General features: G+C 46.0%; 1 protein-coding gene across 1 annotated transcript; it reads left to right on the top strand.

Moving 5' to 3' along the window:
* The first annotated feature begins 6,913 nt into the window (after positions 1–6,913).
* Positions 6,914–76,242, top strand: LOC144483449 (NACHT, LRR and PYD domains-containing protein 3-like). Its single transcript, XM_078202139.1, has 13 exons — positions 6,914–7,320; positions 14,404–14,566; positions 19,680–19,775; positions 22,433–22,599; positions 25,080–25,251; positions 25,338–25,403; positions 34,793–36,578; positions 42,166–42,252; positions 48,778–48,948; positions 52,235–52,405; positions 61,836–62,006; positions 71,698–71,865; positions 74,362–76,242. Exons 3-13 carry the CDS (start codon positions 19,712–19,714, stop codon positions 74,447–74,449), a joined length of 3,111 nt encoding a protein of 1,036 aa, XP_078058265.1. The 5' UTR covers positions 6,914–7,320; positions 14,404–14,566; positions 19,680–19,711; the 3' UTR covers positions 74,450–76,242.
* The last annotated feature ends 24,796 nt before the right edge of the window (positions 76,243–101,038 follow it).

Genomic DNA, 101,038 nt, shown 5'->3' with positions numbered 1-101,038 from the left:
TGGATTCCAACATATCTCTGTTTCTTTGGTCTCTCTTTCCCCGATCCATCCATTTATTGTGTATTTCATCGGCTTATTTGCCTTTTCTAAATGCATTACCTCACACTACTCTGGATTAATTTTATTTGACACTTTTCTGCCCAGCTGTTCAGTCCACAGACATCTTCCTTCATTCTAAAGCTTTCTGTCTCACTGTTAACGACTCAACCAATTTTCATATAACTTGCAAACTTCTTAATCATGGCTCCTATATTGAAGTCAGTGCAGGAGGATCATTTGCAATCTCAGGAAGGTTTTGCTTCTGCAATTCACTCCAGCCCCAATTAAGTCTCCCATGTCGGGTTTATGAGGCCTGGCCAATGGTGATGGAACCAGTAAATGTTTGATCGCAATATTGGAAGTGCTGGAACCCTGAGGTACAATGGCTGCTTACGGGTGGAGCACTCTTCAGGAAGAGGACTTGTGTTTAGTTTACAGGAAGTCAGGAAACTTCTTCACGCCTTTCGCTCAGATTATTGCTCGTTGAAGTTGGAAATGGGAGGCTCTGACGAAGAACTACAGAGGAATGTTCAGAACTGTGAAGAGTGGAGAAATAAGCAGAGGACCTTCCTTGTGCCGATCACTGCTATATTTAGGACTGAATTATTGATATTTACCACAAACAGCAAGGCGCCGAGTACGGAGTCCTCACTGGATAGTCATTCAATTACAAAAAATATCCATCCACCATTACAATTTGATTCTAGCCACTGAGCCAGTTTTGGATCCAAATGACCACTTTCTTTCCCTTGGATCCAATGGCTTTTACTTTTCTGACCAGTTGTCAGAAAAACCTCACTAAAACCCACGTAGACTGCATCAAACAAGTGTCTCTCTCATCTGAAAAAAATTCAGTGAGGATAGTCAGACATCACCTTTCTTTTACCAATTGATGCCTTTCCAAAGGAGCATTTATAATAACTGTCCGAAGGTCTTTGAATAATTTGTCCACCAAGATCAAACTGACTGACCTGTAATTACCCCTTGCTGCTTTTTAAATAACTGTACAACATTAGCAGTTCCCCAATCTGACAACATCACGCTGCAGCCAAAGAGCACTGGAAAGTGATGGTTAAAGCTTCTTCTTTTTATTCCCTTACTCATCTTGGCAGCCTGGGATGCATTTCATCCAAATCTTTCAAAGATGGTGAATATCTCAACACTTCATCCCTCACTAAGTTTAACACATTCAATATTTCACAACCCTCATCTTTAACTGAGAGGTCTGCTTCGCTTCCCTGTTTTGTGAAAACAGACACACAGATCATTAAGAACCCTGTGCATTTCGTCTCTCTCCATCCACAAGTTACCATTTTGTTTTTTAATCCTTGGAACTCTTGCCTGAGTTATCTGTTTGCATTTTTTGTCTTTATAAAATATATTTTGTCTTTCCTTTTTACAGCCCCCTTATTGTTTCCTGCCCTCTCTTTGCTTTTGCGAGTTCCTTTTTAATTCCAGCTCTGTAATCGCAGACTGACACATTCCCAGGTTCAGGATAACGTACTGGGGCCACAGTAAAATCTGGGGCAGCTCCCACAAAGGGAAAAGGCTGCTTTTTAAGACTCCTCACCGAGAGAATGAAAACTCAAAATAAACCCTCAGGCTACACGTTTGACGTATGTTCACGCTAAATGTTAACTGTGATTGTGAATGGAGTAAATAACATACAGAATTGGGAGAAACTTATTTGTTTTGCACTTTGTGTGCTGTCAGCTTTGAGTAGTCTTGTAATATACTTTTGTAAACTTCATGTGTAGAGTATATTGTTGGACAAATGCATTTTGATTGCTCTTTGCCCCCCAACCTCAATTCATCTCAGTTAATTCTGGGACAGTTGAAATCCACTTTGATCGCTGCCATTTTGTTTCTGCACTTGGAAAGGCCAGGCCTATTCGGGAAAGTCAGCATGTGCCTGTGTGGGGCAGGTTATGTCTTACTAACTTGATTGGTTTTTTTGAGGGGTGATGAAGGTGATCGATGAGGGTAGAGTAGTGGATTTAGTCTACATGGACTTTAGTAAGGCTTTTGACAAGGCCCCTTATGTTAGGCTCATCCAAAAGATTTACAAGCATGGGATCCACGGTGACTTGGCCACTTGGATTCCGAATTGACTTGCCCAAAGAAGTCAGAGTTGTGGTAGAAGGGTGTTTTTCTGGCTGGAGGTCCGTGACTAGTTATGTTCCACAGGGATACGCACTGGGACCTATTGCTTTGGGATATATATAAATGACTTGGATGATAACATGGATGGGTCAGTAAATTTGCAGACAACTCTAGGTATGTGGAGTTGTGGATAGTATAGAAGGTTGTCAAAGGATACAGCGGGATATAGATCAGTTGCAGATATTTGCAGAGAGATAGCAGATGGAGTTTAATCCGGGCAAGTGTGAAGTGCTGCACTTTGGAAGGTCAAATGTTAAGGGTAAGTATAGAGTCAATGGCAGGACCCTGGATAGCATTGATGGACAGAGGGATCTTGGGGTTCAAGTCCATAGCTCCCTGAAAGGGGCTATACAAGTAGATATGGTCGTAAAGAAAGTGTACGGCATGCTTGTCTTTATTGGTCGGGGCATTGAGTTTAAGAGTTCGGATGTCATGTTGCAGCTTTCTAAAACTTCGGTTCGGCTGCACTTCGAGTATTGTGTTCAATTCTGGTTGCCACGTTGCAGGAGGGGTGTGGAGGCTTTGGAGAGGGTGCAGAAGAGGTTTACCAGAATGCTGCCTAGATTAGGGGATATGAGCTATAAGGAGAGGATGGACAAACTCGGGTTCTTTTCTCTGCAGTGGCAGAGGCTGAGGGGAGACCTGAAAGGAATCTATAAAATGATCATAGGGTTGACATTTACTAGAAGAATTTCTACCGAGAGTTACTACTAAGAGGCCTGCACTTAACGTGAGAGGGGGATTGTTCAACAGAGATGTGAGAGGCATATTTTTTACTCAGAGTGGTAGGTGTCTGGACCGCGGTGCCAGGGGTGGCGGTGGTAGGTGTCTGGAACGCGTTGGCAGGGGTGGTGGTGGTAGGTGTCTGAAACGTGTTGCTAGGGGTGGTGGTGGTAGGTGTCTGGAACGCGGTGCCAGGGGTGGCGGTGGTAGGTGTCTGGACCGCGTTGCCAGGGGTGGCGGTGGTTGGTGTCTGGAACGCGTTGCCAGGGGTGGTAGTGGTAGGTGTCTGGAACGCGTTGCCGGGGTGGTGGTGGTAGGTGTCTGGACCGCGGTGCCAGGGGTGGTGGTGGTAATTGTCTGGAACGCGTTGCCAGGGGTGGCGGTGGTAGGTGTCTGGAACGCGTTGCCAGGGGTGGTGGTGGTAGGTGTCTGGAACGCGTTGCCGGGGTGGTGGTGGTAGGTGTCTGGACCGCGTTGCCAGGGGTGGCGGTGGTAGGTGTCTGGAACGCGTTGCCAGGGGTGGTGGTGGTAGGTGTCTGGAACGCGTTGCCAGGGGTGGCGGTGGTAGGTGTCTGGAACGCGTTGCCAGGGGTGGCGCTGGTTGGTGTCTGGACCGCGGTGCCAGGGGTGGCGGTGGTAGGTGTCTGGAACGCGTTGCCAGGGGTGGCGCTGGTTGGTGTCTGGAACGCGGTGCCAGGGGTGGTGGTGGTAGGTGTCTGGAACGCGTTGCCAGGGGTGGCGGTGGTTGGTGTCTGGAACGCGTTGCCAGGGGTGATACGATAGGGGAATTTAATAGGCTTTTAGAGAAGCACATGAATAGACAAAAAAGAGAGTTATACGGACCAGGGGCAGGCAGAAGGGATTAGTTTAATTTGGCATCATGTTCAGCACAAAATCGTGGGCTGAAGGGCCGTTTCCTGTGCTATGTTCTATGCAGAGAAACATAGAAGATAGGAGCAGGAGGAGCCATTTAGCCCTTTGAGCTGCTCCGCCATTCACTACGATCATGGCTGATCGTCCAACTCAATCGCCTCATCCTGCTTTCTCCCCAGAACCTTTGATCCCATTTGCCCCACATGCTATATCCAGCCGCCTCTTGAGTACATTCTTCTCAGCAATGTCACTACATATTTGCTCTTTGACTTCCTTTTGACTGTCTGGGGTAGATGTTATACTCCCAGAACTGTCAGTGTCCCTTTCTTGTTCTTCAGTTCAATCCATATGACCTTATTTGATGATACCTTTACGAATGAAAATATTATACATTGATGTTAATATTAGTAGAAGAGTGGTAACTACTTTCACCTCCTACAGTGTTCATTGGTCAACTGCTGACACAATGAGAAATTTGGTCACTGTATTCAAGTTAGAGCTTCAACCAGGGCACTCATCTCATGGAGATTGTCACTGTCCAGAGGAATCATATCCACTTATAATGTATAAGTGCAGAGATATAATTCATACATTACCAGAGCTTAATATCAAAACTCCATCAAATCAAACACATCAAACATAAATGTTAACATAGTACAACCCTGCCAGGCTGTTAGAAACCAAGTGAAGGATTATTTAATTCACCATTGATCACCAAACTCCACATTTCCCTTGAGAATATTCTCTGCCGTGGGAATTAGTCTGGTTTCATCCTGCACTGGGAGTAAATCTTTAACCAATGGGATTTCCCAGTGTGGAGTCTCAGTGAACAGGATCCCACCTGTAACCAGGTTGTGGAGACCAGTGGGACTCTCTGGATTTCACTGGGCAGCTGTCTGTGTCACACCGGCTGTGGAGAGTTAATGATTACTCTCGGGAAATGCCTGATCCCAGAGCTAACAGATGTTGTATGATGGAAAGGTGGATTTATTCACTGGTTCGGCTAAAGGCAACACTTCAGTCAAATTGATCTTAATCGTGTTTATCTCCAGATGAATGTGGATCCAGATTCACAACAATATTTGACGATTGTGACACACCAAGGGCTATTCAGATAGACAAGACTTCCATTTGGCATCATGTCTGCACCTGTGCTGTTCCAATGTGCCATGGATCAAATTCTAAGCGGATTAGAAAGAGTCCAGTGTTTCATCGGCCATATCTAAGTTACTGGAAAGAATGAGGAAGAACATCTCCACAACCTAGATGCCACACTCCAGAGACTAGAAGATCATGGATTAAGATTACGGAAAGATAAATACGGAAGATTTCCAATCTTCTATAGATGCAAAGAGACTGCACAAATTGCCTTCAAAAGTCAAAGCCATTTCTGACGCACCTGCACCTCAACATCAATCATCTTAATTCTCCTTTGAGCTTATTAAAGTATTTTTCATGAAAGGTTTGTCACTAATCTAGCGACTATTCTTAAACATTTACACAACTTTTTGTGTCATAAGAGGAAACAGAAATGGAAATGGGTGGATGTGTGTGAGAAAGCCTTCGTACAAGCTAAAGAGGTACTAGTAAAGTCAGAAATCCTGACACACTTTAATCCAAATTTACCTTTGCAACTGGCACATAACGCATCGCCTTATGGGATGGAGGCAGCAGTTTCTCACGCAATGCCCGATGGGAAAGAGAAGCCGATAGTTTTTGCACCAAGACCTTGAACAGAGCAGGAATGAACTCTGCACACAAACAAAAGGAAGCTCCAGGAATCATTTTCAGAATCAGGGCAACACCGATGTGGAAGGAAATGTACTGAATTAATGGATAATCGGTCACTAACAATGTTTTTTGGGCCTCATACTAGGATTCCATTTCTCACAGTCAGCCTTGACATACCATAAAATATCGTCAGTCAAGTTTCCAGAGGGAAGCTGAGTTATTAAAGAAGTTATTTTTGGTGGTCAGGGCTCGATACCCAAATCGAGGAGAGAGCAGCGAAGTGTTTGTCTTGTGCAAAAGTTCAGAGCCTGTTGCCACGAGCTCCATTTCACCGAGGGGAATGCCCGCAAGGACCATGGTCAGCTCTGCTGAGGGCTGTTGGCTCTATTCACTCTCCACAGATGCTGTCAAACCTGCTGAGATTTTCCAGTGTTTTCTGTTTATGTTTATTTATTCGTGTCACAAGTAGGCTTACATTAACACTGCAATGAAGTTACTGTGAAAATCCCCAAGTCGCCACACTCCGGCGCCTGTTCAGGTTACACTGAGGGAGAATTTAGCGTGGCCAATGCACCTAAGCAGCACGTCTTTCGGACTGTGGGAGGAAACCGGAGCAACGGAGGAAACCCAGGTCAACAAAGGTTGAACGTCCAAAGTCCACACACAGTGATCCAAGCCGGGAATCGAACCCGGGTCTCTCGCACTGAGAGTCACCGGTGCTAACCACTGGGCCACCCATCCCACCCTTTGGTTCAGATTCCAATATTCACAGTATTTTGCTTTGATTTCAACAAAAGCGATTTGCATTCTTATAGCTCCTTTAATGCTATAAAATATTCCAAAGTCCTTCACTGGAGCAAAATGAGGCAAGTTTATTGTCTTACTGTCCTTACTGGACAGGAGAGTAAAAGCTTGATAAAAGAGGCAGATTTGTAAAAGATTTCTAAGGGACAGATGGGAGTAAATTCTGGAGCTCTGGACCCAGGCAGATGAAGGCACGGCTGACAATGGAGGGATGAAAGAAATGAGGGACGCAGAATTGAAAGAACGCTGAAACTTTGGATGGTTCCAGCGTTGGAGAATGTTAAAGATATCGGAAGGGATGAAATCGTTCAGAAAATTGAAGATGGGAATGAGAACTTTAAAATCAAGGCATTTCTGGACTGAATCCCAATGTCGGTCAGTGAACACAGGAGGCAGGGTCGACAGGCAGCCTGGAGTGAATAAGATCCAGTTTCATTATATGACTGAGCATGGGGAAATACATTTCTCACTGTGCAGCCCCACTTCCATTCAGCAGTTAAACAGTTAATGTGTTCACCTTTAAAGTTATCAGATCCTGCATTGAAACATCTGACACTGGCCCTTTGTTTGAAAGTCTAAACATAAGAAAATCGATGGAGTTTTTAAACAGTTTCAGGTTGAAACCCAGTGATTCGTTCTGGAGGCATGACTCCGATTGAACTCACTGTGTGACAGCAATTAATTACAAATTGTTTGTAACTAACTTTGTTCACAGTTCAAAGAGTTTTTAAATTGGCTCAATGATGTGTTTTCTGAATAGCAACTTCCAGTCGGAGGACAGAGACAGAGTCAGAGTCGTTTCAGCACAGCAGGAACCATTCAACCCATCGAGATGTAATACAAATCTCAAATTACAGAGATCAGATCCAATTACTGAACTGTGATTTGCTGAAAGAAAACCAGGAACAACATTACGTTTGGTAGCAAAGAGTTTACAAAGAGAAAACTAGCAGACTCCACACGGAAGCAGAGAATCTGCAGGTCAAGGTAAGATTTGTCTGCTCCTGTACTTTATGTATTTCTTTATTTTAAACCATTTTCTCAGTCAGATTATTTTACATGGGCTGTTGTAGCCATTCCCCTTCCATGAGGTTTTATACAGTGACTGAGCTGGAGCAGTGATGAAGGTGATCTGTTTAACAGTGAGGCTCCCAGAATCAGACCACTCCTGTTCCACACCATTATTTTCATTTTTAAGAGGGATGGAATGAGGTGAATCAGAGCATTCCCACATCCCAGTTCAGACCGGGCTGGGCCCTGGACCTTCCTCGATATGGGTTTTTGTAATTACAGGGAATTCATTTTAGAGCTCTGGTGCCCTCAACGCTACGACAACGGATGAATGAACACTGCTCGACAATTATCAGGCAAGAGTGTTCTCTTTCTGTTGGGGAACACTTCAGCGGTCACGGGCATTCACCTCTGATCTTCGGGTAAGCGTTCTCCAAGGCAGCCTTCACGACACACGACAACGCAGAGTCGCTGAGCAGAAACTGATAGCCAAGTTCCGCACACATGAGGATGGCCTCAACCGGGATCTTGGGTTCATGTCACACTATCTGTAACCCCCACGACTCGCCTGGGCTTGCAAAATCTCACTAACTGTCCTGGCAGGAGACAATACACACCTCTTTCATATGTGCTTAACCCTGTCTCCACTCACATTGTCTGTACCTTTAAGACTTGATTAACTGTAAAAACTCGCATTCCAATCATTATTTTGTAAATTGAGTTTGTGTCTTGATATGCCCTGTTTGCAAACAGAACTCCAACTTACCTGGCGAAAGAGCAGCACTCCGAAAGCTAGTGGCTTGTGCTACCAAATTAACCTGGTGTTGTGAGACGTCTTACAGTGTTTACCCCAGTCCAACGCCGGCATCTCCACATCATGCCCTCAACATGCAGAGTTTAGCTGCACAGTCTGCATTTCCCTGCTCCAACCAATACTCGGGTAATGACCGCACTCTCAAGTGTTTGGTTAAAAGTCAAAATATCAGATGTACACTGTGACTTTTTGTAATGTTACAGATAGAAATTCACTGCACTGACTGAATTGGAAATGATAACCTCTCTAATCAGCCTCAAACATTGTTTCTAGCTGAATTGGGTGCAGACTTGTCAAACTGGTTCAATTGGTTACTCTCTCCTATATATAGAAACCTCGAAATAATCTCATAACTTTTACCAGAGGGTGAAACTCAGACACGGGTATTATAAACAGGGTCAGCTCAGATGATTGGTATGATTTCTACTGAGATAACCAGGCTGCATTGAATTGACAAAGGCAGGACCTGCACAGTGACAGTAAAGCCGGTGTGGTTGAGGTCAAGTGGGAATGTAGTTTCTGAACTGATTGTGAAGTATCTCTTTCTTCCTTCCATTTAAATGTGTCGCCTCCCAGGGAGATTATTCTCCTCCACTCCCTGCAGTGAATCCATCCTTTGCGGCTGTAGCTATTATCTAACTGTGAGCTCCCGCAGTGAATCCATCCTTTGCAGCTGTAGCTATTATCTAACTGTGAGCTCCCCGCAGTGAATCCATCCTTTGCAGCTGTAGCTATTATCTAACTGTGAGCTCCCGCAGTGAATCCATCCTTTGCGGCTGTAGCTATTATCTAACTGTGAGCTCCCGCAGTGAATCCATCCTTTGTGGCTGTAGCTATTATCTAACTGTGAGCTCCCGCAGTGAATCCATCCTTTGTGGCTGTAGCTATTATCTAACTGTGAGCTCCCGCAGTGAATCCATCCTTTGCGGCTGTAGCTATTATCTCACTGTGAGCTCCCCGCAGTGAATCCATCCTTTGTGGCTGTAGCTATTATTTGACTGTGAGCTCCCCCGCAGTGAATCCATCCTTTGCGGCTGTAGCTATTATCTAACTGTGAGCTCCCCACAGTGAATCCATCCTTTGTGGCTGTAGCTATTATCTCACTGTGAGCTCCCCGCAGTGAATCCATCCTTTGTGGCTGTAGCTATTATTTAACTGTGAGCTCCCCGCAGTGAATCCATCCTTTGCGGCTGTAGCTATTATCTAATTGTGAGCTCCCCGCAGTGAATCCAGCCTTTGCGGCTGTAGCTATTATCTAACTGTGAGCTCCCCGCAGTGAATCCATCCTTTGCGGCTGTAGCTATTATCTCACTGTGAGCTCCCGCAGTGAATCCATCCTTTGCGGCTGTAGCTATTATCTAACTGTGAGCTCCCGCAGTGAATCCATCCTTTGTGGCTGTAGCTATTGTCTAACTGTGAGCTCCCCACAGTGAATCCATCCTTTGTGGCTGTAGCTATTATCTAACTGTGAGCTCCCGCAGTGAATCCATCCTTTGTGGCTGTAGCTATTATCTAACTGTGAGCTCCCGCAGTGAATCCATCCTTTGTGGCTGTAGCTATTGTCTAACTGTGAGCTCCCCGCAGTGAATCCATCCTTTGCGGCTGTAGCTATTATCTAACCGTGAGCTCCCCACAGTGAATCCATCCTTTGCGGCTGTAGCTATTATCTAACTGTGAGCTCCCGCAGTGAATCCATCCTTTGTGGCTGTAGCTATTATCTAACTGTGAGCTCCCTGCAGTGAATCCATCCTTTGCGGCTGTAGCTATTATCTAACTGTGAGCTCCCCGCAGTGAATCCATCCTTTGCGGCTGTAACTATTATCTAACTGTGAGCTCCCTGCAGTGAATCCATCCTTTGTGGCTGTAGCTATTATCTAACTGTGAGCTCCCGCAGTGAATCCATCCTTTGCGGCTGTAGCTATTATCTAACTGTGAGCTCCCTGCAGTGAATCCATCCTTTGTGGCTGTAGCTATTATCTAACTGTGAGCTCCCGCAGTGAATCCATCCTTTGCGGCTGTAGCTATTATCTAACTGTGAGCTCCCCGCAGTGAATCCATCCTTTGCGGCTGTAACTATTATCTAACTGTGAGCTCCCCGCAGTGAATCCATCCTTTGCGGCTGTAGCTATTATCTAACTGTGAGCTCCCGCAGTGAATCCATCCTTTGTGGCTGTAGCTATTATCTAACTGTGAGCTCCCTGCAGTGAATCCATCCTTTGCGGCTGTTGCTATTATCTCGCTGTGAGCTCCCGCAGTGAATCCATCCTTTGCGGCTGTAGCTATTATCTAACTGTGAGCTCCCCGCAGTGAATCCATCCTTTGCGGCTGTAACTATTATCTAACTGTGAGCTCCCGCAGTGAATCCATCCTTTGCGGCTGTAACTATTATCTAACTGTGAGCTCCCTGCAGTGAATCCATCCTTTGTGGCTGTAGCTATTATCTAACTGTGAGCTCCCGCAGTGAATCCATCCTTTGCGGCTGTAGCTATTATCTAACTGTGAGCTCCCTGCAGTGAATCCATCCTTTGTGGCTGTAGCTATTATCTAACTGTGAGCTCCCGCAGTGAATCCATCCTTTGCGGCTGTAACTATTATCTAACTGTGAGCTCCCTGCAGTGAATCCATCCTTTGCGGCTGTAGCTATTATCTAACTGTGAGCTCCCCGCAGTGAATCCATCCTTTGCGGCTGTAGCTATTATCTCACTGTGAGCTCCCCGCAGTGAATCCATCCTTTGCGGCTGTAGCTATTATCTAACTGTGAGCTCCCCGCAGTGAATCCATCCTTTGTGGCTGTAGCTATTATCTAACTGTGAGCTCCCGCAGTGAATCCATCCTTTGCGGCTGTAGCTATTATCTAACTGTGAGCTCCCTGCAGTGAATCCATCCTTTGTGGCTGTAGCTATTATCTAACTGTGAGCTCCCGCAGTGAATCCATCCTTTGCGGCTGTAACTATTATCTAACTGTGAGCTCCCGCAGTGAATCCATCCTTTGTGGCTGTAGCTATTATCTAACTGTGAGCTCCCTGCAGTGAATCCATCCTTTGCGGCTGTAGCTATTATCTAACTGTGAGCTCCCTGCAGTGAATCCATCCTTTGCGGCTGTAGCTATTATCTAACTGTGAGCTCCCTGCAGTGAATCCATCCTTTGCGGCTGTAGCTATTATCTCACTGTGAGCTCCCGCAGTGAATCCATCCTTTGTGGCTGTAGCTATTATCTAACTGTGAGCTCCCGCAGTGAATCCATCCTTTGTGGCTGTAGCTATTATCTAACTGTGAGCTCCCGCAGTGAATCCATCCTTTGCGGCTGTAGCTATTATCTCACTGTGAGCTCCCGCAGTGAATCCATCCTTTGTGGCTGTAGCTATTATCTAACTGTGAGCTCCCGCAGTGAATCCATCCTTTGCGGCTGTAGCTATTATCTAACTGTGAGCTCCCCGCAGTGAATCCATCCTTTGAGGCTGTAGCTATTATCTAACTGTGAGCTCCCGCAGTGAATCCATCCTTTGCGGCTGTAGCTATTATCTCACTGTGAGCTCAGGCAGTAACTGAGAAACAGTTTATTCAACACTGGGACCCTCACAGCTCAACTTGTTTCTATTCCCCACCATCCCTCTCATTTTGAATAAGAGGTGATGCGATTAACCAGGGACAGGGAGCACAGGGTCTCCACAGACAGTGAAGAGATTGTGGGAGGACCTTCTTGGGGCACAATGTGAGATAATACTCTTTGGATTTAAAAGCGACAGATTTGAATGGAGTAGGAAATGAATGACAGATGGTCATGCTGAGACTGATTCTTGATACAGAAATCAGTATATGTTGGATTCAGTTTGAATAAGTTTTTACAGGTCGCTATAATGAGGTTAGTTGGAGCTCAGTGTGTTCAGCTTTGAATTCCATTCCAAGCGCCCACAATGGCTCCAGGTGGAGCTGAGCTGTAATTGTTAGGTTAATACCTGAGGTGCAGCGACTGAGCTGCTGATAGACTAGTTGAACTGGTTATATTTCTGAGGATGAATTAGCATTGGGTATAATTTAATATTCTGCCCCCATTTTTTTATCTTACTCTGTAAGATCCTGTCAATTCCATTCATTAAAATGATAATAAATCCTGTTAAAGGAAAGAAAGCACTGTTCATGTTCTGAAAGATTGATGGGTAGGAAACAAATACCCGTTCAGTAATACAGCGGGTTACTTGTGGTACCATCAGGATTGAATTGTTAGATCAAACAGTGCGTTAAACTGGGAGGGGATGGTTTGAATCTTTTCTGGTTCAGAACAGACCCCGACATCCTTGAAGGGAATGAGATAAATGATTGTAGGAAGAAGATGTCAGAGTGAGAAAAATTGAACCTTGTTCTCACAAAAAGCCAGTGCAGATATCAGAGCCTGCTGATTGAGTTTTAAACTATTTTAATATCCATGAAAATAAATAATATCAAGGTGTAGTAATCTTACCAAGGCCAGTTTTCCATCACCATACACCCATTTATTTACAGCGGCAGTTGAGTGCCATTCGACTGCTGTAGAGTGTAAATAAGCCCTGAGTCAACAACTGCTGGCCTGTGTGGAGCCAACTGATTTTAACGCCCCCTTCCCTCACCTCCCCCCTCCCCCACCAGCTGCTCCTTCCCGAGGGGAGCTGATACTCAGAGGAAAAGAGGTCCAGCAGAGATCTATTGATGATTCCCCATGGCCATCATAACATCCCTCTCTCCCCCCGCAATTCAATTTATTCCCTGCACCCCCACCAGCAAGCATCCTTTCTGCTGCTTAGTGACTGGCCTTGGGTCAGCTGGAGGTCGGACCAGATCAGTGGGTGTGAAGTGGATGGGGGACCTTTGCTTCTGGAGAAAGTGTGGCAAAGTCACCGATCTGGTTCCTTTTGAGGCCCCGCTTCACCAGGGCCACTGGACTTCTGCACTTCCATGTCGGAGTCCGTAGCAGGAGACTAAGGAAATCTGGCATATCCGCTACAACTCTCACCAACCTTTACCGATGCACCATAGAAAGCATTCTTTCTGGTTGTATCACAGCTTGGTATGGCTCCTACGTTGTCCAAGACTGCAATAAACTGCAAAGAGTCGGGAATGTAGCCCAATCCCATCACGCAAACCAGCCACTGACACTGTCTACACTTCACGCTGCGTCGGCAAAGCAGTCAGCATAATAAAGGACACGACGCACCCCAGACATTCCCTCTTCCCCCTTCTTCCGTTGGGAAAAGTATATAAAAGTCTGAGGACATGTACCAACCGATTCAAAAACAGCTTCTTCCCTGCTGCCATCAGACATTTGAATGGACCGACCTCGCATTAAGTTGATCTTTCTCTACACCCTCGCTATGTCTGTAACAGTACATTCTGCACTCTTTCCTTTCATTCTCTATGAACAATATGCTTTGTCTGTATAGCGAGCAAGAAACAATACTATTCACTGTATCTGAATACATATGACAATAACAAATCAAATCACTTGGAGGGGCCAGCGTGTGTTCGATCTCCATTTATGGCTCGTCGCTGGCAGTGGCCATGCCTGTGACTGGTACTGTCGCCTGTACTGACACAGGTTCTCTATTCTGGTGATGGTTCAGGTGCTTCCTGATAATCTTGACCTGCACTTGGACTTTGTACAACATGAGCCCTGTCTTTTCTGTTATAATCTTGGGGGTCCAATGGTTGCCGTCCTTGAAGTTCCTCACATGGACTGGATCATCGGTCTTAAATGCTCTTTCTGTTTGCACAGAATCCTGGTTCTTCTTCTGGGTCTTCTTTTGGGACTCCACCTTCCTTGCCAGGTTGATTGGCCATGCTAAATTGACCTGAATGTCAGGGGATGAGCAGAGTAAATATGTGGGGTTACTGGAATACGGTTGGGGTGGGATTGTCATCGGGGCAGACTCGATGGGTCAAATAAACCCCTTCTTCAACCTCGGGATTTTATGAAACCCCAGATTGAAAATTAGGATAGTCTGATGAGACATTTTGTAACCTTCATTAATGTGTCCAATGAAAATACAGTAATTTAAACATTTCCAACACTCCTATTGAAATTCCCTGTTCACTTCACTGGATGGACTGTCCCAGGATTGAGGAAATTGCCATTCTAATTGAAACATTTCCAACCGTCTTATTGAATCTTTCTTTCAGTTCTGGTTTATGGGCTGACCTGGGAGTGAGAAAATTGTCGTTCTCGTTCACCTGGCACTATTCGTCACTTTTTTTTTCATTCCTGCTTTAATCAGATCTCCGGTGAATGCTGGATTGATTGAGAAAGTCCACAGCTGGAAGTAAGCAAGGAGTGTGGACTGCGGGACTAAGAGGTGAACCAGCACAGGATTGTGAGAGTGCCAACCAGAGAGAGACCTTGAGATTGAAAGAACTTCCATATATTTTCTGGAGAGGAAGGTGAGAGAAAGTTGCATTTATTCCGGTCCTGTAGACAGTGGGAAATCATGTTGCAGCTCTATAAAACATTAGTTAGGCCGCAATCCTGCCTCTGAAGACTCTAACACTTGATTCAGGGTGCTGAGGTGTTCCTCCTCAGTTTTCCCTGTAATTAGATGTCATAAAAATGAACTGCGACAGGAGGAAAATCTTGTAACAGATTATCCATTGTTCCCAGAACATTTGAAATCAGAAACTCCAGGCCTCCAGGTAATCACGTGTACGCATAGTATCATCATATTTAATAACAGGAATATTTGATGCTCCCCAACTGAATGGACTCATCGAGTGGCTGCAAAGGCTTGGAATCAAACTCCTCCCCCACTTTACCTTTCATGGCGAAGGGCCCTGTCCTGTACTTGAAAAAGCGAGGAGGATAGCCTGTGGATCAACAAATATCTTCACTATAGAGCCACGCAATGTGCCCAGTTCATCAGAATATTTCTGAATGCCATCCTCTGTCACCTTTGTGTGCTTTATTTCATCCCTGTTCTACAGAACTTCACTGAGCCAGCCATGCCCTATAGATAAGGCTCCTTCCCTTTTACCACACGGACATGTGTTCTTCTTTTCTGTTGTGTGCAATGTCCATTTCTCACACGGGAAGCAATGAGATGGGCTCTCCGGTGTACATCTGCAGTTTGACCCCTGTCTGAGTAAGGGCTGGCGCTTGTTCGAGTCCCAAGTTGTCTTGTTGGTCTTTACACTGATCACCGATGCAGAGGCTCCCGTGTCCATCACCATCTTGGTTTGCTTTCCACCGACCTCTGCTATTGCATAGATAGGTTTCACATGTCCCTCAATCGCATTAAACATGTTGTAAGAGTGCTCCTCGAGCAAAGAAAAGTACAACACAAGAACACGCCCTTCGGCGCTCCAAGCCTGTGCCAATTATGATGCGCTAAATGAACTGAAAAACACTTCTGCCCCTACTCGGTCTGTATCCCTCTATTCCCTCCCTATTCATGAACCCATCCAGATGCCTCTTAAATGTTGCTAATGTACCTGCATCAACCACCGCCTCTGGTAGCATGTTCCAGGTGCCAACCAATCTGCGTGAAAAACTTCCCCTGCACATCTCCCTTAAACTTACCCTCTCTCACATTGAACCCTTTTATTGACACTTGCACCCTGGGAAAACGCTGCTGAATTTGCACCATGTCGATGCATCTCATAAGTTTCTAAACCTCTATCAGGTCTCCACTCAGCCTCTGGCTGTCCAATGAAAACAATCCTCGTTTATTCAACCTCTCACCACAGCCAACACCCTTGAGACCAGGCAACAGCCTGCTGAACCTTATTTGTGCTCTGCAAAGCTTCCACATTCTTCTGGTAGTGTGGCGACCAGAACTGTGTGCAATACTCCAAATGCGGCCGAACCAAGGTTTTATATCGCTGCAACATGATTTGCCAACACTTGTACTCAATGCCCCGGCCATATGTCTTCTCAATAACTATGGCCACCTGTGTTGCCACTTTTAGGGAACTGTGGGCCTGCACGCCCAGATCCCTCTGTGTCTTAATGTTCCAAAGGGTTCTGCCATTTACAGTACAATTCACACACAAACTTGATCCTCCAAAATGCACTACCTCGCATTCGTCCAGATTAAATTTCATTTGCCATTTGTGCCCAAATCTCCAATCTTTCTATATCCTGTTGTAAACTCAGCACTATTACCCTCTCCACCAATCTTCGTGTCACCCACAAACTTACTAATCAGACCACCCACGTTTCCTCCAAACAAAATAGGTCCCAGCACTGATCCCTGCAGAACACTACGAGCTACAGGTCACCATTCTGAAAAAAAATACTCATTCCCTCCTGCTCTCTGGGGTGAAGTTTCCCGTTCCGCCCACCATGGGAATCGGAAAGCCGAGGGGTGGACCATGGAAAGGTCCGTTGACCTTGGGTTGGATTTTACAGTTTTGGGAGGAGCGCAGCGTAACATCCTGCCGTCTGTCTTCTGTCACCAAGCCAGTTCTGTTTCCATCCAGCCAGCCCACCCGATTCCTTGTGATTTCAGTTGTTGTACTAGTCTGCCATGTGGGATCTTGTCAAATACCTTACTACAGTCCATATAAACGACATCCACAACCATTCCCTCATCAATTATCTTTGTCACTTCTTCAAAAACCTCAATCAAGTTGGTGAGACATGACTTCCCCCTACAAAACCATGCTGCCTGACACAAGCTAGTCAATTTCTTCCAAATGTGCACAGATCCTCACCAAACGCTTCTCCACCACAGACGTTAGGCTCACCAACCCTTGATTTCCTGGATTATGCCTGCTTTCTTTCTGAAACAAGGGATCAACAACGGCTATTCTCCAGTCCTCTGGAACCTCGCCTGTGGTTAAAGTGGATGTGAAGATATATTTTTACTCCCCTATTTCTGTCCTCCCACACTAAACTGGGGTCGATCCCATCTGGCCCCAGGGACTTGTCTACCTTAATGTAATTTAGGATACCTACCACTGCCTTCTTTGATATATTGACATTCCCTAGAGTGTTCACACACCTATCCTTGGCCTCAACATACTTCACGCCCATCTCCTTGATGAATACGGATACAAAGTACTCATTAAGGATCTCACCGCCTTCCTGTGACTCCACGCATAACTTCCCTCTATTGCCCATGAGTGGGCCTATTCTTTCTTGGGCTACCCTCTTGCTCCAAATACATGCATAAAAGTCTTGGGATTCTCCTTCTCCCTGTTTGCTAAAAACGTTTTATGGCCCCTTTTAGCCCTCCTAATTTGGCGTTTAAGTTCCTTCCTATTTTCTCTACATTCCTCAGGGACTTTGTCAGTTTTTTAGTTGCCTGGACCTATTGTATCTTTTCTTTTTGACTGAGCTTACAATTTTCCTTGTCATCCATGGTTCCCGAATTCTGGCATTTCCATCCTTCATTTTTCCGGGTCAGGCACGTCCTGCATTTCAATCAGTTGGCCTTTAAAAGCTTCCTACATGCCAGACATGGATTTGGCCTCAAAGAGCCGCTCCCAGTCCGCATTCCCCTGTTCCTGTCTAATTTGGATGTATTTGTCCCACGTCCAATAGAACCGAGGGCCACTCTTGTCCTTATCCATTACTACCCGAAGTCTTATGGAATTATATGGAATCCTTTGCTCCTGTATCTGCTCTGAGCTCTCCAGGTGATGTGTAGCTGACTGATGCTTTTTCAAATTTGAATTCCCTTGCTCCGCCTTCGACTTGCTCTTAGCATCTTTGCAGCTCTTCGTTAAACGCCCCTTTTTTGTTGCAGTGGTGACAAACAGCATCAAAGCATTTGCAATGATCCACATAGTGTGTCCCTCAACACCTGACACATTCTATTGCTTTCACCTTTCTTCTTGCTGCCTCTTTTGTTACTTGATGCAGTGCCCCCTCCTGCTCACCACCATTGGTCTTCTGGATATCTTTTGCATTGCAGCCATTTCCATGCACTGAGAAATTTCTGGGGCCCTCTTGAAAGTCACTGTGGCTTCACCCAATAACTGATGCTGGCTCGGTGTGGGCGAGGCCGGGTCATTGGGGTTGATGAGGAATAAACCCGGATCTGTTCAGATGACCAGATGTGTATTACAGAGCCTCGCTAGAATGATATTGTAAATTTAGTGTTAAATTGAAGAGACCCATAAGGGAGAATGAATTTGTACTTTGGGATATTTTTTCACAAAATCAGACACACTGGAAATCTGAGTTGTTCTGAGATTGAGTGAAACGGGTAACTGCATTTTACATTGCTGGTTTTAAACCTTGGTTGTAAATTATTGCTGTTGATTAACTTCCAATTCTAATTTGAAGAAATTAAATGTCTGAATCACTTTTCCATTTCCATATTGGAGAAAGGAGAGGACAATAGCTGAGTTTGATTAGGGATACAGGTACAGGGACACAGACACTGACACATCCACACGAGTGGAGAATATGGAGCCACGTGCATTTGTATAGCACCTTTAACGTAGCAAAACATCCCAAGACACTCGACAAGAGAACAATTCAGTGGGAAAACAAATACATAAAACATTCGAAGGGGTCGCTGGGCAGGTGACTAATTTTAGTCAGATTGTTAATCTTTTTAAGGTGAATCTGAGAAGGGGGAAAAGTAAAGCAGCCGAGAGGCTTCGGGAGGGAATTCCGGAGTTCAGGACTTGGCCTGGATTGTGGACAAATTATCCTCAAGATACACAACTTGTCAGATTGGGCAAGGTAGAGATGTTGTTGGCTTCTGGGGCTGCTGTAGGCTGCATGAATAGGAAGTGAGGGGCCATGGAGAGATTGAACAGCTAGTTTGAGCATTTTAAAATTGAGCTGTTGTCAGGCTGTGAGACAGTGAGAGTTGGTGAACACAGGTGAATGAACTGGGACGTGGTGTGAGTTAGTCAGGATTCAGGAAGCAGAGTTTCAGAGCAGTGAGAATGTGGAGCTGGATATCAGCAGTTTGCATGTTGAACCTGCTGCCAGGTTACCGAGGGGCAGCATGTTGATGAGGAATAGAAGAGGGCCAATGATAGAGATAATGATGTGGGAGTGGCAAGAGAAAGCAATGTCAATAAGTCTCTGGATGGAAAGTAATAGATAAGAATTGAACCAGGGGCCTTTGATGCATTTCCACTCAGCTGGACGACAAGAGGCAGAAGTTGAGAAGGATAACATGGTCAGGGATGCTAAAGGTTGCAGACGGGTGAATGAAGATACTTCACTGACTTTTGTCAGAGTCGGATAGGATAGTATTTGTGATTTTAACAGCAGCGGCAGGGTGCAAACTTAACTGTATGGAGTTCCTGCAAAAATGGTGCTGGATTTGGGAGGTAACAACATGTTCAATAACTTTGGAGAGAAAAGTGGAAACTGGAAATGGGGCAGAGGATTGAAAGGGAAAAGGATTTTTCAACGGACGTGATGATGGCAACTGGTACTTTGTGAAACAACTGTCACTAATATCACGGTAGCATATATGAGACTGTAATATTCTGAAATATATCTTGCGTATTAGTAACGATCTCAACGCCCTGCTTCTGATTTTAATATTTACACCTGATCCTGACATTGATGTTATCCTCATTACAGAGTCTCAGAATCAGGCAAGGCCTGTCAATATCATGGCTGAAGGTTCAAACAGGGGAGAATATCCAACAGCTTCATCAAAAATGAGAATGGACACAGGTAGGATCACAAAAATACAAATATAATTTCTATCCTGTCTGCAGCTCAAACAGGGACTGAGTGGAAAGTGGGAGAGAGTGACCATCTAGAGCAGGTTTATCCAAGGTTCGGCCCGAGGGGGCTGCGTGTGACCCGCAAAGCTCCTCTACGTGGTCCCAGAGAAAGTTTCCAAATTGTTGTTAAGAAGCTGAGTTTCAATTCAGGATTCTGCTTGGAGCTGATCTTCCAATCAGAGGTAATTTCTCTCTCCCATTGCTGCTGATTTGTCCACTATTGACTGTGATTGGGAGAAACAAACCACGATTGGTGGTGCAGTGAACAGCGTGCTGAAGGCTCGTGTGAGAAAGAAGCAAAGGCATCTCTGGGTGGGGCAAACTGCAGTGGGACTGGATCTCCCCAACATTCGCTGCGAATAGACTGACCAGTGAGTGGGAGTGAGGCATTGATTGGTGGGGTGGGGAAGGTGGGAGTGAGGCACTGGGTGGAGGGGTGTGGGGGAGTGAGAGACTGAGGGGGGTGTGTGGGGGTGTGTAGGGGGTGTGAGTGCACTCTGTGCACTGTTTCAGAGCACATTTCCACTCCGTCTGACAAAGGAGCAGCGCTCCGAAAGCTTATGGTATTTGCTACCAAACATACCTGTTGGACTTTAACCTGGTGTTGTGAGACTTCTTCCTTTGGGCAAGCCAGTTTTGGATCCACAGGGCAGCAGCCCCTTGGGTCCCATACCCTCTCACTTTTTCTAGAAGGCTTGCATGGGGGACCTTAGCGAACGCCTTGCTAAAATCCATATAAACCACATCTACCACTTTCCCTTCGTCAATGTGTTTAGTCACATTTTTGAAGAACTCCACCAGGCTCGGAAGGAATGATCTGCCTTTGACAAAGCCATGCTGAGTATTCTTGAGCATACTAAACCTCTCTAAATGCTCATAAGTCTTGTCCCTCAGGATCTTCTCCATCAGCTTACCAACCACTGAGGTTAGACTCACCGGTCGGTAATTTCCTGGGCTATCCCTCGTCCCCTTCTTGAAAATAGGAACCACATCCGCAATACTCAAATCCTCCGGCATCTCTCCCGTCTTCCTCGACAACGCAAAGATCATTGCCAGAGGCTCTGCAATCTCTTCCCTCGCCTCCCACAGTAACCTGGGGTACATCCCATCCGGATCCGGCAACTTATCTATCTTGATGCCATTCAAAGATTCCAGCACAACCTCTTTGTTAAAGTCCACATACTCAATCATTTCAGTCCACCGCAAGCCCGCAGTACATCCACCGTGAAAACCGAGGCAAAATACTCATTCAGCACCTCTGCCATTTCTACTGGTTCCGTACAGACTTTCCCGCCTTCACCTTTTATCGGCCCTATTCCTTCACGTCTCATCCTTTTACTCTTCACATATTTATAGAACGCCTTAGGGTTTTCCTTAATCCTACCTGCCAAGGCCTTCTCGTGACCCCTTCTGGCTCTCCTAATTTCCTTCTTTAGTCCCTTCCTACACGCCGTATACACATCTAGATCTGGAGATTGTTTTTGACCAGGGTAATCAAACATCCAGATTTTCTGCACTGTCCTATTTTTGAGCCCTGTATCTCTGGGTTGTCTCCTGCCAGGATGCTCTTTGTCCTGTAATTTTGTGTTTCCAATTCTGCACATGCGCTGTGTGTATTCGCACAGGCACAGCCTTTCTGGCTCTGACCCATCAAGAAGCAACCTGCCCCAGCAATTACAGGTTTGGTAGCCGCTCCCCTGCCCATTCCAATGCCAGAGGTATTTCCTTACCTCAGGGTTGGTCACCGTGACTTTGACTTGAAACTGAACTGGATTAGCCATATCAATACAGGAGCAGTCAGATGTGGAGCATTCTTTGGAGAGTAAGTCATCTCCTGTCTCACCAAAGTCTACAATGTACAAGGCACAACTGGAAAATTTGCAATTTGTTTACTGTGGCTCCATGAACACTCGAAGCTCTACATCACCAGGATAAAGTGACTCAATTGATTGACACCACCCATCCATCACCTCATTCTCTTTGCCACCGATGCAAGTGATGGCAATATGCATCATTTACAGGGTGCATTTCATCACCTCACCAAGGCTCCTTCAACAACACTTTCCAAACCCGAGACCTCTGCCACCCTAGAAGGACAAGGGCAGCAGATACATGGGGATACCATCATCTGGAAGTTGCCCTTTAATCCACACACCATTCTTACTTGGAACAATATTGCTGCTGCTTCACTTTTCCTGTATAGAAGTCTTGATATTCCCTTCCCAGCAGTACTGTGTATATAGACAGCATGTAAATTGCAGCAGTTCAAGACGGTGTCTCACCAGCTTTCCAAAAACAATTAAGGATAGACAACAAATTCCGGCCTTGCCTGGAACCCTCACACCCAGTGAGCAATTTAAAAAATGTTGATTTTATATTTGAAATTGATGGACTCTTGTTAACCAAGGGTGGGTATGGATTTGGGGCAAAGATGATTGTTGTCAGGTCAAATATGCTTTCACTGAATGTTTCTGTGTTCCCAGAAGATGTTTGATAATGTGGCTCACAGGAGGCTTTAGTTGCTCTCTGTAAAGGGAAGTGTAACAACATTAATGGGAATTCATTGACAGAAATGTGTTTATTTTTCTCCATTTGTGTTTACAGATCCAAACTCCACAATTCCTCAGTTCCTGACAAAGTGTGATGATTACCAACTGTTCAAATTGACAAAATTCTACCGGGACAGACTTGAACAGGCGATGGAAGGAGGAGTGGATGGAGTCAGCTTATCGTTAACGTATGAGAGGATTTTCACCGGACAAGAGCATCGGGTAAGAGGGAGGGATAGAACAAAGAACAGTACTGCACAGGAACAGGCCCTTCGGCCCTCCAGGCCTACGCCAATCATGATATCTGCCGACACTAAAACAATATGCTCTTCGAGTCCAAATCCTTCCATTCCCATCCTATTCATGTATTCATCTAGATGCCCCTTAAATGCCGCTATCATACCTGCTCCCACCACCTCCCCGGGCAGCACGTTCCAGACATTCACCACCCTCTGTGTAAAAAAAAAAAATCCCTCGCACATCTCCTCTGAACCTTTCCCTATACACCTTAAACCGATGTCCCAAGTACTTGGCTTTTCTACCCGAGGAAAGAGCATCTGACCATACACTCTGTCAATGCCACTCATAATCTTGTAAACCTCGATCAGGTCACTCCTCAACCTCCATCGTTCCAATGAGAGCAAACCGGGTTCATAGCTAATACCCTCCAGACCAGGCAACATCCTGGTAAACCTCTTCTCTACCCTCTCCAAAACATCCACATCCTTCTGGTACTGTGGTGATCAGAATTGTACACAATATTCTAAATGAGGCCTAACTGAGGTTCTGTACAGCTGCAGCATGACCTGTCAATTTCTAAACTCAATGCCCTGACTGATGAAGACAAGCATGCCGTTTGCCTTCTTGACTACGTTGCCACTTTCAGTGATTGGTGGACATGAACGCCCAGATCTCTCTCCCTCTCAATACTCCTAAGGATTCTACCATTTGCTATATAATTCCTACCTGCTGGATCTTCCAAAATGAATTACCTCACATTTGTCCGGAATAAACTCCATCTGCCATTTCTCCACCCAAGTCTCCAACCGGTCTAGATTCATAGAATGAGTTACAGAATCCCTACAATACAGGAGGAGGCTATTCGGCCTATCATAGAACATAGAAAAAATACAGCACATATCGAGTCTGTACCGACCACAATGCCACCCAGGCACTATTCCCGTAACCCTATACGTTTACTTTGCTAATCCCCCTGACACGAGGGTCAATTTTAACATGGCCAATCAACCTAACCCGCACATCTTTGGACTGTGGGAGGAAACCGGAACACCCGGAGGAAACCCACGCAGAAAAGAGGAGAATGTCCAAACTCCACACAGACAGTGACCCGAGCCGGGAATCGAACCCAGGTCCCTGCAGCAGTGAAGCAGCAGTGCCAACCACTGTGCTACCGTGCCACCCGGGAATCGAACCCAGGTCCCTGCAGCAGGGAAGCAGCAGTGCTAACCACTGTGCTACCGTGCCACCCGGGAATCGAACCCAGGTCCCTGCAGCAGTGAAGCAGCAGTGCTAACCACTGTGCTACCGTGCCACCCGGGAATCGAACCTGGGTCCCTGGCGCTGTGAGGCAGCAGTGCCAACCACTGTGCTACCGTGCCACCCGGGAATCGAACCTGGGTCCCTGGAGCTGTGAGGCAGCAGCAATATTCTATATTCAATGAGTTCATGAATTTGAAACTTTCCTTTGTAAACTCCAGTCTGAAATTCTCCATTGCTCTGACTCTGCACAGCCACTTCTTCAACATGTTTATCTCTCAACTATCTAACTCATCAATCCTCCCGACTGAGCTTTTATGACAGAAATAATTTGACAAATAACATTCTGTTTCTGACACTTGAGTTAATGAGTGGAAATGATTAAATGATTAGATTTTTCAGCATTATTATTGCTTCATTCTCCTGACATAAATCAGCAGTCGGTGTTTGGATTAGTCAAATGTTAATTCATCAGCCAATTTTCATTTCAGGTTTTCCATTCTTCTATTTAACTAACGTAACAATCAGAATCACCCTGCCCTTGCCACCTGAGTTCTGACTCGCCACTGTTTTATTTACATACCGAGAGCAGGAGTCGGCTGTTCCGCCCCGCTGTTTAACAACATTGTGGCCGATTTGATAGTGAGCTCAAATCTGCATCTTGCCGATCCCTTATAAACTATCACCCCCCTTGCTTACCAAGAGTCCTTTTAACTCCGTCTTAGAATTGGTCCATGGCCTTTTCAGAAAGAGAGTTCCAAAGACGTATGATCTTTTCCTGGGGGAAAAAATGCCTCATCACCGCAGGATTTCGGAGTAAATCACAATGTGACGCAGCAGGAATTGAGAGAATAAAATGGATCATATTCTCAATCAATAACCAACCAGATGTCATGTTGGACTCTGAAGGACAGACAACTAATTAAATTAAAATACTGCAGATTCTCAGTGATTCCTCACTCTCCTGGAAATATATTTTTGATTCTACTTTAGTTTATTCTAATTTCTTTATCGTTAATGGCTGGAATGAGATGTGAAGTGAATTTTCAGTCCATGTTTATTATGGATCAGGACCCGGCCCAGTGACTGATTTCTGAGCTGAAAGCAACCGGGAAATCCCATCACTGAGCAGATCCTTTCCTTCTCATTCTCAGTGTTTATCTTTCACTCTGCGTCTCATTATTCTTCATCACTATTCTTCATAGAAAGTCACTGAGCTCGTGGATAAGGGAAACCGGGCGGACAGTTCCAAACTTCTCCTCAATCTGGTGATGGAAAAAGGATCTCGGGCTCGAAGGGTGATGTGGGAATCCTTTGTGAGAATGCGTCACGGAGTCCCAAAACTGGATAAAATACTGAAAGAAATACAGGAGCTTGGTACGGTAAAATCACACAGCGATTTTAATTTCCCATTTAAACACTGCCGGTGTTACTGATTTGATTTCATGAATTTATTTAAACAGGTTCTGATGCATTCGATGACATGAACATTACACAAGGTTTATCTGAATTGCCCAGTCACCTGAAAGGTAAGGGATGAAATTGAGAATGTAAACCATTTCACTTCTGAGAATCAGAATGATTAATTACAGCCTTTGTTTAAGAGGTTGTCAAAAACCTGAGAATCAGAAAGTCAAAGCCGGGTAACAGGGTTGAACATGATTGGGGTTTGTCATTGATCCTCAACTATGCAGAGATTCAAATTGCAATTCATAGAATTTTTCTTGCATTCTGTTAATACGTTGCCATGGCATCTTTTCACTTAATCAGCTGCTGATTTCTATTATTTCTGATGTCTTATACACTTTACAGAATCTTGCTACACTATGAATCTTATACAAACCTTATGTATGAATGGTCTGGATGGCAATAAAGAGTAGAGCCTAGAGCCAGAAGTTAAGGCTTGTCTACACTGGGGCAGCACGGTGGCAAAGTGGTTAGCACTGCTGCCTCAGAGTGCCAGTGACCTGGGTTCAATCCCGGCCTCGGGTGAATGTCTGTGTGGAGTTTACACGCTCTCCCTGTGTCTATGTGGAACACCTCTGGGTGCTCCGGTTTTCTCTCTCAGTCCGAAGATGCACAGGTTAGGTGGATTGGCCATAGTTAATGTGTGGGGTTACGGGGATAGGGAGGGATACGGAGGCCTTGGTAAGATGCTGAATTGAAGAGTTGGTGCAGACTTGAATGGGCTCCGTCTGCACTGATGGGATTCTATGGATCTATGGAAATCATTCTAAACAAACACAAACTAAAATACTGAGCAGGAAAATCCCAGAAGGTCCATCAAACAAAGATAACAAGGGTTCAAGCATCATGGCGAAAGACATCTTCCACTGGTGCCTCCCAGTCCAAATCCTGCCACTAACAATGACCACACAATCTTCTTGTAGCAGCAAAAATAGAAATGCCCAGAGTTGATATGGAAAAATGCTGTGTTTAATATTCCCCTCTAATCCCTCAGCTGATTGTTTCCAATCGTGCAGATCACGTTGAACCATTGTTCTTCATATGCACTTCTCTTCCACATGATGCAGTCTCTGTGCCAGACAGGATTCGTCTGGCTCCCTCTTTAGAGTCAGCACAGCTACTCGAAACATCTTACAGAGGCTCATAGTTCTCTGGAGATAACGAAACGCTGAACATCCACTCTATTCCTGCATTTACATAGTTCAAACATGTGTTATCACGTCTCACACAATTTGATGACTGGAATCATCGATCAGAAGTGATTCTATACTCATTCCGATATTGATTAGACCTCTTTCAATTAGAGTTTGTATCTGTACTTCAAAGTAAATAAACCATGTAGCTGAGCTTCGCAAAGTTGTTAACCATTTTTGTAGCTTTCGTCTGTGACTTTTCCACTCTATGTTGAGTGTGAGGTGATTCACTTTGGAAGGAGTAACAGGATTACAGAGTACTGGGCTAATGGTAAGATACTTGGTAGTGTGGATGAGCAGAGAGATGTGCACACTCTCCAGGTGTGATGTGAGCAGGAAAGTGTGCAGGCAAAATCATGTCATAGAAACATAGAAAGTAGGAGCAGGGGTAGACCATTCGGCCCTGCGAACCTGCTTTACCGTTCATTATGATCATGGTTGAACATTCAACTCATTAGCCTGATCCCATCTTCCCTGCAAATTGTTTGATCCCTTTAGCTCCTGGAGGTATAGATAAGTCTTTCTTGAAAACATACAATGTTTCAGCTTCAAGGTTTTTTGTAGTAGTCAATTTCATAGACTCATGACTCTTTGCATTTCTCTGCATTTCAGTCCGAAATAGTCCACCCTGTATCCTCAGACTGTGATCCTCATTCTGGAAATCCCCGCCATCGGGTACATACTACCTACGTCTATCCTGTCTAGTCCTATTAGAATTTAGGTTGCTATGAAATCCCTCCCTTATTCTTCCGAACTCCAGTGAATATAATCCTAACTGACTCAATCTTTCCTCATACCAGGAATCAACCTGGTATACCTTCTCTGCACCCCGGCGGGGGCGGTGCCAGGTTGGCGGGGGCAGGGCCGGGTCAGCGGGGGTGGGGAACTCCCAGGAATCAACCTGGTATACCTTCTCTGCACCCCCTTTATAACAAGAACAACCTTCCTCAGATAAGGAGTCCAAACTGCATGTAATATCCAGGTGTAATCTCACCGAGTCCCTGTAGTTGCAACAAGACATCACTGCTCCTGTGCTCGAATCCTCTTGGTATGAAGCCCAACACACCACTTGCCTTTTTACTGCCTTCTGCACCAGCATGTTTACCTTCAGTGACTGGTGTGCGATGACGCCCAGGTCTCGTTGTGCATCTCCCTTAATCTATAGCCATTCAGATAGTAATCTTCCTTCCAGTTTTTGCTACCAAAGTGGCTAAGTTCACATTTGTCCACATGATACCGCATCTACCATGCATTTCCCCACTTAATCAGCTTCTCCATATGACATGGAAGCATCTCTGCATCCTTCACACAGCTCACCCACCTGCCCAGTTTTGTGTAGTCTGCACATTTGGAGATATTACATTTAGTTCCCTCATCTAAATCATTAATATATATCATGAATAAGTGATGTTGTAGTAATTGGTATCAGCCTTTTAATTGATCACAACTTTATCTTTCAAGTAACTAGACCAAGTCACGGAGTTCTCTTAAACAGCTGTTTTAATCATCTATGTAGCGAAGACTCTGGAAAGTCACGGGTCACAGTCTGTAACTCGCCAGAATACAGAATTCCTAAATACAGAAACAATTATAGCCTCAAATTCAATTCTAGGTAATTAGCATATACCAATCATATTTAGGAGTTACCTCAGTCCGCTCAGTTATTGATTAAGCTCACATCATTCAGATATTAAAACCAATCACAGTCCCCTTAAGCGACTCGTCTTGGTGCTTATCTGTGAAAACTTTTATAAGAACTTTTTTTTCATAGCAGCTTGTGTGATATTAACCCTTTCAGTGGTGTCCCAGCACCGATCCGTGCGGTATCCCACTAGTCAGTCTGCTATTTGGAAAAAGACCCAGTTATTGCTACTCTGTTTCCTCCCTGCCAGCTTATTTCCTGTCCATCTCAATACACTGCTCCCAAATCAATGTGTTGAATTTTACAGGCTCATCTCTTACCTGGGACCGTGTCAAAAGCCTTCTGAAAGTCCAAATAAATCACAACCATTTACTCACCTTTGTCACCTCTGCTAGTTGCTTCCTGGAAAAAATTCAAGTTGATTTGTCGAGCAAGACTTCCACTTCATATATCCATGCTGACTGTCCAATCCTGCCACTGTTTTCAAGTGCTATTAATGAACTATAGCATTTTCCCCACTACCAATAGAATGTTCCAGAAAACTATTCCGTATACACTCCAGGAACTCCTACTCGACGTTATTGTGTCTGATTTCACTTGGCCAGTCTATATGCAGATTAAAATCACCCACAATTACTGATGTTCCTTTAGCACATGCGTCACTAATTTCCTTTTAAATACCATCCCCAACCTCACCACTACAGTTTGTGGGTCTATCTACAACCCCCATTAAAGTTTTCAAAAGTTCATAAGATATAGGAGCAGTGTTAGGCCATTCCGCCCATCCAGTAGACTCTAACGTTCGATCATGACTGATATGCTCCTTATCCTCACTTTCGTGCCTTCTTCCCATAATCCTTCACTCCCTTACCAATTAAAGATCTGTCTAACTCCTTAAATGTACTCACTGTCCCAGCATCCACCGCACTTTCGGGTAGTGAATTCCACAGATTCACAACCCTTTGGGAGAAGGAGTTTCTCCTCAACTTTGTGTTAAATTTGCTACCCCTTATCCTAAGACTATGACCTCTCATCCTACAATGCCCCACCAGCGGAAGCATCCGCTCCATGCCGACTTTATCAATACCTTTTATCATCTTGAACAGCTCCAATTTGATCTCCCCTTATTCTTATAAATTCCAGAGAGTATAGGTCAATCGATTTTTAATCTCTCTTCATACAACAAACCCCTCATCTCTGGAATTAATCTCATGAACCTCCTCTGAACTGCCTCAATGTCACGTCATCTTTCCTCAAATACGGGGACCAAAACTGTGCACAAGACTCCAGGTGCGGCCTCACCAATGCCTTGTATAATTGCAACAACTTCCTTACCTTCATATTCTATTTCATTCACTTTCTTTATTCTCTGCTGTACCTGTATGCTAGTTTTCTGTAACTCAGATCCCTCAGCACCGGAACACCCCGAAGTCTCTCCCCATTTAAATACTAAGTCGCCTTCCTATTTTTGAGACCAAAGTGCATGACCTCACACTTTTCCACGTTAAACTTTTGTAACCTCTGAGCCTTTTCAGCACGACCCATGCGGATTACACATCATCAGAGCTAATATCCGACCTCATTATTTACCCAATTTCCTCTTTAACCAGCAAACCAGCTCTATCATCTTTTCCTTTTTGACTCTCCTTCCTAGATAGTGAACACCACTGGATGTCCCATCGCTTGTCACCCTGCAGTCATTCCCGACGACATCACACCTGTTTGCATCTATTTGCACGATTAATTCATCCACTTTATTTCAAATTTTCTGTGCGTTAAAGCACAAAGTCTTTTTGTCAATTGTCCCGTTCCCACTGTGTGTTCATTGTGGCACTGTTTGATTTTGGCCCTTGATTTATCTGCCTATCACTTTTCTTATTCCCCTTACTGTCTTTTTTTAACTTGTCCATGAAAAATGTTTGACTCTAGAACGTGGGAGGCAACGTATCATCCAGGAATTTTGTCTGTGACCACAGAAGGGCCTGTCTATTTCTCTTACAATTGAATCCCCGATAACGATTGCATTCCCATACTTTTTTCACCTCCTCTATGCAGCAGGGCCAACCCTGGTGCAACAGATTTGTCTGTTGCTGCTTTCCCCTAAGAGGTCATTTCCAAAGCGGTATACCTGATTTGCAGGGGAGTGGCTACAGGAGATTCCTGCACTGCCTGCCTAGTCCTCCTCATCTGCCTGGTCGTCACCCATTCCCTTCCTGTCTGTTGAGACTTACCTTGCGGTGTCACCACCTGTCCATAAGTGCAATCCTCAATACTTGTGGATGCTCCATAGTGTCCCAGCCGACCTCCAGCTCTAAAACATGGGCTTCCAGCAGCTGGAGACACTTACTGCACACGTGTGCTTCCTACATGGAACACGAGGAGCACACCACAGCTTTGAGATCTCCTGCCATGACCTAGCCCTTTACCTTTTGAAAGATATCTAAAATTAAATAATATCAATTACTCTACATCGCTTCTTCCCGGTTCCTTGTTCCTGCATAATGGCACGGACAAACAAGAAACCACAAAATAAAGACTTTAACAACCATAAGTGATAAAACCAATAAAAACTTACCCAATCGGCTGCTTCCCCTGGCCCCGCACCATTTTTGAATCCTGATGTCAACACAGCATCTCCAAACTCCAAGCTGGTGCTTAAATTTCTCACTGCACTCTTTGGTCTATATTTAATCTTCTCTTGATGCTGCTGACTGTCTGTCCCAGTGACCCAGTGTCTTCCTCTCGCACTCTCCTCGAGGTGCTGCTGACTGTCTGTCCCAGTGTCCTACTCTCTCCCTCTTCTTTAGGTGCTGCTGACTGTCCCAGTATTCCAGTGTTCCCCCCTCACTCTTCTCTCGGTGCTGTTGAATGTCTGTGCCAGTGTCGTCCTCTACCGCTCTCCTCTATGTTCTGTTGTCTGTCTCAGTATCCCAGTGTTCTCTTCTCACACTCTCTCCCCTAAGGGCTATTGAATGTCTGCCCCGGTGTCCTCTGCTCTCACTCTCCTATAGCTACTGCTTCTTTATCTAATATCGATTGGTTCTGTGAATGTAACCCAATGTCGTGTTACCTTTAGCTACAGATTCTCAACATTGATCACAGACCTCCAGTGATATGTGTACGCTGGCACTGAGATCTTTTTCTGTCTCTGTGTCTCAATATCTTTCGCGCAAAGATTCCGTCTGTTCAATATTAGCTCGACCACTATGTATGAGACACATCTGTCTTAATATGTTGTTTTGTGAATCTGTGGAATTGGCGACCCTGAAGTGCTGGGGCAGTGAGTAAATTTAAGGAGGAGTGAGACATATTTTTAATTGGTAATGGGGAGAAGGCTGGAAAATTGAGATAAGGAGCATTTCAGCCATGATCGAATGACGAAGCAGACTAGATGGGCCGAATGGCCAATTTCTGCTCCTATATGTTATTAACTTATGAACAATGTGTGCCCACTGCTATCACAGATCTAAACTTTTCTTTATCTCACTGCCTTCTACCATGTAAACCATTGTATTGTCGGCATCTGCAAACTTACTGTAGACATCACGTTAATGCTGCAAGCTCCGAGTTCATATGTTAAACCTTGCTCAGCTCTTGAATATCAGACTGTGAGGAGTAGAGAATCCCAGGCTAACATTTTTAATAAAACTATGGATTTGGAAATCTGTAAAAACAAAAAAAAAGTGTGATAGACTTAGTTTTGGCAGAACCTGGAGAAAGAACGATAGTTAACATTTTGAGTCCAATGTGACTGAGTTCTGAGGGAGCGCCATATGGAATCAAAATGATAATTACTGTCTCCATGGATGCTGATCTTATCCAACATTTTCTGTTCAGATCATTTGTGACATGTCTTCAAGCCAAACTACATCTGGTCCACTAAGTTTTAGTTGCAATATTGAAGACGATTCCTGAAGCAGAGTTTCAAATTTCCACTGATATAACAACATTCTTTGGTGAGGAAACCTATCAACGGCTTTCTAAAAGTCTAGGGTGACAATGTCCACCGTATTTCCATCATTTATGATTCTACTCACTTCCTCAAACTCCAGCAAGTTGGACCTTTTTCAGTTCTTCTGTGAATTTCTAATGGTCTCTTCCCTTTCCCAGTGATCAAAAGGAAAACTTTATATTATCCCTTGCAATGTCCACTTGGTAACGGACGTCTGGCTGGTCGACTTGCAGTTCCCGAGCTCTGATTTGCCCCACATTAGGGCAAAATGTGGAAGTTTATTGTGAATTTCTAATGTTTCATAAGGAATAGCTCTTAATATCCCTTCCAGTATCTTCCCAATAACAGTGGTCAGGCTGAGAGGCCTGTACTTCCGGGGCTCTGATTTGTTCCATTTTGAACTGTAGGGAAAATGGTAAAGAAATGAGGGACATTGGGGGCGATTCTCCCAAAATTGTTCTGTGTGCTGAATTGGCGGGAAACTGGTATAAATGACGATTGTTTTTTCAGTGGGAGTTCAAACTCTAATCTCCCACAGTCTGTGCAATGCAGAGGTCACAAGCCTGAATCTCATTAAAGGTTTGGGGGGTGGGGTCTATTCACACCAGAGGCTGACAGTTCCTGACCTCTGCGCATGTGCAGTGGCCCCGAGCTGTCAGCCTGCAGTTTGCTGGCCAGCCACGGGACCCTGTAGTGCTGCCCCTTGGGTCCACCGCCCCTAACGGCCCCCCCAACTTCCCAGGCCAGCCCCGACCCTCTACCATCCCGGAGCACCGCGATCTTCTCCGGATCTCTCTATCTCTCTCTCTTACCCACCCCCCCCCACCCCCCACCAATGGGAGGCAGACACCCTAATCCCACCCAGCAGACGCCCCCCACCACCAAAGAAAGCAGACACCCCGCCCACGGAGGCCACCTAGGCCCTGCCCCCTTGGCACTGCCCCATGCCTGGTTCTTAGTGCCAAGGTGCCCCATGGACATGGGCACTTTGCCCATTAGGCAGTGCTGGGAGCACAGTCTGGCCCTGCCACAGTGCCCATACCCAGGGGGGAACAACCTGAAGCCACCCAACCCCCTGAGGGGCCCCAATTGCACCCCTCCCTTCACTCCAGCGGGGTCTCCTGTTAGTTCCCTGAAACTGGGGAGCGAATCTGAACGGCACTGGAGTGAAATTGCACTGACGGGAGTGGGAGATGTTGCGGGTCCGGAGGCTTCAGTCCCAGGCCCGCTAATAACTTTAAAATAAGGTTAAAATAGATTAAAATTTCGTACCTGCTGTTCCCACTGGTTTTCAGCGTGGTCCCCACTGTGCTGGATATCCGGCACTCGGAGATGCGTGCGCATCGGGAATGCATGCTTGAATCCCACAATTCGGCCCACAAGCGATTGTCCCGGCCCGCCGCACTAAAGATTTAGAGCGTTGGGATGGGAGAATCGCCCCCAATAATCTTTACCATATCACAGAACAGATTGAGAGGTCAGACAACCTTTGATAAAAATGATGATACTACAGGTGTTCACACAATTGAACATTAATCTGAAGAATGTCTCTGAGGAAAAGGGAGTATTTAGGCTTCATACAAAATTACTGGTTAGTTTCCTAATGGTCGTTAAAGAGAGCACATTACTCTACTGAAAGGATCATCCCTTAATTCAGGGGTTTCCTTCAAACCCAATGTAAGAACGAAGATAAATACATTTTCAATTTCCCAAAACGAGGTGATAGGAAACAAGAAACATAATTAACCATGAATTATAATTATTGTTAAACAGTTCAAATGAACTGTGAATGTTTCCTGGTTTCATATTACACTTGGTAAAGTAGCTCCTTGTTCTTTTTCTTGTAGCCATCATGGCAGAATGGTTATCAAAACACAGTTAATGTATCTACATGTACAACTGCTGAAACATAGTTATTGATTACTGAAATACACTACATCAAAGGGGTGGGTATTCTTTGAGTTCTCTGTCTGAAGGCAGGTTGGAACCACGGCTGAATGATCTCCGGCACGGATAAGGCAAGGAGTGAGGTCCGGAATTTGCCCCAGATACAACGGGGACCGGACCCCGTGCTGCTGACACAATATGGCCCACAATCTGACCAACTGAGCCAACCGGCTCCCCAGTAACATGGGTGACCAGGCAACAGCCTGATAGAATAGGAGAACTTTCCATCTTCAAAACTGTTGGTATTCCAATGCTCACACAGTATGAAAGGGAACCTGTTGAAGGAGGGATGCAGTCACAGTCAGACTCCTGAACAATTACAATCTCCATCTCCCATTCATATCCAATATCCCATTTACCATTTCTGCAGCAGATTGGGAACACCGACTAGTTCACAGACTAATGGACTCAAAAATTGTCTATCATGTAACCATGATCCTTGCAGACTCCCAGTGAGGTGTCTGTATTAAGGGCAGGTTGGAAAGCATTAACCATCAGAGAGGAAACATCACCTTCATAAAATGGAAAGTTATGGAAATATTAGAGTTAAGTCACGATCTGAAACTTTAATTGAAAATTGGTGCTTGTGAAGCGAGGTTTCCAATAACTTAATTTCAATTCCTGCACAAACCTTGACTGACACTGTAAAGTAAGTCTAACAATTCAGCAAAGATGGTATTTTAATGCAACTAACAGTTCTCTCTGTTCTGATTGAAGATCTCCAACAGAAACACAAGGAGACACTCCGGGTACAAACTGAAACACTGAGAGTGAGCACTATCCTCATAAAGGAGAAGGTTAAGATTTTCCAGCTGGTTGATCGATACGCTGAGCTCACGGTTATTTCTACTGTTCGAGATCGGACACTTGTCGAACATGAACTGCTGGCAAGAGGCCGAGACCATGAAGAATGGAGAGAGAAAGATCTCCGGAGAGAACTGGAAAAAATCCGAACTGATCAATTGTTCCAGAGCAGCTTTTCCCAGACGGGCAGTTTGCTGCAAAAAATTAGGAGATTATTCCACCAATCCCATTCAAGATCCAAACCTGGGAGTTCAGCAGCAATGAGTGGAGTGCCGGGAATTGGAAAAACAACAATGGTACAAAAGATTGTTTATGACTGGGCCACTGGGAAAATATACCCACACTTTCAATTTGTTTTCAGTTTTAAATTCCGGGATTTGAACACTATTAACTGTAGAATAAACCTGAGGAATCTGATATTGGATCAGTATCCTTACTTTGGGAATATTCTGGGAGAGCTCTGGAAGAACCCAGAGGGATTGTTGTTTATATTCGATGGTTTGGATGAATTCAAGGACAGGATTGATTTTGCTGACAATCGGAGAAATACAGAACCTCAGTACATGTGCACAGATCCCGAATGCTGGTGTGAAGTGTCTGACATTGTGTACAGTTTAATACAGCACAAGCTGCTCCCAGGATGCTCAGTGTTAGTGACCAGCCGCCCCACTGCATTACATTTATTGGAAAAGGCTGACATCAGTGTCTGGGCTGAAATCCTGGGATTTGTTGGTGATGAACGGAAGGAATATTTCAACAAGTTTTTTGAAGATCAGATGGTGGCAGCAGCTGTTTTCAAACACGTGGAGGAGAACGAGATCCTGTACACCATGTGTTACAACCCTTCCTACTGCTGGATCCTCGGTCTGTCACTGGGTCCCTTCTTTACACAAAGAGACAGGAAACAGCAGCAAGTTCCCAAGACCATCACCCAACTATATTCCTACTATATTTACAACATTCTGAAAAACCATGGCCGAGAGATTGAAAACCCCCGTGATGTGTTGCTGAAGCTTGGTGAGATGGCCTACACAGGAGTCTCCAAGAAGAAGATTGTGTTTAGAAATGGAGATTTGATTGAGTACAATCTACAAGCTTCCCAGTTCCTGTCTGGGTTCCTGATGGAACTTTTGGAGAGAGATGATTCTGCCCAGAGTGTGGTTTACACATTCCCACACCTCACCATCCAAGAGTTTGTAGCTGCACTCACACAATTCCTGACTCCAGATCCCGGGGAGATCGGGAAACTCCTCAGTGAAGCCCACAGCGAGGAAGATGGGCGATTTGAGATATTTCTCCGTTTTGTTGCTGGCCTGTCCTCCCCACAGTCAGCTCGACCCCTGGTGGAGTTTCTGGGTCCATTTCTTCATCAAACAACCTGCCGAGTGATTGACTGGGTGAAGGAGAAGGTTGAAGGGCAGATTGGAGACACAGAGACTGAAACTGGGAAGAGGAAGCTCCTGAACACATTCCACTACCTGTTTGAGTCTCAGAATAAAGCACTGGCTCGGAACACAGTGGGATCTATGGAAAAACTTTCATTTAGTGAATTGCGACTGACCCCGATTGACTGTGCGGTCCTGTCTCATGTCATTGGACTCTGTGATACAATAAAACACCTCGATCTGGAGCGATGCAACATTCAGTGTGAAGGGCTCCAGCGGCTGGGACCCGTTCTGCACAAATGTCAGGACTTGAGGTAACTGTTTGGTCTCATAGCGGATATTTTCATATCAGAGGCATAAACAGAGGCATGTTCATTCGAGGACATCAAGAGAGAAACAATGTCCAATGGTCACAAAGTGTGGGAGAATGGCACAAAGGAATAATGCTCATTTGAGAGCAGATGCAGATATGATGGGCCGATTGGCCTCCTTCTGAACCTGTAATAAATCCAGATTCTCTGATAAAACTACATCGTTTCAAGAAGGCAGATTCTCGTGGAATAGGCGTGGGCAATAAATGTTGGCATAACCAGCGATGCCCACATTCCTTGAATGAATAAAAACATTATTGGGATGAATTTTAAATAATTAGAGCTGTAAAGGCCTCCCTCCAAAATCTGAAAAAGGATCATTCCCTCTCCCAACAGAAACCATCTGATTCTGTACGATGCGATACAGAAATTAGTTTCTCTTGTTCGGTACAGCTTACAGTTTGTGTTTAATTATGATCAGGATTATTTTACTGCGCTCTCCCTGTGTTATGTATTACAGTCGGTGTGTGTTATATTGGGACAATGTCCCTTTATAAGTCACGTGATCACTGGTGACATCATCAGTTCGGGTTGCTTTCTGAATGCCTGCGTTGCGCTGCCTCTACTGGCAGCCTCTGTGAACTCCGTCTTGCTTCTTGGATTAACTGGTTGTAACTGAAACTCAGAGCTTCTATCATTCATTGTGGGCCTCTGAATAGAAGCAACCATTTCTTTAAACCTCTATAACTCTTACAACGTCGTAAACCTTAAATTAAAATGTAGGGACAGTTTAAATTGAAACCAAAAACCCGCAGGCGGGCAGCTTTGTTTAACATGAAGTGAAATTAAAGTTTTGGCCCTTTCTGAGCTCACAAGCACAGAAACACAAATTAAACTTAAACTCATGAATTACTGCGTAATGCCCACAAACACAAACTATTACATAACAGTGAAGCCCAAGATGCTGTTTTCTTTATTAATTGCTACCTACACTTGCCCTGCCAACGACAATGATCGATGCACATATGTGGTCAGTCCCTCTGATCCTGCAATCCGTTAACAATTCTACCGATTATTTTATATTGCTTCCTCATGTGCATGTTTCCTGAAAGTATCACCTCACCCGTCTCTGCATTGAACTTAATCTGCCACCTATCTGTACACTCCACCATAGTCTGTTTTTCAGTCCCAAGCTCTTCTCACAGCTTACAATGCCTCAAACTGTTCTGTGATCAACAAACTTTGAAATTTTCCTCGAGACTGCAAACCATAGAAACCCTACAGTGCAGGAAGAGGCCATTCGGCCCATCGAGTCTGCACCGACCACAATCCCACCCAGGCCCTACCCCCATATCCCTACATGTTTTACCCTCTAATCCCTGTAACCTACACATCTCAGGACACTAAGGAGCATTTTTAACCTGGCCAATCAACCTAACCCGCACACCTTTAGACTGGGAGGAAACCGGAGCACCCGGAGGAAACCCACTCAGACACGAGGAGAATGTGCAAACACCACACACACAGTGACCCAAGCCGGGAATCGAACCCAGGTCCCTGGAGCTGTGAAGCAGCAGTGCTAACCACTGTGCTACCGTGCCACCCAAACACCCAGATCATTCAGATATATCAGGGAAAAGCAAGGATCCCAATACCAACTGCTTGGGTTCTCCATTACCGACATCCTCCAGCCTTAAAAATATCCATTACTCTTTGTTCATCCAATTTTGTATCCACGTTGCTACTTTCCCATTTATTTTATGAGCTTATGCCACAAGTCTGTTGTGTCACTGCATCAGATGATTTTTGAATATCCATGTGCACCACATCAACAGCAGAACCATCACTGACCCTTTCTGTTGCTTCCTCCAATTCACAGCAATATAAAGCCAGTCGCAAATGGCATTTCTTTTTTACCAATCAATGAATTTAGTTTCCTCTGTGTCGCTATTAGATTCACCATTTCCCTTTTGAACTCAGCGTGGGCCGGCTCAGAGTAGCTGAATGATCAACTGACCCTCCAACCCTCAGCTAAGTTTAACACTACTGCTCCAGGCTGGAGCTGCAGACTTGACTAAATTGGATTAACCCAGTCTTTTCGGTTGTGGTTACTACCTCCTGGCCCTCTCTTCATCCACTCCAACAAACTGAGATAGCTGGGAATTAAACCCGTATCAACTGCTTGGAAAGCAACTATGTTCGCTATGATATCACCATCATTGCATTTAGGGACTCCTGTGGTGTAGGTGCACCCACAGTGCTGTGAAAAAGAGAGTCCCAGGAGTTTGACCCAGGAACAGCGATATCTTTCCAAGCCAGGATGATGTGTATCTTGAAGGGAACTTCCAGGTGGAGATGTTTCCATTTATCTGCTTGTCCTTCTAGGGATAGAAATCACAAGATTGGAAGGTGCTGTGTAACGAGCCATTGGGAGTTGTTGCACTGCATCTTGTAGATGGTACACACTGCTCGCTCTGTACCTCTGTGGTGGATGGAATGAATGTTGAACGTGGAGCACCAGTCAACAAGCAGAGTTATCCTGGATAGTGGCGAGCTTCCTGAATCTTGAGCTGCACTCATGCAGACAAGTGGATGGTATTTAATTAAATTCCTGACATGTGTCTTGTCGATGGTGGAAATGTATTTGGAAGTCAGGAGGTGAGTTACTTTGTGCAGAGTTCCTGGCCTTGAATCTTCTCTAAAATCCACAGTAATGATATGTCTAGTCTGTTTCTGGCCAATGGTAGCATCGAAGGTGCTGATACTCAGGATTCAGGTGATGATAATCCCATTGAATGTAAAGGGAGAGGTGATTGTATTCATTCTTGGTGGAGATGGTCATCGCCTGGCACTTGTCAGCCTTCCTTGAATATTGTTCAAGCCTTGCTAAATATGGACAGGTCCTGCATCACTGTCTTGCGGAGTCGAGAATGGTGCTGAACGTTGTACAGACATCAGCAAACATCTCCACTTCTGACTTTATGATGGATGAAATTTAATTGATGAAGCAGCTGAAGATGGTTGGGACGAGGACACTCCCCTGAGAAATTCCTGCTGTCATTTCCTGGAGTTGAGATGACACTCTGTTCACACACTCCAACAAACAGAGATATCTGGGAATTAAACCCCTATCAACTGCTTGGAAAGCAACTATGCTCACAATTATATCACTGGAATTGCATTTAGGGACTCCTGTGGTGTAGGTGCACCCACAGTGCTGTGAGAAAGAGAGTTCCAGGATTTTGACCCAGTCACTGTGAAGGAACGGTGATATATTTCCAAGTCAGGATGGTGTGTATCTTGGAAGGGAACTTCCAGGTGGTGATGTTTCCATTCATCTGCTGCCCTTGTCCTTCCAGGGATAGAAAGCACAGACTGGGCAGTGCTGTGTAACGAGCCATGGTGAGTTGTTGCACTGCATCATGCAGATGGTCCAACAACCATAACTAACTTCCTTTGTGCTGGTGTTGCTCCAACCGGCAGATAGTTTTTTTTCTCTCATTTCCATTGACTTCAGTTTTTCTCTGGCTCCTTTTTGCTACATGTGGTCATATTCTGCCATGATGTCAAGGGCAGACACTCTCATCTCACATCCTGAGTTCAGCTCTGCTGTCCGTGTTTGCATCAAGGCTGTAATGAGGTAGGGGACTGAGTGACCCTGAGTAAGCACAAGCTCAGAGTCAGCAAGCAGGTCATTGCTAATTAAATGCTGTTTGATAGTCTCGATGACGCCTTCCTCTGTTGGTGATTGAGAGGAGACTGATGGGGTGGTAAATGGACAGATTGGATTTGTTCTCTCCTTTTTGTGTACGGTCAGATCTGGGCAATTTCCCACTATTTTAGGTAAACATCAGTGTTGTAGCTCAACTGGAACAGCTTGGCGAGGAACAGAGCAGCTTCTGGAGCAGTAATCTTCAGTACAGTTACTGGAATATTGTCAAGATCTGTGGTCTTTGCAGTATCCATTACCTTTAGCTATTTCTTGACATCATGTGGAGTGAATCGAATTCGCTGATAAATATCTGTGATGCTGGGGACCTCTGAACGGTTTAGCCACTGAAGTTAGTTACTAATATTTGAGCCATATCTTTTGCACTGATGTATTAGTCGTCTCCGTCATGAGGATGGGATATTTGTGGAGCCTCCCCCTTCTGTTGTTTCATCATCCACTATCATTCACAACTAAATGTGGCAGGACTGCAGAGCTTACATCTGAGCCGAGGAAACCAGAATTTCCTGAATGAGGAAACCTGCTGCTGGAAAATCTCCAGTCAAACTGTCAGTGATATGAAACCGGGTTTGCGGATAACCCTTTCCCTGGGCGGCACAGTAGCACAGTGGTTAGCACTGCTGCTTCACAGCTCCAGGGTCCCGGGTTCGATTCCTGGCTCGGGTCACTGTCTGTGCGGAGTTTGCACATTCTCTTCGTGTCTGCGTGGGTTTCCTCCGGGTGCTCCGGTTTCCTCCCACGGTCCAAAGATGTGCGGGTTAGGCTGATTGGCCAGTTTAAAAATTGCCCCTTAGAGTCCTGAGATGCGTAGATTAGAGGGATTAGCAGGTAAATATGTGGGGGTAGGGCCTGGGTGGGATTGTGGTTGGTGCAGACTCGATGGGCCGAATGGCCTCCTTCTGCACTGTAGGGTTTCTATGATTCTATGATTCAATGTGAGGATCGACTGGAAGTAAGAACTCATGGTAATTCCCGGAGATAGAACACGAGCCAGACCTGCAGAAAATGTAGAGCCTGTTTACTGTGGAATGTAGCGGGAGACACCCCTCCCCTATAAACTAATCAAACAGAAATATTTCAACTTTCTAATGGGAGAATATTCTTTCCTTGTTGTATAAAATTTAGGGGATGGACCTTAAAGCAACAGTTAGCACAGTTTCACACTTTAACTTGCCCTGAGATAGTATACAGATGTTATAATGTCAGCACAGGGAATCCCGAGCGATCCACTCTCACAGCTTTATCATTTAACCCTCTGTGAAATGTACAATTCTCATAAAATCCTGGATTGATGTAACAGCAGAAATGATTTGAATTTTTGGAATCTTAGCAGGGTCAGTGAGATTCAGGAGGGTAATTCTGATGATCAGGAAATGAGACCAGAATGTGGGACATGTTTAAAAATTACTTGCTTGTTCACAGGATGTGGGCATCACCTCCTCTCGGGGCCATTAGCAGTGGGAAATAAATGCTGGTCTAGCCAGCGACACCCATATCCCATGGACAATTAAACAAAATATACATTTTGAGAGGTGTAAAAGAGTTAATTGTTCATCATTTTTCAATGCTGACTATTGCCTTTTCCATTCAACAGAAAGGGTTTGATATTATCTAATTTAATATTGCCACATTTATTAGTGCCAAAGCATACCGTACATAGGGAAGGAAAGGAATGAGTCCAGAATGCAGTGTTACAGTCACAGCTAGGGTGCAGAGAAAGATCAACTTGGATGAGTTATAATATCGTAACTTGAATCAGTTCACCACTCGTGCTAAGTTTCTGACACAAAAATAGATCCAGCTATTTTTTCTGCTGAACATTAATCTGAATTTAATGTGTTTCTCACTTTCTCCATTTAGTCTGTATCGCAATGAAGTGGGAGATTCAGGAGTGAAACTATTGTCTGCGGCTCTGAGGAATCCAGAATGTAAAATACAGAAACTGGAGTAAGTATCAGACTGTGTGAGATTGTGTTAATAATCAGTGGATGGTCTGACACTGTAAATTATTATCAGTGTCAGTAATAGTGTCATTAATAACCATTCCACATCATTCCTGTCAGTATTCGTGTTAAACACCACGGATTCGCTCTGATTCCTGAAATCTTTCTCTCTCTGATCTCCAGTTTGGAGAGTAACAGCCTCAGATATTCTCACCTCTGCTCTCAGTACAAACCAGTCAGTGATGTGTCTGAACCTGAGTTACAATAAACTGCGAGATTCAGGAGTGAAAGAATTAACTAATCATTTATAATTATTCTCAAATCCATTCATGAGAATAAAAAAGATGGACAAAACAATTAAATGTTTATAGAATTCCCAGATATGGCTGGTCGCATGTTCAATTTAGTTTAATTTGTCATTCAGATTATAGATGTTTATGTCTGTCGGCTTCTCAGTTTGATTAAATATAGAAAACTGCTGTATATTGGTAAGGCAGATTACAAACTATATTGAATTCTGATGAGTTTTATCCCGAGGGATCCACTCTCAAATTTACGTTAAACGGAGCTTAAGGAGCATCTGAAAAGAGAATGCAGAGATGGAGGTGGGGAGGGTTATGAAGAGAATTCCAGAGCTCACAGCCCAGCAGTTCAAGGCACAGCTCAGCTGGCAATGGCAATAATCACAGTGCAGAATAGTCTGAATGATGTCCCTATTAATAATGGACATTGTTTTTAAGAACACAAATAATGATACTAAATATACCATTGCTGTCAGTATTTGTGTTATTAAAAACACTACCCGCTATTAGTGGACACAAAATAAGCTTGGGAGCAAAGTTGGAGACCATGAAATAAAAGAGACAAAGGCAGCCTGGATATGAAGTTATCTGAGTGACAGGAAACGGGCAGGAGAGGTGAACTGTACCTTTTCATTTATCGGAAGCTGACAGTGGCTTTCCCCAGCAACCAGTACTGTGTTACTACGACTAATTTTCTTTACATGTACTACCAAATGAGACTTGGGTTTATCTAAAGATGAGATGTGAAGCTCCAGCACACGGCCACCAGACCACAGAGCGGACGCAGCATATGATAGACCGAGCTCAATCGCACCAAAACCAATGGATCAGATCAGAGATCTGCTGTCTTGCCATATCCAGTCATAACTAGTGTTACACATGCCACAAAATGTTGGACATGCCGGTTACATTAGGCAACAAGGTGGCACAGTGGTCAGCACTGCTGCCTCACAGCGCCAGGGACCAGGGTTCAATTCCGGCCTTGGGTGACTTTATGTGTAGAGTTTGCACGTTCTCCCAGTGTCTGTGTGGGTTTCCTCTGGGTGCTCCAATTTTCTCCCACAGTCCAAAGATGTGCAGGTTCGGCTGATTGGCTATGCTAAGTTGTCCCTTGGTATCTCAGGGTGTGTAGGTTACGGGGATTAGTGGGCCATATATGTGGAGTTACAGAGATAGGGCCTGGATATGATATTCTTTCAAAGAATTGGTGAAGACTCGATGGGCCAAAGGGCCTCCTTCTACACTGTGGGAATTCTATGATTCTATAAACATGCTACAAGAATTCCATAATTACTGATGAGGGAACCCAGAGCATCAGTGCCATCTTCAGCCAGAAGTGCTGAGTAGAATGATTAATCTCGGCCTCCTCCTGAGGTCCCCAACATTACAGATGACCATTTGATTCACTGCATGTGAGGTAAAGAAATGACTGAAGGCACTGCATACTGCAAACTCTGTCAGCCTGGCTGTACCCCAGCAATGGTACTGAAGAATTGTGCTCCATAACTAGCCATTCCCCTGGCCAAGCTGTTCCAGTACAGCCACAACACTGGATCTACCGGACAATGTGGAATAAAACAGGGCAAATCCAATCTGATGAATTGCTGCTCCATCAGTCTGCTCTTGAACGTCAGAAAAGTGTCATCCTTCCAGTGCCTCATGAACATCACCGCAGGAGTTCCTGAGGGTGATGTCCAAATCCCAACCACCTTCAATTGCTTTATCAATGTCCTGCCTTCCATTATAATGTCAGAAGTGAGGATGCTCACTAATGATTGCACAATGCTCAGTACTGTTCACAATTCCTCAGAGACTGAAGCAGTCCATGTCCATAAACAGCAAGACCTGAACAAAACAGAAAATGCTGGAAAGGCTCAGCATGTCTGACAGCTTCTGTGGAGAGAGAACAGCTCACCCTTCGAATCTGGATGACTCTTCGACAGAGCTAGCGTCTTAAGCTCTGAAGAACTTTCAGGCTTAACCTGATAAATGGCAAGTAATGTTTCACTGCACAAATGCCATGCAAGGACCATCTCCAACAGACGGGAATCTAACCATAATTCCCTTTACATTGAATGGCAACACCATCGCTGAATCCTCGACCATCAACATCCTGAGTGGTGGGGGCGCACTGGGACCATTGAACAGACACTGAACTGTAAACACTATGGCCCCAAGGGTAGATCACAGTCTGGGAATTCGGAGATGAGGAACTCGCCTCCTGTCTCCCAAATTTTTCCCACCATCTCCAAGACACAAGTCAGCAGTGTGATGGAATCCGCTCATCTTGCTGGATTGTCTGCAGCTTCAAAAACACTGAAGAAGCTCATCCATGGAAAAGGAGCCCACTGGATCAGCTGGCCATTCACCAAACTAAACATTGGCTGTCTCTACCACTGACGCACAGTGGCAGTATTTTACCACATACAAGGTGGAATGTAGCAGCTCACCAAGGTTCCTGAGCCAGCATCACCCAAACAGGCACTATCCATCACCGAGATGGCCAAGGATATCAGAAGGATGGGACACCAACCAGCTTCAGATTTCTTTCCAAAGCACACACCATTCTGACTTGGAATATATTGCTTTTCCATCACTGATGCGGGATCATAATCCCGGATGTCCCTTCCTCGCGGTTTTGTACCAGATGCTCTGCAGAATTTAAGAAGATGGCTCACCACCTCCTTCTCAAAAGCAATTGGCGATGGGCTGCAAGTGTTTGCATTGCCAGTGATACCATCATCCCTTGAAAGAATTAATAAAGACAAGCGCTACCCACTGTAGAGGTGGGTAATTGTGCCTGTGTGTAACCCAAACACAGTCACGGAAGAGAGAAAAAACAGCTGCGACAGGACAAATAGTGTGACCATTGCACAGGCCAGAGGAATTCTAAAGATAGATCTGGTGGAACTATTTAATATACTCAGCGAGGGTCTCAAATGTCTAGGTGTTGTGCTGTGTTCCATACAACCTGGATCTAGAGTGGAGAAGCTTTGAACAAAGTGTGATGCAATACAATGTTGACCAGATGCTTCATGATGAGGAACCCCATGGACCACAGGCCAGGGACATGGGATATGTGTCAGGGAGGATGGAGATTCAGTAATGCAGACATGTTTTCCAAGAACCTTAACTCACACAGCCATTCAGTGTAATAAATCTTCACCATCTCCAGCACTGTTGCTGTTTCTGTGAATGTTTTATAATTTCCCTGGAGCCGTCACGACATGAAACAAAGGTATTGGAATTGTATTGACCTGATTCAGTGCTGTATTTCCCATCTCACATTCCCAGTGAACTGTTAAAGACCCAGTAATATGGTGAAGCATTTTTTTAGTGGTGCTCCATCTCTGAATTTACTCAAAATACAGACATAACAAAGTGACCAGTAATAACAAAGTATAATCCTGTGAAACCCAAGGAAGCAACCCCACCATGACAACCACCGCCATCCCCGCACTTTCCGCTGAGCTGCAGGCAGCATCTTACCTCTCTCCTCTCCTCTGGGAATTTCGATGACCGTGGCCTTTGTCCTCGGATTTCCTGAGTCCTGGAAGGATCCGGCCAACTGCGGGTCCTCTGCACAGATGCTGGAGTTGTCTCTGTCATCATAGCTTCGTGAGGTGCTTGTGTCACAGTCGGAGCAGAAGGGGACCCACTGCCCACACCAGAGGCATCCTGACAGGAGCTCCCGAATACTGCAGGCAGCCGCTCCTCTATCCATTCAGGGCAAACGGGACCCTCCCTCTTCCATTGGCATAAGGATGACACAATCCAGACACTGTCACTCTTGGCTCCTTCTCTGACGCTCTGTGCCCTCTTCTACAAGCACATAAATTTCCCTTGTTACTCACCCATCAAAGACACAAACAAACCTGACGCTAATTTAGACTGCCCGTCATGGGACCACCAGGATGGTCACTCAGTGTCGGCAGTGCAGCAGCCATCTCTGACTGACTCTTTACTCAGAGAGCGGTTGGGGTGTGGAATGGACTGCCTGCTGTCATAGTGAAGTCGGACACTTTAGGAACTTTCAAGCGGTTATTGGATAGGCAGATGGAGCACACTAGAATGATAGGGAGTGGGATATTGGACAAAGCTCGGCACAACATCGTGGGCCGAAGGGTCTGTACTGTGCTGTACTGTTCTATGTCCTATGTTCCATGTAACCCTTCACAGAGAGGCTGACATGTTCCTGAAGATTGATGCTGCTGTCTGGACATTGCCAGTGTCTGGGTGGAGATGGTCTTTCCACAATTTCTCTTTCATCCTTATTCACATATCAGCCTGTAGGCTTAACGCTCACCTTGTCAGAACATATCAGATTATTCATCTTTTGCCTCATTGCAGCCACTGCTCAGACCCTTGGCAGTGTCTATCCAGACTTGCTTGGGTTGATGTGACAGGTCTCGTCCTCCAGTCCTGAGGGAACAGAACCTTCCTCCAAACCGAAATAGCCTTGAGAATTTCCAGGGTAGTGTCAGCGAATTGGGTTTAATCTGCCTTCTGCCATTTCAGCTCTTTGTTCATTAACCAGGGCTCCCTCACTGCTCCCTACAGAGCCTTTAAAAGTGCTGCTGGCTGCCTTTAAATCTGGTGCCAGCATTGCCAGAATTGTGCTGTCCCCTGCAGCCAGTGGTTAAGCTCTGCAATGCGCAGGGATTTGGGGGAAGGTGGGGGAATGCCACTTAGTGAGTTGCTCATTCGGAGAGTCTGTGCAGACACGATGGGCCGAGTGGCCTCCTTCTGCTCTCTAACAATACTGTGATTCTGCCTGTGCTGCCTGAGTGGACGGATTTCCCGAACCTGTCAGACATTTACTGTGCCCGTTCTGGCTCTGTGTGGAGTTGGTTAGTTCAGTTGGTTCGGTGTCTCCAGCGTGATGTAGAATGACGCTGTTGTTGAGGGTTTGGTCCCCGTACTGGCTGTGGGGTTAATGGAGTCCCAACTCTTCCCATATCCCCACGTTTACTAAGTTGTATCCCTGAAGCGACATGTACCAAATTGTGTCTCTTTCTATTGGAGAGATTTCATTGAGGAATGTGGCTACTAACACTGTCCACACGGCAACATCACCAACTTCCAGTTGAAATATCGATAACATTTTCAACCACTGTCTCCACAGAATTCTTACGGAGCACAATGAGGCTATTTGGCCCATCGTGTCTGCACCAGCTCACCAAATTGACATTCGAAATTCGTGTCATTCTCCAGCCTTTTTGTCGTATCCATTTTCGTAGCTCATTGCCTATCTTCAAAAAATCATCTAATTCCTTTTTGACTGCTTCGATGCAGCCGACCTCCACCACACTTCCCGGGTGTGAATTCCAGACCCGAACCACTGGCAGTGTGAGAAAGGTTTCTGTCGCATCATCTTCAACCCCACCACACACTCCATTCCTGAGCCCCAGTTAGAATACTCACTGTCTCCATCTCCTGGTGTCCCTGTCTAACTGCACTCAGTTACCCCCTCACTGTCTCCATCTCCTGGTGTCCCTGTCTAACTGCACTCAGTTAGAATACTCACTGTCTCCATCTCCTGGTGTCCCTGTCTAACTGCACTCAGTTACCCCCCTCACTGTCTCCATCTCCTGGTGTCCCTGCCTAACTGCACCCAGTTAGAATACTCACTGTCTCCATCTCCTGGTGTCCCTGTCTAACTGCACTCAGTTACCCCCCTCACTGTCTCCATCTACTGGTGTCTCTGTCTAACTGCACTCAGTTACCCCCCTCACTGTCTCCATCTCCTGGTGTCTCTGTCTAACTGCACTCAGTTACCCCCTCACTGTCTCCATCTCCTGGTGTCCCTATCTAACTGCACTCAGTTACAATACTCACTCTCTCCATCTCCTGGTGTCTCTGTCTAACTGCACTCAGTTAGAATACTCACTCTCTCCATCTCCTGGTGTCTCTGTCTAACTGCACTCAGTTACCCCCTCACTGTCTCCATCTCCTGGTGTCCCTGTCTAACTGCACTCAGTTAGAATACTCATTGAATGTCCCGCGCTGTACAAATCAGCTTGGCTCATGTAGATCGGGCCCAGGACAGGGTGGTTTAGTAGCCCGCCCTGTCTTGTCAGCCTGGATCGGAAATGTCTCAACTTGTTGAGACTCTGAATTGGATTTGATTGAATTGGAAAAGTATATTATTATTGTTAATGATCTTATTCTTAAAAACACTGTGGATTTACCCTGATTCCTGTTATTTGTCTCTCTCTGATCTCCAGTCTCTACAGTAACGATCTCACCGATTCTTGTGCCGAGGACCTGGCCTCTGCTCTCAGTACAAACTGCTCACTGATAGATCTGAATCTGGGTCACAATAAACTGGGAGACTCCGGAGTGAAACTGCTGTCTGTGGCTCTGAGGAATCCGGACTGTAAAATACAGAAACTGGAGTAAGTAGCAGACTGTGTGAGATTGTGTTTATAATAACTCAATATTCAACAATATAATTTCACCACTGGTATTTGTATAAAAAACACTGCCCATTACTATTGGCGTCAGTTATGAATCAGGAAAACTGCTTTTCCTCTGACTCCTGTTGCTTCTCTCTCTGATCTCTGAGCAATGGGATGTCAGTCCCACAGATCCTTATGTTGAGGGAGTGGGGGAATAATGTTATGGTTCACCCTCTGAGGTCCAGTCATTGGCAACTGCAAACTGTATTGAATTTCTACCTTCGGGTGTGCTGACTCTCAGAATCCCCAACCTGATCCAATCACATGACTTCATATTATAAGATCCGACAGCTTTGACAAATCAACAGAAAAGGCAATGAGGGACAATTCGCCTGGGAGCAAAGGTCGCCAGTCACAAATCTGATAGGTTTGTCGTCACAGCACAGCTGAAGTAACGTATATAGTTTTGGTCACCTTATGAACGTATTTTATAAACATTTGAGAAAATGTTGGCTTGAGTCTTTCATGGCATGCCAGGCTTATCTTATGAAAAAATATAGAAATTATTTGTCCTATACTCACTGCAATTGGGACGAACCACGGCTGATCATGGTCGGCAGGGTGGTAGAGCTGTTAGCACTGCTGACTCAGAGCGCCAGAGACCCGTGTCAATTCCGGCCTTGGGTGACAGATTGTGTGGAGTTTGCATGTACTCTCCGTGTCTGCGCAGGTTTCCTTCAGTTACTCCAGTTTCCTCCCACATGCCAAAGATGTGCACGCTAGTTTGAGCGGCGATGGTAAATTGACACTTCATGTCAGGGGGATTTGCAGAGTTAATATGTAGGGTTACTGTTGTAGGGCCTGGGCGGGATTGTTGTTAGTGAAGGATTGATGGGCCGAATGGCCCACAGCTTGTCTGGACTTGCAGAATCCCACTGGCTGTCCTGTCTGGAGACAATACACATCTCTTTAACCTGTGCTTAATGCTCCCTCCACTCACACTGTTTGTACCTTTAAGACTTGATTATCTGTAAAGACTGCATTCCAGTCATTATTCTGTAAATTGAGTTTGTGTCTCTGTATGCCCTGTTTGTGAGCATTTCTACACTCCACCTGACGAAGGGGCAGCGCTCCGAAAGCTAGTGGCATTTGCCACCAAATAAACCTGTTGGACTTTAACCTGCTGCTGTTAAACTTCTGACTGTTCCTAACCCAGAGCTCCATGTGACCAATGATGAACACACAAGCTCCAAGTTATGGACTCAGCAGCAGAGTCTCTCCTGTGCCCATCCATTCACTCACTCACTCTCTCTGGATCCACAACCCATCTCACCATCAGCGATTGCCCACCCAGCCTCCAGGTCTCCCAGCTCCAGCACTGCATCTTCCATTGGCATAAGGATGACACAATCCAGACACTGTCACTCTTGGCTCCTTCTCTGACGCCAAGTGCCCTCTTCTACAAGCACATAAATTTCCATTGATACTCACCCATCAAAGACACACACAAGCCTATGGTGCTGCCAGACTGCCCATCATGGGACCACCAGGATGGTCACTCAGTGTCGGCAGTGCAGCAGCCATCTCTGACTGACCGAAACCCTTCACAGAGAGGCTGACATGTTCCTGAAGATTGATGCTGCTGTCTGGACATTGCCAGTGTCTGGGTGGAGATGTTCTTTCCACCATTCCTCTTTCATCCTTATTCACATATCAGCCTGTAAGTTTAACACTCTCCTTGTCAGAACATATCAGGTTATTGATCCTTTTGCCTCACTGCAGCCACGTGCTGCCTGCTCTGGCCCTCGGCAGTTTCTATCCAGACTTGCTTGGGTTGATGTGACAGGTCTCCTCCTCCACTCCTGAGGGAACAGAACCTCCCTCCAAACCGATATATCCTTGAGAATTTCCAGGGAAGTGTCAGTGAATTGGGTTTAATCTGCCTTCTGCCATTTCAGCCCTTTGTTCATTAACCAGGGCTCCCTCACTGCTCCCTTCAGAGCCTTTAAAAGTGCCGCTGGCTGCCTTTAAATCTGATGCCAGCTTTGCCAGAATGGGGCCTTCCCCTGCAGCCAGTGGTTAAGCTCTGGAATGCACAGGGTTTTGGGGGAAGGTGGGGGAATGACACTTAGTGCTTTTCTCAATCGGAGAGTCAGTGCAGACACAATGGGCCGAATGGCCTCCTTCTGCTCTGGAACAATTCAGTGATTCTGCCTGTGCTGCCTGAGTGCACGGATTTCCCGAACCTGTCAGATATTAATGTGCCCGTTCTGGCTCTGTGTGGACTTGGTTCGTTCAGTTGTCTCGGTGTCTCGAGTGTGATGTAGAATGACGCTAATGTTGAGGGTTTGGTCTTCGTACCGGCTGTGGGGTTAATGGAGTCCCACCTCTCCCATTGCCTCACGTTTACTAAGTTGTATCCCTGAAGCTACATGTAACTAATTGTCTCTCTCTATTGGAGAGAAATGTTAATATTTCACTGAGGAATGTGGCTACTAACACTGTCCACACGGCAACATCACCAACTTCCAGCTGAAATATCGATACATTTCCAACCATTATCTTCACAGAATTGTTACGGTGCACAATGCGGCTATTTGGCCCATCGTGTCTGTACCAGCTCACCAAATTAGCATTAGGAATTTGTCATTCTCCAGCGTTTTTCTCGTATCCTCGCTCATTGTTTATATTCAAATAATCATCTCATTCCTTTTTGACTGCTTTGATGCAGCCGACCTCCACCACACTTCCCGGCTGTGAATTCCAGACCCGAACCACTGGCCGTGTGAGAAAGGTTTCTGTCGCATCATCTTCAACCCCACCACACACTCCATTCCTGAGCCACTGACCATCCCATGTCCCTCCCTGTGACTCAGGGTAAGGACATGGGAATCCTGTGCTCTTCCCTTTCACCATCATCCTTTTTGTCATTTAATCACTCCGGCACTTCCATTTCGTTCTTTCCTTGTCACCCGCCCATGCCCAGCTCCCTGTCACTTAAAACAATTTAATTCACCGCTATTTCCAATTTCTAAGTTTCGCGAATTGAACTGAATCTAAATCTGTTTCTATCTTCACAGATATTGCCTGACCTGATGAGAGTTTCCAACATATTTATTCATATTTCAGATTTACAGCATCAATAGAATTTTGTCTTCTGTATCAACTGAAGTTGTGTTTCTTGAATGTCCCGCGCTGTACATTATTATTGTTAATGATCTTATTCTTAAAAACACTGTGGATTTACCCTGATTTCTGTTATTTTTCTCTCTCTGATCTCCAGTCTCTATGGTAACGATCTCACAGATTCTTGTGCCGAGGACCTGGCCTCTGCTCTCAGTACAAACCGCTCACTGATAGATCTGAATCTGTGTGAGAATAAACTGGGAGATTCCGGAGTGAAACTGCTGTCTGTGGCTCTGAGGAATCCGGAATGTAAAATACAGAAACTGGAGTAAGTAGCAGACTGTGTGAGATTGTGTTGATAATAACTGAATATTCAACAATATAATTTCACCACTGGTATTTGTATAAAAAACACTGCCCGTTACTATTGGCGTCAGTTATGAATAAGGAAAACTGCTTTTCCTCTGATTCCTGTTGCTTCTCTCTCTGATCCCTGAGCAATGGGATGTCAGTCCCACAAATCCTTATGTTGAGGGAGTGGGGGAATAATGTTATGGTTCACCCTCTGAGGTCCTCTCCTCCTCCTCAGATGCTCACAGCTCTCCCCGGACACAGCATCCATTGATTAGTGAAAGGGGGGAGAGTGAATAGATGACAGTAAATGGAGGACAGAACATGGTGGTGGAGTCTCACTGTTAGTAACAGATGTCAGTACAGCAGCGAGAGGTGAACTTAGTTCCAATGATCAAGAAGCAGAATCAGTTTGGGCAGAGATAAGAATTAACAAAGTTAAAAGATCACTTGTGGGAATCTTTTATAGGCCCCGAACAATATTCAGAATCTCCGACACAGGAATATTAATGGGGTCTTGTAAAAACATTCTGCAATAATCACGGGTGATTTTAACATTCATGTACAAAGAAGAACAAAGAGCCATGCAGCACAGTAACAGGCCCTTCGGCCCACCAAGCCTGCAGCGACTCCTCATTCTTATTCAGACCCAGTACTTATTGCTCAGACGCAGCTTCTATTCCTCTGTTCATCTCCCATTCATGTTTCTATCAAGATTAACCTTGAACATTGGGAACGTGCCTGCTTCCGTCAACTTCACTGGCTGCGCATTCGAGGCACCCACCACTCTCTATGTGAAAACTTTCCCCGCACGTCTCCTCTAAACTTTCCCCCTCTTGCCTTCAAACTGTCCTGTCTTGTAGTTGACCTTTCCACCCTGGGGAAAAGACTCCAACTATCAACCATATATCTGCCTCTATCAGGTCGCCCCTCAGCCTCCGTCTTTCCAGTGAAAACAATCCGAGTTTATTCAACTTCTCTTCATACCTTCACCAGACCAGGCAACATCCTTGTAAAACTTCTTTACACCTTCTCCAAAGCAGCCACATCCTTCTGGTTGTCTGGCGATCAGCACTGCACGCAATATTCCATGTTGGGCCTAACTAAAGTTTAATACAGCTGTAACATAACTTGCCAACTTTTATACCTGATGCCCTGGCCAATGAAGCAAGCATGCTGCATGCCTTGTTGACCAAGTTATCCACCTGTGTTACCACTTTCAGGGATCAGTGGACAAGTACGCACAGATCCATCTGTATGTCAATGCTCCTGTTATTGTTTTCAGACAGGGAAGGCTGGGGGACGACCATGTGGAGTTGTATCAAATTATAGAAATAACCCTTTCCCCTTTGTTTTAGGAGACAATAACCAGGGGCATAGATTTAAGGCATTGGGGAGGAGTTTCAGAGGAGAATTGAAGATGGCACAGTGGTTAGCATTGCTGCCTCACAACGTCAGGGACCTTTGTTTAATTCTGGCCTCGGGTGACTGCCTGTGTGGAGCTTGCATGTTCCCCCCCGTGTGTCCGTGTTTCCGTCAGGTACTCTGGTTTCCTCCCACAGTCCAAAGATGTGTAGGTTAGGTGGATCGACCATGCTAAATTATCATTTCGTGTCCAAAGATATGTAGTTTCAGTGGATTTGCCATGATAAATGTCCAGTGATAAGCAGTTGTGTGGGCCTGGCTTTTTCGGACAGTCAGTGCAGAGTCGATGGGGCGATTGGGCACCTTCTGCAGAGTGGGGATTCTATGGTTCTGTGGAAAAGTATTTTCACCCAGAGGGTGGTGGGAATCTGGATCTCACTGTCTGAAAGGGCGGTGGAGTCAGGAACACTCGCAACATTTAAGAAGCATTCAGACAAGCACTTGAAATGCCGCAGCAGACAAGGCTATGGAGCAAGTGCTGGAAATGGGTTAGAATAGATTGCTGCTTGATGGCTGACACAGACACGATGGGCCGAAGGGCCTCTTTCTGTGCTGAAAAACTCTATAAAGGCCCAGGGGTTGGAAGTTATGAACCAGAACCTGAATTTTCACTGATTCCTGTGATTTCTCTCTCTCTGATCGCAATGCAGTGGAATGTCAATCACATTGATTTCTGTGCCCTGGGTGTAGGGGAACAATGTGACGGTGACTGAGGACCCGTTCACATGCTTACAGGGGGACACACGTCACCCAGTCACACAACCCTTGATTTGTGAGGAAGAGTAAAGAGTGAATGGAGGCAATTGTTAAGATGCAGACCAGAAACTCCAAGGTGTTTTGTGAAGTTAGCCTGGACACTTGGTTTTACATTTGATTTTGGCATTGATGAGCATGAGGTGTTTCACTCCAGGTATGAATCAAGTGACCCACTAGGATGCTTTTATCAAACACACTTTATTTAAGAATGCAGTTCGAACATAACAACAAGAATTAGCATAACCTTTACCAATCGCAAGACTTAAACATGACACAGTATAACTCTGAACAGCTAGCTATCTCTGTTGTTCCAATATAAAGCAATACCCACAGACATACACCCTTCTCCAACATTAGTTAGCACAAAAACAAGTAAGCTCACGTGTTGCCGATTTCCAGCTTTTTACCACTTCCGGAGAGCCAACAGACAATTGTTTTCAGAGAAGGATGTCGCCTCCGAACAGCCCAACCGCGGAGAGGTAACCCCAGTCTCTGACAGCTTCCAACACAGCAACACTTAAACAGCAAAAACTCCAACTTCAGAGAGGGAAACAGCATTGATGTTTATCTTCACTTCAAGCAGCTTCTGAAAGCATAAGACCATAAGACATAGGAGCGGAAGTAAGGCCATTCGGCCCATCGAGTCCACTCCACCATTCAATCATGGTTGATTTCAACTCCATTTACCCGCTCTCTCCCCATAGCCCTTAATTCCTCGAGAAATCAAGAATTTATCAATTTCTGTCTTGAAGACGCTCAACGTCTCGGCCTCCACAGCCCTCTGTGGCAATGAATTCCACAGACCCACCACTCTCTGGCTGAAGAAATTTCTCCTCATCTCTGTTCTAAAGTGACTCCCTTTTATTCTAAGGCTGTGCCCCCGCGTCCTAGTCTCCCCTGTTAATGGAAACAACTTCCCTACGTCCATCCTATCTAAGCCGTTCATTATCTTGTAAGTTTCTATCAGATCTCCCCTCAACCTCCTAAACTCCAATGAATATAATCCCACGATCCTCAGACGTTCATCGTATGTCAGGCCTACCATTCCTGGGATCATCCGTGTGAATCTCCGCTGGACCCGCTCCAGTGCCAGTATGTCCTTCCTGAGGTGTGGGGCCCAAAATTGCTCACAGTACTCCAAATGGGGCCTAACCAGTGCTTTATAAAGCCTCAGAAGTACATCCCTGCTTTTGTATTCCAAGCCTCTTGAGATAAATGACAACATTACATTTGCTTTCTTAATTACGGACTCAACCTGCAAGTTTACCTTTAGAGAATCCTGGACTAGGACTCCCAAGTCCCTTTGCACTTTAGCATTATGAATTTTGTCACCGTTTAGAAAATAGTCCATGCCTCTATTCTTTTTTCCAAAGTGTACGACCTCGCACTTGCCCACGTTGAATTTCATCAGCCACTTCTTGGACCACTCTCCTAAACTGTCTAAATCTTTCTGCAGCCTCCCCACCTCCTCAATAGTACCTGCCCCTCCACCTATCTTTGTATCATCGGCAAACTTGGCCAGAATGCTCCCAGTCCTGTCATCTAGATCGTTAATATATAAAGAGAACAGCTGTGGCCCCAACACTGAACCCTGCGGGACACCACTTGTCACCGGTTGCCATTCTGAGAAAGAACCTTTTATCCCAACTCTCTGCCTTCTGTCTGACAGCCAATCGTCAATCCATGTTAGTACCTTGCCTCGAATACCATGGGCCCTTATTTTACTCAGCAGTCTCCCGTGAGGCACCTTGTCAAAGGCCTTTTGGAAGTCAAGATAGATAACATCCATTGGCTCTCCTTGGTCTAACCTATTTGTTATCTCTTCAAAGAACTCTAACAGGTTTGTCAGGCACGACCTCCCCTTACTAAATCCATGCTGACTTGTCTTAATCCGACCCTGCACTTCCAAGAATTTAGAAATCTCATCCTTAACGATGGATTCTAGAATTTTGCCAACAACTGAGGTTAGGCTAATTGGCCTATAATTTTCCATCTTTTTTCTTGTTCCCTTCTTGAACAGTGGGGTTACAACAGCGATTTTCCAATCCTCTGGGACTTTCCCTGACTCCAGTGACTTTTGAAAGATCATAACTAATGCCTCCACTATTTCTTCAGCTATCTCCTTTAGAACTCTAGGATGTAGCCCATCTGGGCCCGGAGATTTATCAATTTTCAGACCTTTTAGTTTCTCTAGCACTTTCTCCTTTGTGATGGCAACCATATTCAACTCTGCCCCCTGACTTTCCTGAATTGTTGGGATATTACTCATGTCTTCTACTGTGAAGACTGACGCAAAGTACTTATTAAGTTCCTCAGCTATTTCCTTGTCTCCCATCACTAGATTACCAGCGTCATTTTGGAGCGGCCCAATGTCTACTTTTGCCTCCCGTTTGTTTTTAATGTATTTAAAGAAACTTTTACTATCATTCCTAATGTTACTGGCTAGCCTACCTTCATATTTGATCCTCTCCTTCCTTATTTCTCTCTTTGTTATCCTCTGTTTGTTTTTATAGCCTTCCCAAAGCAGAATTAAAACTAGAATGTTCTGTGAAAAATAGCTGTCCCTCAGTCACATGACATAACCTGTCAATCACCCGCAATCAAGCTCTACTCTGCCATCCCAGGGGAAACACTGAAACAACAGAACACTGCATTAGTTCAGATTAAAATCAACATGATGTCAATTATACTGCTTCAGTAACAATAAAGGAAACCGGCTACAGATAGCACGGTGCCGACAACATAACCTGCAGAGAGACATGATTAAAATAGAAACTAGAAGCAGGAGGCGGCCATTCGGCCCTTCGAGCCTGCTACACCATTCATTTTGTTCATGGCTGATCATCAAATTCAATATCCTTCAATATTCAGTATATTTCTTCAAGACATAGTTTGTGACAAAATGTACATTCCAACACGTCCTTCAGCCGGTTCCATGTGACCGGTGATGGGTACACAAGCTCTGTGTTGCAGGTGCCGGAGAGTCTCCTGTGTCCATCCATTCGACCGCTCGTTCTCAGCTCCACAACCAGTATCGCAATCAGCGATTTCCCACACTATCTGTTGATCTCCCAGCTCCAGCGCTGCTGCTTCTCGGTGTCAGGATGGCAACATCTGGACACTGCCACCATTTGTAGTTCATTTCCTGACCTTTCGTGCTCTTTCTACAGGCACATAAAGTTCCATTGTTTCTCTCCCATCAAAGACACAAGCCTGTGCTGGTTAGGTGATAGAAAATAGGAAGACTTTTCTATCACCTAGATGGGCAAGAATATCAGAAGAATGGAACACCAACCACCTTCAGATTCCCTCCCAAGCCAGACACCAACCTGACTTGGAATATATTGCTTTTCCATCACTGATGTGGGATCATAATCCTGGATGTCCCTTCCTCGCGGCATTGTACCAGAGGGTCTTCAGAACTTAACAAGATGGTTCACCATCCCCTTCTCGAGGACAATTGTGGATGGGAACAAGTGTTGGCATTGCCAGTGACACCATCATCCCATGAAAGAATTAAGAAAGACCAGCGCTACCCACTGAGGGGATGGGTAATTGTGCCCAAACATAGTTACAGATGAGAGACACACAGCTGCTACAGGGCAATTTGAGTGACCATTGAGCAGGCCATAAGGTTTCTAAAGATAGATCTGATGGAGCCCTTCAATATACCCAGCAAGGGTCTCAAATGTCCTGGTGTTGTGCTGTGTTCCATACAACCTGGATCTAGAGTGGAGAAGCTTTGAACAAAGTGTGATGCAATACAATGTTGACCAGATGCTTCATGATGAGGAACCCCATGGACTACAGGCCAGGGACATGGGATATGTGTCAGGGAGGATGGAGATTCAGTAATGCAGACATGTTTTCCAAGAACCTTAACTCACACAGCCATTCAGTGTAATAAATCTTCACCATCTCCAGCACTGTTGCTGTTTCTGTGAATGTTTTATAATTTCCCTGGAGCCGTCACGACATGAAACAAAGGTATTGGAATTGTATTGACCTGATTCAGTGCTGTATTTCCCATCTCACATTCCCAGTGAACTGTTAAAGACCCAGTAATATGGTGAATGAGTTTTTTAGTGGTGCTCCATCTCTCAATTTACTGAAAATACAGACAGAACAAAGTGACCGGTAACAACAAAGTATCATCCTGTGAAACCCAAGGAAGCAACCTTACCATGACAACCACCCCCATCCCCGCACTTTCCGCCGAGCTGCAGGCAGCATCTTACCTCTCTCGACTGAGAATTTTGATGACCGTGGCCTTTGTCCTCGGATTTCCTGAGTCCTGGAAGGATCCGGCCAACTGCGGGTCCTCTGCACAGATGCTGGAGTTGTCTCTGTCATCATAGCTTCGTGAGGTGCTTGTGTCACAGTCGGAGCAGAAGGGGACCCACTGCCCACACCAGGGGCATCCTGAGAGGAGCTCCCAAATGTTGCAGGCAGCCGCACCTCTATCCATTCAGGGCAAACGGAACCCTCCCTGCTCAGCTGGGGAGGTCCTGACAGTTACTCCAGGCACATTTTCCCACCCCTCCCGCAGCCCGTGTTCCACAGAGCTCATGGAGGTGGTGAGAACATGCAGGTTCATGTGTATTTCCTGTGGGTGAGAGGCTGGATGTGACTCTCCATGAAGGTCACCAATCTCTCTGTGGAGGATGCTATTTGTGCTCAGACCTGAGACATGGTAACACTGCTGGCCTGGATTGACTCCTCCATCCTTTGTGTATGGATACACAGCCTTTGGAAACTCCACCGGATGTTAAAGTATCCTACGCTGCAGCTCCAGTATCTGCTGCATTGTTAAAGACTCCAGTCACATTTCATCTTCCTGAAGCTGACAATGACCTGTCCTCTTGAGAGTGTGAGTGAACTCAGCTATTCCTGCCTCCATCAGCTGCTCGGGTTTGTCTGTGCTGCTCTGTGCTGCCAGATTGTAACCCCTTTGCTACTCGTGTGAGACAGAATCTGCTGTGGCTGATGTTATGGCGAATAATATGACAGTCCATCCTCTGACGACCCCACCTCATCTTCAGAGCTACACGCCCGTCTCCCACTCATCGCAGCTGTTGATTTGTGAGAGAGTGAAGAATGTTCGAGGGTAATGCACATTCCAACATGTCCTGCAGACTGTTCCTAACCCAGAGCTCCATGTGACCAATAGAAGACACACAAGCACCAGGTTTTGGACTCAGTAGCAGAGTCTCTCCTGTGCCCATCCATTCACTCACTCACTCTCTCTGGATCCACAACCCATCTCACCATCAGCAATTTCCCACCCAGCCTCCAGGTCTCCCAGCTCCAGCACTGCATCTTCCATTGGCATAAGGATGACACAATCCAGACACTGTCACTCTTGGCTCCTTCTCTGACGCTCTGTGCCCTCTTCTACAAGCACATAAATTTCCATTGATACTCACCCATCAAAGACACACACAAGCCTATGATGCTGCCAGACTGCCCATCATGGGACCACCAGGATGGTCACTCAGTGTCGGCAGTGCAGCAGTCATCTCTGACTGACCGGAACCCTTCACAGAGAGGCTGACATGTTCCTGAAGATTGATGCTGCTGTCTGGACATTGCCAGTGTCTGGGTGGAGATGTTCTTTCCACCATTCCTCTTTCATCCTTATTCACATATCAGCCTGTAAGTTTAACGCTCATCTTGTCAGAACATATCAGGTTATTGATCCTTTTGCCTCACTGCAGCCACGTGCTGCCTGCTCTGGCCCTCGGCAGTTTCTATCCAGACTTGCTTGGGTTGATGTGACAGGTCTCCTCCTCCACTCCTGAGGGAACAGAACCTCCCTCCAAACCGATATAACCTTGATAATTTCCAGGGTAGTGTCAGCGAATTGGGTTTAATCTGCCTTCTGCCATTTCAGCTCTTTGTTCATTAACCAGGGCTCCCTCACTGCTCCCTTCAGAGCCTTTAAAAGTGCTGCTGGCTGCCTTTAAATCTGGTGCCAGCATTGCCAGAATTGTGCTGTCCCCTGCAGCCAGTGGTTAAGCTCTGGAATGCGCAGGGATTTGGGGGAAGGTGGGGGAATGCCACTTAGTGAATTGCTCATTCGGAGAGTCAGTGCAGACACGATGGGCCGAGTGGCCTCCTTCTGCTCTCTAACAATACTGTGATTCTGCCTGTGCTGCCTGAGTGGACGGATTTCCCGAACCTGTCAGACATTTACTGTGCCCGTTCTGGCTCTGTGTGGAGTTGGTTAGTTCAGTTGGTTCATGTCTCGAGTGTGATGTAGAATGACGCTAATGTTGAGGGTTTGGTCTTCGTACCGGCTGTGGGATTCATGGAGTCCCACCTCCTCCCATTGCCTCACATTTACTAAGTTGTGTCCCTGAAGCTACATGTAACTAATTGTCTCTCTCTCTATTGGAGACAAATATTAATATTTCACTGAGGACTGTGGCTACTAACACTGTCCACACGGCAACATCACCAACTTCCAGCTGAAATATCGATACATTTACAACCATTATCTCCACAGAGTTCTTACGGTGCACAATGAGGCCATTTGGCCCATCGTGTCTGCACCAGCTCACCAAATTAGCATTAGGAATTTGTGTCATTCTCCAGCGTTTTTCTCGTATCCTCGCTCATTCTTTATATTCAAAAAATCATCTAATTCCTTTTTGACTGCTTCGATGCAGCCGACCTCCACCACACTTCCCGGCTGTGAATTCCAGACCCAAACCACTGGCCGTGTGAAAAAGGTTTCTCTCTCATCATCATCAACCCCACCACACACTCCATTCCTGAGCCACTGACCATCCCATGTCCCTCCCTGTGACTCAGGGTAAGGACATGGGAATCCTGTGCTCTTCCCTTTCACCATCATCCTTTTTGTCATTTAATCACTCCGGCACTTCCATTTTGTTCTTCCCTTGTCACCCGCCCATCCCCAGCTCCCTGTCACGAAAATTTTTTAAAATTCACTGCTACTTCCAATTTCTAAGTTTCGCGAATTGAACCGAAACTAAATCTGTTTCTCTCTTCACAGATGCTGCCTGTCCTGCTGAGATTTTCCACATATTTTGTTCATGTTTCAGATTTACAGCATCAATAGAATTTTGCCTCCTGTATGAACTGAAGTTGTGTTTCTTGAATGTCCCGCGCGCTGTACATTATTATTGTTAATGATCTTATTCTTAAAAACACTGTGGATTTACCCTGATTCCTGTTATTTTTCTCTCTCTGATCTCCAGTCTCTATGGTAACGCTCTCACCGATTCTTGTGCCGAGGACCTGGCCTCTGCTCTCAGTACAAACCGCTCACTGATAGATCTGAATCTGGGTGAGAATAAACTGGGAGATTCAGGAGTGAAACTGCTGTCTGTGGCTCTGAGGAATCCGGACTGTAAAATACAGAAACTGGAGTAAGTAGCAGACTGTGTGAGATTGTGTTTATAAAAACTGAATATTCAACAATATAATTTCACCACTGGTATTTGTATAAAAAACACCGCCCATTACTATTGGCGTCAGTTATGAATCAGGAAAACTGCTTTTCCTCTGACTCCTGTTGCTTCTCTCTCTGATCCCTGAGCAATGGGATGTCAGTCCCACAAATCCTTATGTTGAGGGAGTGGGGGAATAATGTTACGGTTCATCCTCTGAGGTTCTCTCCTCCTCCTCAGATGTGCACAGCTCTCCCCGGACACAACATCCATTGATTAGTGAAAAGGGGGAGAGTGAGTGGATGACAGTAAATGGAGGACAGGACATGGTGGTGGAGTCTCACTGTTAGTAACAGATGTCAGTACAGTCGCGAGAGGTGAACTTAGTTCCAATGATCCAGATGCGGAATCAGATTGGATAGAGATAAGTATGAGCAAAGTTAAAAGTTCTCTTGTGGGAATCATTTATAGGCTCCTAACAACAGTCACAATCTCCGACACAATACACAGGAAAAATAATGGGGCCTTGTAAAAACATATTGCAATAACCACGGGTGATTTTAATCTTCATATACAAAGAAGAACAAAGAACCGCACAGCACAGGAACAGGCCCTTCAGCCCACCAAGCCTGTGGCGCCTCCTAACGCTTATTCAGACCCAGAACTTACTGCCAATTTGCAGTTTCTATTCCTCTGTTTGTCTCTTGTTCATGTGTCTACCAAGATGCACCTTGGACATTGGAAACGTGCCTGCTTCTGCCACCTCCATTGGCAGTGCCTTCCAGGCACCCACCACCCTCTGGGTGAAAACTTACCCCACACACCTCCCTCCAAACTTTGCTCCTCTCACCTTCAACCTGTGCCCTCTTGTAGTTGACCATTCCGCCCTGGAGAAAAGTCTCCGACTATCCACCATATTGATGCTTCTCATAATTGTGGATACCTCCATCAGGTCACCCCTCAGCCTCCCTTTTTTGTAGTGAAACAATCTGTGTTTATACAACGTCTCCTCATAACCTAACCGTCCTTGACCAGGCAACATTCTGGTAAACCTTCCTTGCACCCTCTCCAAAGCATTCACATCATTCTGGTCGTGTCGCAAACGGAACTGCAAGCAATATTCAAATGTGGCCAACTGAAGTTTCATACAGCTGTAACATAACTTGACAACTTTTACACTCGATGCCCCGGTCGATGAAGACAAGCATGTTGTCTGCCTTCTTGACCACCTCATCCACCTGTGTTGCTACTTTCAGGGATCTGTAGACTTGTACACACAGATCCCTCTGTAGGTCAGTGCTCCTGTGGCTTCTTCCATTTACTGTATAAATCGCTCAGATTGTCAAAAGTTGAAAAGAAGATTCGTTCACAGAATCTATTCAAGCAATTTCTTGGAGAAGCACGTTCCAGTGCCAATCACAAAACAAGCTGTTTTAGACATGGTGATGTGCAAATGTGTGGCGTTTCCAACAAAACTAGATTCCTTTCATTTGGAGAAGAGCAGCAGAAGTGTTCCAGCCGTTGCTAATTCAAGGAGTGTATTAGATTAAGCGAAGATGTGGCACCAGGGTTGGCATTGCTGCCTCACAGCGTCAGATTCCCGGATTCATTCCAGCCTTGGGCGACTGTCTGTGGAGTTTTCACGTTCTCCCCGTGTCTGTGTGGGTTTCCTCCGGCTGCTCCTGTTTCCTCCCATAGTCCAAAAAAACTGTGCAGGTTGGGTGGATTGGCCGTGCTAAATTTCCCGTTAGTGTCCAAGATGTGTAGGTTAGGTGGATTAGCGGCGTAAATATGTGGGGTTACGGAAACCCGGGCAACTGCAGATCTATTAGTCTGACATTGATGGTATTGATGTCCATTGATGGACATTAAAAGTGCTTAACTTGGAGGTTTCAGCCTCATTGTTCCACAGGAGCAGGCTGAGGGTAAGGGAGCTTGTTTGTGCACTAATTTATTTAATTATTTTTCAGTTAAATTAGTGAAAAAAATCGGAGGTTTTTTTTCTAAACAGAAATAGGCCCAGCAGCAGCCTGGGAAGATTTTGGAGGGTTTAAAAGTAGGCCGCACCTTTGAGCGGGCAGCGTCGTTAGCGGGCAGTGGAGTGAGCAGGGGACAGAGTGAGAGCTAAAAGGGCTTTGGCTCACAGGGCTTCGGCGAGGAAGGTTGTTTGTTTGTTTTTCTTTGGTTACACCCCCTTTTTGTTTTATCCCCAAAACTAAAAAGGACATGGCTGGTATGAGTGGGAGGCCAGTATACTGCATTCGGTGTGGGATGTGGGAGTTCCTGGAGACAACTTGCCTCCCAGAAGTCCATATCTGTGCCAGATGTGTGGAACTGCATCTCCTGAAGGATCGTGTAAGGGAGCTGGAGCTGAGGCTCGATGAACTCAGTTTAGTTAGGGAAAATGAGAGAGTAATAGATAAAAGTTATAGTCAGGTAGTGACACCAGAGTCTCGGAAGGAAGACACGTGGGTCACGGTTAGGAGGGGTAATAGTCAGAAGGGTGATGTGCCAGAAAGCACCCCAGTGGCAGTCTCCCATAAGAGAAAGGGATGGGCAACAGATGGGAGAAGGGAAGGGAGTGAGCCGTCTGTGGAGGGATCCCCTGTGGTTGTCCCCCTCCACAATAGGTATATTGTTTTGGATTCTGTGGAGGGGGATGACCCTCCAGGGGTAAGCCACGAGGACCAGATCGCCTCCACGGAGACAGGCTCAGGGGTCCGGAAGGGAAAGAAGGGGTTTAGGAGAGCGATAGTTGTGGGGGATGCAATAGTTAGAGGCACGGACAGGCGCTTCTGTGGGACTGAACGAGAATCCAGGATGGTAGTCTGCCTCCCTGGTGCCGGGGTACTGGATGTCTCCGAGAGGGTAGGAAGCATATTTAAAAAGGAAGGTAGTCAAACGGATGTGATTGTACACATTGGGGGAAATGATGTAGGTAGGAAGAGCAGGGGGGTCATACGAGAGAAATTCAGGGAGTTGGGTGCTAGGCTAAAAAGTAAGACCTCCAGTGTAGCAATCTCTGGACTGCTCCCGGTGCCTAGTGCAAGTGAGGCTCGGAACAGGGAGATTCTACAGTTGAACGCGTGGCTAAAGGACTGGTGCAAGAGGGAGGGTTTTAAATTCATAGATAACTGGGAAATCTTCAAGTCAGGATGGCAACTGTACAGAAAGGATGGGTTACACCTTAACTGGAAGGGAGCAAATATCCTGGCTGGGAGTTTTGCTCGAGTGTTTCGGCAGGATTTAAACTAGTGTGGCAGGGGGGTGGGGAACAAAACAGTAGGTCAGTAAATACTGAGGCTGGGGTCGAGCTGGGGGCCAGGGCAAGGCTAGCTAAGAAGAGGAGCACTCTGGAGGAGGAGGACCTGACTGGGCCTGGAGGTCTGGAGTGCATCTGCTTCAATGCGAGGAGTGTAACGGGTAAAACAGACGAACTTAGGGCCTTAATGCTTGTGCGGAATTTGGATGTGGTTGCGGTGACGGAAACTTGGTTAAAAGAAGGACAGGACTGGCAGCTGAATATTCCGGGGTATCAGTGTTTTAGGCGAGACAGAGGAGGGGCTAAAAAAGGTGGGGGAGTAGCGATATTAGTTAAGGAGCATATTACCGCGGTGCAGAGGGTAGACAACTTAGAGGGGTCATGTACTGAGTCGCTGTGGGTGGAACTCAGAAACAGGAAGGGTGCAGTCACTATGCTGGGGGTGTACTACAGACCACCCAACAGCCCACGGGAAGTGGAGGAAAGGATATGTCAGGAGATTCTGGATAGGTGCAGAAAAAATAGGGTTGTTGTAGTGGGGGACTTTAATTTCCCTGGCACAGACTGGAAAGTGCTTAGAGCTGGGGGACCGGACGGGGAGGAATTTGTAAAATGCGTACTGGAAGGTTCTTTGGAACAGTATGTAGATAGCCCGACTAGAGAGGGGGCTATACTGGACCTAGTTCTGGGAAATGAGCCCGGTCAGGTCGTCAAAGTTTCAGTAGGGGAACATGTGGCAAATAGTGACCACAACTCTGTTAACTTTAGGATAGTAATGGACAAGGATGAGTGCTGTCCTACAGGCAGGGTGCTAAATTGGGGGAAGGCTGACTATAGCCGGATTAGGCAGGAATTGGTGGATGTTGATTGGGAGAGGATGTTCGAGGGTAAGTCCGCGTCTGGCATGTGGGAGTCTTTTAAGGAACTATTGATAAGGCTGCAGGATAGGCATGTGCCTGTAAAAAGGAAAGATAGGAAAGGTAGGATTCGAGAGCCGTGGATAACCAGGGAAATTGAGGATCTGATTAAAATGAAAAGGGAGGCGTATGTTAAGTCCAGGCAACTGAAAACAGATGGAGCTCTGGAGGAATACAGAGAGAGTAGGAAAGATCTCAAACGGGGAGTTAGAAGGGCAAAAAGAGGGCACGAGATGTTCTTGGCAGGCAGGATTAAGGAGAATCCTAAGGCATTCTATTCATACGTTAGGAACAAAAGAGTTGTCAGGGAGAAAATCGGACCTCTCAGGGACAAAGGAGGGGAATTATGCTTAGAACCCAAGGGAATAGGGGAGATCCTAAATGAATACTTTGCATCGGTATTCACGAAGGAGAGGGGCGTGTTAACCGGGAGTGTCTCGGAGGGAGGTGTTGACCCGTTAGAGAAAATCTCCATTACGAGAGAGGAAGTGTTAGGTTTTTTAGGGAACATTAAAACTGACAAAGCCCCAGGGCCTGATGGCATCTATCCTCGACTGCTCAGGGAGACGAGAGAGGAAATTGCTGGGCCTCTGACGGAAATCTTTGTCGCTTCTTTGGACACGGGTGAGGTCCCTGAGGATTGGAGGATAGCGAATGTGGTCCCGTTGTTTAAGAAGGGTAGCAGGGATAACCCAGGAAATTATAGGCCGGTGAGCTTGACGTCCGTGGTAGGGCAGTTGTTGGAGAGGATTCTTAGAGACAGGATGTATGTGCATTTAGAACGGAACAATCTCATTAGTGACAGACAGCATGGTTTTGTAAGAGGGAGGTCGTGCCTTACAAATTTGGTGGAGTTTTTTGAGGAAGTGACAAAAACGGTTGATGAAGGAAGGGCCGTGGATGTCGTCTATATGGATTTCAGTAAGGCATTTGACAAAGTCCCACATGGCAGGTTGGTTAAGAAGGTTAAGGCTCATGGGATACAAGGAGAAGTGGCTCGATGGGTGGAGAACTGGCTTGGCCATAGGAGACAGAGGGTAGTGGTCGAAGGGTCTTTTTCCGGCTGGAGGTCTGTGACCAGTGGTGTTCCGCAGGGCTCTGTACTGGGACCTCTGCTATTTGTGATATATATAAATGATTTGGAAGAAGGTGTAACTGGTGTAATCAGCAAGTTTGCGGATGACACAAAGATGGCTGGAATTGCGGATAGCGAAGAGCATTGTCGGGCAATACAGCAGGATATAGATAGGCTGGAAAATTGGGCGGAGAGGTGGCAGATGGAATTTAATCCGGATAAATGCGAAGTGATGCATTTTGGAAGAAATAATGTAGGGAGGAGTTATGCAATAAATGGCAGAGTCATCAGGAGTATAGAAACACAGAGGGACCTAGGTGTGCAAGTCCACAAATCCTTGAAGGTGGCAACACAGGTGGAGAAGGTGGTGAAGAAGGCATATGGTATGCTTGCCTTTATAGGACGGGGTATAGAGTATAAAAGCTGGAGTCTGATGATGCAGCTGTATAGAACGCTGGTTAGGCCGCATTTGGAGTACTGCGTCCAGTTCTGGTCGCCGCACTACCAGAAGGACGTGGAGGCATTGGAGAGAGTGCAGAGAAGGTTTACCAGGATGTTGCCTGGTATGGAGGGTCTTAGCTATGAGGAGAGATTGGGTAGACTGGGGTTGTTCTCCTTGGAAAGACGGAGAATGAGGGGAGATCTAATAGAGGTATACAAGATTATGAAGGGTATAGATAGGGTGAACAGTGGGAAGCTTTTTCCCAGGTCGGAGGTGACGATCACGAGGGGTCACGGGCTCAAGCTGAGAGGGGCGAAGTATAACTCAGACATCAGAGGGACGTTTTTTACACAGAGGGTGGTGGGGGCCTGGAATGCGCTGCCAAGTAGGGTGGTGGAGGCAGGCACGCTGACATCGTTTAAGACTTACCTGGATAGTCACATGAGCAGCCTGGGAATGGAGGGATACAAACGATTGGTCTAGTTGGACCAAGGAGCGGCACAGGCTTGGAGGGCCGAAGGGCCTGTTTCCTGTGCTGTACTGTTCTTTGTTCTTTGTATGGAAATCCTATAATAATCTATAATAAAGGAAGTGATAACAGAAAACTTTGAAATTAATGGCAGGATGAGACCGGGCCAACATGGATTTATGAAAGGCTGGCACGGTGACACAGTGGTTAACATTGTTGCATCACAGCCAGGGGCCCGGGTTCAATTCCAGTGACTGTGTGGAGTTTCCACATTCTCCCCGTGTCTGCCTGTGTTTCCTCTGGGTGCTCCAGTTTCCTCCCACACTCCAAAGATATGGATGGTAGATGGATTGGCCATGGTAAAATTGCCCTTCGTGTCCCAAGATATGTAGGTTAGGTGGATTAGCCCCAGTAAATTAGTGAGTTTATGGCGAGCGGACCTTGGTAAGTTCCTCTGTCAGTGTGTCTCGATGGGCCGAATGACGATTCCTACACTAGGGATTCTATAGTTGCATGATTCACACACAAGAGGTTATTAAATAAAATTGGAGCACGTGGGATTGGGAGGAATATACCAGCATGGATTGAGAACTGGTTAATGGACAGAAACAAGGAGTTGGAATAAATGTGTTATTTTTGGGTTGACAGCCTCTAACTAGTGGAGTACGGCAGGGATCAGTGTTTGGGTCTCAGCTATTCAGAATCTACATCAATGATATGGATGTGGGGATCAAATATAATATTTCCAAATCTGCGAATAATAGAAAACTAGGTGAAAATCTGAATTGTGAGGAGGATGCAAAGATGTTTCAAGGGGATGTGGAGAGGCTCAGGGAGGCTCCACAACTGGAGTAATGTGTACAGTGTTGAGCTCTTTACTTAAAAAAGGATAGAATTGTATTGGAACCAGTTCAGAGAAAGTTCACTTGGCTGATTCCTGGGATGGAGAGGTTTATTTCTCGAGGGAAAATTGAGCAGATTGGAGCAATATCTATTAAAGTTCAGAAGATTAAAAGGTGATCGCATTGAGACAAATAATATCCTGAGGGAATGAGACAGGGTGGTTGCTGAGAGGCTGTTTCTTCTTGAAAGAGAGACCAGAACAAGGGGACAGATTTTAAAATGTAATTGTTAGTCCCTTAAGACTGAGATGAGGAGAAATTTATTTTTTAGATGGTGGATGGTCAGTGGAATTCTCTTCCCTGGAGACTCGTGGCGGCAGAGTCATTGAATATATTCAAGGCTGAGTTCAGAATGATTTTGGATTGAGAAGCGAATCAAGGGTTACGGGGAAAAGAGTTGAGACTATAATTAGATCAGCCGTGATGGAGTATGCTCGAGGGGCTGAATGACCTTCTGCTGTTCCGAGGTATTTTGTTCTTATCCCAATACGTCCTTCAGACTGCTCTCTGTGACCAGTGATGGATAAACAAGCTCTATGTTTTGTCCTCACCAGACGCTCTCCTGTGCCCATTCATTAGGCCACCCACTCAACCCATCTCACCAGCAGTAATTACCCACTCTGTCCCCAGGCCTTCCTGATCCAGCACTTCATCTTCCATTGGCATAAGGATGGCAAGACCTGGATGTCTCCACTCTTCTTCACTCATTCCCTGATGATGTTTGCTCTCTTTCCAAACACATAAACTGTTACTCACCCATCAAACACATGCAGTAGCCCAGGGTTGTCCAACGTGTGGACCAAGGGGCGAATGTGACCCTCGAAGCCCCTCAATGCGGCCCCCGGAGCGAGTTTCCAGAATCTCAGTCACACAGTTCAGTTTGAATGGAAGAATCTGCATGGAGCTGCTCCTCCAATCACATCCCGCTTCTTTCCCATGTTTGCTGCTGCTGGGTTTTTGAGCCAATCTGCAGCAAATGTGGGAGAGAAACAATTTGTGATTGATGAGGATTAAACTCTAATAATCATCTTTATTTATTACTCATTATTGTGCTCAGCAAGTTGTTTCTTTTCATATCTCAGTTTAGTTTTTAATTGAAATTTCTGCTGTGCCAAACTTTATCATTCTGAAATTTACTCATCGGCCCCTTGAGTGAGAAAAACATTGACGTGTGTTTGCCCAGTGAATATGTTGGTCAGCCCTGCTCGAGCCTATGCTGGTGGCAGCCTAACGGACATGTCTCTGACAGTCAATGCTGCTGCCTTTGCATTGTAAGAGTTTTAACAACACCAGGTTAAAGTCCAACAGGTTTATTTGGTAGCAAATACCATTAGCTTTCAGAGCGCTGCTCCTTCGTCAGATGGAGTGGAAATCTGCTCTCAAACAGGACACAGAGACACAAAATCAAGTTCCAGAATACTGATTAGAATGCGAATCCCTACAGCCAACCAGGTCTTAAAGAGACAGATAATGTGAGAGAAGGCAGCATTAAGCACAGGTTACAGAGATGTGTATTGTCTCCAGACAGGACAGCCAGTGAGATTCTGCAAGTCCTTTGCATTGCCAGTGTCTGGGTGGAGATGTTCTTTCCACAATTTCCCCCTCATCCTTATTCACATATCAGGCTGTTATGCACTCACCGTGGCAGAACACATCAGGACATTGATCCTTTTCCACTCTGTAACCACGTGTCTGAAACCTGCTCACCTCCCAGCAATCTCCATCCAGACTGGCTTGTACCGATGGGATAATCTCCTCCCATCCTGAGGGAACAGGACCTCCCTCTGAGCCTGAGCAGCCGGGAGGAGCCCCTCCAGGGAGGGAGGGGGGGTGGGGGGCAAGCCTTGCTCTGCTTTCTGACATTTCAGTCCTTCATTCAGTAAGCAGAGCTCCCTCGCTGCTCCCTCCAGAGCTGCTGTTTGAAAGTCCTGCTGCCTTTGGAGATGGTGCCAGCATTGCCTGAACCGGTGCCCCGTGCCCAGGCTGCCTCAGTGGGCAGCTCCCCCTGCCTGCCAGCCGTTAATTGTCTCCCTCTGACAATATCACCGTCATAACTCTGCCTATCCTGCCCACACGGACACACCACCCATTTCCAATCCCCATGCTGGCACTTCAGAGCTTCTGGTAAAATCACAGCCATTATCTTCAACCTCACCACAAACTGCATTCCCAAACCACTGACCATCCCATGTCCCTCCCGAGCCACTCCGAGTAAGGACATGGGGATCCTGTGATTATGGTCCTGTCCCATCATCACTTTTATCATTTAATCACTCCTGTAATTCCAGTTTGTCCTTTCTTTGTTTCTTCCCCAGCCACCCACCGCTGTCACTTCAAACCTCTCAATTCACTGCCCGTTCCCAGTTCCAATGGAAGCTCAAACTTTACCCCTGTTTCTCTCTTCACATGTATTTAGCGAACCTGCTGAGCATTTCCAGTTTATTTATATTTCATTTTCAGCATTGAGTATTTCCTCATTCTACAGAAATGCAGGTTGTGTTTTTGGAATGTCTGATACAATACATTATTATTGTTATTAACAGTATTATTTAAAACACTGGGGATTGAGCCTAATTCCTGTTATTCCTCTCTCTGGTCTCCAGTCTCAGACATAACACTCTCACAGATTCTTGTGCTGAGGATCTCGCCTCCGCTCTCAGTACAAAACAGTCACTGAGGATTCTGTACCTGGAATCAAACTCCTTCACAGATCAATCTGTCCCTGCTCTCCGCCGCCTCATACTGACCTGCAGGAGTCTGGAGGTGATCCGGTGAGTGTTTGTGTTAATTTTTAGTGTAACAGTTAAAATATCAATGGATTTAAAATATAAATGTGCCTGAATCTTCCAAGCAGCAGCAATGGTAAGCAGATTGCCGGTATGTTAAAAAATTCTCCCAACCTGAAACTGCTGCATATTTCTCCCAGGATCTTCAGCACTGCGACCCTGGGAGCTCCATCAGAGCAGACAAGAGTCGGGGAAGAGAGAGCACACACCCTATTTACAGCACAGTAACCCCGGGGAGCTCCAGCAGAGCAGAGTTGGGGAAGAGAGAGCACGCACCCTATTTACAGCAGTGACCCAGGTGATCTCCACCAGAGCAGAGTGGAGTCACGTAGAGCGAGCACACCCTATTTACAGCAGTGACCCCGGGGAGCTCCATAAGTGTTAGTTGATTGTGGGAGTGAATGGGTTGGTGTGTCGCTGGATGAGTGGTTAGTCAGGGAGCTGGGGAGAGGTTCAAGGATTAGTTCTGGGTGTCGGGATGGTGGTCGAGTTGTATTGTGTTGGGTTGGAGGGTTAATCAGCAGTTTGGATGGTGGCTGGGAGTTGGTAATGTTGTTGGGTGTCTCGTTAGATTTGGTTGCGTGGTCGGGGGTTGGGATTGGTTAATAGCTTTGGAGAGTAGTGGGTTGGGGTTGCTTCTTGAGTAATCAGTTTAAGTCAGAGATATAGTCAAGAATGTATTCAAGAGGCGGCTGCATATAGCACTTGGGGTGAACAGGATCAAAGGTTATGGGGAGAAAGCAGGATTAGGCTTTTGAGTTGGACGATCAGCCATGATTGTGATGGATGGTGGAGTCGGCTTAAAGGGCCAAATGGCCGCCTCCTGCTCCTATCTTCCATGTTTCTATGTCAGGTCAGGAGAGGGTGGGACGGATGAGGCCAAGTTGGGAGGTTTAGTCAGATTTGTTCAAGGGCTAGTGGGAGGTAGTCGGGCTGGAGGGGAGGGAGAGATGATTTACGGGAGTGATAGCCTGTCAGGGGGAGATACCAGCAGTAGCCAGGCCTGTGACACCACAGCTGGTTCTGCTGTGGGACAGGGTCGGGCAAAGAGCAAGCGAGCAGTAGTAATAGGGGACTCGCTAGTTAGAGGCACAGACAGGCGTTTCTGTGGCTGCAATCGAGACTCCAGGATGGTGTGTTGCCTCCCTGGTGCCAGGGTCAAGGACGTCTCTGAGCGATTGCAGGACATTCTTAAGGGGGAGGGTGAGCAGCCAGAGGTCGTTGTACATATTGGTACCAACGACATAGGTAGGAAAAGGGATGAGGTCCTGAAATGTGAATACAGAGAGTTAGGCAGAAGGCTAACGTGTAGGACCTCGAAGGTAGTAATTTCAGGACTACTATCGGTACCACGTGCTAGTGAGAGTAGGAATAGGAGGATTAGGCAGATGAATGACTGGCTTGAGAGCTGGTGCAGGGGGCAGGGATTTAGATTTTTGGATCATTGGGATCTTTTCTGGGGAAGGGCTGATCTGTTCAAGAGGGATGGGTTACATTTGAACTGGAGGGGGACTAACATCCTGGCGGGGAGATTTGCTCGAGCAGCTCGGGAGTGTTTAAACGAGGTTGGCAGCGGGGTGGGATCCAAAGCAGTAGGGAGACAAAAGAGAAGTTTGAGGACAGCACGGAAGTTAAAGAGAGCACATTAATTAGTAAAGGCAGTGTCAGTAATCCTAGTACCAGACAGATCAGACAGAAGCAAGACAGAGAGCAAGGGAAGTCCAGATTAAACTGCATTTATTCCAATGCAAGAGGCCTGACGGGCAAGGCAGATGAACTCAGGGCATTGATGGGTACATGGGACTGGGATATTATAGTAATTACTGAAACATGGCTAAGGGAGGGACAGGACTGGCAGCTCAATGTTCCAGGGTACAGATACTATCGGAAAGATAGAACAGGAGGTAAGAGAGGAGGGGGAGTTGCACTTTTGATTAGGGAAAGCATCACGGCCGTACTGAGAGGGGATATATCCGAGGGTTCAGCCACTGAGTCTATATGGGTGGAACTGTAGTTTCGGGTGTTTTTTAAAAAAGGGTGGCATGGACAAGTTGGGCCTGTTTCCATGCTGTAAACCTCTGTGACTCTATGAGTGGGTCTAGTCAGATTGTGGGAGGTGGAGTATGGGGATCAGTGGGAAGTGATTGGGGGACTCGGTTGTGCTATTCAGGTATTAGCCCAGGTGGTGAGCTGTCTAACATTACCTGAGTAACTATCCAGGTAAACTTTGTGGATCTGTCCCAAGTATCTGACTCTAACTGCAGCAGGGGAGTTCCCCAATAGTAGTTAATACCTCTGGGACAATTCCCAGGTAGATCAGTGCGTCAGGACATCCACAGGGTCCCGATGCTCATCTTCGGATGTGTGTCTGGCCTCTGGCGATCCAGAGACCAGAAGGTTTGTCCCATTAACTCCAGTCTCCTGTTATTTACTCTGTTGTTCAATCTGTTTATTTCCTGTTTCATCTTTAATCTGTTTCAGGCTGGAGAGGAATCAGTTCAGTCCAAATGGAGAGAGACAGCTGGGGCCGCTGCAGGGATCCAGACGGGGACTGAGAGTGACAGTGTGAACATTTCAATCTATAAACATTGCTGCTCCACCGGTTACAGTGAAATCCTGAATTGTGAAGATCTTCGACAGCTCCTTCCAAACCCTTCATTCCTGCCCCTCTCCCTCCCTATTCCATCAGCCCCTCCAGCCTGGCACTGATTTCCCTGCTTACCTGGTTTCCCAGCTGGAAAACTGTTGTAGTTTTAGTCTCCACATTGAAGGAAAGATTGCTGCAAACCATTGTTTAAGCAGCAATGTGTTGTCAGTGTTCTCAGCAACAGAGTCTTCAACCTCCTTTCAAAATGGAGCAGCAGAGATAATTCTCCAGAGAGAGAACAGTGTGTGTGTGATTCTGACAGTACCCAGCAGGGGGCAGATTGGTCAATCTTGTCAGAGTTTCCTCTCTGTCTCTGTGAATGAATTAAAGGCTCCACCAGCCTCTCCTCAAAACCTCTTTCACTATCTGGTGATTAAAGTGACACAATGCCACCATCTGCTGGCGGCTCCCAGCTACTGCAGGCGCTGCTCTCTGTGAGCCTCAGACAAGTTCAGTAAGTCCCATGTCTGCATCTGGGAACCGGTTACTGCAGCGTGAATATTGAACAATATTGACAGGGATTGGAGTTTGCAGCAGGAACCCCGGCTGGTGAATTAACCCTTTTATCACCAGACACTGTCCATGAACTCTGTTCCCTCATTCCCTGTGGGAGATATTGTCTGGAGGTTGTAGTTGGGGATGATCTCAGACTGTAATGTGTACATTTGGTGCAGTTATCAGACACTAATCCCATTCAGAATGGGAGTGGGTAAACTCTGCTGCACTCTGTAATTCCTGTTTCCAAGATAACACACCTGCACCTATTTCCAGACACACAGGCCCAAACGGACACCCACACACTCACAAACACAGACAATTGTACACTCTTATCCACGTACTGACACAGAGAGAAACACAGAATCTCTCTTAAATACTCGCAACATGCAGCCATAAACCCACAGAAACGCACATCACAAACCACTATCAAGCAACAAACCCATGCATTGCAGCGGTTAATGAAATCGCAGCGCCCTGTAACCAAATAACATTTCAGTTGGACAACAAGTGATAACATTTCCTCTGAAACCGACATCCCTCGAACGAAAGCAACACAGGAACACTGGAGCAGCATTGCACAGCATCAGAGCCTCGGAAATGCAGTTTGCTCTTTCCTTGTTCCTTATATCTCACTGAGCAGATGCAGAGCGAGAGCATAGAAAGGTAGAATTCACAATTTCACTCTGTTCCTGCACACTCACCTCAGCTTTATTTAATTTCTGAATGTATGATTTATTTTGGATTATCCCAAAGATCTCAGGACAGATGCATGATGTCAGATATTACCATTATTTATCAAACTGTTTATTTTACCGTGACAGATATTACCTGGTGTTTGTCAGATTGTTGCTTTTCATCCATCTACAGTTGCAGATGCCGGTGCTGAAAAGTAGGTAGATATTCTATACCATTAAAAGCTTCACATTGAATCGGGGAAATTCTTCAAAGACTATGAATTAATCACTTTCAAATTAATATCATTTCTTCAGAACAAACTATTCATATCATCTATTGTGTCAATTTAAACTAACTTTATTGTGTTGTCTGGTCTGTGCTAGTTTTAACTGAATACTGCTCAGTATGTGACATGATCTGTGTTATCGAGTCTTGGAAGAGAAAGGGTTAATGCTGCTGCTCTGTAATTGTAATGGATATTCCTAATTTTATAATATGTATAACTGTAGTTATTTACAATTAAATGCTGATTGGTTAATTAGTTAAATGCTAATTGTGAATCATTGGAATGCTGAAACTAATATGTACACAAGCTAATAAAGGGCGGGGGACTGGTGTAAATAATTGTGTAATAATAATAGTGTAAATAGTGTAAACGCTAACAGTGAGCGTGAAACTGAAAAGACCATAAGATACAGGAGCAGAATTCAGCTATTCTGCTCATCGAGTCTCCTCCACCATTTAATCACGGCTGATAAGTTTCCAACCCCATTCTCCCACCTTTCCCCCATAACATTTGATCCCCTGACCAATCAAGAACATATCTATCTCTGTCTTAAATACACTCAATGAGAGAGTGAGTGAGCAGAAAGAGTGAGGGAGAGGGTCAGTGAAGAGCGAGTGAGGGGGAGTGAGGTTGAGGGCAGATGGTGTGAGGGGAGAGCACGATGGGAGGTCGAATGAGGGGGAGAATAGGTGAAAAGTGAGGGAGAGAATGGGGGAGGGAGAGTGACGGGAAGATAGCGCATGAGGGATAAGAGAATGAGAGGGGAGTGCGGGGGACGCAGGGGGAGGAGAAGGGTGAAGCGGAGAGATAGAGGGGATGGAGTGAGGGGGAGAGAGTGGGGGATGAAAGTGAGGAGGAGAGAGAAGAGAATGAGAGGTAGAGTGAAGGGGAGAAAGTGAGCGGAGATGGAGTGAAGGGACGGAGTGAGGGGGAGAAAGGTGAAGAATGAGGGAGAGAGTCAGAGGAGGGAGAGAACGGGGAGAGGAACTGACGGGGAGAGAGTCAGAGGAGAGAGTAAGGGGGAGAGTAAGTGAAGAGCAACTGAGGGGAGAGAGCATAAACGGGAGAGAGGTTGATGGGACGGATAGTGAAGGGGAGTGTCTGAGGCGGGATAGTGTGACGGAAAAGACTGAGGGGGAAGAGAGTGGAAGGTCTGAGGCGGGATAGTGTGACGGAAAAGACTGAGGGGGAAGAGAGTGGAAGGTCTGAGGCGGGATAGTGTGATGGAAAAGACTGAGGGGGAAGAGAGTGGAAGGTCTGAGGTGGGATAGTGTGATGGAAAAGACTGAGGGGGAAAGACACTGAAGGGGGAGGGAGAGAGTGAAGACAGAGTGAGGAGGAGAGAGAGGGGAGGGCGATGGGGAAGTGTGAAGGGAGAGAGACTAAGGGATGGAAAGTAAATGGGAGAGTGAGGGCAGAGACTGAGGGGGAAGAGAGTGAAAGGGAAGGAATTGAGGGAGGGAGTGAGGGGGAGGGAGAAATTAAGTGAGGAGGAAGGGAGTGAGGAGAAGAGAGGGTGAGGGGAAGAGAATCAGTGGGAGAGGGAGTGGAAAAGAGGGGAAAGTGTGAGGGAGGCAGAGTGTGCAAGGGGGAGAGATCAAAGGTTCTAGAATGTGGGTCGCGAGAGGGAGGGCAAAAGTAGGGGGAGAGAATGAGGTGGAGGAGGGAGGGAGGGGGAGAGAGAGGGCGAGGGCGTTTTTTCACTCACTTTCCTGCAATCCTTCCCCGTTGCTCCACCTATTTGCTTCTGTGTTGCATCTTGTAATAAAGTCGAGGAAAATCCCAACGTGATTTGTTGTTTTAATGCGGGGGGGGGGGGGGGGGTGGAAGGGGCAGGGTCTGGAGATCACTGGCTCCACCCTCATCCCCACTCTCCCTTTTCCCTCTCACTCCTTCCTGTCGTGTCTGGGGCAGTTTCGGGGCTGGGGAGGATTGTCCTCATTCACTGGGGGAGGGGGGAGAAAACTGTCCTCTGTCCCCGAGGTTTAATGCAGCCTCTGTGACTAGGCCTCAATTCAAGGCCTAATCTCAGAGGGCCCTCAGAATGTCCTTTTGTATTTGCTTCATCCCCGAACACTGTCAGTGCTGAAGTGGGAGAACTCGATGGTTAAAAACAAAATAATGCATTTAATTCAGGATGTGATTGTGGGTTTTCCTGCTCTCTCTCTCTGTCTCCCATCGTTCTCCTCTGATTGTGAGTTATCAGTGAGAGAAATGGGAAATGGAGGGTAACAGTGAGGGGCGGGGGGATGGGGCGGGGGGGACGGGAGGGTAACAGAGCAGTTTGCTTGTGGGATCTTGCTGTGCATATTTTCCCTGCAGCCTATCCTGCTGGGAGACCGTGGTTCCGCTCCCCAAATTCAGTGTACTGACAACTGACTGTGATTGCTTCCATCTCCCACCACTGCCCCCAGCCTCATTTCTCAATGTGAATCAGTGATCAACACAAACAGTGGTCACAGGGTGACATGATTTAAAATGGTCAGACAGAAACCTTTCAGAGAGCATTTCAATCCAGATTCATCGTCAGAGAGAGAGAGAGAGATTATCCAGAGCAGGCGAGAGAGAGAGGAGGGCGATGGGTACGCACAGAGAAAGGGGGAGATAAACAGGCAGAGAGAGAGAGAGAGAACAGAGATAGATCATCAAGTGCAGGAGAGAGAAGAGTGGGGTGGATAGGAGCAGAGATGGTGGAGGTAAAAGAGAGAGGGAATCAGAGAGGAGTGACTGTGCTCGAAGTGGAAGGTTCCCTGTTCATGTCAAATGTACAAACAGCACCAAACCAGGAGTGATGTCCCCTTATTTTAACTGGGGAGGGGTGGAAGGAAGAGGGGCGGAGAGAGGGAGAGGTGTGGTCCCTCATTCCCACTGACTTCACCTCAATCCTCACTTAAATATCACATTGTATCTGGCCATGTTCAGACTGTGTGGGATCTTGCTGTGCACTCATGCTCTGTGCCTCCTCCCTGCCCCATATTCCTAACACTATATCAGTGTCCACATTTTAAACATAAAAGATTGAGGGAAAGGAGGGTGGGATATGGAGAGGAACAGGGTAAGGCAGAGCTGCAGAGAGGGCGTTTCGATCGAGTTCTCACAGGGGCTTGGAATGAAAAAGGCTGCGATTGGGACCCGGTTTAATTGGCCAATTGGACAGTGCCTGTGTTTTACTCTCAGTAATGTCACGGTGCTGTGTGAGAGCCCAGGGCAGCGCTTCAATCTACTTTTACTGAGTTTCTCTTTATAACATTCTCAGTCTCCCTCTCTCACTGTGAAGCACTCGGGAGGGAGAGGGAGCTGAAATTCACATTCCTGAGCCTGAGGAAAGGCTTGTTCTCAATCCCAGAGTCCTCCTTGTGTTTTTAGACAGGGCGCTGGGATTTGTGGATGGAAAGGATTGTTCTGTTTCACTGGCCCTCAATTCAAGGCCTGTGTGACTTGGCCTCAATTCAAGGCCTGTGTGACTAGGCCTCAATTCAAGGCCTGTGTGACTCGGCCTCAATTCAAGGCCTGTGTGAGTAGGCCTCAATTCAAGTCCTGTGTGAGTAGGCCTCAATTCAAGGCCTGTGTGAGTAGGCCTCAATTCAAGACCTGTGTGACTAGGCCTCAATTCAAGGCCTGTGTCAGTAGGCCTCAATTCAAGGCCTGTGTGACTGGGCCTCAATTCAAGGCCTGTGTGACTGGGCCTCAATTCAAGGCCTGTGTGACTGGGTCTCAATTCAAGGCCTTTTCTCAGGGGCACCTTCGTATTTCCTTAATTCCCGAACAGGGTTTAAGTGGCTGAATTCAATGGTTCAATAAAATGTGCAGCAGCCACTTCAGGGTGGGATTGTGGATTTTCCTGCTCCCCCTCCCACTGTTCTCTTCTCATCCTGAGCTTTAAAACATGATGCACAGCGTACATCATTATTTTAAACGGTCAGACAGCAACTTATCAGAGAGAGCACTTCATTCCAGATTCACGCTGAGATAGAGAAACAGAGCAGAGATCAGGACAGATTATCCAGAGCAGGAGAGGGAGGGGTGCAGAGATTGTGTATTGGAAAAGTCTAGATCTGGGGGGAGAGTGAAAGAGACAGAGAGGGGGGCGGGGGTGATAGAAGCTTCATTGCTGAGATTGAATGTATTGATATCGAATGAGGGAGATTCTCAGTGTTGGTGTGGTTTGTAAAATGAGTCAGAAACACAGCTGGAGGTGGGGGTTAAACGCAGAGGGAGAGACACAGATCAGGGAAGGGATGGGGGAGTGGGGAGCCTCCCTTGTTTCTTTACTGCCCAGCCTCTGGAGTAAAGCCCCCACCCACTCCCCCCACCAAAAATGTTTTGATGTGTTTAATTAATTTAATACTGGGACAGTCACCAGGCATTTGCACCTTCATTTCATTTTGAAATCTGTTCCCCTTTGGTCAGAGTTTAATAATGGGAAGGATGTGGAAATGAATGTTTTCTCCCCGCACCCCAGAGAAAACAAGGCTGAGAGGAGACTTGATAGAGAGATTCAAGATCCTAAGAGGTATGGACTGGTTAAAGAGTGAGAAAATCTTCCCTCTCAAGAGATGGTCAGGAACAAGAGGGTACAGATTATTAATGATGGGGAAATGGATCAGAAGTGAAGTGAGTAAAATCACTTCACCGAGAGGCTGCTTGGAATCTGGAATAATCTTCCTGAAAGCCTGTTCCAGTATTCAATAAGATGATGGCTGATCTGTGATCTAACTCTCTACCTCTTTACCCCTTGGACTAAGGGAAATCTATCAACCCCAGATTAAAAATAATAACAAGTGACTGAGCATCAAGAGCCATTTGCAGAAGATTGTTTCAAACTAACTCCACACCACATCTGACAATGATTTCATTCCCACATTTCTAAAATCCTAAACTGAGGCTACATCCAAATGTCCCCAAATCCTGGAGTTCCCAGCCAGCAGAAAAACTTGTTCTTTATCAGCCTCTCCCTTTACCTCATTATTTTCAATGTTTGATTAAATCAGGCCCTAATTTAAATTCCAGCGGTTAAGAATAATGTTTAATCTGCACTATTCATCAAATGTTCCCAACACAAATACTGTAATGGCCTAAATACAGAGTAAAATTCCCTCTGCTCTGTCCAAGGAATGTTTCATCACAGGTTTTTATTAGTTTAGGAAAAACAGGAATCAAATTGCTCAGCATCCCAGTGTGGCCTCCTATTTATTTCAATCAGCCCTTCACATTCAAACATGAAGTTGAAGCTTCAAATACTGTCTGTGGCAGCGTTTGTGGATTCAGTTGTTCTCCTGCTTTTTCACTTGTCTGAAGGATTTGAATTATAGACATTGTTTAATCATTCCTTTCTCTCAGCACATGGAACTGGTGAACCTTCAAGGCAGACAATGTCATGAAACTAACAACAAACTGTATCTTTATTCATCCGTCATTTCCAATCTCTGAATAGATCACACACATTTCCAGAATGCAGGAAGCTCTCAATGGAAACTGCTTCCAATTATTCCTCAATACAATTGTTCACACTTTACTGTGAAGTACATTCCACTGACACTCCCAAAGCAGCCACAGAAAAGTGACTGGTTATTTTAAACATTGAAACTGAACTATATTAACTTACGAATCCCTCACATTGTACAGAAATGTTGACCCTGTTTTGATGAGAGTGATCAGATTAACATTGAACCATGAAAGCAGCCTCCGTACTGAGATTAACCACATTTGCAGCAATTCCAGAGTATCAGAGACATTGCTCTGTGTATTGTGTGAATCCAGCTGTGAAATATCGGAACATTTTGAGCTTCCACTTTTCATCATTTATTAAAGTACATTGTTCCATCCCTTTTCAATCTAAGTTGTGTCGGTTTACATTTCCCTGAACTCAAACCTCTCCATCAGTTTTGTCAATTTACAAAATATGAATAACTTTGCAATTTGATGTTTCCAGCGATGCTGCTGACAATGCTGGATCATTGTTTGTGTCATTGGCCAGGATGTTTCGTATTCTGTCACATTAAATGGTTCAAAAAATATGACAAAACTGCAGATATCTTTCTGTGGCTGGGTGGGGAGGGAGGGGGGAGTGACAGCATGCATCTGTATCAATATATTTAAATCTCAAATATGTGTTGGCCATTTAACCCATCGAGCCTGCTCCACCACTCACACACACACACAGACATAAACACACAGAGACAGACACTCACACACACATACACTCAGACACACATTCACAGACACACACACAGACGCAAACACACGGAGACACACACACAACAGAGAGACACAGACACACATTCACAGACACACAGACACACACTCACAGATGCACACTCACGGACACACACACACTCATTCACAGAGACACCCACAGTAATAAACACACACACACACACACTCACAGTGATATACATTCACTCATGCGCAGACACACATTCACACACATGTGCACACAGAAATACACACACAGATACAGACACACACACAAACACATTGAAATACACACACACGCTCACACACACAGAAACACATGCACACAGTTGGAAACTCTCTCACACAGACACACAGAAATACAGAAACATAAGCGCACCGACGCTCACACACATTCAGTCCGTTTTTTTGACTCCTCAATGCTCCAACTAAAAAGTACTGGGATCTGAACTCGAGACGGGGGTGGCACGGTCGCACAGTGGTTATCACTGCTGCCTCACAGCACCAGGAACATGGGTTTGATGGAGAGATCCAAACTCACACCACACCCTGATGTGGCAAAGGGGACACCAGGCCGAGCTACAGAGTTGGATGCAAAGAACAGCGGCGTGTGTTTGATTCTGGTGATGCTCACACTCCGAGCCGGTGTTGAATAATTCTGAGGCAGAGAGACATCAGATTGAGACCATATGACACATTGGGCCTTTACATCTCCCATAACAATCCCCCCCCCCCTCTCTCTAATACGATCTCCCTGTGTGTGTGAATAGAGGGATCTCAGAGTGAGTGTCCAGTGATTCCTGAGGGTAACAGGACAGCTCGATAAGGTGGTTTCGACCGGCAGACGGAATACTTTCCTTTACTGGCTGATGTATAGAGTACCAGAGCAGGGCAGGTTCTGCTTGAGCTATATCAAACACTATTTAGACCTGGACTGAGTGTCCAGAGAGAATTATCCCCGTGTCTGTGTGGGTTTCCTCCGAGTGCTCCAGTTTCCTCCCACAGTCCAAAGATGTGCAGTTTAGGTTGATTCGCCATGGTAAATTGCCCCTTAGTGTCAGGGGGATTAGCAGGGTAAATATGTGGGGTTACAGCAATAGGGCCTGGGTGGGATTGTTGTCGGTGCCGGCACAATGGGCCGAATGGCCTCCTTCAGCACTGTCGGGTTTCTAAATTTACAGAGGAAGTTATCAATTGTGGCACAGATTCCAAAAGCAGGGAACTCATTTCAGGGAAGTTATTTCCATTTCCTCAGTTTTATCAACATTAACTTTGTAACCTGAGTAATCGCCAAACTTTATAATATTCTCTTTTCAGAAAGAATCTGGATGTTGTAGGATCTGATAAATATAGCAGGATGTCATCAGAATATGTCAATTTGTGCTCTTCTTCTCCAGCTAGAACACCTTTTATGTGCTGACTGTCTCTCACCATTTGTGCTCAGGATTCTATGCAGATAGTGAACAGAAGCGGGGACAGAGGACAATCCTGTCTTGTCCTCCTCTTGAGTCCAAAGACTTCAGAAATTTGACCATTCGCTCTGACAGAAGCCTGTGGAATTGAATAAAGGATCTGGACCCATCTTACAAAGTTGGGCCCAAACCCCAGGCCGTCTGAAGTCTGAAATAGGAACACCCATGATTCCTGGTCAAAGGCCTTTCCAGCATCGAAAGATAAGACCATGGCCTCAACTCCACGACCTTGGGCATGAGTCATGATGTAAAGGAGCCTGTGGAGATTGTCCCCAGAGTAATGCCCTGTTCTACTAGTTTGGTCTGGGTTTATGATCTCAGTTTTTATCCTATGGATAATATAGATATTATTATCTATATCGATAACATAGTACAGATATTAGATATTGAAAATTGAGTACAGCGACACAAAAAGCAGCACTCAGCAGCTTTTGCTGGACTCCCTCACTATGGCCTTTGAGTTGTTCTGAAAGCAAACTATCAAGAGCTCTCCGCGCCGTTGTGAGGAAGGCCATCAAAAGCTGACGAGTGCTGCTTTTTGTGTGGCTGTACTCAATTTTCAATTTAATTCAATCCATTTTAATTTATTTTTCTTCCTTTTGGAACAGCGAATGAGATGATGCAACCTCTGAAACACACCATCACTCAGCCCCAGTAATGTCAGGGGTGAGGGACCTCTTGCTGCATTGAGTTGTTGATGGTGTTGAGATTGTTGAAGGGTCCAGTGCCTGGAGCTGGGAGCGGTCACAAACTCCCCGTCCATTCAAACTGGCCACTGCAGCCGCTTGGGGACATCATTGCAGGCCGCCGTGTGATTGGCTGCTGGCTGATTTGTGATGTCACCTGGAGACAGGACATCACTCCTGGTTACGGCCAATCAGTTTGGGGGTCACTCTGGGAGGTTGGGTTTCAGAGCTGGTCTGATGCCAGCTACAGAGGATGCTGCCATGTAAGGCATGGCACACATCAGTTAGAATATGGATCTTATTAAGTGATTAAAGTGGATTGGGGACTGGCTATCCGACAGGAAGCAAAGAGTCGGAATAAATGGGTGTTTTTCCGGTTGGAGGAAGGTAACTAGTGGCGTGCCGCAGGGATCGGTACTCGGGCCGCAACTATTTACCATTTATATAGATGATCTGGAGGAGGGGACGGAGTGTAGGGTAACGAAGTTTGCAGATGACACGAAGATAAGTGGAAAAGTGAATCGTGTGGAGGACGGAGAAGATCTGCAGAGAGATTTGGACAGGCTGAGTGAGTGGGCGAGGATATGGCAAATGGAGTATAACGTTGATAAATGCGAGGTTATACACTTTGGAGGAAATAATAACAAATGGGATTACTATCTCAATGGAAACAAATTAAAACATGCTACCGTGCAAAGGGACCTGGGGGTCCTTGTGCATGAGACGCAAAAGCCCAGTCTGCAGGTACAACAGGTGATCAAGAAGGCAAATGGGATGTTGGCCTATATCGCGAGGGGGATAGAATATAAAAGCAGGGATGTCTTGATGCACCTGTACAGGGCATTGGTGAGGCCGCAGCTGGAATACTGTGTGCAGTATTGGTCCCCTTATATGAGGAAGGATATATTGGCATTGGAGGGAGTGCAGAGAAGGTTCACCAGGTTGATACCGGAGATGAGGGGTTTGGATTATGAGGAGAGGCTGAGGAGATTGGGTTTGTACTCGTTGGAGTTTAGAAGGATGAGGGGGGAATCTTATGGAGACTTATAAGATAATGCGGGGGCTGGATAGGGTGGAGGCGGAGAGATTCTTTCCACTTAGTAAGGAAGTTAAAACTAGAGGACACAGCCTCAAAATAAAGGGGGGTCGGTTTAAGACAGAGTTGAGGAGGAACTTCTTCTCCCAGAGGGTGGTGAATCTCTGGAATTCTCTGCCCACTGAGGTGGTGGAGGCTACCTCGCTGAATATGTTTAAAGCGCGGATGGATGGATTCCTGATCGGTGAGGGAATTAAGGGTTATGGGGATCAGGCGGGTAAGTGGTACTGATCCACGTCAGATCAGCCATGATCTTGTTGAATGGCGGGGCAGGCTCGAGGGGCTAGATGGCCTACTCCTGCTCCTATTTCTTATGTTCTTATGTTCTTATTCAGTATGGACATTGCACAGAGAAACTGTCAAAATGGTAGGTTAGAAAGGAGGTCACTGCGTTCACAAAGCTGCCTCTGACCATCCGGTGACACTGCTGTGTGGATCCCAGGACCCAGTCAGGGAACTGACTCACTGCCTCACAAAGAGAAGGGATTGTGACTGTCGGTGACAGCAGCTCGAGCGAAGCAGCAGATTCTGGAGAAATCTGAGCACAACCACTGCTGGTTTGAGGTTAGTTATTGGTTTGAGTAAAAACAATTAAACTCATTCTGACTACAGCCAGGGAAGAGATCCAGACACGACTCATCAGGAAAAACATTAAACTGCTTTTCTGGCCACAGTCTCTGAAGCCTCAGGACACCACAAGAAGAATCCGTCCATTCTGGTGACAAACCAAGGAGCAGACGAATCTCTCCCTGAACCTCAACCCACACAGGAACTGACTGTTCATCGATTGAAGAAACGACCAGAAACCAACTTCATCCCTTCAAGAGGATCCCAACAAACATCTTCTACCCCGGCTGTCAAAACCCCTTCACTGATCCTTCACTAAAGGAGATCTCTCATCAGGACTGCAACTTCGATCATCAGATTACAGCAGAGAAGTGGTAGGGGAACATTTCCTGTTTTACTCCTGTAATCTTTGTAGAGTGAGTTAGTGAGTGAATGTGAGACTGTGAAGTAGCATCAGTTTCTTGGTTATTTAGCTTCTTGTTTTATTTTTAAATTGTTTTTAATACAAAAATGGAAATAAATGAATATAATCTGAGCCGTTTTGTGCTGCAGGATGACATAGATTGGGACTAGAATATTGAAGGGTACAAGATGTTTGGGAAGGACAGGAAGTGAGGAAAAGGTGGAGGAGGACTAGCTCTATTAATTAATGATGGTGTTAACACAATAGAGAGGGATGGACTAAGCTCAGGAAACCTGGATGTAGAAACGGTTTAGGAAGAAATTTATGAGAAACGATAAAGGGAAGAAGTCTCTTGTCGGATTGACAGGCCCCTAAACAGTAACCACACAGGAGGAACAAGGTATAAAGGAGTTTGTCAGAAAGAGATGGTGATTATCATTCCGGATTTTTAATCTAGATAAAGACAAAAATCAGACGGACAAAGGTAGCCTCGGTGAGGAATTGATAAATATTTTCAGGATAGTCTATTAAAACAACATGTTTTGCCACCTACGAGAGAGCAGCCTATACTAGACCTGGGAAAGTACACAAATAAGGATTAATTAATGACCTGATAGTGGAGGCACCCTGAGATAACAGCCATCATAATGTGATGGAATGTAGCATTCATTTTGAGGGAGGATCTGAGTCTAATATTCGAAACTGAAATAAGTTTAATATTTCACAATCCACAGACTAGATATATTCAAACAAGAATGCTAAATTCCCAGGGGGAGGGCCCACCCTCTGTGGTTAGTTAGAACAGATAAAGACAGTATCAAAGTTAAAGATAAAACATATTTGAGTGACAGATCAGAAGATTTGGCAGATTATCAAAAATAGTAAAGAATGACTGAAAGATGAACAAGGAGGGGAAGTTTAGAGTTCAGTAGAAAGCTCGTCACAAATCTGAAGACAGATGTTGAGAGTTTCCACAGATATTTTAAACAGAAATGACTGAAAGTGAGTGTTTGTCCACAGAAAGTGAGCCAGTAGAATTAATAATGGGAAATAAGGATATGACATGCGAATTGAACAGATATTTTGAATTGGTCTTTACAATCGAAGAAACAAGTAATACCCACCCTGCCCTATGATGTTGAGAGACCTTGTTTCAGTTATGTCAAAGTCCTCCAATGATTGGATCTGACGCTTAAGGTGGAGGGTGGTTGTTTTCCATGTGTTTCCATGTTTTCCTGTAAGCAGTTCTTACCATGTTTATATGTTTGCTCCAATGCCTGCATAATGTTTAAAATTGTGTACATATGTTGTTACTGAGAGTTTTTGAAATTAAAGGGGAGGAGTGTTATTTATGTAGTTTGGGGTGTTATGCCCCTTTAAGAGACCGGGATCGGTGACCCAGGGAACAAGCTGGGGAAGCAGTATTAGAATGACTATGCAACTATGAAGACGTTAAATAAACTGTTCCTTGTTTTAATTATACTGACCTAAATGGTTGTCTTTTTATTGTTTATAATTAGATGCAAACATAATAGTTGGGCCTGGGACACTACCCTGAGGAACTCCTGCAGTGATGTCTTGGAGCTGAGATGACTGAGACCCATAACCACAACCATCTTCCCATGTGTCAGGTATGACTTCAACCAGTACAGAGTCCCTTTAAGAAGCACTGTCTGTGATCTTTCCCCATCATTCTGTAACTCTCATCAGAAATTAGTTTACAACAAGATTCTGAACTTTTACTTCAATCCTAAACCCCAAATCTATCCAATACAGCACGGTGATAGTGCCACACAGCACTCACTGTGAAGGTGGGACTTTATCTACACAAGGAGTGTGCAATGGTCACTCCGACCACTGCTGTCATGGAGAGATGTATTTGTGGCAGGCAGGTTGGTGAGGAAGGGGTCTTGTATGTTTTCCCTCTTGTTATTCCCTTCACTTGCCACAGACACTCTGTGTCCTTTAGCGCTCGGCCAGCTCAATCTGTGCATGTGTGTGTGAGAGAGAAAGAGGAGGCTGTGTGTGTGTGAGAGAGAGAAAGAGGAGGCTGTGTGTGTGTGAGAGAGAGAAAGAGGAGGCTGTGTGTGTGTGAGAGAGAGAAAGAGGATGCTGTGTGTGTGTGTGAGAGAGAGAGGAGGCTGTGTGTGTGTGTGTGAGAAAGAGGAGGCTGTGTGTGTGTGAGAGAGAAAGAGAAGGCTGTGTGTGTGTGTGAGAGAGAGAAAGAGGAGGCTGTGTGTGTGTGAGAGAGAAAGAGGAGGCTGTGTGTGTGTGAGAGAGAGAGAAAGAGGAGGCTGTGTGTGTGTGTGTGTGAGAGAGAAAGAGGAGGCTGTGTGTGTGTGAGAGAGAAAGAGGAGGCTGTGTGTGTGTGAGAGAGAGAAAGAGGAGGCTGTGTGTGTGTGCGTGAGAGAGAAAGAGGAGGCTGTGTGTGTGTGAGAGAGAGAAAGAGGAGGCTGTGTGTGTGTGTGAGAGAGAAAGAGGAGGCTGTGTGTGTGTGAGAGAGAAAGAGGAGGCTGTGTGTGTGAGAGAGAGAAAGAGGAGGCTGTGTGTGTGTGTGTGTGAGAGAGAAAGAGGAGGCTGTGTGTGTGTGAGAGAGAAAGAGGAGGGTGTGTGTGTGTGAGAGAGAGAAAGAGGAGGCTGTGTGTGTGTGAGAGAGAGAAAGAGGAGGCTGTGTGTGTGTGAGAGAGAGCAAGAGGAGGCTGTGTGTGTGTGTGTGAGAGAGAAAGAGGAGTCTGTGTGTGTGAGAGAGAGAAAGAGGAGGCTGTGTGTGTGTGAGAGAGAGAAAGAGGAGGCTGTGTGTGTGTGAGAGAGAGAAAGAGGAGGCTGTGTGTGTGTGTGTGAGAGAAAGAGGAGGCTGTGTGTGTGTGAGAGAGAGAAAGAGGAGGCTGTGTGTGTGTGAGAGAGAAAGAGGAGGCTGTGTGTGTGTGTGTGAGAGAAAGAGGAGGCTGTGTGTGTGTGTGTGAGAGAGAAAGAGGAGGCTGTGTGTGTGTGAGAGAGAAAGAGGAGGCTGTGTGTGTGTGAGAGAGAGAAAGAGGAGGCTGTGTGTGTGTGTGAGAGAAAGAGGAGGCTGGGTGTGTGTGTGAGAGAGAAAGAGGAGGCTGTGTGTGTGTGTGAGAGAGAAAGAGGAGGCTGTGTGTGTGTGAGAGAGAGAAAGAGGAGGCTGTGTGTGTGTGAGAGAGAGAAAGAGGAGGCTGTGTGTGTGTGTGTGAGAGAGAAAGAGGAGGCTGTGTGTGTGTGAGAGAGAAAGAGGAGGCTGTGTGTGTGAGAGAGAGAAAGAGGAGGCTGTGTGTGTGAGAGAGAGAGAAAGAGGAGGCTGTGTGTGTGTGGGAGAGAAAGAGGAGGCTGTGTGTGTGTGTGAGAGAGAGAAAGAGGAGGCTGTGTGTGTGTGTGAGAGAGAAAGAGGAGGCTGTGTGTGTGTGTGAGAGAGAAAGAGGAGGCTGTGTGTGTGTGAGAGAGAGAAAGAGGAGGCTGTGTGTGTGTGTGTGTGAGAGAGAAAGAGGAGGCTGTGTGTGTGTGAGAGAGAAAGAGGAGGCTGTGTGTGTGTGAGAGAGAGAAAGAGGAGGCTGTGTGTGTGTGTGAGAGAGAAAGAGGAGGCTGTGTGTGTGTGTGTGAGAGAGAGAAAGAGGAGGCTGTGTGTGTGTGAGAGAGAAAGAGGAGGCTGTGTGTGTGTGAGAGAGAGAAAGAGGAGGCTGTGTGTGTGTGAGAGAGAGAAAGAGGAGGCTGTGTGTGTGTGAGAGAGAAAGAGGAGGCTGTGTGTGTGTGAGAGAGAGAAAGAGGAGGCTGTGTGTGTGTGTGAGAGAGAGAAAGAGGAGGCTGTGTGTGTGAGAGAGAGAAAGAGGAGGCTGTGTGTGTGAGAGAGAGAAAGAGGAGGCTGTGTGTGTGAGAGAGAGAGAAAGAGGAGGCTGTGTGTGTGTGTGAGAGAGAAAGAGGAGGCTGTGTGTGTGTGTGAGAGAGAAAGAGGAGGCTGTGTGTGTGAGAGAGAGAGAAAGAGGAGGCTGTGTGTGTGTGAGAGAGAAAGAGGAGGCTGTGTGTGTGTGTGAGAGAAAGAGGAGGCTGTGTGTGTGTGAGAGAGAGAAAGAGGAGGCTGTGTGTGTGTGAGAGAGAGAAAGAGGAGGCTGTGTGTGTGTGAGAGAGAAAGAGGAGGCTGTGTGTGTGTGTGAGAGAGAAAGAGGAGGCTGTGTGTGTGTGTGAGAGAGAGAAAGAGGAGGCTGTGTGTGTGAGAGAGAGAGAGAAAGAGGAGGCTGTGTGTGTGTGTGTGAGAGAGAAAGAGGAGGCTGTGTGTGTGAGAGAGAGAGAGAGAAAGAGGAGGCTGTGTGTGTGTGTGTGAGAGAGAAAGAGGAGGCTGTGTGTGTGTGAGAGAGAAAGAGGAGGCTGTGTGTGTGAGAGAGAGAAAGAGGAGGCTGTGTGTGTGTGTGAGAGAAAGAGGAGGCTGTGTGTGTGAGAGAGAGAAAGAGGAGGCTGTGTGTGTGTGAGAGAGAGAAAGAGGAGGCTGTGTGTGTGAGAGAGAGAAAGAGGAGGCTGTGTGTGTGTGTGTGTGAGAGAGAAAGAGGAGGCTGTGTGTGTGTGAGAGAGAAAGAGGAGGCTGTGTGTGTGTGAGAGAGAAAGAGGAGGCTGTGTGTGTGTGAGAGAGAGAAAGAGGAGGCTGTGTGTGTGTGTGAGAGAGAAAGAGGAGGCTGTGTGTGTGAGAGAGAGAAAGAGGAGGCTGTGTGTGTGTGTGAGAGAGAAAGAGGAGGCTGTGTGTGTGTGAGAGAGAGAGGAGGCTGTGTGTGTGTGTGAGAGAGAAAGAGGAGGCTGTGTGTGTGTGTGAGAGAGAAAGAGGAGGCTGTGTGTGTGTGAGAGAGAGAGGAGGCCGTGTGTGTGTGTGTGTGAGAGAGAAAGAGGAGGCTGTGTGTGTGTGAGAGAGAGAAAGAGGAGGCTGTGTGTGTGTGTGTGAGAGAGCTGGTATGTTTGCGTGTGTAAGAGAGGGAGGTGAGGGACTGGAGTCTGTGTGTGTGAAATAGAGAAATTGTCAGAGTGTGTGTGTCTGTGAGATAGAGTGGAGTCAGTGTGAATGTCTGTGTGTGAGAGAGAGACAAGAGTTGTAATGTGTGTGTGAGTGAGAGTGTGAATGTGTGTGAGATAGAGGAGAGCTGGTATCTTTATGTGTGTGTGTGTGTGTGTGTGTGTGAGAGAGGAGTGAGATTGGGATCAGTTTGTGAGCAGACATGTGTGAGAGAAACACTGTGTGTGTGTGTGTGATAGAGAGGTGAGCGCATGTATGTGTCAGAATGAGGGATGTGAGTGAGAGGGATTCAGTGTGTATGGCTGTGTGTGTGTGTGTGGAATAAAGAAAGAGGTGTGTCTGTGTGAGAGAGAGATGACAGAGTGAGTGTGGGGGGGGCCAGTCCGTGCTGCGCGCCGGGTTGGGTAGGGACACTGGGGATCAGCTTGTTAGTGTGTGTCTGTTTGTGTGTGAGCAAGGAGGAGAGTCTTTCTTTATATCACACACACACCCCTATACACAGAATCTCTCCCCCCTCTCTCACTCACACCCATCATTCTGACTCACACATGGAAGCACTCAACTCTCTATCGCACACCCACACACTTTGTTTCTCTCACACATGTACGCTCACACACTGATTCCAATCTCTCTCTCCTCTCTCACACACAGAGATATCAGCTCTACTCTGTCTCTCACACACACACACTCTCCTTTCGCACTCTCGCTCACACACATTGCAACTCTTGTCTCTCTCACACACACATTCACAGTTTGTGTGTGTAAGAGGAGAGTGTGGTGTGTGAGAGACAGTATGGAGCGCTGTGTTTGTGTGTGTGAGAGAGGAGTCTGTGTGTGAGCCTGTATGTGTGAGCGAAACAAGATGTGTGTGTGAAAGAATGAAAGAGGAGTGTATGTGTGTGAGTGTGTGTGTGAGAGAGAGAGAGATAGTGTGGAGTGTGTGTATGTGTGAGAGAGAGTACTGTGTCAATTTTTGGCATGTGTGTGTAAATGTAAGATAGGGAGGGAAGTGTGTGTGTCTGTGTCTGCGCATGCGTGCATATTTGTGTGAGAGAGAAAGAGGAGGGTGTGTGTGTGAGAGAGCTGGTATGTTTGTGTCTGGGAGAGAGAGTGTTGAGGGACTGGAGTCAGTGTGAGAGAGAGTGTGTGTGTGAGAGAGAGTGTGTCTGAGAAAGAGTGTGCGTGTGAGGTAGAGCGTGTGAGAGAGAGAGTATGTGTGTGTGCGTGTGACAGAGAGTGTGTGCATGTGAGCGAGAGAGTGTGCGCGAGAGAGAGTGTGCGTGAGAGAGAGTGCGCGTGAGAGTGTGTGTGTGTGTGCGTGTGAGTTTGTCTGAAAGAGTGTGTGGGAGAGAGTGTGTGTGTGTGACAGTGTGGGCGTAAGAGAGTGTGTGCCTGAGAGTGTGCTTGATTGTGTGTGTGTGAGTGTGCATGTGTGAGAGGGAGTGCGTGTGAGAGGGAGTGCGTGTGAGAGGGAGTGCGTGTGAGAGGGAGTGCGTGTGAGAGAGAGTGTGTGTGAGAGGGAGTGCGTGTGAGTGTGAGAGTGATGTGTGTGCATGTGACAGAGTGTCCACGTGTGAGTGTGTGTGTGTGCGAGAGAGTGTGTGAGAGTGTGAGAGAGAGTGTGTGAGTGTGAGAGTGTGAGAGAAAGTGTGTGCGACAGAGGGTGTGTGCAAGACTGTGCGAGAGAGAGTGTGTGCCAGAGAGCGTGTGTGTGAGAGAGTATGTGAGTGTGAGAGTGTGTGTGCATGAGAGAGCGTGTGTGTGTGCGAGAGAGTGTGTGTGTGTGCGAGAGAGTGTGTGAGAGTGCGAATGGTCATCATTATTTATTACTCATGTTTTAACATTATCAATTTATTGCTTCAAAATTGTGTTCATTGCTCAGCAAGATGTTTCTGTTTATATCTGAGCTTTATTTTTGAACTCATGTTTAATGTTGTGCCAATCTTTTTCTTTCCAATATCTGTTCATCGGCCCGTTGAGTGAGAAAATAACTGAACCTGGCTCTACACAAGAAGGTTGGAGCAGCCGGTAACCACTGGACCAGAGGAGGAGATTGCAGGTTTCTCACCTTCCTTTCTCAGACGGGCTGGAACAGAGATAATGAAGACACAGAAACATACGCTGACCATCCACCAGAGGAGCTTCTAGATCTTGGCTGGCTCTTTGCTGACAGAGTTTATGAGAAGGAAGTTGTTGCAGAAACAAGTGATCCGCTGGAAGAGGAGCTCCTGGTTCTTTGTCTCAACTGTCAACGCAGACACAATCTCTCTGGTCTTGAGGAGTTTGCTCCAATTGCTGAAGGAGTCATGGGAAAGATCAGCGGCCAGATGGCAGCAGTGGCCAGAAGCTGCTGTCCCGCTCCACCAAGGTGTTTGTGCCCCAGGAAAAGGACAAGTGAAGGCAAATGTCCACAACTGGCGGCAAGAGAGCAAGAGCACTGTTGGAGATTGAAGACTCGGGGGACAGTGACCCCCGGGGGGTGGTGGAGGGGGTGGAGGGGAGAGGAGCTGGACACAAACTACAAAATACAGGAGGGAGGGGAGTTACATTCGTATTATCTGTGATTTTCATTTACAATTAGCTTGATTCTGTTGTCTGATCTGCGCTAGTTTTAAGTTAAATCTGTTCCACATGTGACGTGTTTTATATGCGATTGAGTCTTGTAAATAAAAGGTTAATCCTGCTGCTCAGTAATTGGTGCGAATATTCCTCTTTTTACAACCTGTATAACTGTATTTATTCACAATTAAGTGCTGTTAAAGTCAGTTAATAATCGGATTCATGTGTGTTTTCTCGTGAAGTTTTATTAAATCAGTCTATATTTCAACAATTGCCGACCTAAATTCTCAATGGAATTTCACAATTCAATCCCTTTCATTTGAGTTGTTAGATTCACTCAACCTGTGATGTGAGACATGCAACTCCGCCTGGGAGTTCACTCCCTCCCGCTGCAGCTTGACAGACATGTTCATCGATATGGTGGGGAATGCGGAATAGTCTGTATTTTGTCGAGTGTTAGCCGAGGTTCATGACACCAGACGACAGTTTCATGGTCACCTTACACAACGTAGGTTCCGGAATAATGACCATGAAATCGCCGTCTCGTGATAAAAGCAAACTATTTGGTCCAATACAAACCTCACCCCCCAGCCTCTCTATCCCCCTCCCCAGCAACTACCTGAAGCTAAATTAATGTCACAACATTACTGCCATCTTTTACCCAAAACTTAGCTTCAGACCGTGTCCCTCTATATTTAACCAGCCCGTCTCTGACATCTCCTCCAGTCACACAACCCTGTGAGATGTCTGCACCGCTCTAATTGTGGCATCATGAACGTTCCACATGCAACATGACTTGCATCGATAAACTCTCATCTCCAACATTTCAATTGAAATTTCAAAGCTCAATGTCTTTGAAGCCGAATGGTCCAGATTGCCATGGCCTTCAATGTGAACAGGTTGTTAGTGATGTGACTACAGAGGTTGCCTAGGAAACAATGACTGAACACAGGGGGTGAATGTGAGAAGCTGAAGTTTCCACTTGAAGACATTCCCAGTGTCTCTGAGCAGCTGAACTGGGGAAGCCTTTGGGCAGAGACTGTGCTGCTGCTATTGCCCTTCCCGGCCACCAGGCGTCGCTGTAACGCTCCCGGGGGCTGCCTGTGCGCATGTGCGGGACGGGAATGCTCCCAGAGGTCAGCGCGCGGGACGCCGCCGCATCGATGCCGTCTCCCCTGGCAACCGCAAGATGGTCGCCGCCGCCTCCCTTGGCAAGGGAATATGGCCGCTGGCCGTCTCCCTTGGCAACGCAAAATGGCCGCCGGCGGCGGGGGTGTCATTGCGGCGCGTGCGCAGTGAGGTCTGTCTGCAGCCATTGTCCAGGTTGCCCCCAGTGGATGGGGTTGGGATTGTGCAGCAGATGGAGCAACAATCCCAGTTTCAATAGGGGGACAGAAGCTGCAATGCTGCCCCCTGTTGGTCACTTCTCCCAGTCTCAGCATTGCAGAGTGTTTAAACAAGAGTGCATTGTCACAGCAGCACCTTGACCTTCAGTTTCAGTTTATTTATTAGTGTCAGAAGTAGGCTTACATGAACACTGCAATGAAGTTACTGTGAGAATCCCCTAGTCCCCACACTCCGGCGCCTGTTCGGGTTACACTGAGGGAGAATTTAGCACGGCCAATGCACCCTAACCAGCACGTCTTTCAGACTGTGGGAGGAAACCGGAGCACCCGGAGGAAACCCACGCAGACACGGGGAGGGGACAGCCCGGGGGAAAGCTCCATTCCAACTGTCCCTGGAGTGTCAGATTAACCTGGGTCACTCAGGCACCCCCCGGCTAAGACTCACCTCCCTCAGACAGTGAGACCCTCCTGTATCACTCACCTTACTGTAGTCAGATACCCTCAGACTCAGCACTGGGCCCTGGGCGTGTTCTTTAAATGCTACGATCTATCATGGAGGAAAGAGTTGGGAGGATTTTGATTTGATTTGATTTATTATTGTCGCGTGTATTGGGATACAGTGAAAAGTATTGTTTCTTGTATGCTGTACAGACAAAACATACCGTTCATAGAGTACATCGGGGAGAAGTAAAAGAGAGGGTGCAGAATGTAGTGTTGCAACATAGGTAGGGTGTAGAGAAAGATAAATCTAATATGTAGCAGGTCCATTCAAAAGTCTGAGGGCAGCAGGGAAGTTCTTGAGTCGATTGGTACGTGATCTCAGACTTTGTATCTTTTTCCTGACGGAAGAAGGTGGAAGAGAGAATGTGTGCATGAGGTCCTTAATTATGCTGGCTGCTTTTCTAAGGCTGCGGGAAGTGTAGACAGAGTCAATGAATGGGAGGCTCGTCTGCGTGATGGACGGGGCTACATTCACGACCTTTTGTAATTTCTTGCAGTCTTGGACAGAGCAGAAACCAGACCAAGCCGTGACACAGAAAGAATGCTTTCTATGGTACATCTGTAGAAGTTGGTGAGAGTCGTAGCTGACATGCCCAATTTCCTTAGCCTCCTGAAGAAGTAGACGTGTTGGTGGGCTTTCTCAATTATAGTGTCGGCATGGGGGGACCAGGACAGGTTGTTGGTGATCTGGACACCTAGAAACTTGAAGTTGAGACCCAAATGACAAGTTGTCATAGTGTCATAGATGTTTACAGCATGGAAACAGGCCCTTTGGCCCAATTTGTCATGCTGCCCTTTTTCTTTTAACCCCTAAGCTAGTCCCAATTCCCCACATTTGGCCCATATCCCTCTACATCTATCTTACCCATGTAACTGTCTAAATGCTTTTTTAAAGATAAAATTGTGTCCGTCTCTACTACTACCTCTGGCAGCTTGTTCGAGACGCTCATCACTCTCTGTGTGAAAAGATTGCCCCTCTGGACACTTTTGTATGTCCCCCCTCTCACCTTAAACCCATGCCCTCTAGTTTTAGATTCCCCTTTGGGAAAAGATATTGACTATCTATTGTGTGTCAACCATAGAATAGCCACAGAATGAAGGAGGCCATTCAGCCCATTCAGCTGGTGTCGACTCTCTGCTAGAGCAATCGAGCCAGTCCCACTGCTCCACCTTGTCCTTGGAGCCCTGCAAATCTTTTCCCATCAGCTTCCCATCCCATTTCCTCCGGAAAGACAGCGAGGAGCAGAGAGGAAAGAGGGACTTGGGGAATGGAAGGTTTCATCTGATGTTCTTGTTGGCAGATGCTCTGTGGCAGATAAAGCTGGCAGCCTCCTCCAGAAAGCAGCACAGAGTGAATGGAAGGGGCAGAATGTGAGTGAGATGTGACACGAGTGAGAGAGAGAGAGAGAGGGGTGAAAGCTTTCTGTTTGTCAGCAAAAAGCACAATGGTGGCCCTGTGTCCTTCAGGGAGCGGCCCAGGCCTCGCTCAAAGCCTGCCCTGTCCTCACACTCACTGGGAGACGGCCATTTCTAACATGTTGTCCATGTTTCTGAGCTGACACTGAGACAAACACAACAACAGCAGCCACTATCCGGACAAGTCCTCATGGAGAATGAAATGTCCAAAGCCACTTCAAAGGAAGATTGCGCGGCAGGATTTGTCCCCAAGCTGCAGAGGGAGAGATTTGGATGGATGACCAGAAGCTGGGTCAGTGAGGTTGTGTTTTAGCAATGGAGGTCCAGAGAACAGAAAAGGCCCTTCGGCCCATTGCATCTGTGCTGGTCAAAGACAATGACAGGGAAGGTTGAAAATAAGTGTCGGCCTTACGATTGAAGCTCACACACAATTACAAAAATTGGTCCAAAACTCAGGGAATGTTCTACTGGCGTCATGATGCAGGGTGAGTAATCCAAAGTGACCCGACCTCATCATCTCCATACTGACAGATACAAGAAGGTCACTCGCTGCTTCAGTGAGGTGAATATCAGTGTTTTACACTTAAAGTGCAAGCGGAGAGGATAATTAATTGATTAAGGAAATGCTGGTTCAAACAGGATCAGGTAAATTCTTAATCATACACTCTTATATTTTTACTCAAATGCATTGAAACCTTCACAGTGCGGGACAGTTTTGAATAAGACATCTCACTCCAGTTGCATTGCAGGATCTGGAGTTTTAAGTCTTCTATCTCAGAAAATTTCCTCCTCCCATTTCGAAAGGTTGTCCATATTTGAACAGTTCTTGCCACAAAGCTGTCAATAACATTTGATTAAACCTTTGCCGCTCTACAGCGGTACACATACGGTAAGCGAGGCCGTGCAGCTCTGATATTTAAGGATGACATCAGGGCGGTACTAAGAGATGATATAGGTTCTATGCAAAAGAAAGGTTGAATCCATTTGGGTGGAAATTAGAAATGGTAAGGAGAAAAAGTCACTGATAGGTGTAGTCCATAGGCCACCAAATAATGACATCATGGTGGGGCAAGAAATAAAAAAATAAATAACTGATGAATGTAAAAATGGTACAGCAATTATCCTGGGGGATTTTAATCTACACATCAATTGGTCAAACCAGGTCTGTCAGGACAGCCTTGAGGAGGAGTTCATAGAATGTCTCTGCGATAGCTTCCTTGAACAGTATGCAATGGAACCGACGAGAAGCAAGCTATCCGAGATCTGGCCCTGTGTAATGAGATGGAAATAATTAATGATCTTGCAGTTAGTGATCCTCTTGGAAGAAGCGATCACAGTATGGTCGAATTTAAACTATAGATGGAGCTTGAGAAGGTAAAATCCAATACCAGTGTCTTGTGCTTAAACAAAGGAGACTACAAAGGGATGAGGGAGGAGTTGGCTAAGGTAGAATGGGAGCAAAAACTTCATGGTTGGACAATTGAGGAATAGTGGAGGACTTTCAAAGCGATCTTTCACAGTGCTCAGCAAAAATATATACCAGTGATAAGGGAGGGGCTGTAGAAAAAGAGATAATCAGCCATGGATACCTAAGAAAATAAAGGAGGGTATCAAATTGAAAGAAAATGCATACAAAGTGGCAAAGATTAGTGGGAACCTGGAGGATTGGGGAATCTTTAAAGGTGACCAGAAAGCCACGAAAAAAGCTGTAAAGAAAAGTAAGATGGATTATGAGAGTAAATTAGCTCAGAATATGAAAGCAGATAGCAAACGTTTCTACAAATGTATGAAACGAAAAAGAGTGGCTAAAGTCAACATTGGTCCTTTACAGGATGAGAAGGCGGACGTCATAACTGGAAATGAGAAAATGGCTGAGGCATTGAACAGGTATTTTGCGTCGGTCTTCACAGTGGAAGGCACAAATAACATGCCAAAAATTGATGACAGGAAGGCTATGGCAGCTGAGAACCGAGAAACCATCATCACGAAAGAGGTAGTGTTGGGCAAATTAATGGGGCTAAAGGGAGACAAGTCTCCTGGTCCTGATGGAATGCATCCTCGGGTACTAAAAGAGATGGCGGGAGAAATAGCAAATGCACTAGTGGTAATTTACCAAAATTCACTGGTCTCTGGGGTGGTTCCCGCAGATTGGAAAACAGCAAATGTGATGCCACTGTTGAAAAAAGTATGTAGACAAAAGGCAGGTAACTATAGGCCGGTGAGCTTAACTTCTGTAGCAGGGAAAATGCTTGAATCTTTCATCAAGGAAGAAATAGCGAGACATCTGGGTATAAATTGTCCCATTGGTAAGTCACACCTTGGGTTCATGAAGGGAAGGACATGTTTGCCTAATTTTGTGGAATTCTTTGAGAACATTACATGTGCAGTGGACAATGGGGAACCTGTGCATGTGGTGTATCTGGATTTCCAGAAGGCATTTGACAAGGTGCCACACCAAAGACTGCTACATAAGATAAAGGTGCACGGTGTTACGGGTAATGTATTAGCATGGATAGAGGATTGGTTAAATAACAGAAAGCAAAGAGTGGGGGTAAATTGATGTTTTTCTAGTTGGCGATCAGTGACTAGTGATGTGCCTCAGAGATCATTGTTGGGACTGCAATTGTTTACGATTTACAGAGATGATTTGGAGTTGGGACCACGTGTAGTGTGTCAAAATTCGCAGATGACACTTGGATGGGTGGCAGAGTAAAGTGTGCAGAGGACGCTGAAAGTCTGCAAAGGGATAAGTGAGTGGGCGAGGGTCTGGCAGATGGAGCACAATGTTGGTAAATGTGAGGTCATCTATTTTGGTAGGAATGACGGCAAAATGGACTATTATTTAAATGGTAAAAAATTGCAGCATGCTGCTGTGCAGAGGGACCTGGGTGTCCTTGTGCAGGAATCTCAAGGAGTTGGTTTACAGGTGCAGCAGGTAATTAAGAAGGCAAATGGAATTTTGTCCTCATTGCTGGAGGGACGGAGTTTAAAAACAGCGAGGTTATGTTGCAGCTGTATAAGGTGCTGGTGAGGCCACACCTGGAGTACTGTGTACAGTTTTGATCTCCTTACTTGAGAAAGGATATACTGGCACTGGAGGGGGTGCAGAGGAGATTCACTCGGTTGATTCCAGAGTTGAGATGGTTGGCTTATAGAACATAGAACATAGAAAGCCACAGCACAAACAGGCCCTTCGGCCCACAGGTTGCGCCGATCACATCCCCACCTCTAGGCCTATCTATAGCCCTCAATCCCATTAAATCCCATGTACTCATCCAGAAGTCTCTTAAAAGACCCCAACGAGTTTGCCTCCACCACCACCGACGTCAGCCGATTCCACTCACCCACCACCCTCTGAGTGAAAAACTTACCCCTGACATCTCCTCTGTACCTACCCCCCAGCACCTTAAACCTGTGTCCTCTCGTAGCAACCATTTCAGCCCTTGGAAATAGCCTCTGAGAGTCTACCCTATCCAGACCTCTCAACATCTTGTAAACCTCTATCAGGTCACCTCTCATCCTTCGTCTCTCCAGGGAGAAGAGACCAAGCTCCCTCAACCTATCCTCATAAGGCATGCCCCCCAATCCAGGCAACATCCTTGTAAATCTCCTCTGCACCCTTTCAATGGCTTCAACATCTTTCCTGTAATGAGGTGACCAGAACTGCGCGCAGTACTCCAAGTGGGGTCTAACCAGGGTCCTATAAAGCTGCAGCATTATCTCCCGACTCCTAAACTCAATCCCTCGATTAATGAAGGCCAGTACGCCGTACGCCTTCTTGACCGCATCCTCCACCTGCGAGGCCGATT

This window comes from Mustelus asterias, unplaced genomic scaffold (genome assembly GCF_964213995.1).
Source record: "Mustelus asterias unplaced genomic scaffold, sMusAst1.hap1.1 HAP1_SCAFFOLD_69, whole genome shotgun sequence".
Classification (NCBI taxonomy): Eukaryota; Metazoa; Chordata; class Chondrichthyes; order Carcharhiniformes; family Triakidae; genus Mustelus; species Mustelus asterias.
Note: the sequence above shows the minus strand (reverse complement) of the source record. Positions and strands in the feature narration are given on the sequence as shown.

What these genes read in the sequence shown, in the direction of transcription:
- LOC144483449 (XM_078202139.1), top strand. Translation starts at nt 19,712, where the DNA reads ATGGCTGAAGGTTCAAACAGGGGAGAATATCCAACAGCTTCATCAAAA. An exon ending in AAAAATGAGAATGGACACAG is followed by an intron (nt 19,776 to 22,432) that starts GTAGGATCACAA and finishes TTGTGTTTACAG; the next exon opens with ATCCAAACTCCACAATTCCT. An exon ending in TCACCGGACAAGAGCATCGG is followed by an intron (nt 22,600 to 25,079) that starts GTAAGAGGGAGG and finishes TATTCTTCATAG; the next exon opens with AAAGTCACTGAGCTCGTGGA.